The sequence below is a fragment of the Apteryx rowi genome, unplaced genomic scaffold (assembly GCF_003343035.1).
Source record: "Apteryx rowi isolate R43461 unplaced genomic scaffold, aptRow1 scaffold_203, whole genome shotgun sequence".
Lineage (NCBI taxonomy): Eukaryota > Metazoa > Chordata > Aves > Apterygiformes > Apterygidae > Apteryx > Apteryx rowi.
In genome coordinates, this window is record NW_020448342.1 from 1,248,225 (window position 1) to 1,392,403 (window position 144,179).

At 41.1% G+C, this 144,179-nt stretch overlaps 3 protein-coding genes across 7 annotated transcripts in view; 1 reads left to right on the forward strand and 2 right to left on the reverse strand.

Moving 5' to 3' along the window:
• Positions 1-15,591: 15,591 nt before the first annotated feature.
• PRDM6 (PR/SET domain 6) lies at positions 15,592-91,781 on the reverse strand. The gene is made up of 7 exons (XM_026063930.1): positions 91,247-91,781; positions 82,574-82,881; positions 41,711-41,838; positions 37,813-37,937; positions 34,414-34,756; positions 24,179-24,355; positions 15,592-17,145 (listed from the first exon to the last, which is right to left on the reverse strand). The coding sequence occupies exons 1-7, from the start codon at positions 91,779-91,781 to the stop codon at positions 17,031-17,033; spliced, it is 1,731 nt and encodes a 576-aa protein (XP_025919715.1). The 3' UTR covers positions 15,592-17,030.
• A 31,036-nt stretch (positions 91,782-122,817) lies between these two features.
• Positions 122,818-130,154, forward strand: PPIC (peptidylprolyl isomerase C). Its single transcript, XM_026063934.1, has 5 exons — positions 122,818-123,010; positions 125,942-126,055; positions 126,545-126,638; positions 128,210-128,394; positions 129,720-130,154. The coding sequence occupies exons 1-5, from the start codon at positions 122,819-122,821 to the stop codon at positions 129,846-129,848; spliced, it is 714 nt and encodes a 237-aa protein (XP_025919719.1). The 5' UTR covers position 122,818; the 3' UTR covers positions 129,849-130,154.
• Positions 130,155-131,856: 1,702 nt separating this feature from the next.
• SNX24 (sorting nexin 24) overlaps positions 131,857-144,179 on the reverse strand; it is an 87,960-nt gene continuing 75,637 nt past the window's right edge. For 2 of the 5 annotated variants that reach the window (XM_026063929.1, XM_026063927.1), the window contains 4 exons: positions 139,939-140,033; positions 138,220-138,252; positions 137,284-137,348; positions 131,857-132,836 (listed from right to left, as the gene is read on the reverse strand). In XM_026063929.1, the coding sequence (XP_025919714.1) occupies positions 132,766-132,836; positions 137,284-137,348; positions 138,220-138,252; positions 139,939-140,033 (264 nt within the window). In that variant the 3' untranslated portion in view covers positions 131,857-132,765. Of the gene's footprint in view, positions 132,837-135,933; positions 136,079-136,111; positions 136,251-137,283; positions 137,349-138,219; positions 138,253-139,938; positions 140,034-144,179 lie in introns of all 5 variants that reach the window. The other 3 variants (XR_003253186.1, XR_003253185.1, XR_003253187.1) reach the window with 3 other exon arrangements.

Consider the following 144,179-nt stretch of genomic DNA (forward strand, 5'->3'; position numbering starts at 1 on the left):
CTTTTAGTCTTTATTCAGGCTAAATGCCCATTGACCTCAGTAAGAGCTGTGCCAGGATAAAGATTGAACAAGAACCGCAGGCTTCTAACAATATCTTAAATACCATTTAGATATACTTTCCTATAGAAAGATCTCCATTTAAATAAAACCTATAGAAATAGTTGGATGATAATAACTCAAGCGATATGATTTGAAGTAATTGTCTCTCCAATGTGTTTGTGAGGTAGAAGGTAGGAAATTAATTTTTTGAAGAAAAATACAGTCTATATAATATGCTAGGAGTGGTCAATGGGTAAACAAGTTCTGGCTGGGAGTGAGGTTATATGAATACACAGGAATTATTTAGTGCTTTCCCCAGACTGTGAACACGACCACACAAATACAGGCCTGTAACAAATATATATATATATATATATATATATATATATATAAAATATATGGAATGATGACTCCAATTCATTACACTTAATGAAATTGTATGTGTTTTGCTGGGCTGCTGACCTACTGCAACAGCATTAAAATGCACTAGGGTGCATTTTTTAAATTGCAGAGGAAATATGAGAGGAGTCTTTAAAAGGCTTTGCGCTTACAGCCAAGTCCACCCTTGGTGTAAGTCTCCGAGTCCGTGCTTCCACTAAGGATGAATCAAGCCTGAAGCAGAAGCATTCACTGACTGATTTCACATGGAAGTTATACAGCAGGTTTTAAAAGCTGTTCTCTAGCCATATTTATTTGAGCTATTGTAATTCTGCATTATCATGCAGTCTCATATGGCTTTCTAGCAGCTGACAGAGATGTTGCTGAGCTCAGGCACCATTTGTTAAAACCAGAGGGAGTGTGCAGTGGCTCCTATCTCTGCCTCACGCAGGACGGGACTGGAGGAAAGATGACAGAGCTGCAGACAGAGGCTTAGAAGAAACCRAATGTGAGAGCTGGAGATCTGATTAGTCCAAGCTCTTTTTTCTTGGCCCACTCTGAAGTTGAAACTTGTGGAGTTTTCTTGGCCTTCCATCTAGGTCTGACCTAACCTCTGAGATTATGTGGATATTTTTGGCTTTTTAGAATATACTGCACAGATCAGAAAAAATTATAGCTGGCAAAAACCTTACCTCATTTAGCCTGTTTGTGAAGGATTGTTCCCTAGAGTCTTTGTAGTATTCATAGAGTTTTTGTAGTATTTGTAACACAATCTAGAACTGGTGAAAAGGGGAAAATCCGTTCAGAAAAGTCAGCCATCTAGGGGAAGGGGGAAGGGTTGCTTTGTGGTAGGGTTTTGGGGTTTTTTTGATCTGGATGAAAGACACTACAATTTAGACAACACTCTAGAACCTCTCTGCATATCTATGTGCAACAAAGATTTTCCATAGCTATTTTTTTCATCATAGACCATGTTTCCAACCAAACCTGAAGCAGCTGCTAACCACCATCTGAGCTGATTTTCACCTGAGGTGAGAATTAAAGTCAACTGCACCTCACATGAATAATGCAATACAGTAGCTGCTGTAATGTAGTATTCACACAACTGTAGCACTTCCCAGTTAAGATATACAGACATGTGTGAGCAATCCATACCAAAGCTATGACAATGACACAGCAACCAGCACTTCAGATAGCACAACCTAGAAAAAAAATCCAAAAAACACGTAAAGCGACTTACGAAAGTGCATCCAGACACATACAGCTTGGCTGCTCCTAGGAGATCACACAGGTCCCACAGGRCCACAGCAGCATGGTGGCTGGGCTCCCTCAGTGGTCACCCTGAAAGAGGGGGCAGTTCAGGAGGCAGAAAACCCTGCAGAAACCGGGCTGATGTGGCTGCTCGCTCCCTGCTCTCCCCAGCAGTGTGTGGTTGGCAGGCTCAGCCCTTCAAAACCTGGCAAATGGCTGGGCTACAAACCAGCACACGCCCTCAGCCTCACTGGGGCAGAAGGAAGGAAAATGAGTTTGTCAACAGCTGTGATGTGTATGAAGCTTCCCTTTAGCTAAATCAAAGCTTGGAAAAAGTGTGAGAATAACATTATATTGATCTTGTATAGAATCATCATTCCAAAAAAATAATATAATGCTTTACAAGTTGCATGAGCCTTGTGGGATTTTTTGKTTTTTCTCTCTTTTTTTTTTTTAACAGAAGGTTTGACTATGCTTAATTACCTGGCTGCTTCTTCTGGCATCTCACTTTCACCCAGCAAATTTACCTGTTCATAGCTGCCTTGAAAGAAACTCCAAACTGTGATTAGTAGTTAATATTTCTCTCCATACCACATCTGGTATTGCTTAAGGTTGTGCATAGTCTTTTAGCAGAGTCATTTTCCTTTCTGCAGTACAAAATGAAACATATTGATTATAATTTGTTTCCAGTCCCTTTTATCTTTTTTTCAAAACTTGGAAGACAATATCCAAAAGTATTTTTCTTTCAGTTTTTCTTAGTTTCTGTAACAAACAAATTTATATGAAAAGTAACCTTGAGTGAAGACAAAAGGATATGTTTTGTGGTGGTTTTGCCAAAAGCATGTTTTCCCTTATGAAAATCCTGTAATAATCTCAAAATACTGGATAGAGATCTTACAGTTAGGACACAAAATATAAATCCAAGTATCCCTCAGAGTCCTACAGCATTATGAACCAATCTGAGGTTGCTTTGGGGGTTATTGAATGATTTTTTTTGAGGCATGCACATAGCTTTCAGTAAGGTAGACTACAGGACCTGAGTCAGGAAAAGTTCTTTTGTCCCAAACTAATGCAGATGCATAACTCTGAGCACGTATTAAACTCCTGATGAAATCAATGGGAATTACTTGCCTTCCTCAAAGAAGACCTGTAAGGGAAAACTAATGGGTGAGGGAAGTTCTGTCCTCAGACCTTCAGTAACTGTTCATGCGCTGGGCTTGTTATTCAGTTCTCCCATATTTTCTCTGTTTTTATTTAAACTGCAACAGATTTAAGGATCCAATTAACTCCAGTAACAGACCTGGCAATTGGTTGATTTATAAAGAGGAAAAAAGTTTTGATTTTTAAAATATTGACTTTATGTTACTTTCTACTTGGAATTAGTTGTTTTTGATACCTTTGGTCCTCTGATATTGTAGGGAAAACAACAAAAAAAAGACCCTTCCAACAATAAGCCTGGGTCTAACCTGAGGGACCTGGGACCACTGCCCAGCTCCCAGGCCGGGCATCTGCACTAGCAATGTTTCTGACCCCAAACTGCAGTGTGGTTCAGGCACAAACGGCCTCTTTTACCCTTCTTCATCCTTCTCCTTTAGGTTTTCCACATCCAGCTGAAGAACGGGGCTGGAACTGTGGCCTGCGCCACGGAGAGCACCTGCCCCTGACCTGGCCTGAAGGACGAATTTAAACTCTAGTAAGTTAATGAAAGCTTTGGACCAGGTTTTAAATGATTTACTTCTGTCACATTAGCTTTAAAAATATTCCCCTTTCTAACTGTATATCTTTTCCACTCTTTCCACATATGGAACAGCTTTCTCCCTGCCCACTGCCTACACTTTTCATTGCTATTCTCTGAACTTTCTCTATTTCCATTTCTTATTCTATCTTCTATTTCTTATTTCTCCCTTTCTGAAACAAGCATTTCTTCTGTATTAAATTCACACTTCCATGAGCTCCTCTTCACCTCCTTGTTAACATGTTTTGTTCTGTAAGGAGGACCCAAACTGAACCTTGAGATTAGGAGAGGGAGAGAATGACTGACACAGCCTTTCACACTGTGGAGGGTATTTGAATGTGCTTTGTGCAATTTGGAAAGCAAATGAGATTAAGCAAAAGGAACAGTAAAAATGCTACAAAAATAGGAACTATATCTTCCCAATTAATTCTTCTGCTTCTGTCTTCCTTACTGAAGACGAGCCTTAATATTTAGAATAACCTTGTTAGGGAGCAGGGTTGTTTGAGAACAGCTTTCTTGGCAGGGACAAATAATGCTGTCGGAATGCAGCTGTGCTATTCCTGGGCCTCATGGCTGGGTGATTTACCTTTTCTAATGACACATTCAAGACTTGTCTATTTTCATCACCAGTTTGCTCTAATAGGCAGGCAAACACTTCTAATGTGTGATATTCATTGAGAACCACTCCTTAATGTTATTCAGTTTATGTGAAAAAGAAATATAAACACCACTGAGGCCCAAATGTCTTTCCAGACTACCCTTCCAGAGTGACAAGTAGGAGCATCCAGTGCAGAGTCTGTGTGCCTTCCCTTCCACAGTGACACTCAGCATTTCCTGAACATGCTTTTCAGGGATATAACACATTTAAGAGCCATCAGTGTTACCCTGCAGCCCATTGTATTTGCGGTATCCCAGGCTGATGCATTCTGAAATATCTGCAGGGAACCAGGAATTCGCATGAGGATTTCACAGAGGAAGAAGAATTATTTAAAAGAGCAGCTGAAATGTATTTCTGCTCTGAATGTCCCCTAGAGCCTGGCTAGTGAGGACATTCAGCCCATAAATATGGACTAAACTCTATTTTCATAATTGATTTGCAGTTCATCTTTAAGTGCTAAGGAGCCCAGGTGGTTCAGCAGAGCCAGCAGCTCAATTCCTGTGCAATGGCCAGTCTCTGCCTGCTGTCCTCACACGCGTTATACCATGGACAGCTGAGGCAGAAAGGAGCCCATGTAATAATTCTAACTGTATCATTTTCAAATGTTAGTACTTAGAGGCCCTGCTCTCAGTTCTGAATTTGCCTTCATTGTCATTGATTTTGTAGTATATCTCATGCCCATTGCAGTAAATTACTGCAATCATAAATGATGACTCATGAAGCTGAGGCTGAAGTCAATGCCATGGTGGGGGAGGTGGAAGAAATTAATGGATGCTGTTGGACAGTCTTTGTGCTTCTCTGTGCCTGTTGTTTGAACCTTTCATTGTGGGCCTCAGGAAATCTGGGGACTTGATCACAACGAATACCTCTATGCCTTGGAGTCTGCTTATACCTCAGTAACGCACAGGGAATGAGAAAAGGAGAGGGACCAAGGCACACACTCAGTTTTTAAAATGTCCATGTTCCTCAGGTAACTACATGATGCTGGCCCAAAACTGGCAGGACTGCACGCCTTAGGTGTAAGCTCAGATCCTGTTATCTGAGGTGGTTGTAAACTTACAGTAGTGACCATAATAAGGTGGCCTGAATTTAATACGTGCTTCCCCTTTGTCCTCTGTGGGGGAGGAAGAACCATCCCTGTTATTACGCTCACTGATAGCACTGCTAGGGCAGTGAACGCCTGGCATTATCTTCCCTTCAGGGGCTCAGTCACTTGCAGCAAACAATAGTGGATCCTTTGAGAAATACTTTCCATATTGCATAATAGGCAACTTGGGAAAAAACGCTTCACTGACTTCAACCACAGTATATTTTTTAAGGAGAAAAACATAATCCAACTGGGGGTAAAGGAGCTCGCAGAGACTTACTGCAGTAAAGGGCTCTTTGATAGAATTAAACTGGTGTTATTTGTTGGCCATCCAAAGGTTGCCTATTACTACAGACACCACAGAACAGCACCATTAGTTATGTGATGTGCCGCAGCATGGCCTGGGCTGATTTGCAGCATGGTGGCTGCGAGGTAGCCGGTGGGGCTTGGAGGGCTGAGCTCTGGGCTGCCACTGATGCAGGGGTGACTGCCGGAGTCAGTGTCTGCCAACACGAACATGACATGAATCTCCCACGATCCTCATCGCGCCCTGGGTGACCCACCAGGAACAAGGCCCCGTCGCTTCAGGCTGCTTATGGCATCCCTGTTTTGATGGGATACCGGATTTTTAAGTGTGGTGAGGTCAGTCATAAGGCTCTGAGACATATGTGTATCTGGCAGAGAAAACAAGTGGAAATAACTCCAAAACCTAAAAGATCTGAAGCTTAAACTTAAACAGAAAAACTCTTTCTGCCAAGCAGGAGCAATATGTGAAAGAATATTGGAAAGTGAAATGCTGGGACTCCTGGCTGCTGGTGGCATTTGGATGTTGTCACCATTGCAATGATCAATGGTGAAAGAGCATCTGAACGGGAAAGGTTTGGTCACACTCTGACCCTCTGACCAAATACAATACAACGTGCAGCTCTTGGGATTTCCAGCGTTTATAATCCATATAGAAGAAACATTGTTATATAAACCTTGCCAAGTCTATAGGGCCTTTTAAATTCTCAAATAAGAAGCCTAAGAAATTTATGGCAGTGTTGCTAGATGTGGAGGCCAAGTAAACTCACAGTGTTGATCTTAGTTGTGTTTAAATTTCTCCTGCCTTCTGGCACTTTGAGCAGTAGTGGAAAGAAATCATTTACTCCTAGCAGCATTAAGCATTTAGAAACACAGGGGTACCATGGAAGAGCATTAAGAACATAAATTATGTCACACGTGGACTCAGCACTGGTGGTGGGTACGTCTCCTCTCAGACATGGCAGGTCTGGAGTGACACGGGTGGGCACGGACAACAAACAGCTCCTAAATGGACCAGACACCATGAAATGTGGGACCAGCCCCCAGCTCACCACCTTTCTGCATCAGGCCACATGCACTCAAAACACTTTTGCGAGCAAATGAGTAAACAGAAAGCTTCAACTGCTGAATATTATAGTTGCAAGTGGAAAATGCGATTGTCTCTGTTAGATGATTGGTGTTTAAAGGCATTCATTGTTTATCTATATAGAAGTCTATTTTTAATGTGGTTTGGTTTGGGATGGAATGCAGCATGTGGGCTTTTTCTTCCTGGATTTTTAATTCCTCCACAAGTTTCAGGTTTAGGAAAGAATCTAGTCAATTTGGTATCCCATTAGGGATTGGGGCTTGCTGAGGGGGAGCAGAACCCCCAAATCAGAGAAGTGGAGCAGTGAGAGAGTARTAACCTTCTCGGAGGCAGCATGGGTTGGACTGAATCTCTAGAAACAGAACAGAAACAATCCGTCTCTCTCAGAAAGGTTTTGGTTAGAAGAAGCTTATTTTTTATTCCTTCATGGAGCATTTAATTTTAAACATAGGGTAAAGATTGTCAAAAAGTCCCCAAGTACTACTGTGTGTAAGAACAGCAGCCAGATGATCCATCATGTGGAAGATTACCTTGATTTAATGCAAGGCAAAATGCAGTATGTTGAACCCAGAGACAAATGAAGGACTTATCTGAAAAGTAATTTTAATGAAAAAAATTATGTGTAATATATACATGTTCTTCTGGTGAAGCTTATTAAAGTTAGACTGTAAGATTTCCTGGTAAAAGGTTTTTTCCTTATTTTTATGGACACTCAACTTTCAACTCAAAAATATCTTTATGAACTCTCTTCCTCTCCCTTTCCAATTTCTTTTCACTTATGGAAAGTTTAGCTCTTTGGAAGAAGAAAGACTTAATATAGACTAGAGAAAGAGAGAGAGAAAATAAGACTATACGTGTGCACGTGTACATATACCTATATAGGTAGAGCTTATACTTGTAACCCATGAGTTGCATAATTCAGCAAGACTATAAGCTGTAGGAGACAACACTTATTAAGAAAAATGTGTCAGACAAAAATAGTATTAAAATCATCATACATTTTTATTGCCTAAATCTGGCCTAGATCTTTAGTAAAGTGTGATTTATTTTCTTATGCTTCAAAGCCATCTCTTTGAATTGTTATAAATCATACTACATTTCCAGGAATGAAGGTAGCGAAAACATTCATTTCCATGCAATCAGGATTTTTTTCTCCTGTTGCTTTCTCTTTTTCTTTCAGTTATTTTCTTTTTTATGTACTTTTTAAAAATGATATTTTAGCTTGAAAAAGGCATGCATCCCTTTCCTTGTTACAAACTGTTTTCCTTGTGCTACACACAACACCCCAGTAACAAAATGTTACACAAGAAAAATGCCCTTTACTCTCCCACCAAAATTTTTCATGTGATTCGCTCCAGAGGAGCCTCATGGCCGAAGTTTTTTTTTTAAGGAAGTGAGATCTAGTGTTTTTCTTTCTTTTAGTACAGTATGCTAAAAATCTTCAATAGCATCTGTAAAATTGAAGGATTGTTAGTTCATCCCATTCCCAAGAATAAAGCTTATTAAAAAATATCATTAAGGTGAGGCACAATTGCGGATACATTCTATTTTTATATGTGAGACTGCACAATCTTTCAGAAAGTTCCCTGCACATGTCCTCTGAATGAGAATATGATGCCTGCAAAAATAGGCCGGTGAGGAAAGAAATGGGTTTGGAGAGGCTGTGTTTATTGATCAATAAATCACAGTCACTGTAAGTGACCTGCTGACTTCAAGTTCTTTAGGTCAAGGCACCCTTTGCTATTCTGCAACTTCAGCTCTTTGCTGAACCTCTTAATCAACAGTGTAAAGCCAGAATGAAAATCAAACAATCAAGAGTTGGATGATTGGATCGGTTATTTTAAATGACTACAGCTCTGCTTGTGACAGATTTGGGGATAGATTTCATCTTCTCAGCCTTACTAAGTAGGCTGAATAGGTTGAACATTTTGTGAAAAACAACCCCCTCCCCCCCCACCCCAAATCTTTCAAAATGAAGCCGTCACTCCAAGGTACACATTAGCGAGTACATTGACACACATGCGATTTACTACATATGTAAAAGCTTGCAGGGGTTAAAAAATAATGTCCAGTGCTGTGACAGCTCCACCTTTGGCCAAGCATAAGTGAATTATCACTTTTAATGGCATTACTATATTAACATGTACCCAGTGTGCTGTTATAATACGGCTATGATCCTAATTCAATTGGGTAATTTGTATTGGTATGTGTGATTTTACCTGTTCTGTCAATGACACATCCAAAGGTGAGCAGGATATACAACAAATTATTGTGTAAAGATGTGAAGATTAACCATATGTAAACAGTGATGCAGATTCTCTCGTCTGCAATTCCTGAAATATGTTTTAGGTAACAGTAACCGTAATGACAACAAGCAAGAATGAGGCAGATACAACTGCAAACAGCTTCTGATTCATTCCCATGGAGATGCTTAACCCCTTTTTACCTAAAGAGCTAATGATAGAAAGGAGACTCGGCTGTTCTTTAATGGGAGGGAATCAAATCTGGAAAGTTTCACCTCTGACGGAAATCTGGAAGCATACTGAAGTCACCGTGAGTTTGCTGTGGGATTTTATGGGCCAAGAGCTGTTGTACTCAGGTTGCTTGCAAAACCTTCCTCTGTTGTTCAGTTGCCCTCAGAGCAACCATATTCAACACAGGAAAACCCTAAACCACAGAGGTACTGCAAACCAAAGGGAGGGAAGAGAAAAGCTCCACATTGCTTAAAATTCTTCCATAATCTATAATATGGCTTGTTAATACCTATGAGAAACTGTACAATGCAGTACCTTCATTAGGACTTGACTTGAGGTGAATTAAGACCATATGACCATGCAAGGCTGAAAGAGATAGATGACCTTTGTAGACACAGTAAAAACAAATAATTTAATAATTGAGAATGTTATTAAGAAGATTCCACAGAATGACCAACCATTAAGAACTATGGGGAGCCATGATTTGAAGTACACAAATAGTCTTTTTTTTTTTGCTCTAGTAATTAGACCTAGGCAGGAGGTTTCGCTCAAAATACCTTTTGGTTGGAAAGGGCTTTTTGAAGAAGAGGAATCAGGCATGAAACAGTCCTTTTTATGCAGACATTTTTCAAATTTTTCTGAAAATTATGAAAGAAAAGTCCTAACTTTTTTTTCTGGGCACAGTTTTTTTTTGGGGGGGGGGTTCTGCATTTCAAGCAAGCCCTATACTCTTTTAGAGAATAAATTCTGGGAGTGAAAAAATGGAAAACAATCTTCATTGAAAATGCACACATGGAAGAAAATCTTCTCCTAGGCACTCTACTATTAGCACAGAGCAAAGAAAAGCTAGAAGATGCTCACCTTCAAGGAACACATATCTTCATCACATAAGTAATTTCAAAAATTGAGATGGGAGCTACATGGTGTTCTTATCACTGACTGATCAGACACTACCGCATTTCATTGTGCAAAACTATTATGCAGTGTTACAGCAATATATTATCCCTTTTCTTGAAGATCTTACCTGTAAGCAGAAAAAATTGACTTTTTATGTTTTAAAGAAAAAAAAGTAAAAGCAAAGAGAAAAAAAGACACAGATAGACAAGCAGACAGACACTACAAGTATGGTTCTGTGCATGCATTTAACTGTGCTTTTTGTTTGCTAAAAAGTATTTAAAATATTTAAGTATTAAAAATATTTATACATGAAACTTTTAATTTACTAGCTAGCTAATTACCTCTTATGCCATGAGAAAACCAGAAAATAATTGCCCTCATAAAAGGTTAAAGAAAAATATCTAAATAGCTTCCAGGAGAATATTTGATCACTAGCAGTGTGTCTTCTGTAAGCCAAAATGTTCTTGGCTCTCTAAAAAAAAAAGTCCAGGTCAAAGGCACTGCATGACCATTATAGTTTGACTCATTCTATTGAGGGCTAGAGTATAGAGAAGAAAAATGTATTTCTGTGACTTGTTGTGCCAATATAAACAAATGCAAGTTCTTTCCTTAGTCATTTGCAAGCTCATTTGGAGAAATTCAAGAGAGGTGGAGAGTGATTGAATGTAGTAATTTCGGAGAGGGGATGAGGGACTGTTGAAGAGAAAAATAAAAGTATAATAGTTGGAAATGACGAAAGCCAAGATGGGAGTGGGAGAAGCCTAAAGGATGGAAAATTTTAAACCCATGGGAAAGTACTGCTAAAACTCATCTCCCTTGGTTGGTGGAGAAGAGGACATTTGGGAGAAAGTTAGAGTGATCCAGCTATGGCTACAGAGGATAGCCTAGGATTCACTGATATGGCTCTCCAAGCAGTGACTGTGGGAGTCTCTCAAATTAAGTTATCCTGTAATAATAAAATAAAATAAAATAAAATAAAATAAAATAAAATAAAATAAATCAAGGTTTGTCAATGCAGCCTTCAAAGGTGAAACCTACTAGGTGGAGTGCAAAGATTTTGATCCCAGAAGATCCCAGAAGACACATCTCCCTTCCTATACTCCCCTCTTCCCTCCCCACGTCCTTTGGCTGATTCCAGTTGTGTTTGGAGATCCACGTCTTCTACAGCACTAGTTTATTCTTGGCCTTACAGAAGGGAAACCAGCTGTTGCTGTGTCCAGAGCTATCAAAAGCTTTGTTTTTTTTGCCTATGAAAATGATTCAGAGCTAGTGCAAACAGGCTACTTAGGGCTATCTCTTGACTAGCTGGTCAGGGAGCTACCTCAAGGTGGCCACTAGGAAATACTGAGGAGAAAGGCAAAGTACCCATTCAGTACATTGCCTTGTGCACAGCCTGTTCATAGAAACCTAATTATTGCTGGGCGTTGGATGGTCTATATCTCTACTTCAGCAGGCAGCTGGGTATGTTAAGCCCCTGCACTGTCAGTCCAGCCAAACAGCTATCAGATCCCTTACAACCATGGCAGATGGGATTGATGAACCTCGCAGTCAAAATGTTGTGCAGCCGGTCCTTCATCAGTTATGAAAAGGGAGTCAGATTGGAGGATGAAACACTCAATACATGGACATTGGTGTGCAGCACTTCCAACATCTCTGTTTCACCAGCTCAAATCTAGCTTGGATTTGTGGTGATCGGAAGTCACTGGATTTGAATTAACTGATGTGGTGCCACAGAAGCTATCTAACAAACAAACAACAAAATTGACACTRCCTTGCTCTGCTGGCCTCCTGCACTTTGAACGTGAGTTTGGTCCTTCCCTAGATCTCATGAACGCATATAGAGGCGGAAGTAAGAAGGCACCAAACTCCCTAGCCCTCAGCCCAGCTAAAGAAGTTCAGTAAATAATTTAAAAGAAAAATATTAGCAGACCTGAGCCTCACCCCTTCTAAATCACGCACCAGAATGGTTGCAAGAAGGTGGACCCCAGGACTCTGCTATTGTAGATTGGGCCATCAGCCAAAGGACTTCTCCACCCGCTGTCCCCTTTAGACATTTGTGTCTCATTAGCTCATGACAGATTACTTGGGTTTGGTGATATAATCTCATACAGCATGACTCAATACAATTTCTTGTTATAAAGAATTTTCCTTGCACGTATAGCAGCTTGCCTCGAATGATTGACTATCCATGCTACTTGCAAACCAGCAGGCAGTCTGCTGGCCAATTACCCGAGTATTTTCTCAAGTACAGTAGTTTTGCACAATTATTCTACCGTGGTGGTTCTGGTGCTTATGTAAAAGGTCATATAACATGAAAAACAACAGAAACTGACATATTTTTCTCATACTCAACTGGTATTTTTTCAAGTGGAACAAGGGGTGACTTAGTGAACTAATCACTGCTCTTTGACACATAGGATGGCAGTGAAATAATGTTACAAAAGGCACTGAAGGTCCCTTGCAGTGGAGCATGGTTAGTGCTTTTAGCTTTGGTTTTAGAATGATTTAAAAGAAGGAGCTCAAATATCAAATCAACTAGAGTTTTGAAATTCTGTCTTAGTCCACTAGATGGTGATCTCTGTAAATCTGGATTCAGGTAAATAAAGACGACTCAGGCCCTTAAACATAAAAAAAGAATACACTCTAGAGTATGCAGAAGAGAAAAACTTGGTTACAGAATGACACAATTTGTGTCATAAAACTATACAAACAAATTCCAAAATATATGTGAGAAATTGCTGGAGCACATGGCTTGTGCTGTGCCCTCACCATTACATCAATACACATATGGCAACAACCCACCAGTCACCAAGAAAGCTGAGCTTGATCACAACCCTCTTCTCACCACAAACCTGGTTGCACCATCCAAGCTGCAAACTCCTTTCGGAAACTCAATGAAAACTACAGCAAGGTGCTCTGTTCATTTAAGGTTGCCTTCACTGTGTGTGTATTTAAGTGTATTTGGGTTTTTTCCATACCATGCACAAAATTCTCCTTGTAATCTTAATATAAAACAAAGGCTTAAGATATAGTAATAGAAATGTTTTATTAATCAAATATATTTACATTTCTTTGTCTTTTTTTTAAATGTGTGCCTGTTATTTTCATTTAAACACAATGTAATCTTTACAGTTTATATCACAAGAATACAGCTACATGCATGACTTAATTGGTCCTTTGCAGTAAAAAAGATGCAATTTTATGAAGTTTAAAAAATGCAAGCAAGCTGTTTACCTTTCTAATTACAGTGTCATTATTATTTTTATTATAACAGAGAACCCCTCCAGCATATTCTACATCTACTGTGTGGGGTTTTTTGCCCTTTTTTGGATTGGCTTGATCATGTCTAAACTTCCAAAAACTAGACAAAATATAGAAAAAAAGACTTCATGCTGCCCCAGAATATTTTATTTTCTGGAAACTCATCCACAGAAAGGACTTGGATGGAACAGAAGAGAGCACTAATGGTAAATTTAAAATAAATCATAGCAACTGATGACTTTCAAATGCAATAAGGACTTACTTTTGGACTTTCACCTATTTATTCTTTTGAAACCACATCATTTTGTCATCTATAAGACAGCATCACACAACCTAATGGCACCATACAAATAATAAACAGTAATTAAAAGGAGAGATGATGTTACCAAAAGAAAATAACAGATACACACGTCATTGCCTGTAAGTTTCTAGTATGTAATGTGCTGTAATTATTATTCTCAACTCAGCTTTCTTTCAAGGGAAGACAATCAACTTGTATCAAAAAAAAAATCATCACTTGGGGTACGTAACTGCAGATTTATAATGGACCTAATGTCTTTCCAAAAGGAATATCCCTATGGACGTATAAACTTTCATTCCACACACTGAATAAAATTAGAACTAGGCACAGGTTTCAAATACGACTTCCAACTTGCTCAGGGTTGGACAAAAACAAAGCAAAACAAAACAAAACCCTCTTGTATTTATTTACCAAACTACAAAACAGAGATCCCAAGTGCTTCAGAAATTCCGAAATGGCAGGCACATAATCACTATATTTAAAGATAATTGTACTACACTTACTGCTTTAGTTTACTGTGTGCAAGCACATATTGTATTCGTAAAAGACCTAAATGTATAACTGGTCTGTCGATTCGTGAACAGAAACTCACTCAGCATTCAGAAAGAGCAGAGAGAAACTAGATTCTGTTTAGTCCAAACCTAGGCTGTATTTTAGCTTGTCCATGTTAATTTTATGCTTGCTATATTGTAACAGAACGCCAAATGTTGTACYTGAGAAAAACCCACTATGAAATCGTGGTCTTTCCTTGAATTGCTTTTGTATGCTGCCAAATCTGTTATGAAAGTGCCATATAGAAAATACAATAAATGAAACTGTGCTTAGGCATCTGGCACAACATAGTGATTTACACAAGAAAGAATTATTTGGAAGAAAAAAGTAAGATCTGCAGAAATCCCACTCTGGTGCATTTTAAAAAAATCCAGTAAAATCTTGAAATAATTGATCTTTATTTTAAGCCCATTCAGGGGAATACTTAGACACATGTTTAATTAAAAGCATATGAATAAGCCTATCTCTCTTCACCAGGGAGCTTGGTGTATCTGTAAGCACATACTTATGTGCTGTTTGCATCACAGGCTTCAAATATAAATCCCTCTGCATGAGGCGGAGTGCTTTGAACTCCCACTAAGCACCTCCCTGGTCAGGAGAGTGCACTTAGACAGTGCAGCAGCCCGAGTCACTGATCTAGCAGATAGCTCCCATTTGCTTTTTGCATCTCATTCCCAGCTCCTGTATTTGTAAATTCCTCCATTTTTTGTGGCAACATCTTATTTGGTTACAGAAATGGCATAAAGCTGCTGTTCAAATGTCAACTAAAACCTGGTGCCCCTCCCCACCAAGAGCTTATTTTGCATTAAGTCTCTAAAATAAGGGAAGGTGTGAATTACCAAGAGAGAGGGTCTGAGAGGTTTAGGATCAGTTTTTGGTTTCTCTGCTTAATTAGCCTTGCTAGGAACAGAACGATGTTCAAATAGTCACCTTTAAATTACAATTCTTCCTACCCAGCTTCCCATGCTTCTTTGAACCTAAAAGGAAAAAAAAAAACACATTTGTATAATAGCTAAGAACCTCTCATAGCTTGGAGGATAAAATGGGGCAAGTGACTACAGAATTGTTCACTCTCCATATCTCTGCATTGAGAAACATCTGAAAAACTCACAAGGCAAAAGGCTCTTCAGGAGATAATCTGCTACTTGCTAGAATAATGATAAAAATCACTTTTTTTTCCACAGTGTTTTACATTTTTAATGGCCAAACACAAAAACAGTAACTCCTGAAGTTATTCCCTGCAAAGCTTTGGAAACTCTAGACTCTACAATGTAGTTTATGCAATATAATAAAACAAATGTATCTGAGGTAAGGATATCCTAGATTTTTAATTCATTTTGACTTTATTTGTATTTTACTGTATGCTCTTCTTCTGCTTGATCTCTTTGCAAAATCATAAATGATCTGAACCTGTGAGTAAATCTGTAGCTGATCTTGTCTAGCCCTTTACAGAATTGGACACTTAAATCTCTACACATGTAAAATCCTCCCCACAAATGTTTTTAAAATATTTGCTATAATCAACAGAGCCCTTATAAGCCACCCAACACTTCAACTTTGGTGCAAAAGCAAATGAATCTGTTTTATTTCCCAAAATCTCATCGAATTTATTTTGCCATTTTACTTCATGACACAACATGACCTCAAAATTGTTTAGTTTTTTTGCTTTTTGTATTTTACATTTTTATCAAGTTACAGTTCTAGCATATGTTGAGACAATCAACACATAAACACTGCTGGTCTCTAAAAGTGAAAAATATTCTTTGATTAGACAAAATTATGAAATCTGAAGTATACCAAGGATAAAACCTTGAAAAAAGCCATTGTAATTGAAATTGGAAGTTGTTAAACTGAACCAATGTAATGATATCTGAGCTTTTTATCTTGATGCTGGGAATATTTTTGTTCCCTTCCCTTCACGACTGCACCAGGGACACCTCCGTAGTGAATGCTATGAAGCCTCCAAACCATTATGTGGCACCTGGGTTCAGATTTAGTTTTGGTTTTGAAGCTCATTTCAAGAATGTTGAAAATAGAGAAGCATCTTCAATTGGATCCAAGCCAACAGATTAAAAATATCAATGGACTATAGCTTGGACTTCTAATTTGTTTTTCTGGAAACCAGAAAGCTATTAAATCAAATACCCTAATAAATAAACATTATCTTTTTGTTTTGCTCCTTACAATAGGATTTGCAAGTAGACTGGAATTTTGTTTAAAACATTTCTTACCATCTTTGTCTTTTAAACCCATAATATTGAATTCAAGAGTTCTGTTAGTTTAACACTGTTTTCCCTACTGGCTTCTTTACATAATGTATATTTGCAGATAAACATTTCCTGTTCGTTTTTTTTGTGAGGCTTTTTTTTTGGACAGAATATCTGTGCCAATTGCAATGCTGTCAAATGAAACTACTTGCATGAAAAAGTGCACACAGTGTGAGGCATGAGACTATGGAAATGAAATGCCCTTTGGTCTGAGGAGGCTGACACTGACCCAGATAGAGTTTTCACTACTTCTCATCCCACATAATTTCTATTACAGCCACGTCGAGACCAACTTAGCCCAGCCCAGCCAAATCTAAGGATTACATCTGGGTCCTTTGAGTCAAGCTACAAAAAAAGGTGCAACAATAAACAAGTCCATGTGCATTCTCAGTCATAACTATGGGCAGAAGAACCCTTGAGATTCCTCACTTTGGTATTAAATAACAATTATAAAGGCTTTTAGAAATAAAGCAATACATGGCAGGACTTGAAATGTTAACAGTCCTAAGTAACTTGTCCATTGAAATAAGACTCATCCCTAGTCATAAATAAATAATCTCTTTCCTGGTCTCACTTTCATGCCAGGATCAATATCTCTTAACATCTTACTTATTTTATTACTGCTTTTGGTTTTCTGGGACTGATTGAAAGTTGCTCAGAGGAAATCTTTGGTTTTGCTTAAGTGTCCATGACATTTAATCATGACTTTCCTTGCAGTTTAATTCCAACCAGTCAATCAGTTAATCCACTTCAATTGATTCTGTGCTCTCTGTTATTGGCTTGCACTCATTGGGCATCCTCTGGTGTCGACTCAGCTGGGTGGCTTGTGTGAAGCTCCTCTCACACCTCTCGCACCTGGTGAAGGCAAGAGAGAAAATTGAGACCAGGGAGCTGCTCTGGGGGGGAGCGATGGGCTTCATCTCATCCTGCCTAATCAGAACAGACACTCAAAAGTGGCTTCACATTTTACTGGCTCAAGAGGTTTAATTGGTGACTACTTCCAAGGCCTTGATGCCCATGATGGGACAGGGCCTGTCTGATTCAGAATAGAGGAATCTGTCAATAGGCAGGGGGAAGGTGATTTCTCCAGAGAGGCCTGTCCTGCTGGAGCTCTGATCACTGTCAGTTCAAATAGATAAAGAACAAAAAGAGATTTTTAGGAGTGAGCCATCAAAGAAGCAGCTTGTCTGCAGTTTTCTGCTCTGTAACCCCTAGGAGAAATTGATGACAAATAGAATTTCACCTTCTGCTAATTTAAAATCCACAATTGCCTATCGGAGGAAGAGAAATCACAAAGAAATAATCATTTAGTGTTAGAACAAGAGAAAACTCTTTGTTTATCTGATCTGACTATGTAGTGGGATTCATTTTAAACAGGCACGCAGAGTTAGTGATTACTTAATTATCTGAAAACATCCACAGCATTTGACAAATCTGTGGGCTAGGCAAGAAAGAATTCATAACAGTCACCAGTGTTTGCTTCACTGTTCTTTCTGTCTTCTCTCTCCCTGCGCTGTCCTCTACTTAGAGAGCTATAATCTGCCATGAAAATAATGTGCGAATGAATAAACAAAGGTATTGCATTTCTAAGGGGATAGGATGGGGATGTTGCTAGCTTGGAGTGAAACCTCTATCCCTGCTCTAAAAGGGAATCTATCGCATCTAATCTCCCAAATACTAGCCTCTTAATTTGCATTCTGAACACCAGAGAGAGGCGTTTGATGAGTTGCAAGTATGGATACAGCAGATTCTCCTTGTAAAGGCACTCATTCCAACAGCCACCTTTGATTTAATGGTGCTGTGAGATGTTTTATCTTCAAAGAAGATTATCATAAAAGCATTGCTATGATGAATTCTTCACCTTCAAAGGAGAAGTGAGGAAAACAATGGCCTCAGCTAATTCATATTTGTCTTTCTCTCATCACTGATATGAATGATAGGAAGTGAACTGTCACTGAGCTAGCTGTTTACACAAAAAAAGAGAGAGCGCACGTGCAAAGATAGATATTTACACATATGCATAACCGTGGATCATTCTTCACATTAGTAATTTTTAGTAAGTAATTTCTGCTTCAGGAACATTGAGCACAGACATTACAGAGTCATTCATCCAAGCTACTGTACCAATCTAAAATGTCAACACTTTTAAGTTGTGTTTCTTTGATTGTCCTTCAGGTAATATTTTTAGCAGTCTGTTCCACTGCTAAAAACTGCATTGTGATCTTGACAAATGTAAAATGTCAGCTTTAATGTATCAGACCTATCAGCGCAATGAAAATAACTCAGAAGTATTGATTACTTAATGATTTTCAGTGTATTCATTAACGTCTGTGTGCAGATCATCCACTCTCCAGAGCTCCTGAAGTGTTGATGACACATTAGTGTACTGCTGATTGTTTATTAGAAAACTGATTAGTTACTGGATTAGTGTGTCAAAATATACTACCTTTCATTGCCTGACAAACTTGCAAATTATTATATTATTTATATATATATATATGTATATATATCACAGAAGAACTAGAATCAATTTTAAAGCTGGGGGGGGTTAACTTAGTCTGTACGAGATATTGCCATCTACTTGAACTTGGTAGTTTTGTTATTTTGATGTCTACAAAGACAAGTGCTTTGCTTGCCAAGGAATAGGAGGCTTGGCTCCTTGGATAACCAAGCTGTAAGAGATACAGTTGTGAGAAGAATAACCACCTGCAAATCAGGTGTGGCAACACCTGACTTCTAAGTGTCTGGCCCGAGAAGTGGCATATACCCAGTCAGGAGACTCAGGGGCCATATGGGAATCAGAGAAAGCCTATAAGGTTATCAAAACACTTACAGGTGCTTGGTATAAGCTGGCCATGGAGCTGGGCAGATCTCCTTACCCTTTCTGGAGCTTGCCTGGGACTCAGCACCACTCAGCACCTTGCACTGCTCTCGAAAGAATGGAGCAAGGCTCACCGTACTCCTTTTAAATGACATTTCCCACCTTTCAGCCACTAGCTGCTTCTCCCTGGAGAGTGCTCTGCCTTCTGAGCTATGGTCTACTCTGGGACACTTTCATAGAGATGCACAAAAGAAGGCTGTATCATGCTGCTAGAGAGAGAGCAAAGAATTAATTTGTTGCTAAGTGCATCTGCCCTCTGGACAGGAGGGAYGTGGGTGTGAAGCCCGGCTGCTAGTTCAGCTGTGCTGTCTGTGCTATACAGCCTTTGGGCAACAGTCAGAATAAAGCCTTTGACAAGGCACCTAAATGCCCCTAGGTAACCTCAGATAGTATCCAAGGTGCCTAGTGTTTTCTAGGCACTTTGATGAAGTGTGGGTGGCATTTTCTGGATTATAGTATTGGATATATAGTATTGTAGTACTTGGATTACAGAAAGGCACCTGTGTTAGGCCCCTGATTCCTCTTTTCAGTTTGGCCCAAAGAAGCCATTGCCAGATATGAACTGCTGGGAAAGGTGAGAATAACAGCGTCAAAGCAGTCAGCGTAACATCTCATGGTAAAAGTGAATGCAAGGAAAAAGAGGAATTTTTTTTTCTTCTGAATTATGCTGCAGACTTTCTCTGTAACAACCACCCTTCCCAGCCCATTATAGCAGAATAACTGCTGCGGTTACCCACATCCGTGAGCCTGCGTGTGTTTATATATTAAACGCATGTAGCTTATAACATGTTGGAAGGTTTAATAATAGCCAAAAAAATGAAGAAGGAAAAATTGTCCATCTCTCCTGTGATCATTCACAAAGTAAACACTCAGGACTCAACCAAAGCATGGCTATTGGACTTGGGACAAATTTTTGGATAAGCCTCAACTGTAGATGCAAGTATCAGCAATATTGCTTCCTAACAGCTGAGATACTACTTAATTTCCACTTATGCCATCTGATGGTATTTGAAAGTAATTTGAACAGCCCTTGGACACAATAGAGATTCAATTTAAGCAATTTAAGACTCCTCACTAAGTTAGATGCCATCACTGAAATCTGTATCATTCTTATCTTTTTTATATCAAGTGTCCCTTCATTTTAATTGTAAGGAGCAAGGTTGTACTACAGCATTCAGCTCCATCATACACAAGACCTACTTCTACAACTACATTTCTCTCTCTACATGATTTGCTTGGTTGGAGGGGAGGTAAACAAAGGGCAAATTTTGTATTTCTGAATTTCACTAACAACATTGACAGCAATGTTTTTGCTGGGTTTTCTGAAGTATAGTTTGGTCAGATAGCCCTCATAGTCATTGTTCTGCTTGTTTGCTTCATGGTGCCTTCAAAATACTGACATTAAGGATTATAATCAGGACCGGTTTAATTACCAAGTTTATGTCAACTTCAGTGAATGGCTTCAACTGAAGAAAACACTGAGGGCCCATTTTAGGAAAAAAGTATTTTTGTTTCATATTTTCAAAATAAAAATTAAGATTTCATTCAAAATTACATTTAACATTAAATTTTAACCTAATCTGAAAGGGTTAAAAAAAAACAGAACAAAGCTGAGATGCCACTGCAGGTACAATACAACTATATTCAACCTGAAATGAATGCTCCTTGGCTTTGCATTTCAGTAAGAAAAATGAAAAAACACCTGGCTTATCCCAATCTGAAAGAATCTTTTCTCCTATTTTTTGGGGGGTTGGCTACTGAAAATTAGATGTTTGTATAGCCCTGATTCTGCAAGCAGTGATATTAGTTCCTTTAACTAACCTCTAATTTTGCTGAAATGGGAAAGATTGCAGGAGAAGAATTTAAGAAAATGGGAATGGCCAGCAGTTTTCCATTTTCTTCTACCTTTTAACTCGCTCAAGAGCTTTGTTCCCAGACTAGCAGCCCTAGTGGAGGCTGCAGTAAGATAAGAATACACAAAACCATTACAACGGTGAGGCTGACTTGATAGCTTGTGATGACATGAAAAGAAATCCCTTCCAACTGGACCTGCAGTCCAGGCAATGTAGCTAAAGCTTTGACTACAGATAACCTCACTTAGCATTGTTATCTATAAGGAAAAGCAAATAGAAAAGTCTTCCATCGTACATCCAAAATTACCTAAGACCTATAAAGAAAGGCCTTCTCACATAAGAAGCCTTTTAACCAATCACAAATTTCCTCTTAAATAACAATTAATTTGAAATCTTTTAGACTCCTTTCACCACGTGTTCACCAATTTTAAAACCACCTTCTGAAAATAATATGCACACAAATATACACTTAGTGTTTGATGTTGCCTGCTTAATCCATATACATCACAATTTGTCCAGATACCACATACAAGCATAACTGGCTTACTGCATTAGAAATTAATGAGGTATTAATGAGAAATTCGGAGTTTATGCAAGTTAACTGTCCAGCTGATTGCACATTTTCATCTGTGAAATTGAACTTAGTAATATCTTTAACACGATGCCTGTATTTTTAATATAACTTAGGTAGAATTTAAACAGTTCTACACTTTCTGAACACTTTTACAGGGTCTCTCTTGTTAGCAGTAAAAATATTATTCAACAGAAGTATGTACATTGCCAGAAATACGGACCTTCTTGAGGTACAGAACATTCATCTCAACAGACTTTTCGGTTTTGCACTTTTTAAGTAAGCATACACTCAAAACCCCTTTGCAAACATACATTTCAAATCTAAATTGCACCATCAAGCCACAAAAATATTATTAGTCCCACTTATGGTTCTTTTTTCCTGGAAATTACTGCCGTATTTTTCTTAGCTTACACAGTATCAGGTCTTGGACCTCTCCTTTTCAAAGGAGGATCTAAATGGTGATGAGACATCAAGATGAGCTGCAGCTATCTTTATTTTGCTCCAGCAAAGTGGGTGAATTGATTTCTGGATAAGTTGTCTGCCCCTCCTCCCTCAAATGCAAGTAGCCCTGCACAGAAGGCAGCTCTGCCTTCTTGAACAGCCAGCAGGATCAGGGCATATGGGTCTCCTTATCTGACTAGCAGGGCCAGGAAGAACTGCAGCTCCAGTTTTAGCTCCGTGTGAAATTACCAGTTGGCCTCCTCCAAAGACCTCACTAGTCTTCCAGAGAGCAACTGGAACTGTTGTTTCTTGTATTTAAGGAAGGAACTAAATAAAACCATAGGAGAATGATAAATTCTGCCATACATGATAAAGAAGCAGTACAAAGCATGCATATCTTTTTGTTGCTCTGCACTACACCTTGAAGAAAGGGAAGGTACACACTCTGGAATACATAAATACCTTTGTACAAGCAGTGAAAAACAAACAAATCCCTGAGCACTGGTTAATTTCACAAATGAAATTGTGCTCTGGTCAAGACCATTTTGGAGAAGGGGAAAAAATCACCAAACCAAAGGGGAAAAATAATGACTCTAAATGGGGCAAAATAGCAGATCTATTGGAAACATGACAAAAACAGGATGTTAAGGAAAAAAATTAAGTGGAGTCAACAAGATTACACATAAGTAACACCTTAACATTAAAAGAAATCTATTTTCCATTTTGACCTGGAAACCTCTTCCATTAATTACTAAAATCTATTTACACAGCAACTAGATAAAATCAATCTGATTGAGCACACTATTTTTGGCTTCACTTTCTATGGGCTCTCAGCATGCACCAGACCAGCTCTGGTGGAGTCGTTGTTGAGACGCTCCGTGTTTCCATGCTTTGCCACCCACAACGCTACCCTGGCTGTGACTTCTGGTATGCAAACTCTCCTGCACAGGATACGCAGCATTTGGTGGCTGGCTCCGTCCTCCTGCCCCCAGCAGACAGACGTATGGAGGCCACATGTCCTTTCAGCCATATATGGAGGCAAAGCATTTCTAGTGGTATCTCTGCTGCGCTTGTGCCGAGGGAGGGGTCCTGACAGCCCCCGGGACTCAGCTCTCTTACATTAACCAGACATAGAGCACAAGGAGGCAAAAGGAGACTAGGAAGACAAATGAAGAAAAGTAGACTGAGGACACACCATCCTCTGGTGAACGGGGAAAGATGCACACCTTCTGCAACCCTTATTCCCTTTCCTCCTAGGAACATCAGGTGGTTTCCAAAAGAGCTAGATTTTGTTACATTATTTTTCTTCCAGAGTGGGATGGGTTCCAGGTACAATATACACGTGACTTTGTGTCTGTCAGTTAGCAAAGACACAGGCACGAATGTGGAAAAAATGCGTTCTGCCTCTGGGCACACCTTCTGTTAGGCAGGCACAGCTTAAAGTAAAATCTACCTGGTTCAGCTGTGCTATGGCTGGAGGTGACAAGAGAGGAGAGAAGGTTTCTGAGACTCAAGTGTGTGCTTGGCTTTATTTTCAATAAACAGAAACTGCAAAAGTCAGCAGAGTCTGTTTAATTAAAAAACATCTTGACCAGGAGACATATTTCTTTTTTTAATCATTTGGACAGCTAAACATTTGCAATTTATTATTATGAGCTTACCAGCCTTACGCCACAAGACAGAGTTGTGTTTTTTAGGCAGTGGTTCTGAGACTAGAAAAAGATGCTTGTTCTCCCCCTATATTTAACCAGGTCCAAATTAGCTGTTATGTGAAGCTTCATCTACCTCAGCATATTGACATCAAAGATTCATATTAATCTTCTTACAGTGCAGCCTGTCCCAGCCTCGAGTGTATTTTCAGCTACGGTTCCCTGACGGTAGCTTAGCTGTCATTTAATTAAAACAATCAAGTTCTCATCAGAGGACAGGAAATTGCTCTGGGCATGTGAGGTATGTGAAAACAAGCCCCATTTAATTCTGATTTTAGTCACACCACTAATGGATTTGCCTGGTGCTCTGACCTTGCCTTTCACAGGAACCTCTCCTATGTGCTCCTAGGGACCACTGAACAGTGAACAGCAGCTACACGTTTCCCTCTCGGCTCACAGCTGGCAAGCGCTGCCGGCTTCAAGTACTTACTTGAAGGGTTTTTCCCCGGTGTGCGTCCGGATGTGATTGTTGAGTGTCGTAGCACCGGCAAAGGCACGACCGCAGTAGCCRCACTTGAAGGGCCTGTCGCTGGAGTGCGTCACCACGTGGTTCCTCAGCTCCGAYGGCTGCGAGAAGGACTGGGAGCAGTGGCCGCACTGATAGGGCCTGCAATGGGACACAGAAACACTGCGCTGTCAGGGGCTTCCACCATGGCAAGCGGGAAACCACGTGGGTAGGAACATCTAATCTTCCCAGTAACTTCCAGAGAGAACTGTGGGTGCAGCTCCCTGGGGCTTTTCTGGGAGACCCACGGCAACACTGCAGGACCTTCTAAGCAAACGTGAAGTCCTTATGCTGGAATTGCCTAAGAGTCTATGGGCCGCAAAGCAGGGCATTTGGGGAAAAAAAAGAAAAAAAAAAGATTCAGCAAGCTAACAAACCTGCACTACACATCGTATTCCTTGCTTATTTCTCCAAAATTCAACATGGCACRTCTTACTCGCAAAAAAAAAAGCAAGCCTCACTCATTTGAGTTAACAGCCTCAAGGAATCCTCCATCTGTTGGTGCCAGCCACAGTCTTGCCTACAAACGCATGTCTAATTGTCCTAAGTATATTCCACAGGGATTCGGTGACTGCTTGCAATAACATTTTTCACATCGCTTAGGACAGGGCTGGCTCTCTCTCTCTCTCTCTTTTTTTTTTTTAAGACCATCTTTTGCAATGAGAGACATTGGGAAAAAATAACCACCATGTTTACTATTATTTTTTCTATTTTCTTACTGCTAGTGAAAATATTCGCACTGAATTAACAGGTTTCTCCATCCCAGGTTGAAAATGCCTTTTTCGTGATCCTGAAATGAAACCCATACTTTTGTTTTTCTATCTTCACGCTTAGTTAAAAACAAACAAACAAAAATTGTGATGCTACAAATTCAGAATCATAACAAACATACATACTGTAAACACAGAAAGAAAAGGATGCAAGACAGCAAGATGAGACAAGACTATGGCCAAAATGCAAATACCATTACTAACCAAAAAGTGGTAAAGTATGAAGAAACCATGAATATACATTTCTGTCTTGTAAGACAGATTTAATACCAACATAGTGCAGGGTTTTTTCCTTTTCACATTTGACTTACGTTAGTGGCAGAATCCTATGTGTTCATGAGACCTTTTGTTAAGAAAAATAAGAATTTTTCTGGAAGGATATTAATAGTTTTTTTCACACTGCTCACCAGTTCAGAAGTACAGCTCTCGATGTCTGCATTTCTAGAAGCAATGGCCAATACCAACTTAATTGCTCTCTCTTTAAAAGAGAACGTTTAAATGGCTAGAAACCCAAACTAAAGAGAGGGAGACAATGGTGACTGAGCATGTACAACAATTCAATTAAGTGCAAAATAAAGCAAACTATCTCATTTGTCAAGTGAGCTGCTTAATTGTGGCTACTTGCATCACTGCTCACAAATACTATTATTTTACAGTGCTTCAGAGCACTGAACCCTGATTGTAGAATTTTTTAGCTTGATTAATAGCTCAGTATTGGTCAATAACTCAATAGCTTACGGTTTTAATTACTTACATTTCAAAATCTAACTGCTCTCCAACAAGTTTGAAAGACATATACAAAAGTTGTGGAAAGGTTCCTTAACCTGGATGATGTGGCCTTTTAAAAATTACATAAACACATGCAAAATAATATTTTATGTAAACAACGACAACTACTGAATATCTGTTTCTATTACTGGAAGATGAGAAGTAACATGTTTTTCAGCCTTCTTTCTTCGAGTGCATGCTTAGTTTACACAGGAAATATTTATCAAACTTGACATGAAAACAAAAATGATTTGTGAATGCAGACTTGAAAAATTGTTTGGTTATTTTCAAATTAAACACTTTCAAGCAAAAAGAACATATTAAGATATTCTATATCCAAGAAACATTGATTTTTTAATACTGAAAGGGACCATTAACACCTATTAGCCTCTGGTTATCTATTTTTAACAGCTACCGCAATAAATGATACAACACTAAATAAAACCAATTAATCTTTTATTTTTTTTAACAGTCAACGTGATTAATTTCACGCTGTGGAAATTCACACCATTATTTGTATGTAAATAGTCAAAATTCCAAACCAGTAATAACTGAGCATTCAGATGCCAAATGAAACATTTCTACCCCCTACACTGGCTCAAAATGGACTTGTCTACAAAGCACATTAATATATGCACCCAAAATATATTTCACTGGCTGATGCACAAGACAAAGAGCTTTATAAAATAAATAAATAAATAATCACCTGTTATTAGCTTGCTTCAAATGTATTTTTTCCATTCATGAAAATCTTGGCAGAAGAGCTATTAAGAACGGTTACCCCCACCCCCTTTTTAGGGATGCATTTCTACAGTTTATACACAGGTGATTCTGATTAATTCCAAAATGGGCAGAGTAAGTAATTTTTTCCAAGCTAGATAAATGACACAAATTAAGCAAAGCTCATTTTAAAGGGAAAACCAATATATGCATTCAGGCACTGTAACAGTTTATAAACATTGCATCTAATTTGCACTGTGGGCTGCTACAAATACTCAGGACTGCGTGAACGTTTGGACACGACAATATTTTTCCACGGGCAAAAAAAGGCATTCAATAAGTTGAAAAGTTAACATTTTGTTTTCTGGTAACCATTTTACTGCGCTCAGAAATTTCTCTTGTTGTAAAATAAAATCATTATGTTGCTTTTGAAAAAAAAAGGGAAAAAAAGAAAGAAAAGAAAAAAGAAAAGAAAAAAGAAAAGAAAAGAAAAGAAAAGAAAAGAAAAGAAAAGAAAAGAAAAGAAAGAAAAAGCGGTGCGGAAGGCCTGGACGTGAGCAATGCTCGGTTCAGCGAGTACAGCGACACCAGCAGAGCAGGGCTCTCCGTTGTGTAAGAGTTTTCTCTCTGGTGCCATCGCTTTGCTCGGYGCTGGGACACCGAATTCAGGGGACGACTCGACCCTCCGTGTCCCGAGGGCTGCCAACAGAAGGCGCAGGAGAAGAGCAAAAGCAGTGCTCTTCACAGACTGTATTTGCGAAGAGGTGCCGCTAGGCTGAACGCAGCCCCAGCCCAAGAAAGCGCGCTGCCACTGGAATAACTGAGAATACATCGTTGCACCTTGAGCTCCATGGTATCTGCGTGAATGTAAGCCCAGGTGCAGGTCGGGGCTCCAAAAAATACGTGTTCAGCCAAAATTAATGTTGATTGCTTCACAGGTGAAAGCCTACATACCTACGTTATTCCTTTGCACAAGTACATGCAGGTTTGCAAGCATAAATGCACTCATTTTAATGAAACAAGTGCACCAGGGCTTGAAAGTATGCGCCGACTATCTGAAGAAATGTGTCTTTCTATAAAAATCTGTTCTCTGCATCCACATGCACCAGCAATAGTATAGCTTTGAATCTCTACTTCTGAGCATTTTCCATGAAGGATCTTGTAGGGCCTTCCAGTTGTTAATTCAGCCTGATCAAACTTATTTTTTAAAGGAAGTTACATTTAAGAACAGCTGAAGTGATATGCATGCAGTGATAAGCTGACAGCCATTAAAAGCAGTTCTAATGCTTGTCATTAAACACCTAGCTACATGTTTTCCTGGTTCTCTGTCTTCCTGTCCGAGCTTAAAGGAAGGACAGCTACTTACCTAGAAGCAAATTCTAACGTTAGAAAAATTACCATGTTGTCATTGACCTTATGCACCATCAATCAATTATGAAGCTTTCCTAACTTCTGCAGACAGACCTACAGCATTAGCTCATCAGCGTGCAGTGTCCTTCAGCTTTTTCTGGAGACCCCAGCCTTACAGTGTCTGTCTGTATGAGCGCTGCTATAGGAACACAGGCTATTCAAAGTGAAATTCAGAAAGAAGTACATGTAACAATAGTTTTCAGGTTCTGTGATTATTTAGAGTTTCACTTTTTGCAAGTTCCTGAAGTTGCATTCCCAAAGTCTCAGAAACTAATCAAGAACATTTTTGGCTCCCCAATTTAGACAATCTCTTGAATGACTTTGCTGTTTGGTGATGTTTTTCCCAATTATATAGTTTTTCCACATTTGTAGCCGATTTCTTCTGGGTGAAATTGCATCATGTAGATCACCAGTGAAAAGCCCGTGTTCCCCTACGGGGCTTAACTGAGTATCGCTGATACCCGTGCTTTCTGCAGCAGATAGGTAACATGTTAGGAGATAACAGATAAACCCATTCCTTCACAGCTGGAAAAACTGCTGACAGACAACTGTGCATTCAGATTGATTCTTCTTAGGTTTTCACTTAGCAAAACAGACATAGCCCTTTACCTATTTATCTTGTACTATTCCTCTGCTGGAACAACACACTTTCCAACCCCAATGTCCTAAGTAAATCCAGCCAATGTAAAACATTGCCTACTCCACAAACTGAGAAGAATGCTTGAAGTGGGCTGAATCATTACTGTTCTGAAAAATCTGGGTATTATATTCCATTGAATTTTCAAATTCTGTGTTTTACGGTGAGCTGGTTTTGTAGCGAGGCCTCTTCAGAAATGCCATTTGCTATCTTCAGGGGTCAGGTGGCATCCCAGGGCAATCTTTAGGAGATGAGTTGCTCATACCTGTAACTCTATCATTGAAACACTGCCAAATCAGCGAGACAAAATGTCACATTGTTCTTTTTTTTTCCCCCTTCCTTAGAAAAAGCTAGAAAAGCACTAGCTGAAAGAAGAAAAGATTGACATGCAGCTGAAAGTGCTTTTCCCACTGTTGAGGGCTAAGGAGAAGAAGACAAACAATCTGGCTGACGTCAAAGCATCAGGCTGGGACGTGGCCGAGAACAGAGCAGGCCACTGCACCCGGGCAGGGTTTCACAGCCTGATGGGGGCAGCTGCCATACCACAGCCGCTGGAAGAGATGACAGCAGGGCATGTCGGAAAGCTGCCACCATCAGCTTTCAGGGCCAGGCCTTAACGATTCCCTGCACAACAGGCTAATCGGTGGTTTAGGAGACAGCTGAAGTCAGGAGGGGCTAGGTCCTAGTTTTCCTAACAGAAAGGTTACAGCATTTTGTGGGGTGGGACGGGGTCCTGTGCACAAGTCATCTTATACGGTGAAGGAGAAAGGCAGTGATACAACCTGCAGGGAAAGCACTTGTGGTACATGCCAGCAGCCTTTCCTAGTAGCCCACAGTGACCGCCTCAGAAAGGCGCTCTCGCTGGCCTAGGCCCTGTTCAGGGAGCACACGGGTGAGGAAGTCTCCACAGATGTCTTAGCCAAGAAGAAAGACCAATAAGTTGCTCTACCAAATTGAGAGCCTGAACTTGCTAACCACAAGCGTGTACCAAGGGCTTTCTGTGCGTGCTTTGGTCTCCTTCTAGCAAGCCGAGCTAAGAGGCCAGAGAGCGAGGTGACATTCAAGGACGTTGCTAGCTTGCGCACCGAAGCCCCTAGCATCAGTGCGACGACTCCGGAGCCAGCTCCGCGGCCCTCCTGCCGTGGACTTCCACCAATGCAACTCGCCAGCGAGAGTGGCCCTGAGCACCGCACGCGCCGAGCCTCTGCGTGGATGGGAGGGCCGAGCCCCGGGCAGCCTGGGGGCTTCCTTCCAAATGCTTGTGGAGGAGCTAATAAGCCCAGAAAGCTGGCTCATGGATGCACTGCAGAGCCTTCGAAGCCGGAGGGCAGGCGCGCGAGCCTGCGCACCCTGCCGTATCACTYGCTACAGGTGCCGGGAGTCTGCAAACCTTTGTGAAGAGATTATGCAAGAACAACCACTAAATTCAGCAGGACGTTTACTTTAATTGAGCAATAGTCCACGGCCACTCTTTAAACAGAAATAGACAACTCTTGTTCACAACATTTATTTTTTGTTTGTCTGTCATGGGAGATGTTTAAATTAATTAATGGGCTTGCAGACAGCATCAAGGTCAGAGACACAGAACCTATAAAGAAAGAGATAAACACAAAATGGGCCAAGCCACAATCTTAGAGAAAACGATATGTTAAATTGACAACTTCAACCTTAAAGCTCCTGTTTTTAAAAAAGCCTGCACATTTAATGTTGAAGTGTAATAGCAAAACATGAGTACAATGTCATCTTTCAAATAAACAAGGAACACGCGGGCCAGATAACATCCACAATCCACCACCCATGGACACACGTACAGAGGGTCTTCCCTCGACTTATCAGCTTAAATACATGACAATCAACAAGAATGAATATCAACGACAATAAATATCAGACAGACGTACGCATTGTATATGAAAATGTGCCACAGGCAGCCCCTGGGAACTGCAAGCATCTGCCTTCCCTTAACACCAATACATACCGAACAGGACGATCAAAGCGACAAAGAAGAAAGATGTCATTAAAAAAAAAAAGGGGGTCATTATTAGAAAAACAGTTGCTGTTGGAAAAAAACAAAACAAAACCAAAAATTATTTTAAAAATATTGTTCTAAAAATGATTCACTGATCAAAGGCTTTTGCTTACCCCTTTCTGGAGCCCCCCCAAAGAGGATTGTTGGGAATTTCTGCAGCAAAAAAAAATTAAATAAATAAATAAAAAACAGAAAAGAAAACGGATTTCTGACTCCTGCTTCAAGGAATAGTTGCTCAAATTGCTTCTGCCTGGGCAAGGCCTAAAAAAACCTCCCAAAGGCTCAGAAAGTCCCAGGGTTCAAATCTAGGCAGATTTGAATCTTCACCGCCCCCCCCAGCCCCATCTACCATTAGCTTCCAAGAGAAACCCTACAAAATTTAACAGGCCAAAAAAAACCTCAGTGGAAAGGGGGAAGTCAATTGCAACTAAACTAGTAAATTAGTTAATTAAAGATAATTTTAACATAAATTAGAATCTTCATCTCATAAAACAATAAATGCAGCAGATGATCTTGAAAATTCTCCCTATTTTGGGTTTGTCATTTTTAGTACTATTTTTTTAAAACCATCTGCCCTTTAAATGAGACATTTTCTTTCTCACTGCCTATCTGAAAGAAGCATATTTTGGGCTTTTTTATGCCTGTCCACCCTTGTGCTCTCATGCAGATGTTTTCTGAATCAGAGTGGCTTTAAAGTAATTTTTCCCCACTCCTCCCCAACACCCCAAGTAGTCTGCTTTTCTCAAAATTCAATCCTTGAAGTGGACTCTTGAATAGATGCAAAGATACTTTCCCTGTACCTCATGCTGTAGGTAATCAGCATTGTTGAAAAACAAATGCAAAGCCAGGAGAGACGATAGCCTAGAGCCCCTTCCTAGGGCAGGCAGCTCCTGCTGCTGCCGTCACACCAAAGATGCCATGGCTGGGGCACTCACAAATTGCTGACAATAAACGGGGAGCTGTTCATCGGCTGGAGCGGGGCTGCAGGCATGGGTGAGAAAATCCAGCCCAGAGAGTTGCGCCCAGGACTTGAGGCTCTCACAAATTATACCCTATTTGCTTGACTCTGGGAAATTTTTGTACGACACTAAGAATTTTTCACGCGGAGAAATAAGGCATATTTAAGAAAACAAAGACAACTCTTTTTCAGCCACTGTTATCACTAAATAGCAGATCTACTGGTATCTGCTAAAGGACAAAAGGTTGGCCATGACCCAAGTTGAACCTATCATGACTTCTAACTGGGTATATGAGAACCCAGATCCTAGGACAGTTACAATCTACAGTAACCATTACTCTGATAGTTTCAAATGTTGAATGAATTGCATTGAGCTTAATGGGATTCATGTGACTGAAGTCCCATGCAGTGCTCTAAAGAGGAGCTATCGGGAAACTTTTTTATGACAGTTTTGTTCATGGCACATCTCACAGGAGCAAAGAAGGCATTACAAAACTGGCCTCCACATGGAGTCTATACAATTTATTTATTGAAAAGCCATTTTCATATAGAGGGAGTGTAGGTATCACAAAACAGAGCACACCAGCATCTAATATTTATGCAACAGATTGATCCTGAATGTACCTTGTATCAGCTCAGCTGGGTTTTAGGCACTCTGTGTAACACAAGAGGAAAAGGTGCTTAAGAATGGGATTCACAAAACCCTGCAAGCCAAAGAGGCAGTCAGATAAATTAGCCGGTATCAATATTGAGATAGGGGTGTTAACTATTATGCTTTAAGTCTTCCTGAATGCTCTTCTGGGATTCAGCACCTACAACTCAGTCTTTACTTACCAGTTAACCACCCCTGCACCTCAACCCTCCCCTAATCTGCCAAGTCCTTTCTCTAACCATCCTCTCCTCTCTTCACCCCTGGGAGAGGCAAGTAACCAACTCTCTCCTCTGACATAGGCAACTCGAACCTATACTATATTGTAGGTTATTCTGAGGTTAAGCTGCTCTAAACTCTCCGGGTGAAGCTGTTCTGCATTGCATGGACAAATTAAATATTCATTGAAGAGAGAGAGAAAAAAAATAAGACATCATGAACCAGTAACCTACCAACAAGGGCATTCACCTCTGAGGGGAAAGACCTAAATTCCAGTCCGTGCTTCAGGCAATATTTAATACAAAGTACTTAGAAGACAATAAAATAGAAAAGCAAAGCTCTCACCTCTAAGATGACAGCCTCAGTTGTAGGCTAGACAGCCTCACTCCCTCTCTCTGGCAAAATGAATATTTAACTACCCCTTAGAGCATGGAACAGCCCCACGAGGAGAAACACCTCTTGTACTAATAGTCAGCTGCAGCTTGGTTCTATTAAAAGGGAGACACAGATTCAAGTGAAGGAAAGGATGAAATCTAGGTCTCGCACCTGATCAGATGAATCAGTGAAAAAATATGTGGCGGAGCTTCTTGAAATACCTCTTCTTCACCTTCCGGTGCAGTATTTCAGGCTCTAAGTGCTCAGGAGGCTTCAATAAGGGAAAGGAAAGAGCCCACGCAACTTGGGAGAGCAGGCCTTTTAGGACCTATGTTCTACGCTTAAATTGGCAATTGTGTCCTACAGGTTTCCTTAGCATGGCCTTACTTTGCTAAGGCCAGAGTAAAAATCAGAAGACACTGAAAGAATGTGAAAGGCTTTTGTTGCATTCAAAATATTATCAACTCTTTAAATTCCATGTAGATTTGCGTGGAATTTAGCTTGCCYGAGGATCCTTGAAATTTCATGCTGGAAAATGGGATTTATGCTCCAATATCTCCACACCCACAGAATCACACAGGCATATGTGTACACACAGACAATCACATACACCCAGACAGATGGACACTCGTGCATAYACATACACAGAGTCACTGTTGACTATTTTCTGTAGCATTTTGGTTACATGCAATTCACATTCATATGCTGCTTTTACAATGACTTTCTGGGGATTCAGCTGTTTTGCTGAAACCTTCATCATAGCTGAAGAAGAGACAAAACATGGGCAGCCTTTTTTATTGAATTAATTTGATTTTTGTCTTTGTCCTTCCAGCTATCAAAATTGTCAAATAAACCAGCTTTGATTCATAAATAATGGTTCCATTATATTTACTGTGCCACCGGTCAGAGTACCTGAAATTTTAATTCACTTGTTCAGCTAAATTTCATCCTCAGTTCATGGCCATAAAATTCTGTATTGACAAACTTTCAAACCAACTTTGACTCTGAGGTATCTAGTCAACATTTTTCTTCTGTGTGGATATTAGTTTATTGAATAAGTGGCATCTGTTTTCCTCCACATCACTAGTAGAGTAGGTATTTCCTTTTGACAGCTTTGCACGATTTATGGGTTTGCACGCTCTGAAGAAAAATAGAACTAAGCAAAAAATTCCAATTCATTACCTCTTAGTACTTAATTAAGTTCATACACATTGCACACTATAGGTGAACCCTGAAATGACTATGACAGCCACTGAGCAGCAAGTTAGATTATCTTTGGAAGACAGAGAGACTTTTAATTATCTTGACCTCATTTTTCCATCTATGATATTCATAAATTTTCCTTCTATTTTGTTCCCTCCAATAGATGTACCAAACCATTCTGAAAACAAGATTATATACTTAGCTATTTCCTTTTATCTGTACATTTAGGCACCAAATGTTTTTACAAACAGTGAAGTCAAGCAATGGCTTTTATCAGCTTACTTCACACAGCTGCAGATGAATTATATCGTACAGACTCCTCCTAATAATGGTTTGGTTTCGGAAATGATAACAGCCTGATAAAAGGAGAAAGCAGTGGATCTGGCTATCAGTAGATACAGAAATAAAGAGAGCCTGGGTTTTACCTGTCAGGGTTCTGCGTACACACATGCATCTGTAAGAGGATCCGCTGGGTGAAAGTCTTAAAGCATTGCCCACATTTCCAAAGATGCCAGTCACTGAACTCAGAATTTAGTTGGCTCGTTGAAGTTGGGCTTGCAAGAACTCGTTGGTTTTTGACACTGATCTGGTTAAATCCTGACTCGATGGACCCAGACTTATCCAGGAGAGAAAAATTTCTGCTACACGGAGTCTGTGGAAATACTATGGATCGCTGTGGAGTGGCAGGGGACAGTTTGCTACTTTTATTAAATGGCTGTAGGGTGTCTTGTCTGGACATGGCCTCCATTACAGTCGAAGGGACATTCACTGGGAGAAAACAAAAAAAGTAAATAAGATCCTTTTTATGCCTTTTTAAGACTAATACAGTCTTGGGAGACACTAAAAAAATATCAATATCCATTTTCTTGTTACTAGAATTAAACACTTTTATTTTAACAACACACAGAAAAAGGGTTTCAATGAGACAGTGATCTGAATGCATGGTGGTGATTCAGTGACCTTGAAAAATCATGTAAAGGGATGTCTGAGAGTTTGCAAGGACTCAGAGAAGCCTGAGACTGTGATATATATTTTTTATACAACAAGATATCATCTGAAAGAAAATGCTGCAGCACTTAACGATACGCTGACTTTACATGTTGCACTCAGCATGTGCAAATGCTGTATCACAGATAAGCATGAATTTTGAGAGCATGGGGGAAAAAATCCTGTGCTCAGACACTCCTTGAGCTTGAATATCTACTGCAGCAGTAGTTCCCTCATCCTGTCAAAAGGGAGCCACTAAGGTTATTATTATTACATCTCACACACAGTCACCCAGCCAATACAGTGCGAAGCCAGGGACTTCACTGTGACTTGCATGATTAAGGCTAGGGGAAGTCAGATAACCATGAGACAATGCAAAATACAGGCAGAGATATCTTTGTGCCTCGATTTCCCACCTACAAAATAGGAAGGAGAATAGTTTCTAGTTGCATGAAGGTCTTGTGATCATCAGTTAACTGCAGCTTCTGAGGCACTTAGATATTTCAGCAATGAATGCAATACCCTGTTCTCAGAAAGAAATGACCCAGTGCTGAGTTTGGATGTTGCTTGATAAGGAAAGGCAGGAGGTTAAACATATAGAAGAAAGTTGAACAGCTGCCTCATTCCTTGAGTACCATCTAGACCATGCAGTGAATAAAGCAAGGGTCCTATGGAAAAAAAGGACATGGAATCAGGTACTGGAAGTCTGTATCACAATGCAAAAGAAGCAGAATTTAGGCCACCTGCACCAAGTACAATCTCATGCTTTCTAATTTTGGCATGTTCAACTTCATGACATAATATTTTAATGTAGATTTTTACATTAACTATGTATATGTGCATATGTCTATGTCTATGTATGTTCACACACATTTAGCTACAGTCATAGAGTGTGTGTGTGTGTGTGTGTGTGTGTGTGTGTGTGTGTATCTCCATACACAGGTGCAAATTACCTACTTAAACAGGTGATTTGAAACTGCCATTGTGTCTAGGTAAGTGATTATGATAGATTTCTAAAAGTGAATATGGGAGTACATGATACAACATGATTTAATATAAAATAAAAAATGTACTATAAACTCATGTCCTTGAATAAAATGAATTTACTTCACAAATTTATGTTTTAATATGTTTCCTCAATCAGAACAWCCCTAATATTATAATATTATATGCCATTTCATTTTTTTAGGTTTAGGTCTTTCCTTTTGCACTCTTTCTGAGTGCAATTACATCCATGAGGCTGTCTATCACAGGTTTCCAGACATATAATACATCTTTAATGTCTCTACAAATGTTCAGCACAAGGGGTGATTTCTGCACTTTCATTTTTTCCCCAACATCCTGACACATGAAGCAGATTGTTTTTTTTTTTTTAAATTGTATTCAGGGTGTTGAAGACCTAAAGAATATAGGCAGAGTTTGCACTGTCTGAAAATACCCCTCTGCAGAAGATGAGCAGAAGGGCTACCCTGAGGATTTAAGAGGCACTTAAGTCATGTACTAGCTTGGGGCCAGCTCCATGCTCGGAGAGGAATTTCATCTACTCTGTCAGTCTCTCTGTGGATGAAACTCTGGTTTCTGTCACAGCAAAATAGCAGGTGACATTATTTAGAGATTGTAACTACGATGCACTGCTTTTTAAGTAAAGTTTTTGTAAGCTACAGCTCATGAAAGTAAAAACAACATTTCTCTATTGTACACTGCAGAGCATGAGTTTTATCACCAAACATTACTGCCAGTAACTTAATTTCTTTTAAACTCTTCTCAAGCCCAAAGGATCTGAAAACTCAAGATGAAAAAGGGTGTTTATTTTTGACAGTTTAATCCCCAGGATCTTAATGTTTTACTGCTGCATGGTTCAGTATTTAAGTTACTATGAGACACAAGTTCATCTCAGTATAGCTGTTTAAATATCCAAGTACTTGACTGAAAAAATATATCTATCTCATATATAATTGATTACGCGTGGGCAGCCACAGAGTGACTTTAGACCAAAGTCAATTGAGCAACTATTATTGGTTTCTTCCACCACGTAGGCACACATAGCTGTCAAAATGGAGACGACGTCTTTGAGACAAGCTCTAATCGAGCTCCACACACAAACAGGGAAACCGAAGGGCACACTCGGCTCTCCTACTCCCATTACAGACAGTGGTATCCAGTGCTTGCTTGCACCAGGTCTGTGTTACATGTTTAATTTTGTGGTTACTTCTAGTAAAATAAAATATCGAGTGGGGCAGAAGAATGAATGGAAATGGGGATGGCCATGATGGAATGGAGGCTCATTGTTATTTCAGGCTACTTAGCCTGTATTTAGAGGAGCTGGCTTTTGCCTTTTAACCACAAGGACCTCATCTCTACAATCAGTCAAAGCTTCTCTCAACATACTCGGTGGTGGGAGAATGAAGAATCGCTAACAGAGGCCTCGTGGATCTGCAATACATTACTGTTTTGGCTAGACAGTCTCCTGCGATAGGTCTGATAACAATGGAAGGGGCCAAGCAAATCAATTAAGAACAAAATAATAACTAATCGCTTATAAGGAAGAGTGATTGCACACGCTACCAAGCTATGTGGGGCTGCTGTGGTGGGAAATCTGCTATGCAGTTGCAGAGTCCTGAACATTTTCAAACACCTGAGTTTATTTAGGTAATCATACCGTGATGTTACATAGCTTAAGTATATCAGTTTCACGGTTTTATCTTGTATACATCAAGCTTACCTTAAACACATATCCACATTCACTTAGTATGTCTTAAAAAACTCGAGGAACACAACTGATTAGCTGCAAAACAGGAATTGTGGCTACACAGGTAGAAATACAATGAAGAACTTACAATTTTCATCCTGTGCAATGCACTGCAGAGGGATTCCAAAGAAAGATGTATAGCTGTCATTGTACCACACCAACAGCTCGGTGCCCCTGGGAATATCTATACAAGCCCGATAGAATATGTTTGACCTAATCAAAACAAAAAGAAAGAAAGCCTAGTTTAGGAATAGACTATACTCCTCCTGGCATACACAGTGTTATAGTAGAAATCCACTGTTTTGGAAGCATTTCTGCAGATAACCAAGAGAATATCTTACTGATTATTTTAAAACTGAATCCATAATCAGCGAAGCACTGTAGTTACCACCTGTAGCATAAAGTAACAAAGAGCTTACGGGTACTTTGAAACTAAAATATTTTAAACACCAAGATTTTACAAACACCAAGATGCTATAAAAAAATGGTATTTTCTTGCAATGTGCCTTTTAAAGGGATTTTAGAAATGTTACATTTTGCTCATTCTGTACAGGCATCGGAGTGCTGTATTGGTGCACACAAGTCAGGAAGAGAAGCCATTGAAACAGCTTTGCATTTGTTACCTAGGCTGAAGTTACCACACAAGGGTAAAGAGGCGACAATTCTTTTCATTCAAGTATGTGCTTTTAGCAACAGAGGTTTAGAATTTCTTCAGCACACGTGTCCTTTCATTATGGTGATATACCACCAAGAAAGAGACATCTTGGCTTATTGAGTAAGATAGACTTTGACCTGGTAAAAATCAAAAAATGAGGTTAATCTGAACACACACTCACAAATATCTTCCCCTGAATGGAACGTGAGGATAACACTGATGACCCTTCAGTAAGTATAAATTACCATTACCAGAAATGTGATGTCTTCTATCTGCCTTACTCCGTGGGAAAAGACTCTGGATACTCCAAAACCATGGAACTGGGAGTTGCGGGAAAAAAAGAAAAAGCCTAGAGTTTTGTACGGTAATAAGTAGAGGCTTAGCCTGATCTCGCATTGATGTAAATAGCTTCAGAGCGATACGTCTACAGTTAACAGATTTACACAGGGACAATAACTGTGAAAGATCAGAATCAGGCACCTAGGAGACGAAATAAAACCGTTATCAGTTTGCAGTGGCTTTTCCCTGTAGGCTTTGTACGGAACAGTAAAACACCCTTATGTGAGGTGGATAGAAATTCAATATATACAAGGAGAGCACTCCACTCTGGCTGAAGGATTACATACCAAAATGATACAGTCAAAGTACCAAGAAATGATCATTTTTTATAACAGCTTATGTAAGGCGGAAAAATATCTGGAGACCAAAAAAAAATGTTAGGCCTCAACTGGTTTTCTCGGTGAAGAATTGCTACATACGTTAGCCTGAAGTTCAAGATAAAAGTGTTTAGGGTTGGTGGGCCTTAAATTTAGACTTTCTGTAAAGAATTGGCTGTAGCAATGCAATTTGTTCCTTGTATAACACTGCAGACATAAGGAGAATCCTTTACCACATTTTTCATGGCAGTGAGATATGCACTTGTCAACATATTTTGTCACTGCAAAGTGGCTCTTGGCAACAGGATCATAAAGATCAATAAAAAAGTGCAGATTCTCAATATTTTACTAGCAGCTGCAAAAATTTCATTTATCTTGTTATTTTCCTTGCTTACTGCCACCCTGTCTCAGGAGGGCACTGCTAGCTAAGCAGAATGGTTTTCCGACCGCTCTGGGAATATGTGACAAAAACTCTCCCCTTTGTGTCTCTCCTTCTCTTCCTCATGCTCGCTCTGTCCTTCCTCCTCCTCCTCCTCCTCCTCTTTTCTTCTCTTGCCCTTTCTTACCAGAGCCATGCATTTCGTTAGTCCTCTCCACCGCTACATAAAAATCAAAATCAGGGCCGTGCTATAAATTACCAGCATCTCCTAACTTGAGAAAAATTGAGTCCACTTTGTACTTCACCCTTGTAACATTTTGTCTCTCAGTTTGGCTTCCCCTAACATAAACACAGCAGCCCAGCAAATGAATGTGCTAAAACCAAATGACACACTTTGCCGCTGAAAGAGCAGGACTGTTTTGGAGCAATGGGTGGTCTGTGAGGCTTGGAGTAGGCTGGAAAAAAAATGTGTAAGCGTACACCGTTCCTTACAAGCATACAGAGCTTCCAAAACTCGCAGAAATCTCTGCATGCTGAAGTACATCAAAGGGATTTTTCCCTTTTCGGATAATATTTCCTTTGCTGACATGTATTTAGTATTGTGGTTGGATGACTCATAAAGATAGCTTCATGGCGTCCCAACGCAGTTGAAGCAGAACACATGCCAACAAACATTATTGTCAGCCTCAAAATAAAAACAAAACGTTCAGCTAAGGGTCAATCAATCAAGAGCGCTTTGAAGAAAATTCCATTTAGATATTACAAATCATAACAGAATGAATTTAAACCAGCTGACTTTCTGTGAGGAGGACGCCCATGTACAATAAAAATTAGGTTGGTTTTTCAGTGTCCAACTTTTCTATTTTCTTACACTTGGACGCAGTCACTGGTGATGGATGCCAGTTTTTTAAATTGTGTTTTTATAGTTCATTTTATAAAGATCTGAAGTAATCGAAAACAGATCAACAGAGGGAACTCTAAGTAAAAACTCCATCATGAAAGGAGAGTTGTAAAATCCACTTAATATTGACAGATGTGTAATGACTTTCTCATGCTCACGTTTCATTTAGGTTTGTCATCCATATATATGCACACATACACATATACATATCTATATAAATGCATGCACACACACACGACAACACTGAGAAATAGTTCACAAGATACCTACAAAAATACTCTCTCATCACAGTGACCTTTATTCATTATCCACTGTGTTTATTTAAAAACTGACAGGATTTTAGCTATGAATATCAAACATTTTAGGGTATAATAAAAGATGTGTAATGCATAAGTAGCATTGTTATTTTTTTAATTGTGGCGTTTAGTCAACTGGCCATAGAATGAAAAAAGCTAAAAATCCAATTGAACAATTTTACCATTGTTAAATTGGAACCCTATGGGAGGATCAAACTTTATATATATTTCATTTTAGCTTGCTTTTGTATGTTTTATTTTCAATTTTAAAGATACTGCAAATAAGCTTAAGATTCTTCCTAAAGCAAAAAAACTCCCCTCTCTAAAACAACTAGCCAAAAATCAGGGTTGCTCACCGTGACTGCCAAACACAGGGCATTCTTTGATGTACTTCCTATCATGTTTAATAAGGCCAAGCAGTTGCTTCTGATTCTGAGGCAAAAGGCTTGTTTAGAGCTGAGATCATGTATTTATACAATGCGTTGTCTAGGTTTTCTGGATCTGTTTGTGGGTAGAAAGTAAAACGTACTGTAATTTCTTTGCACTTTTTTCACTTTTGACCTTCTCTAGCTCGTGACATCACAGGCATCAGTGCAAAGACCATTCTGGCTAGCAGGTGCACTCGGCGTATAACGTCTCGGTGCATTTGTGTCCCTGGACTCTCGCAAACAGCTTTTGGATTCAAAATGCTGCTGCTTTCATTTCAAATGAGGCTGTTTCCTTTCCCCCTTCCTCCAGCACGGGCATCTTTAGCAGAGCAGATGACGATGAGTGCTGGCTTCCTTCGGATCAGACTGTTTAAAAATGTGCAGGGTGTTGTGTGCAGTGTGACGTGCACGCACGGGGCACAGTGCTGTCCTTGCTCCCACGAGCACCAGGTCGAACAAGCTTGCTACGAYGGCCTCAACTCTGGGTAACCAAAGTTAAACCCATCTTAACTACATGCTCCAGCACTTGTATTACCCAAACGGACATGTTCACTAAAGCCCTACTATTGTCGTTGCATTCAAAGGCGATAGCTCTGGTGACGGTCACAGCCTGACTTTTCACTAAAAGCACTTTCTTTTTCTTGCACTGAGTAAATTGAAACATACTTTACCTGTACTGAACTACCGTTAGGTTCTGCTCCCCACAGTGCCTCGCACATCGGATATACCTCATCCAGCTTGACTTGCTGGGTTCTCCACCATCAATAAAGTGCTGCAGTGTCCCATCTTGGTCATATATCTGGGGAAGAGGGCACAAGGTCAAGTAGTTAGAGCAAATCATCAGCAATCATTTTCACTGCTTTGCTGGTGTCTCTCTGTGCTTTTTCCAGGAATTTATTGCCGTGAGATCTGTCATTGAGTACCGACGCTCTTACAAATCTAAATGGAACAACAGAGAAGTATTTTGGGGGATGCAAGTTTATCATGTTTCTCTTATCAAGCCAATCTTTTTTATATTAAACATATTTGTGGCCATGTTTCCCAAAGAATATTTAACCTATTTTGACAGGCTGGCCTTAAATAATGAACTGCCAGATAAACAAGAAAATCTGGATGTAAAGCCCGCATTGAAACGGCCTGGACATCTGAGCTAGGGGCAGGAATAATCCCTAAACGAGTATCCCTTCTTTCACATCTCAGCCGCAGCAAAAGCATGTGCTTCGGCAATCTCATACAGCACATAATGAGCATTAGAGATTCATAGCCGTAGGATTCTTAGTACCAAAACAAATGGGACTGGAAGGAAAAAGAGCAGTTCAAGACTCCTTTAGAAGTTCCCTTGAGAAGTATAATTTTCTGAAGTAGTGAATGAGAAATCAGTCCTGAGAGAATCATAGTTTTCTTAAATATGACATCCCTGCTAAAGACATGAGAGCCAATAAAAAAAAAAAAGTATCATACCTCTGTTCTGCACTTGGCCCTCCCTCTGAAGCCAGAGAATACAATTGCTCTGGAGGCTCTGAAATGTTAAGTTACATATTTCATGCACACCTGCCCTTCTCAGGTCTGACCGCGTTAAAAATGGTCTCTAGGAAGTACTACTGCTAGTAAAAGCTCATGGTCTCACAAGCTTTTTACCAGTTTTGCAATTACTTTGTTAAACTTCAGAGCTGTATCTGAACAATTAAGTGCTTATCTAAAGCAAACCTGACCTTCAAATCTTCTGTTCCTCCACAGATCCCTTCTGCTTTAATAATCCTGCCCAAAAATATTTCTCCTTTTGAAATTGTATGAGCCTAACTTGATCTGTCCTCTTAAAAGTGCTAATTCTGCTAACTGAAGAGGAAACACATTTATTACATTGAACTGAGCAGCTGAAAAATAAGCATATTAACAATTCTGCAATTGTATTTCAATACCAAGAGAATCATCTTGGAAATTATGTGAATATATTCAACATTTCTGCATGTACTGAAAAGGTGTTTCCTACAGTGCACACAAAAACATACGCAAGGATCAGAATCTGCCGCATGAGAGTCTCAAGTTTAGGAGCTGACCTTGCTTTTGCTCTTGACCAAGAGAGATTGGGAGTACTCAGGAGCAATAAATTCATAGCTAGGGCATAAAAGACAGGGAAATTAAATGTCTGAAGAGATCGCTGCCGTTGGTTCCTGAGTGCCTGTGACAATCACCAGGTGCAAACTTGCCTGATGCTCCTGGGCTGGAGGAGCACCTACTCCAGCATGCRCTGGCAGCTGAAATAAAGTCAGGGAAAAAACAAGAGGAATCCTCAGAAGCAAATAAATACCCCAAGACTGGGAGGATTGTTTCATTTTTCATATATAGTATCTTGTTGCTAATCAGCAAGGACCTCTTCTTATGTAAATACGTTAGCGTATCCTGAACATGTTGAGCAAAACATGCTAAACCGAAAAAGAATCTGTAACATAAAGGGAAARGTTATACAGGAAACTAGCCCACAAAAAGGGAGAGAAGGAAAAATTTATGACTACCAGTGTTTGGCTGGGACCATTTTAGCAAAATGAGTCCAAACAGTTTCAGCACAGTGTTTATTATTTATTCATTTATATAGTGCTTACTAACATGACTGCACAGCTTAACATGAGGCAAAACCAATTCTGTAAATGAAGAGCTGATAACTTCCTAATCCCCAAACGCTGTGAAATAGGAAGGAGAAAGAGGAAGAYGACCACCATAAATGGTACTGACAGCCAAATCCAGACACACAAGGACCAATTCAGCACTTTCTGAGTATGAGCAGTCACAAACTGACATGAGAAGTGAAAATCTGCCATGAAAATGCAGAATCTGGGCTCTTTCCGGCTTTGCCCTGGAGTAGGAATGACTGCTCTACCAGCGTTGCTGGACCTAGAGCAGGTTCGAGAATATCATTTTGTCTTCTCTTTCTGTTTGGTATCAATATCAATGGTTTAGCTTGCTGTCAGTCTCCATATTATCCCATATTGTAGCAGCAATTTCTGTGGAAGTGGATAGGAACACCAAAGCAGGGAACAGCTCATAATTCTGCTTTCTACAACTGGGAGACATTATCACCTTCTCTATCACATTGAATCAATGGCAGTAGCAGTAAGAAAGAGACATAAGATGTTACAAATACTGCTGAGCAGCTCTTCATCTAAATATCTTGCAGGTCTAAATATTTTCATATTATTTACTCTTGCAACTACTCTTGCGTCAGTGGCATTGTGCTCCCTTTCCTAAGAAGCTATTACTGACATTGCACACACAGCCACAAAGGCAGAAGCCATCCCACAGCACTCTTAGCCCTGTCCTTACAGGAACGAAAACCCAGCTGCGACGAAGCAGAGACCGTAACATTGAAAGGAAAAAAGCAACACTACCTCGTATCTGTTTACTTGTTAAATCACATGGCCCCAGGATCAGAAAAAACTTAACCAATATGGTTATTATTATTCATATTACCACAGTGCAACCAGGTCTCAGTCATTATATATTTTTCTAAATCAGACAACCACTATATATTTGCCTAAAGAAACAATCATGAGGGAGCAAACCATGACCTGCCATAAGAAAGGAAACGTGTAGCACAAGCTGTGAACCCAGACATTATAGCAAACTATATGGATTCACACATGCACTGGCACCTGTATTACACCTGTGTGTGTACTTAAACACTCACAGGCAAATCACACATGTAGCTGCTATTTAAAAACCTATTGCAGAATTCTGTGATAAACTGAATTTACTGAAAATCTTTGACTACCTCATGAAATCACTATATCCATTTTTTCTGGCACAACTTTTAACAAATTGCAGGACCCTCATAACAAAATAAAATATCATTTCCCGAACTCCATCTGGAGTATGTATGTATTTTTTTTTCTCTATCTCACAAGTGTCTTTGATCTAAGTGGTGGAAGAAAAATTAGTTACTGTTTCTTTCTACTTTGATTGTACCTGGCAGTGTCATCTAAGCTGCTTGCTGTATCTTTTCCCTTTTCTGACCCAAAATACTTGTTAACTATTGTTTTTGATGAGTTTTATTTTTTTATTATTATTATTWTTTTTTGCTTATGCTTTAAATGCTTCAAAGTTCTAAGATTTGCTGTTTGTTGACTCTTTCAGCAATAAGTAGTGCACCAGGCTATGGGCAGAGACCAGAATCTGACAAAAGATGATTGTACTCATCTTCTAATTAGACATGGGTTTTGGTCCTCCTTAACAATTCCCATGYGATTGATTAATTTATTAATAGGTTGTGAACTGTTACTAGTAGGTTAGTGATATTTTACAGATCACGAGATTCAGAATGTAAAACACTATTCTTTTACAATTTTCATCCTTTGATTTCAAAATACAACAGAACAAGCTTCATTTTCCAAGAAAGTAAGTCCAAAGTGTAACCAGCACACCATAATCCAAGTCTTCTCTTTCTCATTTTTTGATTCCTCTCCTCATAAACACCAGCTTATTCAGCACTCAAGACGTAGATACAGAGGTCTATGAGGTATAAGATGTAATTTCTTACTGRGTGCCACTGCTGTTCCTTGGGAACCACATGAGAGCTCCAGCTGGGCAATACGGGACACAACACTTAGGAAGCCAGCGTACTGCAACTGGTCAGGTTCACCTTGTAATGGCAAGCGAATATAAACCCAGTACGAAGGACTGGTTTATTATTTATTGGATTGATTATTGATAATTAGTTGGAGGCTGCAGATGCTGAAACTTATGATGATGATGGTAGCAATACATAATGGCAACAATAATAATATCATTTCTAAAGCAGGCAGCATCTCACATAAGTGATACTCTAAAATCTACAAACAATTATTACTTAATAAAATAAATGGCCCTTGCCAGAACATCTGTCACACTGGCAACATACCTAGGAAGGACCGTGCAAGCTTTAAGTAATATAAAAGATAGAGCAGACCATTAAAGAACCTTCTGAGGACTCTGAATCATTTCAATACTGACAGAGTTTTCTTTGCTCTTGCCTGACTTGGATATATGAGGGCAAAATGTAATTCTCATGCCAAAGATTATCGTGCGAGTTGCTGGCATTGGTGCCACAGGAATTTAGAAAGCTAGAAAGGAGCCAGAACATACTAGCACAGCCACAGAGAAAGCCAAGCTGTGAAGCAATTAAAAACAATTTCACAGAAGAGCCAGGGAGAGGAAAAATGGCTAGTTCATTGCAGTTCTTCCCTCTCTATCTGTTGCTTTCCTTTGTTCTCTTTCCATGGCCTGGTGAAGGATTGTGTCTTTTGAAATTCTGCCTGCATTTTATTTTTCCATTTAGTCAAATAAAAAAGGCATTAGCGTACAACTTAATTGACCTCTTGTTTTCCTTGCAGGCAGAAGGAAAAAAGACTCGTCCTCAAAGTGGAATTTTTTTTTCTAGAGAAAATTTGGACTGTTGTATATTTGTACTATTAGAATTATTTTTATGTTTCAAGACATCAAAAGAGATGTGAAGAAAACCACAACACACGCAAGAATTATTTCTTACCATTAGCAGGGTATCTTACTTTTTGCTGTTCACTGCTATTCTCAATGACATCACATGAATATGGTCACAGGACTTTCAAAAGTACTCAGCGTTAGCTGCCTTCTACAAGAATTTTTATCCTTGACTTCAATGGGAAGAGTCAGGATAGCACTGAGTACTTTTGGTGACCCTACAAACCTCTCACAAATCATTAGTCATGCAGTTAAAAACCGTGGCTGTACTCTAAACTCCACTGGAAAGATGGAGAAGTAGGTTGTGATTAAACTGACTGACATGTCACATGTGGTAGCATCCATACGAATTATATTCTTTCTATAACAATGTATGAACCTACAGGCCACAGCAACATCGAACACCGTCTGTCTTTGCTGGCCTGGGCATCAAAAATGGGTAAACTTTACCTTGTGCAGCGTGGCATTGCAGGGGTGCATAACTGCCACTTTTTAGGAGGTGCGCAATTTTGGAAGACTACGTTGGGGGACTGGATCTATACAGCCTGCGTTCTCTGTAGTAAAGAGAGTGTCCCTGCTCGCGTCCCCGTGTTAGGGTCTGCAGAGCTGCAGGCTGGCACCCACTGCCTCAGGGACTGACTTTCTGAGACACAGACAAGAAACCACACAGTAAAATTCAGTGGTTTGACTTGCCTAAGGTAGGGATTGTTGAGCAAAATGCCCATGGGCTCTAGTGTTTATTATGGCAYGTATACATTATTTATTTGTTAGCGTTTCTAATCACGTCACACCAAAAGCAAATCGGGTTGTATGCATGACTTGCTAACTTAGTTGTTTAGATTGGATTCGGTGCAGTACATTGGTGCCTTGCTCCTCTTGAAATCAGCACGTTGTCAAAGGATCTCTTATCTGGAAAGTCTGAAAAGTTCATAGGGAGATGTTGCAGGGAGTGAAAGAGAAGAGACAACTGACAATATTCCCTGAATAGATTACATTTAAGGAGAGCAGTTTAGGCTGAAAATCAGACTACAGCTGGGTTCATGTTTGATACTAACTGTTTAAATAATGAAAGCTTTTAGATTTTAAATATTTTAAATGTTAGGAGCTGGGCATCTGCTACAGAGGAGGAGAGACTTTCTGAATATGCAGCTTTTCACTRATACCCACTGAATGAGAAAGCTGTGGAGAAATAATTACGCATTTAGCCATCACATCTTTCTTCTTTCATTCACTAATTTGGTGACCAAATCAGTTCATTTAGCAAGTAGTTTAGGAACAGCTCCTAGTCTGCCTATACAAAAGAAAATATGAAATATAATGAAAGCCAGAAGCAAACTCCAAAACACGGAAAATTCTCTTGATATAGCTTAACTAAAAAGAAACACTGATGTTGATAGATACTAATAAAGTTATTATATAATCACATCCATTGCAAAGGAATACTTTGTTAACGGCATACTAGATTTTATATTATCTATACAGTAAACAAACAAATTATTCTTAGCTGGTATAAAGAAATGCCTGTTCATCACATTGTAATAACCCTAACTCCACTGCATAATAAATATTATTATTGAATCTGTAATATTCAACTACAAACATAAAAGTGGTATGAAAAAATAGCAGTACACATGTCAACAACATCATTTTACTCTAAGCTGAACCAGTTGGGCCATTCATCTATACAGACATTATTTCAGAAAAACATTATTGTAAATGCTTCTCATATATCCTACTGTTGCCTGATAAGATTAACTGATTCGTTTTTCCATTTAAAATATGCCTTCAGAGTATTTATGGACAGATATCAGAATAAAAAATATACATTGATACTGTAGATAACATCTAAGTTTGTTGGCTTATGATGAAATAAGAACAATATATTTGTTTGTGTTATTGTATAGATAGGGAAAGCTAGTTACTATAGACTGTATTCAAATGTGAAATAAATCCATGACAATAACTACTAACTTACTTTGAAGTGCTTCACTTTTGCAAATAATTGGATAATTATTTTGTTTTCATTTAGAAAATGTAACAGTATTTAAACAACAATTTTTTGCTTTTGCAATTTTTATATTACATACAAAATGTCAATTTTTTTATACTCTCTACATTAACATAAAGATTTGTAGATGTTTTTGCTACCCTGAAACGCCCTGAGCTGCTCTATACTATAAACAGAAGAGAGACTTGAAATAAGTGAGCTAGGAGGAAACATCAGGAGGCCTGACTGGATAAAGCCAGACTAAAATGTTCTCCATCATTTGTTGGCAATACTGTCCCTCAGATACAACAYCTCTGTGAAAACACACAGAAACGCATCCTGACAGCCAGTGATCCTCAACTGCTCACACTACTCAAAGCAATTTTCTACAATTAGCCATATCTGATATGTACTGTACATCTTGTAATATCTGCTTAACGTTTCTTCTCTTTAATCTAGCAGGCATCATCTAGCAAATTTTAAAAAAGAGAATACTTGCCAACTAATATTAAAAGCTATTTAGATTTAATGTTTCTCAAAGGATTATAGCATATGAAACTATAAATATTGTTTTGAACTGTCTGTGCTAGGTGAAAGGCTTCACGTCTCACTTAGAGCCCAGTCCAGCAAACACTTGCACACATGTTGTAGTCCCATTGATCTCAATGGGACTACTCGTGTGTGAAATCAAGCATCTGGGCAAGTGGTAGGAGGACTGGGGCCTTATTCCAGCGAGTGTCACGAGAGCAATGCACTGCTGATTACGCAAACTTCGTTACATTATTTTTTAAAGTAAAGTCTCAACAGCTTGTGTTGACGCTAACCCGCAGAGGTTCTGTAACCAGCGAGAATTACACACAGTAATTCAGTGTTACTCAACAACAAGGCAAAAAGGGGAAGATACAAGGCAGAAAAAATGCACGGGAAGCTGGAAAGATCCAAACAGGTCTGTCAGGGACCAGTGCCCCTGGGGTACCCAGTGGCATAACATGACCCCCTCAGTGTGTGATCTTGCGCTCTTTTGTCAGTTGCAGTGATATGACAGGAAGAGCAGAAGTACTTTGGGCACAGGTTGCTCCAAACTGGCGAGATTTTGGCTTGGGATTGGTATTTCCACACTGCTTACTGCAGCACGTCCCCACACAGCCTTGAGAGCAGCAGGGACATGGGGAGGCAACAGACTGTTCTCTGCAGTCTCATTTCTATGGGACATGGAGCACGAAGAGAAAAAGTACTGCCAACCTAGGCTCTGCATCCAGAGAAGTCAGGGAAAAAAAAAACAGGCTAAAAACAAAGAGATGGTTTAAAAAAAAGGAAGCAAATAATCAAAGCTGAAATAATTCAAACAAAAGAATCTCACACCAGTTGGCTGGTAGAAGCAGATCCCAATATGCATATCAGGAAAGGCRTTTCAAAAAGCCTGTAAGGGTCTGATGCTGAAAACCCTCACTTGTTTGGGAAGCCCCACTCAACTTACTCAGTTATGCACTTCCTAAGAGGATACTGGGAGCCAGAGGATTGATATTTGTTGCCTCAGTGCCTCTGAAAATGCGACCAGTGCCTTTGCTAAGTAATGACACGCCTTTGGCCAGTATCTTAGTGCTTCTCAAAACCCTTAGGTATGGCAAAGTGAAAATAAAAAAAAAGGTTTGTTTCATCATTTTTCATTCTTTTACGAACACCCAAGTACCCACCTCCAGAAGGTTTCCCTGTCAGTCAGCTGAGATGTTCTTTCAGCCTTTTTCCACATAGTCAATACACTCATCCAGTTGGACAAAGAATTAAAATGGCAAAAATATCTAACCACAAGCATAATGTGACAGAGAACAGCACTCCCAAGCAGCATGTGCAAAACCAAGTTTAAGCAGATCTCATCACTCACCATCAAGCCAGGCAACGCAGCTGAAGCAGGTGAGTGGCTACCTAGCTCCCAAGGTGACTCACTCAGTGACCTTACAGAAATCACTCAGGACGAAAAGACAGTCATAAATGGAAATTTCTAAATTGCCTTGACTCTAATACGCAAGAAGGAAGGAAGCTGCAGAGAGAATGAGGAAGATCTGTTCTCAACTGTTAGTTGGGGCTTACTTTACTATTGACAAAGAGAAGGCTGATAGCACAAGGAGAAAACACCTTTTGAGCCATCAGTCCCAYAATTTCTGTTGAGCACATTTTCAAAACATGATTCCAAACTGTGTTTTCATAGCTTTGTGCATGTAACTGTGTCTATGGACAAGTCAGCATTTCCTAGCAGGCAGTAGATTCTAGACTTACAAATCCCAGCCTTGATGCTTACTGATACTTTAAGACATACTAAAAGCATGGCACATAGAATATAGTGCATGGCTATCATTTAAAATCTACGGAGCTTGCTAGATGAAGGATTCTGTTTGTTTTCACTTTGAAATATTTGGTGTTTTTCATTCTTTTCTTTACCTTTAGAATTTTTTAGAGCTCCAACAGTATATCCCCATAGGCTTTTTAAGGACCAGATTTAGAAAGGTACATAGCTTCTCAAGCACAGAGCTCCTAGCAGAACTGGCAAAAGCCCTCTAGCAAGTTAGACTTGTTAGGCAAGTTAAACTGCCACTGAAGCCAATGGGACTCAAAAGTTCCTACTTGGACTCTTTGGAAAGCTGCCTATGTGCCTGTCTGCTTTTTAGGCATGTAAGTGCTGCTATAATTTGCTCTAACTTCCTAAGCAAGATTTCTTACCTTGAGACTGGAAATTCTTCTGCTTGCTTCACATGTACTGCGAGAGGCTACAGTTACATTTGAAATCAGGGGCATTTTACAGAATCATGGAGTAGCTGAGGTTGAAGGGGACCCCTGAAGGTCCTCTAGTCCAACCTTTCTGCTCAAAGTAGGGTCAGCTACAGCAGATTGCCCAGGACCTTGTGCAGTTGGGTTCCGAGTATCTCCTGGGATGTCGAGTGAGCRCTGAGATCAGGAAGAGGGTTGAATGTAAAAAGACTGTGACTGGGCATGAATAAAAGGAAAAGCAAACATCAGCCTGTGAAAAAGGGTCACAGAGCCCAGAGCCATTTTGGTTCACAGTCTCCTCATAACCACAGATTCAATGAATTGGCCCTAAAACTGCTCTGCAGAAGAGGCAGAGGATGAAGTACTTATAAGGAAATTGTGTGAGTAAACTGGACTGACAGCATAAATGGATTTGAAGCAGAATAGTCCAGAGAGAAAGTGATGTAAAGCAATTACAGAGATATTTCTGAAAGTTAAAAACAAGAGCAATGTTAGTACTTTAGATCAGCAGAGCTACAGAAATGCTGAATGACAGTCATTCAGTATCTCTTTGCTTTCCCGCAGATCTAAAGTTGGTTTATAGTTTTTTACTTGAGGATCCTACTCTGCCCAAATCAAATATTGTCACTTCCAATAAGATGACAGCCACCATTGGCAAGAGCAGGAAGCCCAGAAATCCCCAAAGCAATTAAATTTCATTTTCAAATAAATAGATTTCACAGGTTATTCTCACTGAAAGGAGTCACTAGCTCCACACAGAACTAGACTGGGTGAAAGGAGTGGAATTTTCCTTTACAGTCTGTACGTGTCCATACACAGACAGGGCAGCACGTCTTTGCTGCACATGTTCATTTTGTATTAGGAGCATCTGACCTAACACAATGATCTGCAGGGCCTACATGATATGCTGGATCAAAAATTCATTTTAATCAGTGAAAAGAACACAGAAACATTCACTGCAGTGATTTCTGGGTCAGGACATAATCCATGAAACATGCCGGTTGACATGAGAGCTGACTTGTTCCTCTGTAATTTGTTGTCCCTCTATTCTGAAGCGTGAAGGTCTAGCCACGGGGAACATAAGCTTTAGGAATGATCCCTCTATCTGTCTTGGCCTCCAGCTTAAATGCATCCAAGTCCTGCAGTTTCAWGAATTCAAAAATGAGAATCTTGCAAGACAGTGAAGACCTCCACCATCTTCACTTGAAATTCCTGAMTCATGCTTTGCGGGCATTCTAAGAAAAAAAGGAACTAAAATTAAAAAATTTCCTAACTCAAGAATGAGTTACTCGTAAAAGAAAAAAATAATAAATAAATTCTTCTATAAAAACCCTTGCACAGGTAACATCACTTTCAAGCAATGTCAAGAAAAGTGTTTTCTCCTGACAAAAGCATTACTGCCTAGTGTAGTAGCTGTGACCCGTGGATAAGCGTTTGGAAATGGACTAGGGTGCAGAGTTAAATTCAGCCGTCTAAACTTAAGTTTCTACTGCTATTTTTGATGAATATGCATATGCTACTGCACCTCCAGCTACTGCTCCAGAAGGTAGGCAGCTCTCTCTAAGTCCTGTGCCTTACCTGTCAATCCTGTCTGGATATCTTAGATAACTTTGTGGGATCTAAAACCGTGTTAATCACCTCTGTTTAGATACTGGCATTGCTCCTCAGATGTCTGGGTTCAGGTCCTGCTCTGAAACAGGTTTGTCATGCAACTTAATCCAAGTATTTAAACTCTGTATCTTGATCCCTCAGCTGTAGAAAACAAGGGTTTTGATACTCTTTTTGTGAATCCTTTGTTTATCTTCACTCTGAGACTGTAAGTAAATATGAGTAGGGTCTGTCTTTATGTTATGTAGAGCATACATCTCAGCAGAACACTGAGCTAGGGAGCCTCTACTGTACTAGTAAATAATTCTTTCAGCCCTTCTTAAATCTCTCATTTTTGAGAGACCCGTTAAGACTGGCCATAAAGGAGGGTTTTCAAGACAAATGACATACTTTAGAAAACATACTTAGCTTCTTTGTGTGAGTTTTCAATAATGAGGCACACTGTTATTTTTAGTTTGGAATATTTTGGAATGTCTGGAATGCGAAGTTCCCCAGATGATGATTAAAAGGTCAAGTAATAAAGTATATGATAAACTATGCCTGAGATTCCTCATAAAACAAATGAGTAATGGCTGTACAAACTGTCTTGCCATGTTTTAATACTGAAAAATGCCTACGCTGTATTATTTCTTCAAATTTGTTAGATTATAGAATTCTTAGAAAACCAGCATGGTGATGTTTAGTTTGCAACTACTTCAGGGCTGAAGTCAGAGTCAAAAAGCGGATGAAAAGAATGCATTAACAAGTAATGCTGGTATTTCTAGTGGGCACATGCTGGAGAATGAGAAATGATTTTTTTCCTGCCAGAGTGCAGGTCTGGTATTGGTAAGTATCATGTTAAGTTTCTTTGGAAGTGAGTTCATTTCTGTGAGGATTATAACGTTAGATTAGAACACTGTTTGAGCCACAATCACAGGAGCCCTCCAGAGCTGTTAAGCATTTGGCATATCTCACTTATCTCTAAGGGTGGCAGAGGCCATCAATACAAAGTGGACCATCAGTCAATCTGGGGTCTTCTTCAGACATGGCCTGCCAGCTGATCAGAGGAAGACTTTAAGGAATCAGTTCTCCATTATCAGGATTTGGTCTGTGATCAGAACAAGTCACTGAACCTTTTACTTTTCACTTGGCAAAAACATACACACTGGAAAAAAGTCCTGACAGTTCATTCATTTTGCTCCATCACTGGAGCCAGATGATGTTTGACTGGGGAGACCCACCCTCTTTGATGTTGTGCTCTTTTGAGAGTGCCCTGCTGTGAAAAAAATTTTCTTCTTCCAAATTAAAGAGAAATATTTCTGCATCCAGCTGTTAAATGTGATGTTTGCCATTTTTCAGTGTGTTGGCTTTGTGCCACCTCACAGGCTGTGTTTCAAGCCTATCTTTTTCCCTTCCCCTTCTCAGCAACAATATCCACAATGTGTTAGTGTCTCCAACTTCTACATAACATCAACACCAAAAGGGAAAATACAAGTAATACCTCATTGCTCTGAACTACTGCAGCAATATTTAAACGTTTCTTCTGAATTTTTTAAATTAAAACCAGCAATCATTTTATTACATGAAATGAAGCAGAAAACCTATAAATAAAACCTACCTATGAAATGTTGGCTTCAGTTTCATTCTGATTACAGTAGGCAAACCATAAAGCAAAGCCTCTGTAGGATACGTTTACGAATTAAATGAGTGTGTATGTTATTAAGATTCGTTTCATGTGTTCTGAGTCCACATCAAAAAAATGGCATCCGTTCAGCGGCCCTTGCTCTGTTTAAATTAAGACAAACTTCTCATGAAAGCTTGAATAAACATTTAGGTTTAAGTAATCAAGAAAACCTGTATCTTCTCATATTTATTAAGTGTAATTTTTAGAGTTATAAAAACCGCTGTCACGAATTGTGTATACTGTAAATAAAGGGTGGACACATTATTACAGTGTTTTTCCTATCTATTGAGGTGGATGAAACACAACAGGTTCCAACTTCTCTTCAGCTCAAGCTTTCCCTCATCCTTTTTATTTCCATATTTGCTGACATGGAAAGGGATCAATGTTTGATAGATGCTGGTAAGCTCCTTGTTGCAAACCTATGTCTTGTAATTAATCTCAGGCTATGCACAGCAGGTATGAATAGCTGCTCATGTAATCATCACATCAACACACTGTGAAAATTAAAACCTGATCCAGCGCCTCTATAGGTGAGGAAGGAAGGATCTGTTTTGGAAAATTACCTGGACGGTAACAGAAATGAAGCATTTTCCCTTTTAGGTGTTCACACTCTAGCTTCATGCCAAAAAAAATAATGGGCCAAAAAAGATTTGGTCTAAAAATAAACAGCAATGCTGTAGCCTACTCTTCATTCACATAATTCATGAACTTATATTTTATAGCTGTAGAATCATACAGATTTACGAATAAATATAAATTAACACTTCAAAGAAGAGTACAGCACGGTAAGATACCCTGCACCAGCATGGAGCTGAGCCGCATTCTACAGGGGTTCGATGGGCTCTCAGCAGCTGCGCGGTACCTAACCGTGTGGGTACCGGGATGGGAGACCTCCGAGCAACGCTGAGATGCTGACAGAAACAGTGCTGGCGATTCAGCAGGAGGCACTTTGCCTTGTGCCTGGACTGAGTCAYTCATTGCCACTCCTACAATTACACACAACGTATATGTATGCTCTGTTAATGGCTCTTCCCTGACTGCATATTATCTTGTTACAAGAATATAATTTATGCCTTCACTGTTATTCTCTGTCCTTAGTTGTAATTAAATTAAGAAAATTTCTTCTTACCATCAGTTTCAGCTTCCTCTTCTATATCTAAGCAAAGTTATCCAAAATTCTCCTTACTTGCCTCCTGTCTCCCATCAGCTATTGCCTCAACATGCTCCTTTTTTCTGCCCCTCTTTTCCTCAAGGCAGCAGAAAAACACCTGAGAACGCTTCACTAGCGTGAGAACCGGGGACTGACTACAAAGGTTTGTGCTGCTCATATTTTCTCTATTCCATTCTGCAATTTTCCTTTTCAATTCTGCATCTTCAACACCATCCAGCTTCCCTTCTTCCTTTTAGTCTTTCTCAGCTCCGCGCTCTGTGGCAAAATAATTTTAGGTAATAAGGCATTTTTTTTGTCCCAACCAGTTATAGGTGAAAATATTTGGATTGCTTATGCCAGCTAGCACAGAGACAGCAGGTAAACTTCAGAAATAGGAGAGGAGTTTGAGCTGCAGCTGCACTCACCTTAAATACTGATTTTTGCACAAAGGAACTCTGAGTAGGTGAATGAATTAAAAAACAGTAGAACCAGTCATTACAACCTGTGCTAACAATTTTAACAATAAAATGATGCATGCAAAACCAGTTTTTTTTTCCCCCAGGTCTAAATTTTGAAAGAAAAAGTAAAACAAACCATCTCTTAATTATTCTCCCATCATTCTCAAAGTTTAACACAACGGGGAAATTAATCACTGGTTAGCAGATTTGCATGCAAAATGATCTTATGGGCTATAGCCAAAACCTCACAATGTTCGTAAAACAATAACATTAACAAAATGTTTTGAAGCAAGTTTTTTTGGAAAATTTTTGTTTGGATAATTTCAAGTCTTGATAAACTGTAATCAAATGTTTCATTATAAGTTTATTGAAGTTTCAAAATGAAAATAGTTCTGACCTGAAAAATGAACTTTCTGTTTAGAAAATGTCAGAACAGCATGTTTAGATGATTTTGAACCATTTTCCCCCAAATTTTATTCATCAGAAGTTTCCCTGAAACTGATATTTTTCTGCTAAGTTTTAGTTTCTCTGCATTCACTGGAAAAAGTAGGTTTCCTTGGAAAAACCCAACACTTTGTAATGAGTTATCTGTTGCACACCAGTGTTAGGCTACTGCAGGCATACATAATAACAGTCAYGGTACCTAAGAGCTTGCAATCTAAAAGACACAAATAAGGCTAAACGAATCGGGAGATCCAGAAAAAGTGATGAAAAYGTAACCTTTCCCCACCCGCTTTCTGTCTCTTTCTCCCTCATGCATGATCACAAAAAGCCGCTGCTTCAATACAGTGAGACTAACAGGGGATGTGAGTTTATAGTTTTCCAAAGCCAAACCGAAATTGCTCCGCTCTCCCTCTGCTAGAAAAGCAAAGCCTTGGGCTTCCCAGTGGGGTACAGAGCTCTACCAACTCCCTCCCCTTCAAGGAGAAAATAAAGCCTGACTCTCCATGGGGACAGGTTAAAATCTAAGCCCTTTCCGGGCCAAGCGCTATCCCCTGCCTGCCAGCCTGCCGGGAAGTCATATGCAAGTCATATACATATATTAGCCTAAACATGGGAGGGTGAAGGGAAAGCAAAGGCGTACTGGAGAAAGGGCTGGAGAGGCCACACAATGTGGCAAAGGCGACAGCAAATTTTTGTATTTTATGTAAGGGGCTCATCATAAATGAACATGCTTCTAGTAAAAGCAAGCAACTCAGTCCTCCCTCGGCTTCTTTTTTATGCCTCACAGACTGCCTGTTGACTCCAAATGGTGCTGACTTTCCTAACTGGCTCCATCACAACACTTGCAAGAGGAGCGAATATCAAAAATAACTATCTGTGGACCGACTCTTAGCCATTTACTCAGATAAACTGTTTTCAAAGAATTTGATGAAGCTGTAGTAAAAATCAGGCTATCCATAGAAAGAAGCCCTTCTGGTTCTCAAATGGCAGATTTATGATTTCATACAAACATGAATGTCCTAGAGCTCACCCTTTTTAATAAGGAGTCTTAAAAGACATAAAATATTTGTCCTAATGAAGTAATGGTTTCCTAAGGTTTTACTTCTTTTCTGTACTGCCTACAGTTTTATGTCTTTGTTGAAATGTGTCACTTCTTAAATTATGATGTTTTCCTAAGTCTACTATATTCTTTTTCTAACCCACACTAAGAAAGCACAATTGTCAAACGTTATGTTTTGAGGGCGAACTGACCTCCAACATATTGTGGATAACATAAATTTCATATTTTATAGTTATTTTGAAAACATTCCTAAACTCAAACCCCTTGGTTGCTTAGTATCTTGAACTCACTCCACCTAACAACAGTAAACTAAAGAGCCCCATGTCTTCAGCCAAAAATCAAAGTAAAAGGTGAGAGGAGATGACAAAAAAGTACTTTAGCATTAGGGAGTCACTGATATTACAGAGTCACGGCCAACTTTAGATAAGACACTGTGCTGAGACAGCCTACAACAGCTGCTGCAGTCCCAGGACTGTCATCCTAGCCTGTGCAAATGTGCCTAAAAACCCTCCAAGAAACTGGGAGTATGGGAAGAGTGAGACAGGAGAGGTTAATGCACTATGATTTTAGCCTCTGCTGACTCATCCTGTCAAAAATACTAAGGATCATCCAACAGAATACAACAGTGTTTCACCATGGCAGATTTTTCTTCTTTTTCCTCAAAGACTTTTCACTCTCCAGCGGAGAGCAGAGAAGGATGTGAGTTACTCCAGGCTTCAAAGGAAAGACATTTATTTTGTCCAGATAAGTAAATTGTCTAGTAATCCCATGTGGCATCTGGATAGGAAATATACTTACTAGAAAATTGAGCAAACCCTTGGAATCAAGGATGAATAAACAAACTGACTTAGAGGAAAAGACGCTTACCAGAAGCTTAATAATGAGGTACATTCAGAAGCATTCCGTAATTTAAAAGCTAGTTTTTCAGGGAGCAGAACTAATGAAGCCTGTTTTTTCCAGGGATTTGTGCCCTTGGTCCACAAACTTTCACTGCTGTAAGAATCTCAGCTTTCTCCCCGTCTGTAACTACTCCAGCATATAACACCGATATCCAAATATTTTTCACTTATTACGTACTCAGCACTGCGACTGATGGCATTGGAAGTTCAGTACAAGGAAGAGCGAAAATGTACCATAGAGTCTCTCACTGTGAAAGCAGGAGGAATGGTGTCCTAGGACATCTGGCCTTGTAACGGATTAGCAGAGAAGAGGCATGATAATGACAACAGAGGCTCACCAAAAACCAGTAACTTATGCTCAATGGGCAGATACAGACGGGTCAGTCACATTTGCTGATCGCCACTGATACCCACCTGCATCTACGGTGCTCTTCTCCACAGCATCCCCAAAGCACACAACTACTTTTAGAAGTCACACCATGGAAACTGAAGTGACAAGAAGGTCAGGTCGCCCAATTTGAAACACTGAAATCGGAAGCACTGGAGAGAAAAATCACAGAGTACATTTTGCGCCAGCTCAACAAACCTCACGTGCTGGATCAATAGGCCCAGATGCAGTTGCTGCTTTCCTAAATCTCTGGAAGTTTAAGCTGCCTGGTGTTTGGAAAAGCATCAGTTGCCATGACAATACATAACAGAGCGTGCCCTCTATGCTTTTCATATTTGACTTGACTATATATACAGGATATCCTGTATTATACAGAATGTCTGGCAGTCCTGAAAGAAGAAAATGACGTTTCCTGTTGTCATTTGCTTTTTGCTGCTTTTTCCACATTTCAGAAGATTCAACTTCACCTGAAATACCCACTACATCAAACTCAGTGAAAAGGAAAGCAGGATTACAGTCTTTATAGAACTGTACTGAAATCAATTAAATCAGTTCTAATCATTACAGGCAAATCAGTACAAGTTTGTACTGATTTACAAACCAGGACAATTTAAAAAATGCAGTTAAATTGTAGCTACATTTCATAATCCCCAAATTTAAAATGCTATTTTTGTGACTTTTTTTCTCAATCTAAAATGTGAATTCACTACAAATGTTTAAAATCAACAGGCGGTCTTAAAAAAAAAAACCACCTTGGCTTCTAATAAAGTATTTAATGTTGTCAATAGGTCTGAGTCAGACCCCAAATCACAGTGACGTGAGCAACTCTTAATACGCAAAATTCCAGGCCAGGACTACAAAGAGCATCAGAAGGCAGTATTCTCACCAGTGCAGACAGGGCGTATGCTCCTGTCTGTCTGTTAGGGTGCCGGTCCTCTAAAAGTCGGCACAAGAATAACCACACAGCAAGCAGAGAGCTGGCCGTTTTTTCAGGAATTGTGGTGAGGGGAGAGAAAGGGTAGGAAAACCTCTCCTCCTTATAACAAATGACCGTAGCACTTTTCACCTGTAATATTATAAAGGCTGCGTATTGTAATTCCCATTTTACACCTAAGGTAAACCATGCCATTAACACTGCAACTCTGTCTAAATGCTCTGTCAACTTTAATGGCACATATTCATATAAGGTGCATATAAACGAGAAAAAAATCCAAACCTCATCACATACATCATTCACTTATTACATACAGTCAATSCTGAGAGTTGTATTGATTTAATATCTTTGAGAGTAGAAACGAACAGGACTCGAAAGATCCATCATGATGCAATTATCCAAAGTTTTTCTTTTAAAATGCATCCATATTTGGTCCCTGACAAAATAATTTTAACTGTAAATTTGGAAATGTCTCACTTATAAAACTGCACAGATCTGAGTTATAACAGTCAAAGCTCAACTCTTTATAAATACATTTAAAATATGGTATTAATATAAAAATCCTATATCATACAACCAAAAGAATTTAATATAGCTTGCTATGGCAATGGCCAGATCATTCTTCCAAACAAATAGATAAACTCTATCATGTCATTTTGAACTTCTTCTGACCTTCTGATGGCTACAACTGGGAACAAATGTTTTGCAAGAAAAATATCGATGGCTCTGTATTTGCAAAACASAGACTGCTTAAATTAGGCAGCCTTTACTTTAGTAGATATATGAGATGCATTGCATGGGAAAGGAGATCGGCCTAATTCTGCTTTCGTACACATCAAGTATAACCACAGATATAAAATCCCACTGACTCAGAGCATGTCTGCACTGCAGTCAAAGTGCCTGGGACTGATGCAGACAAGCTTTTTCTGTGAGTGTAAATTAGCAGCGATAGCGGAGCGACCGCAGCAGCGTGGGACGCACTTAAGACTATTTACCAAGCTTTTGAGGTGAGTTTTGCCTCCCATGATAAGCTCAGTATTGCTGAAAACACCTTAGTTATAACAGCTGAAATAGGTACTTCAATTAAGGCTGGTTGGTTTGTATCTGCCCAGAGACGTAGACACATCTTCGGCTGCAAATGTAACATAGCCCTGATGGTGATGTTAAACAGGGCAAAGTGATAATAAATACTGGGCCACTGTTGATCACATCTTTTATTCACATGCAATTCAAAATGTAGCATGTTAGTGACTTAAGGGTAGGATTCTTCTCACATAACATTAAGCCCCTGGAGCTAAGTATAAAACCTAACCCTGTTGCCCAATCTCCCCTTAGAGGCAACGGAGAGAAACAGGCACCTCCAGAGGGCAACTCATAAGCAAGGTTAACTGACTTTGACTAGATACTTACAGATGCTGAATATTAGTGACTGAAAGAGTGCAAACAGGACCTAAGCTGCCACACCTTGGAGTCCATTGAGACTAGGTCTCAAAAAAGTCAGCCACTTTTCCGTTGCTGGTTGCATTCACCCAGGTTTTTGAAGAACAAGATGGGTAGAAATAACTTTAATCATCTTAAAATTAGGTTGTGATTATGGTAGTGGGTTTTTGGACTGGCAAAACAAAAATAACCTCTTTAAATAAATAAATATATAGCATCATGTCAGACTTAAAAATTCTCAGTAGCCTCCATTATAAGCGGACTACGTAAGCATGCTGTTAACTAATCAGGAAAAATGATGTAAGGAACACTGTTCCCTTTTTTATTTTATTTTTAATATCAGCTTTCTTTCCAAAATATCCTTCTCACTTTTTTTTATTCTCTGTACAGCGCACAGCAGCAACAGCAGCTTTTAGGAGAGCTGTGGTTGTAACACTGCTGAAAGCTGCTTCCCTAAAATGACCTTTCCTAGCCAATAAATGATTCCAGCAGGGTAACTCAAAAGCAAAAAGAAACACTTTTCATCATATTGCTCACAAAACTACTGTGTTGGGAAAGCTTCTCAGACACATACTTAAAAGAATAAAAACCTAAAAGCGTGCCACTTCCACTCAGCTTTAATTTCAAGACTTGACTGGCTGGGATGCCTCAAGTCATTCTTCGAAAGCCTTGAGATAATACATGAGTGACAAGAATATGAGTGTGTCTGGAGCCTGACAATAACTGCATACCAGTGCTTGCATTGCTGTAAAATCTTGACATTACAAACGACAGAATAAAATAATAGAGCCTGGCGAGCCTAACTGTTGCAGCCTTATCAGATGGAGGAGAAACGAGGCTTTACTTCAGGCCAGAGACATTTTTCCCTGCCCTGGAGCTATGGGCCAAGGGAAAGCATAGTTTCCACATGAAAGATGATGGTGACTCCACAGAGCCCGTTGCTCCGCGGCACCGCAAGGCGGGACAGGGCGCACAGGTGCCCTCCAGGCACGCCGGCAGCAGCAGTCGTGGCTCCCTGTGCTGCCCCACTCTCTCCAAGGGCACCCAAGCAGGTGACCCAGCCGCCTCTGTGCCACCACAGCCCTGTTGCCGGCCACGCGATGCACTCRGATGTCTCTTCAACTCTCCAAAAAGTCCAAAGGGTCCCAAAAGCATCTCTGCAGGTTTCTTTCCTATTAGAGGGGAAATCAGTGCTGTCGAATTTGGGTCTTTGGGCTTCAGTCTTGTCCAGCGCTAAGGACCAGCTCTGCCCTCTGGCACAGTTGAGTCAGAAAGATCTAATCAGAGAGAAAATCTGCCTGGTGCTTGCAACAGAATAAACTAGCAGGAGCCGACTCACAGAAGACAGCACTGCATACCTTCAAAGCCTCAGCACAGACCCTAAGAGAAACGAACGTGTGAAACTATGTAACAGTGTCATCTAGTGACTCTTGCCATAATCTGACTACCCAGACAGTGCAATGAACTGCGAGGAAGGCCAGTGTTGACACTGTGGAAGTGAGCTGTGCCCATACTGCATATTGATACTTGCTTCCAGTTACGACACGATTGCACAAGCAAATCAAGTGCCGGTGTACACAAATACACAGGACGGGCTCCAACAGGCCAGTGCCTGATGAGCGCGCAACCATCCCGAGCCGCACACCCGCGGAAATCTGTGCGGATACCAACGCCTGGCGTGGGGCAGGCCCTGCCTTGCGTCAGGGGAAGCATCTGTCACGCCAGTGCTGAAATACAGCTCCTGAACATACCACCTAGGGAGCCCCCTTTGAACTCAGCCCCCACGTAATCCGCTTTGCAAGGTCCTGCAGACCACCAGGGAGCCGCGGACAACAGCCTCGCCACCGCTGGCAGAAGCGGCTGCAGTTGGGAGCAGGCAACTTGATGGTTTTCTTCTGGTTTTTAACATCCGATTGCTAACACTGAGGAGGAATATGTACCTATAACCAGCGACTATATTCCGTACCGTACCTCCTTCTTTCTAAACACGCTCACTGAATGGGAGCTAATCTGGTCTCAGTACTCATGGGAGCCCGGGAGCCCAGCACCGAAAGAGACTCTTCTGTTGTTCTTGCTTGTTTTCACTCTTCTTGTCTGCAAGTCTGTTCCCACATAAGGAAGCACATAACAAAGACCATTAATAAAAATCAAAAAGCTTTACTAATATATTGGATTTTTTTGCTTTTCAGAGTTATAAAGTTCTTTGTAAAGTGTAATACTTGCCAAAGCATACAGTCAAAGGCATGCGCATTTTGTCATATTTTCATTATAATTAATTAAACTGCCAGAAACATTGTCCAAAGAGCATTCAGTCCGACAAACTTAGAAAATCTGGATAATGTAATGCAAGGGTGATACTTGCCTGTAATACATTTTTTCAGTTTACTGGGGTATAACCTGCACTGCGACCTTATTAGCTGTTTAAAAATAAAATAAAATAAAATAAAATAAAATAAAATAAAATAAAAATTTTTTTGCATATCCTTTCAGTTACAAATCATGTTCATCCTCTTCCTTCACTTTACACTGCACAACTTAAGGGCTTTACACTTTACACATCAAAACTTTACGTAAGCTTCCAGAAAACTAAGCGCAGCGTTTGTCATTGGCTTGATCATGACTCTATCTGATTCTGCTGTGAGCTTAACATTTGAAATAAAGTTTAAAAAACAGAAGAATGTCATCTAATTTCAGGTTTTATTTGAGGTTCATGCATACCATGCACCTGAATGATCTGAGACATCTAATTAGAGACCAGAGATCTAATAGAGCTCAGCCCAACGGGCAAATTGGGACACATTTTGGCACAAACCCATTGGATTCACCCCAATCCCTGAGCCGGCGGCTTCAGGAGCAGGACCTCACAGCCTGCCACGTTGTGCGGGGCAGCGCGATGCATCGCCCCAGGCAGACAGCAGCGATGTAGCCAGGCTGATGACATTGAGTGCTCAGCTTCATAGGGCCACGTAGATGCAATAGCTCAGTCCAAAACAAGTCCTGTATCCCCAGGCCAACACCTCATTGCAAATGTGGATGCATCCAGTGTGACCCAAACGGCATTAGCATCTGATGACTATGCCTTTGCTTTTGGTGGTATCAGCTCAGCTCCTACTACTCAGTCGCTCCTACAAGGCAACTAACTGTCTGTAGACCACAGCTAATAACGCAACTGGTTCTAACTGGTTCACTTGGGACAGAAAAGCCTAAAACAACAAACAAGAAGCAAAATGTTGGAAGCAATGCTTCTGGAGCAAGGTTAAGGCAAGTTGAAGGAGCAAAGAGGGAAGTTCCCTGGTATGTGAAGGAGGCTCTTGGCTTTCATTTAGAAACAGAGTAATTAGCACTTTTCCTTGCCAAAACAGGCGTGGAAAAGTGTAACAATAGAAAAGAAAAAAAGCTAGCAGTATTCCAGCTCAGAAAAGTCCTGAACTTCCTTTCTGCAATATGAATAAAAGAACAGTCTGCTCTCCTTTCCCTACAGCTGGTCCAAGGGGCAGCTTTCCCGGGGGCACCAGAGCTGAGGCACGAGCTCTCACTGGACCAAATCAGCACAACCTGCTGCCTTCTGCAAGACGAGCGCCAAAGCCAACACGAGCTGCTCACAAGCCCCTCTTCTCGCAGGGACACCAGGGCCCACGCTGCCACTTTGTCAGCGCAGCATCCCAGGGCATCTCACATCCAGCGGTCATTGGCTTTACATAACCCRCCACGGTCCTCGCCTGCAGCATTCCTGATCCCTGCTTTCACGCGCGGCTTAGCTCCAGCTCTTCCTTTCCCTGACTTTACCTGCCCTTTCTTTCTCGGTTTCCACACATTCTTCTGCTCTCTCAGGCCTTTCATCCTAGCTCCACTCCGTGCCCCAAATAAACGCGTTCCTTTTTAAAACATAATGGTGGTGAGCATAGAGTGAAGTATTTGGATACCTCAATAATTTGATAACATGCACATGATGCAACCAAGTAAACTGTGCATTATTTGTTCCCATGAAACTCGTCTTCCTTATCCGCTCTATTCCATTATTTCTTTTATCACACTGACATGATCSTGTTTTAGCTTTATGATGGGACAGGAATAGGTCTCATTTATTTCACAGGCACTTGACTTGAAGGTATTGAAAAAACATGTAATAAAAATGTGAAATGGAAAGAAGATTCTTCTACAGTAAGTCTCCTTAGCTCTCAGCCCACTTAATGATACTACAAGCCAATTACAATACAATAAAGTTGGGAGAGTGCTCTGGAATCTATAGGTTTGGGGTCCAATTTTTCACAGGTAACACCCTTGATACAGCCACTGTTGGATTTACAAGGCATATCTGTAAGCAGAAGTAGGCCAATATGATTTAACTCCCAACACTATTTTTTCTTCCTATTTTAAACAGAAAAATCAAATACATATGAATGATGTTCAAAGAAATACATCTGATACCCTCATAAAGCTGATTCTGACTTAGAATATTTATAGCTAAATAGTTCAAGACTTTTTATGTGCTGCATAGCCTCATTTGAGAAAAAATATATAATTAATAAATGACAAGCCAGAATGAAAAATTTGTTATGGTATTGGATAAACCACCCAAGTAGTTAAATCAATTCCTTTCTGTTTAATTTTGCTATTTGTTTTTCTATCTAAGCTGCCAATTTTCTAACATATTAGAGAAGAAGTAGGAAAGTCTTTTTGATTGATAACAAGCTCAGATTTTTGTGTCAGATCAGTAGAGATTTTTTTCAAAGTAAGAATTCTGTAAGTTGCTGTTACACTCGCGGACAATTATTCCACAGAAATTATTTAAATGCTCTTTTTTTAGCTGCTTTGACAAGAACACCAAAACAGTTCACATCACCCTTGACCTGCAGGGTGTACATCATCTTGTCAACATATAAACAAACACATGATGGGCTGTATTTTAATAGATTCTGTAAATATCAAGATCCAATTTATCAAAAGGTTTGCCAAAGTGACAGCTGTGGGGGTTGCGGAGGATGGCTGCGTGTTCATTCACAGTGTTGTTGCAATGGGATCATTGTAAGAAAATTAAGAGCTACCGTCGCTCTTTTTTCCATATGATTATTTCGCTGGAGCTCTGGGTTAAGCTGCAGCCTGTATATGCCACATCATGTATTAGGGAAATAYGCAGACTTCCGGGTAGAAGCCACATGGCTGGCTTTTATAATAAWCCCTCTCCTCGCTCCCCATCTTTATCAGCCGATTCCTCTGATGTGCTGCACTCTGTCAGGAAAGGAGGCGGAGAGGAATTTATAAGCACAGAAACTCTTCCTTGGGAGACTGAGCAGAACTTAGTTTTGATAAGGTTTACACAGCCCCAGTAACTTTGCGTAGCTGACTTCAGAGCTTTGTAGATTTTAAAGCCGGGAGGGACTGTTCGATCATGTAGCCTAGCATAGACTTCACAGGCCTTTACATTTCATCCAGGAAAAGGCACAGAAAAAGGAGAGGACCAGCATGCCACAAATACCTGATGCCCCATAATGGCAGGGGATTGCTAAGGCAAGAAATGGCCAGAGGTGCCAGGACAGCCACATCTTACGCTGCAGAGAGCCCCACAGACCAGCAGGGTCAATGGCAGTCTGCCTAGGGTACAAGCGAACGAGTCATGCGGTGAGAGACAGGATTTCCTGTAAAACCTCAAACTGCTGTCCCTGGCCCCAAACACTGTGGCCCCASGTGAAAAGCAAAAGGAAAGCAGCAAATACCGAGGTAACTGAGGAAAGAAATTCCCAACAAGTGATCCACTGAAGACCTGCACTATGAGATCTGATTAYGCTCCTCATGCAAAATGCTACAAGGGAGATGCAGGCAATCTTGCTCTCCTTGTGCACAGCCCAGGAGCTAAGGCAAAGGCTTCAGAGGCTCATGGACTGTGAAGGCAAGGGCTAAGATCATCCCACCTGAAGCAACACAACTTTAAAGAAAATATCTAACGTCCCTTTAAAGAGTCAAAGTAAGGTAACTTCCTCTTTTGCTAAGATATTCTTATGTTTAACTACTGCAAAATATAATTACCTTTTTCTTTCAAGATGCATTTTGTCTAACTTCAGCTTCTAGCCACTGTATTTTGTCTATACCAGTCTCATCCACTGAATGGAAAAGCCCTTCTGTCAGCTTTTTTTCCGTTTGCAAGCATCTATACAAAAAAGTCAAATCAACACCCAACTTCTTTGATGAACACAATACATGAAGCTCCACTAAACCTTCCATTGAAAGGCTTTTTTCCAGAACTTGATCACCTCCATAGCTGCCTTGAACTCTGTTCCATTTTCCCATAGTTCTCTGGTTGTGGACTCCAGACATGATGTAATTCTTCAGAAATATTTCAGCCAAATGATACTATTCATTTTGTACAATTTATAGCTGTAGCTACCATAAGCCTGTTTCACTTGCTAAGGGTAAATGCCATAATGCCCATTGGGGAAGTCGAATGTCAGCTCCCATACACACGAGCAAAGCCAAGAATGGAACCCAGGTCTTTCGGCTTGTCCCCCAGTGCCTTGTCACCAGGCTCCTCCAGGACGGAAAGCTTCACACACYGATGGAGGATTTCAAAATATTTTCCCACTTTGAAACTCCTACCATTTTTGCTTTGCTAGAACTGGGAGTAATGCTGGAGTTTTTGTATTCATTAGCAAGTCTAGTCACCACAAAAACACATGTGTTGCTTCAGCATGAAAAGGCCTAAGAAACGGTAAAAATCACTAGGAAAAATGTGTGGGCACATAAGTAAAAGATTTTTTTCCAGACTGGGTTCTGATATCATGTTCTGTGGTTCACAACACCAAACAATTTCAGAAACTAATGCTCACCTAAACTGTCTCTGCTGTTTCTAGACAGCCTGCAATACAAGCCTGGAACCTGAAATCGGGACGAGGCTCCATGTCCTGGTCTTGGAAGCCATTCCAGCCTTTCTGTAAGCTGCTCCATGCCACCAGCTCCCAATGAAGTTGAAGGGAGTAAATGAGAGCTCAGAACCACGCAGAGGCATTGTGGCATATGAGCTTATAGCACCCAGGCCTCCATTTGTACTATTTATATCCATCATGCACACCAGAGAAGAATATTCTTACACAATTGACCGTAGCTAGGCACAGCGATTGATTTTTTTTTAAATAGTGTAGTTACTAGCACTTTTCAAACCAATAATGTGAAACTATCCAACTTTCAGCAGTATGATTTGTTGAGTAGCGTTAGCAAATTTCAGTAGTGACTTGGCTTGCATGTATGTGCAAAACTGCCCTCTTATAAAAGCACGCAACATAAGACCTGCTCTAGTATTTGCAATTGCGTCATTTGCCCGTGGTTGACGTGGAACAATTTACAAGCCCTGTCAGTATTACTGTTAGGATAAATCTCCTGCAGCTCAAGTAAGTGAAAACCTATCTTAACTTTCCACAAAAATCTGTAAGGCATTGGTTAACTAATCATGAAACGTTTCCCTAGCAAGCACAGGACATAGCTATGTCAGAAGGCACAAAGAGATCCAAGCTCACTCCAATCATAATAAAAGCTGCCTGCGCACAGTCCAGCTTCCTTGGGCACGGCACTGTGCTAGCAGACACACTCCCATGGGGCTTCCAGGTCACAGCAAGCTTGTGTCTGGTCAGCTCGGGCCAGAGGTAGAGCAAGCTTGTGCCCATTTGTGCCTGCCTGTGGTCCATGGTCCATCCTTGGTGTGATATCATATTTCCAAGTGCAACACTAAAGACACCCTTAAAGATAGCTAAGGGAAGCTTTGCACGTTCGAGAACATTCACAAAGCTACCTTTTGTAGTACCTGCAGCTCTTGAAACCTAGATAAACTAGAAAAACTAGATAAAATAATTAAACGAGTCAACAGAGATTAGGAAAAATCCAGTGCAGGAAATCATGAGAACACAGAGAGAAAATGATAGACTTTGAACGCCATCATTTCTTAACTTTTTGCCTGTGCCTGTGCCTGTGCCTTTCTCCCCACTCACTGGCACTACATTGCCTTGCTATCCTATTCCCCATCATCTTCTTCAAAACAGACTRTGTTAGCATGTTTGTTGCCCCAGTTTTCCCTGTGATCTAAAGATCCACTTTTTCTGCCTCCATAGATACACGAATTTGCTGAGGAAAAGTGAAAGATAATTATCTAGCTCTCTGATTTTTATAGTGAGTCCCTCAAAGAGTTTGAAGGAGGTAGAAATTTGGTCAGACTTCAATCTGTGGCAGTCTGATCTTTGGATGCTTGATTACAAAGTATTTCTTACACAGAAATAACTCAGCATCACTTCTTGTAGAGATTTACCAAACAAATCAATATTGAGTTGCAACAACTTACCATCGTATCATTTAAAGTCATCAAATAACTATCAAAGTGTTAAAATACAATCAGTCCAGCTTCATCTGTGAAAAAGAAACACTCTTTTTCCCCTCCCAGTTGATGTGGGATGGCAGAGCTAGAACTAGAAATGGATGCTCTCAACAGCAAACTTACTGTGAACCCTCCAAATAAATTGTCACCTTCTGTGTAGACAGGAAGTGCCAGTACAAGTCACTGAGACAAATGCACATCTTTTCAGGAATCACAAAAAGCATTTTTAATGTAAGACACTAAGAATAAAATTAAATCAACACCATGGTGGTCTGTAACTTCACTAGGTTTGCTCTGATCGTAAATTATTGCCAAGACATGGAATTGTCCTGACTTAACTACCACTAGAGCCAGCCATTTGCTTCGGGGGTATAGCAGTGGGTTCAAAACCTTGATGTTTTACATCCCTTAAAACAGATAACTTGAAAGTCAAATGCAGCAGAGAGAGGAGCAGCTTTCCTGAATTACCTACCGATCAGTAGCTGGGTGCAGTATGGAAGCTGTGTACTGCTCAACTTCAGAGAGGAGAAGGCGGCATCTTCTTTAGTGGCAACCCTTGTCATTTCAAATTGGGACTGACAGACTCCCAAGAGGTATTGCTGGCTATTTCTGATCATAAATACAGCCACTATGACATGCAGGCCACAGAGTGGGGATGAACAGCATAATGTACAGCATATGGACCCATGAGATTTCAGAAGAGRTGAAATGATAAGTAATAATGTGGAAGAAATATAAACTCAGAATGAAGGCTTAAGCAGATAAAGACCCTACAAAGCCCTTAAAGAGATCCAACATGACCGTTGCTATACCCTTAAAAAGATGTAATTTGATTTGACTTGGTAGCAAACAATGAAATTATACACAAAACAGCTTTCCAGAAATAAGGAAAAATCTGCTTCACACAAAGAGGTAAAACTCCTGGGACACTATTGCCTCTAGGACATGTCACTTCAGGGTAATTTAGGGCATAAAGATTAACATTTTATTAAGTAAACAAAACCCTCTAAGGTTAAGAAAAGAGACAGATGAATGTAGTCTTTTGAGGAAAGGAGGCTGCAGACCTCAGCCTGACCTGCAGCCATCTTTTGTTGCAAATGGCAGACCCCAAGGTCACATAGCTGCTCAGCCAGAGTTACTGTCTGAGCCCACTCAGGCTCGCGTGTGTAGCCTGCTCTAATGCACGCTCCAGCACACGGTGGGCTGGAGACACCCCGGAGCCCAGGCCGCAGGGCTTCTGCTGGAGATCGCTCAGTGGCAGAAACAGTCCAAATCCCTAGGCTTGGGATGCAACAGGCACCATTTGGCACAAACATGCGAACAAATTAATCTTCCTAAAACACTACCTCCTCTTCCGTCTGTTATACTGCATGTGGAAACCTGAACGTGATCCTGGTTTGATCAGAAAAGAAGCGAGAGTGAAATTGAGACGAAGCAACATCAATGCAAAGATTTAAAACATCAATATGGCGTTCATTTTTTCCAAAAGTTTTTCCTTGGTGATTAGTGTGGAGTCCAAGGTGACTCAATGGCCACCTTCCTTTTGATTATCTTTGCAATAAAATTGCACTGAATGCTGAGCTTCCTGAACCCCTTACCTAACTTTTAAAGGTGTTGAAAAATTTAGAAGACTAAACTACTGTGTTGGACCATGACCAAAGGAAGAAGTTGAGTCAGGCGCAAAGTTGTGCTCCCAACCCAGAAACAGGACCTCAGGTTTATCAGTAAGTGCCTCCCTCTGGCAAAATGCCAGAGCATGGTACTCAGCAGTTCGCAGGACGGGGACTAAAAAGAGGGAGATGAAGAACAGGTGACAGTCCAAAGGAAAACTGGAAATGAAAACACTGCTGAAAGTACAGCCAAGGTCTTGGTTCAGTACACTTTGCCAACTGCCCCCAAAAGTGACAGTAGCAATAAGTGGAATTTGTAAGTCTCTGCAACTCTTTTTTGCAATTTTGTTAGAACCAGTCAAAAACTATTCTGTAACCTCCCCTTTTTTCCTTGAAAAGCACATTTTGTTCAAAACCAAACATTTTTGCAGGAACTTACCAGTTTTGAGTAAGTATTTTGATGATATTTTGCATTAGTTAAAAAGAAACACATTTCTTTTGATTAAGTGTTAGTGCCTGAGTTTCCTGAATGCATGCTATCTAGAGGCACTTAACCAACTGTTTTTCCTGCTCCAAATTTCCTATGTCCTGGATTAGAATGAAATTAAAGAAAATGAAGTGTTTTATTTTGACATTGAGTGTCAGATCCTTTCCAGAATGTTTGCTCTGAAAGAGAACTCCATTTTTTGCCTTTTCACTCCTTGCCAGGATAAAGCAAAACCAGAAAGCAGTACTTCCATTTTGGACTAGCTCGCACTTCACTTCAGAAGCCAGCCCACTTGAGTGCTGATGCCATCAGCCACACTGACAAATGCTTGTGAGGTTATTTCACTGTCATCTACTAATTCTGAACCTGCTTTTCAGTACATGGACACAAGATGTGGTCAAGATATAAACAATCATTCCTCTTATGAGGATTAGGATTAAACTATTAGGATAGGATTAAAAGCATGTTTATGACATTAGTTCTCATTCCCCATTTTATAGAACATATAATAAATATATGAGTCATTTATATGGAGGCAACATAGTTCAAATCAAATTAACTGCAAGTACTTAGTACTTCAGAAAAAAAAAAAAGTCTGTGTGTTTAGTCCTGTCACTATATTCATTAAGGATTTCATCACAGTGTGCAGAGAGCTGGATCCAAGCTAAAATATGGCCAATTAGAAAAATCTCCCTGCAGCATGCTRTTCAAAAGAACCAAGCAGTATCCCAAATCCCATAGATAACTACAATCTGCCTGCCTTAAGGCAGCAGCGCTATTCCAGCAGCGGTGCCGCATCGCTCGGTAATAGCCGGCCCTGTCTAATTTATATGCTTCCAAGATGTGTGGTTGAGTGGGAAGAAGCMGTTTCATTCAGCAGGATTTCCCTTGTCCAACAGCTGAGCTGAAAGAGCCTCGGCAGAGCGGCACTGCTYGCTGTGTCATAACACATCATGCTCCCTCTGAGGCTGATGCTCCAACTTCTTTTACCTGCTATTACATTTGTCACGGGCCATTTCTAAAAACACAACACAGAAACCACGCAGGTATTATAGAGCCAAGCCTTACAGCAACAGATGTTGTCTATTAGACCACCTAAAGCTGTACGCAACGGATAGTGACACCTTCCTATATCATCACATGCAGCATTCACTGGACAGAAGTGCTGGTAAGAGCATAAGAAAGGCCCATTAGCCTCAGCTAGAGATCATGATCTACCCACGACAAAAGGCTGCTTGTTTTTTAATGCCAATTCAGTATTTTCTCCAAAACTGTGCTAAAATAGGAGAGCAGTCACAAACAGCCTGGCAAGAGCCTATGATCACCTCAAAGCAACACATTTAAGAACCCAGACTTAAGCCTGGTAAAAACAGCCGCCTAACTTAAATTTAACCGATTATCCCCACAGACAGTGTTAAGTCATCACTCATCACTGCTCACAGTAACATTAATTTTATCCAGAAATTTATCTGCAATATGTAGTGGCCATTTTCTGTTGTTTTCCATACTAGAGGTGAATAAATGTTGTCACTTTGCTTCCTTAACTGGCACTGAAATCTTGCCGGACACAATAAAATAAATTAACACATGCCCAGGCAAATATCAGTAATTCAGCAAAATGGCACACTTCCCATTGGAAATGAAGATGTGCTTTATTAGCAGCTGACCATGCAAATAAAAATTATACTTGAGCCCTTCTCATTTATCAGCAAGTAACTGTACATCCCTGTCATCCCATGCTTCTACTGGAGCAACAGAACTGGGGACACAAGTCAAGCCAACTTACAAAAACCTCCACATTTTTTTTTGAATTTGACTCCTGTGTCAAGCTTTCTTTGTAAAATGGTGGCCTAAGAAATAATATCTGCCAATCTGCACTGCTATAAATGTTCTTTTGACAAAATGATAAAAACTAATACTGTGCTTTCCATCGTGAATGCTGATGTGACATCAGGCAAAAAGTAGAAACAAAACATAAACGCCCTTTTTAAAAACACTGATCTTTACTCTACTGGAACATTAGCCTGGATAAAAATCTTGAACTCTAGATTTGCTTACTTCATGTACGTTATGAATGACACTTCACATAATGTGGGATTTTGTTTTTTTTAGTTTAAGATTGAAATAAATACTAAACATTCTACTATTTCCAAAGTCAGGGCTCTGTAACAGGTGAATGATGTAAAGAACAGAGCCTTCAGGTTGCYTCTGTTTGGGTAGGATTCATGACAAAGCAACTTTTCCCTACTTTGTAGTTCCATATAACTGAAAGCAAAACATCTCTGGAAATGCCCTGAGGTCACTAAATTAGCTTGCTTTTACACCAGTAGGTCTCTCCACAAAAAGTACCAGGTTGAGTTACTGTTAAAATATGGAATTGTTTATGCACATCTTGCTAAATCCATGCAACAAATATGCACTGTAGTACAAACAATAAATTTATGAGCAACAGATTTTTTACAAGACACCAAAGATGAAACACATATTTCTTTGATGCTACTATTTATCCAATTATACACAATGCACTGGTAATACGATCCTTTCTTTTTTCAAAGCAAAATATTAGCATTAGGTCAAATTAACACCTCCATGCAAGGGTTATCTTCAAGCCGACTGTGCCTTACTGCTGTTGTATGTACAGAGGCACCCAACACGCAGGTGGCTCTGTACTTCCGGAAGAAAGGTTAACCTACCTTGGAAAAAAATGATTTAAGGATTGCGATTAAAGTGATGCTGCGTTATTCACTCATGCCTGAAGACTTCATTAAAGTTCCCAGCGACATCAGCGGGAATCTTGTCTGAGCAAGGACCAAATAACAGCTGCAGGATATCAGTCCTGGAAGCGCACGATCTGCACGAGGCTTCACAAATCAGCTGGTTGCCAGCCATGACTGAACCTCCTCTACAGTTTGCTAAAAGACTCTTCAATAACAACCCGCGTTTTAAGCCAAGAGCCTGTAGAGGTTTTCGCCATGCATACTTCTAATTTTCACATGAGTAGGAAGCACTGTGGTTTTGTGGTTGATGGCTAGCACTTTGTGGATTTATTATATTTGTTTGGGTATAGGAAAACTTCTAGGGTGTATTTGCTTTGTGACATAATGTCTTTATTATGTCTTCCAGAAAGAATTGACTCAAATCAAGTTACTATACACTACATCTATTGGTTAATTAGACCTTTAAGATGCGACAAATAAAACACATTATTGACTTTTATATCTTCAATCAAATAAATATTTACAGCTGCAATTTGCCAAAATTATTTACCTTTCAATAATGGATCAYGAAGGGAATATGCACTGCAGACTCAAATGAATGCCTTGGCCATCAGCAAACAAATTACAAACAAAAGAAAAAAAAAGCTTTCCAGTTATCATTGCGGTCCATAAATAGCTGACGTAGTTCTCCTTTGAAGATGTGTGATCTTTTACATTAGTAGACTTATTTCAATGCATAATTGACCTTGAGATGGAGAATAACCTCATTGGAGAGTGGCTTTTCTTTTGGTGAACAATGAGTATAGATATTAGAGGATGTGCCTCTTGCCAATGAGCATTGCTGAAATCTGCCTTTACCACACTGGCACAATCAATTTTGTAAATGATTGCAATAATCAAGGAAATTGCCTAATTTATAAATCCTGGCATACAGCATTTTAATGGATTCTTACATTTTAATGCTGATGCTTTCAAAGCCAAATGAATTGTTGTCCAAGCTGTCACTACACAAAATGATAAAAACATTCAGTCTTGCGGGTAACTACATCTCATGGATATTCAGACCATCGGGTACATAATCACTCATTAGTGAATCCCGTGATAGTTTCCAGTTACAAAACAACAGCGAAAAGCCACAGTTTCCTTATGCAAGAGCCTTCTCTGCAACTGAAGACTAAAAATCATTGAGCATTAGTAAACCAATATACTTAAGATATTCCTAACCCTCTTCGTCCAAGTAYGATAGCTCGCTGTTTTACCTTTCTTCTTATTTTTCCCATACAGAAACAAACCACCTTATTTCTTTAACTAAGAGGCAGGTCCGACGCACAACTTTTTGGTCACGAATCACGTACGCACAGGCACCATTAACAGAGCAGCAGAGCGAGCGGCGGGCTTGGTGGCACGGCCATAACCAGCAGGTAATTCTACCTAAGCTGCACGCCAGCTCGCTCGCCGTCCTTACGCCGGCTCCCCAGATGGACTTATACATAGATTGCTATTCTCAGTTAAACCTTAAGCAATTGATTTCAGCCAATAGTGGGCTGCCAGTACTTTACTTACTGCTCAATCTCACTAACCTGACATTTATGGTGTACTGATTGGCCTCTGTCAGTGGTGGTGGTTGTAAATTCACTTTGAAAAGCTTTGTGTTAGCAGCCTTCAAGCAGGCTCAGAGACGAGTACGAGCAGGCGAGCTGACAACCGCTCGACCTCCTGCCCTTATTACAGTGAGTAAATCAGGCTTTGAGCCATTAGGCTGGAGCCTGAGGCCTACACAAAAAGGATTGACATGACTAAAGGTCAACCTCTGTCACACGTGTAACAATTTGGATAATGGAATTCTGCAACTTATCTGGAAAAGGTGCCAAACGCGGAGACGGAAAGTATATGCTAGGCTGAATTTGCCGGCTTTTACATTATTTAAAAGGCTGCATTTTGCAGTCGCTACATGTTTGACGACATGAAATCTGGGGGGAAACAAAAAGGTATAAAGAAGTGATTGAGACAATTTTGCGAAATACTGAACATCTTTTCCACCCTGAAAAGGGTGTGCTGCAGTTTTGGTTTATTGTATCTATCACAAAAATATTATTGGCATCAGGTATGCAATATATTTTGGATATCCATATATGTGATTAAAATACTGCCTTTATTCACCCACATTTAATCAAAAGTCAATAGAAATAATTCATTGTTAATAGTATCATAAATTAAGCGTAATTTCAAGCCTTACAAACTAGATTTTATCCAATAGTGAAAACTGCCTTTACTAACAAATTCAAATAAAAATAAAAAAAAAGAAACACTCAAATGCTTCCAGAATTTTGGTGACTGGAGTACAGTCACTTTTGAACAACATGGAAAGGCAGTGAGTCAAATAAGGGCAGGAATGAGCTTTGGTATTTACTTGTTTCATTTCAACACTTTTGTGCATTACATAATAGAATCTCCAAAGTGAGATTATATGTCATGGAAAAACAGGCAGCCACTGCAAGATCTGGGAATTTGGGGGAAAAAAAAGAAAAATGGGAGAATTCTGGGTGTCCTTGTGTATGCTCTGCGCAATACACAGAACTGTTGTTTTCAGTAATAGTGTTGAGAAGCTGCGGCGCTATGCAACTCCCCACCAGAATTTATTTCAAACTTCCCTTCATTTAAATAAGAGAAGCATTAGTCGCCATGCTGAATTATTCTTGTCACATGTGTTCTCAGGCTTGTATCTGCTCAGGAATACAGTAGACACCTTGTGTACATGGAACAAATATACTAAAGAGAGAGGCATGAAAAAGTCGTATCAAACACATAGGGTTTCTAAAAGAAACATCAAGTTTTAATTTAGCTGCTCTAAGGAGAAGAATTATCAGATATAAACTAGCTTTTATATTTGTGATCAAGGTAAGTTTAGATGTTCCTCAGTAGGGAATCTATAACTTACAAAAGTTATCTGGAAAAATGTGATACTAAGTGATCCAGAAATACTAATGGGAGCAAGCTGCTTTATAGCAGCTTAGCGCAGTTTTCTTCTAAGGTGCGTAAATTAAAGAAGCTGTGGCGCTGAATGTGATCGTGGTGAACTTGCAGCTCAGCGAGCTGCTGAGCACAGTGTTCGCCTTATTTCCTGCAGGCAGTCCCCGAATTCAAAATCCACGTAAAAGTAAAAATCTTTGTGCTCTTTTAATAGAAAATAAAAGCAGGGCTCATACACACACAAAATCCTCCGAAAAGGCAAAACAAAACAACAACAGAATGGCACCAGCTGTTACTCTGCATAATTTGAGCTACAATAGCAAGATGACTAAGGTTTATTTTCAAGCTAAAATTATTTGAGTTTCATGAACATGACACACTTGAAACAGAGCTGACAAGCAGTCTAGAAGACCAGATGATGGATTGCTGAGAAACATAATTTTCACCTTACTAGAACTATGGCATGCAAATAATTCAGTCCTCTAGTGCCTTGCTGTAACAGCGAATTTAGTGCAAACCGCGAGCGAGCTGCTCATCTGAAAGGACTGGATCTGCAGATTAACAGGTACAGACGCGTGCGGCACCTATTGCCCGGTGCCGGGCCAGCGCACGGCCCGGCAGCGTGCCTGTCCTCGGTCCGCCTGAAGGCCAGTGCAACATCGCCTTTGGCTTCCTTTGGAGCACAAACCGGCCAGTGAAGGCACATCATTAAAAAGACAGGCACACCAGTTATTTACTGGTTATTACCAGTTAATTCTGTCTGCTTCAGAGGAAAATCAGGACTGTCTCTAGCATTCCGCAATTATTAATGAACGCCCTGCTATATGGATATTTTACTCATCCCTTAAAAAAACCTAACATACGAAAAATCGATTCTTTCACAAAACCAGAATTTTAAATTAAATCAAGTTAAAACAAAGTGAAATTATAGATTTGATATTCTTGGGCTGTTCCAAGAAAAAACAAACTGATATCTGGCAAAACCCCTGAAAGACAGCAAACTCTTTACCAGGAGAATGAAAAAAGGCAACTCTAAGATTCCACCCTTTGCTATGTCTGTCAGTAAAACCGCCTTCATCTAAGCTGCATTTGCAGGGAAAAAGACCATTACCGTTTAGCTGTTTCCAGAATTCATGGTTTAAAGTTCAGAGCCTGAAAACCTTTGACTACTAAAATGTATACGCCTTTTAAACTTCTGAATTTTGTTCTAACAGAATTTTAAGCATATATCGTATACATTCCTTAAGTCTACTCTTATTAAATTTTGATGTTAAACAGAAAGGGGAAACCATGTGCAACGAGATTAATTCATCTCCAGGGAATAAGGACACATTAATAATTGAGATAATGTTTTCATATATGTTGGAATCAAGCGTGCCTTTTCACTTCTTTATTAGAAAACACATTAAGGGAAAATTATCTCATTCTCATCAATAAGACCTAATTGCTGAGAAAGTCTCTGTTTTCTTTGCAATAACATTAGAAAAGGATTGTTCTCATTACTTCAAAATGAAAAAAAAAATCAGAAATATTATCAAGCCCTGTTGGAACAAATGCCTGTATTACCAAAGAGAGTGTTTACTTAATACACCCACCCCTGTTTTTGTTTTAAACAAATCAGAGTTTATTGTATTTTTATAAAATACAAGCAAACTCTGGATTGGGCAGAAGTGGGCCAAAGTGGAAAAGAAGTACAACGAAAAATGACTAAYATTTTTGGCTTTCTGAAGGGCCGATCTCTCTGTAAGTTATAAAAAATGATCTTGGCTGATTGCTTGAGAACGCTCTAATTCCCCATGAACACCCATAGGTGTCACGGCCTGTTGTGAGGTAATGGAACGGGGGTAATTTACTCCGAGTTGCTGCACATCAGGCTCTATGGATTACATACAAAGCAAACACCGAGTGCATGGTGGGAGCGCTCGTGCAGACAGACCGAGGCATATTTCCATGGTGTTGAGCTATACATCAAGTGCAAGGCTGCTGATGTTTCCCACAACAAAGCAAATAAAAAAAGCCGCCAGATCAGGAACGCTGCTTAAAAGTCTTTGCAATGGCACTTCTATTTATCTGGGGCACACCGAAAACAAACATCTATCAACCTAACTTTGCACTACTGAGGGAAAAAATATTAGAAATCTATTTATGGCACTAAGAAAGGTAAGTTTCCTCTATAAGATCCATCAGGACTTACCCCTGAATAACCGGTCTGTGGACATTTTTATGTTTACAGATGTCTTGAAAAGATCGGTGAAAAAGAACTGACCAGAGCCACAGGTTTATAAAGGGACATCGATGAGACATTCCTTTAATATTTACAGTGTTATAATCCACCCTCTGATACCATATAGACTACAAGAATACAAACTATTAAAATATATACTTTCTGTTGCTTTTATTTATTTTCTTAAATCAGCTTTGTAAACCCAGGCACACACTCTGATGACTTTCTTGACTGTATTTGTTCTTTACTAAACTTCAGTGCTTTGCTAGATAAAATGCACCAAATAGAAAGTCAAAATAAATGAGAAACGGCCAAAACTTTATGTTTAACTAAAGCTTAGAGTATGTGATTCTTGCAAACAATTTTTTGCATTAACAGAAATAATCTGAGACCGTGAGCTACCCGCAATACCTCCTCTACAAAATAATAAATATAATTCTTATTTTGAAGATGATTCACTTAAAATACGCACAAACACACACACACACACACACATTGTTCCTGGCCAACAGGAAATCTGTGTTGTGTGTTAAGAACAAAAGAGCAAACTCGCACAAAAACTCAGCTGACACACATCGGTGGCCTGAATTTGGCATATACACCAGCCCTGTGTCTTATTTTTCCTTACCATGTCTAGCTTCTTTGCTCTCAGCGCTTTCCCTCACCACCACCACCACCACCCTTCTCTTCCTCCTTTCCACAGCTAAGCTCTAGCTTGTTGGGCATTTTTGCGACGGGTACTTTTTCTCTTTCCCGTTCTATGTTGTCTATCATGGTACATAAATAATACCAATCTTTCAGCTGATCTTTTCAAACAATTTTTAATCTAAACTGAAATTAGGCTAAAAAAATCCTGCCTATTTCTAAAAAAATGTGCATCAATATTTGCAATTTAATGTGCATAAAACAGATTCGTATCCAACGAATCAACTTTTTTAAAAATTGATAAAGTATTTAAGGCTAATGCAAAGTACTCTAATTCCATTGACTTTAGCTAAATTTCAATGATTTCTGCAAGCTGAGGATCTGTCTTGCTTATTTTATCATTTAATATTCTGTTAATTAATATAGTCTAAACCACACAACCCCTCCTCATAATGATAATAAAGCCTCCAACATCATCACAGAGTGTTTCATAAATATATTTGATTAATAACATATCCCAAAATGCTCTCTTCATAATCAGTGGGCTTCAGCAGAAAAAGAATTAAGTCCAATTTATTAATAAACGCTATACAAGAGAAATTCCAACCCCACTGAAGGCAGCAACAAAACCCCAATGACTTCAAGGTATCCAATATTTTACTGAGTACATGTACATGTTTTTGGGGACTGATCTTTTACTCTTTTATGTGAAACTCCCTCTCTTGCCTCAATGACTCATCTGTGTAAATATTTTAAAACAAAGCCCTTGATGTATTATTTTTATTTGTTTGCATTTAGGAAACGCATAGGAGCTCCTGCCAATGGAAACAGGGCACCCGTATCAGGTACTACGCAAAAAGAGAACAAAATGATGAAAAGAGTTATCATCGGCACCACAGAACGGATCACCTAAATATTCACAGGTTTTCTGTGAACAACTGCTATGCACAACATCTTGGCTCCGTAACCCCAAATATCTTGCAGAAATCCATTCACTGTTAATGTATACACACTGAAGACAATGAGAAGGCTTTTGGCATCTTCACGGGCTTTCGGTCGGGTTTCTAATCAGCAAGCATGCCCCCTTATTTTCTGAAGATTACGAGTTGGTCTAAATGAGTGGAGCTGTAAGCATTGTCCTGCCGGCTCTGCAGAGGAGTCACCCTTGCTGTCAGCGGACGCTGCAGCCACAGAGCACTTGCAGAACCAAGAACTGACCCCTCCCAGCACAGAGCAAAGAAGAAATGAAGGGTGAAAGGCAAGGTAGACAGGAGCCCATTCCTGCAAATAAGAAGTACGGAGCCACTTGTTCCCTTAACACATGCACGTGCAAAATAAGCATATATTGTCTTTTCTTTCTAAACTAACACAAGACCCTGTTGTTAGCATTTGTGTACAAATTATACGTAAGCACGGAACTCCAGTGCTTCACTGGAGACCAGTGTAAATTGTTATGACAAGCAATAGCCATGTATGTCCCCGTAAGGCTAAAGGAATATAACAGAGGGTCTGCGATCTCCTCAGCGAAACTGCAGCTGGTGTTCATCACAAAATAAACCAAACTATCACACCCTGAGTGCCTTCATATCAATCATCAGCATTGTCCTCTCGAAGATGGTGACAAATACAAAAGACCATCTCAAAGGGAGAGCTAAGAGTGGCTTCCACACAACAGCACTGAAGGCACCACTAGGGAATGAATAGTTAGTGCATGACCAGAGTCGTACTAAACTGTGAACAAGCACTAACACCTTCACTGTGGGAATGGCAGACCTGGAGACTAGGCCCTGCTCTTGTTTCAGCATCTTTATCAGACTGGCTGTAGGCCACAGCGACAGTCCCAGGATGCAATTTGCCATTTCAACCCATGCCTTCTACTCAAATTAAGATGACACAGCCCATACTGTGACCTGACAGCTCCCTGAGCTATTGCTGTTCAGATCAAATATGAAGAATTTTTTTGTTGCAACCTACAGCCTTCTCTGGAAATGCCTCTGCGTTTCCTATCAGAGCATCTGCAATCACCTGCTCTTCCTAGGCAAGCCAAGTTCAGCTGTGAGGTGCCCACTGGTTCGCTGGGTACTCTTAGTGGGGCAAGGTTTTTGCTTGCACTGGCTATTGACTACACTTCAAAATCTGCAGGGTGAGCTTTTACTTAAATCATTCTTCCACTGGGATCAAACTGTGTCATTCCTACATACAATTACACTTGATGTCTACTTCAAAATAATCAAACATGACAAGGAAGGAAAGGTGATGACCTACTTCCCAGAGATGCTGAGTGTTCCTGATGGCTCCTGCTTGAACCTTCTCCGGCAAGAGGAGGACTCCCTGGAAAGGCCCTATCCAGGTGCCCTGCTGGATCCGCTGCGCCGCACAAATGCCATAGGCCAGGCCAGGCACCGTGCTAGTGCACAGACACACTTCCCGGGGCAGGTCGCGGAGCCACTCGGGGATCTCAGGCGGAGGGCCTGCTGTGGCAGCGCTGCTGGTGCCCACGAGACGGCGCAGCGAGTGGAGGGGCCCGTGCATGGGGCACTCGCCGTTGCGGTTGTCAGCACACATGTCACATCCTGGAAGGCAAAGACGAAAAAGCACTATTAACATGGTGCTGCCAGCTACCACCACGATCACTACCCCAGGCAAGATCTCATGGGTTCCTCTGCTTTTCCCGTCATTTAATGGCAGCCCTATATCCGTACACAACATGCCCTTTTCTATGTTGCTTAGGCCAATTTTCCCAACCCTACCAAATCCCTTAGTAAGGAATCCCAAAGGCTCCACAGAAACCCTGCAGACACTTTGCAAGCCCAGTGTGTTCACAGACCTGCCAAAACTCATTTATTGTGACACAGTTTTTAAGATTAATTTTTTGACTAATAAAAAGCCTATTTAAACCGTCTCGCTCTTGTGATGAAGGGWTCTGTAATGTGTTTCAATGAGGCATTTTAAATCACACTCATAATTTCTTACAAGTCTCCCTCATTTGGCTTACCACAGCTCAGCCCAAGGGTTTAACTGGAATGGGATTTAATTTGATCCTTACTCTGAACCAACATCCACTCTACTTCATGCATTAACATGTGTGTGCACGCATGTCTATTTAGAAAATAAAATAAATGAAAGAACCCCATGAATGACAAATTGGAACATTTTCGGTGTGCCTGCTTTCTCATAACCTAATCTAATCTTGAAATTGAAAATATGTGGCAAACACTCCACATCTGTAGTGCGCCTTTGAAAACTCTTTTTTTATTGAGCTGGAATACATGCCCTTTGCCTGTTACATGTGGCTTAGGCTCTGGACAAAACCAGCGTGTCTGGTTTTGTGAACAGCTCCCATGAAAAAGAGCAGTGTGCAGAAATGTTAATTTCCCTAACTGCTGTTATTAATGGATGATGCTTCTCTATTTTGGGAAGAACCAACTGTGATTTTTCTTTTATGAGCAAAGGAAATATTGGAAAAGTGTTTCCATTACACACTATTGCACATGACATGAATGTGCAACTTCCAGGAAAATGTTTCATGCTCAGGAAAACCAGTTCTCTGGAGGTATACTGAGTTAATATAACAATAAATCTATTGAAATAGGTTACTGTCTTCTGCACATTTCACGTTTTATAGCACAATAAAGGTTTTCATATAAATCTATTCCAGAAATACAAACAAAGGAAAAACAATAACTATACCGTAATACTTACGTAGCAATTCACAGCTCTTTCCCGAATAATTTTATATTACCTACACCCATTCTTATAAAAATAAAGCAAAGCATTCACTACAGAAGCTGGAGCTTAGTGGTCTAAGCCACCGATTTAGACTTGCTAGATTGCCTGTAACCACAGGTTCAATTCTCAGCAGGACTGACTCAGCTTTTCCTCTTTCCAAGGTAGATGCACTGAGAAGCTCCATGTAATTTATTACGTAGGCCTCCTTCCTATGGAGCCTTCAAGAGAAAACCTGCCTCTCTATTCAGTACAGACAGTAAAAACTGCATTTTCAAAGTACGGCCTCAAATTCTCAAATATTTTGACACACTTTCTAAGCGCTATTACCTGTCGTTCTCATTTAAATTGTACCATAAGAAAACGATGAGCTCAGCAATATGCCGATATTTGAAAGCAACAGGTGGAAGCTAGTTTCCCCAGAAATTGTTACGCCTTTCTTYGGGCCTCCCAGGAAACAGCCCTGTCCCTCGCCACCGCCTTCTGTGTTGTGACGGGCCTCTCGCCTCGACAGCAGCAGCGCGAGGCGCCCGCGGACGGCAAGCCCGGCGGCAGGCACCGCTCGGGTGGCAGGCGCACGAGCCCCCCGCTCAGCGGCAGCAGCTCCCGAGGCCTCCCGCAGCGGCAAGGCACGGCAAGCAGGGCAGCACCGCAACACAACCGCGGCGCGGCGCCGCCGACAAAGCCACCTCGCTCGCTCGCTCGTTCGGCCGCGTCAGTTAGGGGTGGCTCAAGAGGGAGATTTGCAGGACCCCAGGGAAAAGGTTTCYGACTCATCCTGAGAGAAGCTCATCGTGCAGCAAGTATTCCTACAGCCATTCCTAAGCACGAGGGGAAAAACAGGCAGCGAGTATATGGCGAGGCGTTTTTGTTGTTGCTGTTTCCACAGCTAGTTTGGAAAGCGCAGCATCACCGCAGCATCTTTGCTTTCCCCTCCGAACCCAGTGATCGAGAAACCCTGCGTTTTTGGCACAGCCAAAGAGCTCATGGGCTGCGCTGCAGTTTGGCATGCACTGATCATACGGGACAGGATCTCAAAAAGGAAAAAATGAACAAATTGGCATGCGAGTACACTTTAACCAAATCCGGCATCTGGCCGCGCAACTTCGAAAGAAAACATTTGACAGGAAAACTGAGGGTTGAAAGAGAGGCTGTCTGACCATGATCCCAATTAGCACCCGGCGCAGGCCYTTGAATCCGGCCTGCTTGCACTCTGCTTGACAATCTTTTAGATGCCTAACTCTCCTCCCAACTGCCTGATTATTAATGGCTTTCCTGGAGAGACCATGTCTCAGTGGCAACTGAAATTAAACATGCCAAGGCATCTTCACGGCTCCATTCAGGCAATTTCAGTGTCTGTTGCCTGTGTCCTGCCACCAGCTAGGCATAATTTTTCACGCACACAACTTTCAGTACCTGCCCAGAACAAGGATTTCTTCACTTTATCCCAACAATATGTGTGCATGAGCGTGGGTAAATCATTTTATTTCTACCTCTTGAAGGAAAAGAGATTAAGAGATTGGGAGGGGTATAAGTGAAGCCCATGTCACTGTCACTTACAGAAAGTCGCACACAGAGATATTATTTTCCACTCTCTGAAAACTATGGTAAAGTTTTAATGCTTGGCAGCAGCAGTATCTTATCCCCTGCTGTGCTCCCTTCCCTTTGTCCTGCCAAAGCCGAAAATTTGGAAAATGGGACATCTTCTGAAACTGTTTTGGCTTATGGGTTGTGGATGAGAGGGGGGGAGTCATTAATATTAACCAGTACTGAAATTCTTCTTCTTAGTTGCATCCTTAATCTATCTCTAGTGTTTATTTACTTTTTAGAAATCCAAACAAATTTCCCCACATGTGGTATAAGGAGTGGAAGCCCTACTAGACATATTTGACCTGGCTTTGAGTAAAAAAGTTAGTGCACTTCTTTCCCTTTTCTGTGACTCACTTTCAGCTAATGATACTTGGATACCCAAGCACACTTTCTACAATGTTATACATTTAAATACACAAGCAATACATTTAAATACAGCCACCATAGGTAGTGGATTCCTTTGCCTCAGAGGAGAAGGGAGGGAAGTCCTTAATATCAGATGGGAAAAAAAGGGAGAAGAACTTATTTATAAGAGCAGTCTCCGTCTTGCCTATTACACTGTCTCACAAGGACGATCAACAGGATCATCTTCGTGGACACTACGAAGCAGAATGTGACGCACTTGTTTGTCGCGCTCCTGGAGTCTCCAAACTAGATGGCATCCATTACACCGGGGTGGGTGGGAAGTTCACGGAAAAGGGACATGGTGGGGCAAGGCCGAACTTTCCAGAGGGCTGCCACGCACGGCAGCAAGGAGACTCATACCACGTCCTTCCTTCTGTTTTGGCCTCAAAGAGCAGCTATGTGATGAATACAAGCCTCATCCAAGGACCACCGAAATTAATACTGCCACTGACTGTAACAGCTTCAGTCAAGCCCCAAATCAGGAGAAGAAGATGCAAGAAATGTGAGAAGATTAAGGCATTTGTTGAAAATGGAAAAAGCAAGGAGAACTGCAGCCAGATCAGAGTGTCTCCTGACAAAACCAGGAGACTTAGCAGGTAAGGTCACTRGGAACGCTGTACTGCAGGCCCAAACGCAGCCAGGTTCCTTGGAAGGAGATCACAGTTTCTCGCTTTATACCCTCATCCTCTATAGATGGGAGGTTTTAGGCAAGAAAGAAGCAAGGAAAAAAAATTAAATGATATCCTAGTGGAGCTGTTTGCTATGGCTCTTTTGGGAGGAGTGCAATATRTTATCATTCATTTGCCTCCATAAAAATGAACACAGCGTAATGCCAGCACTGTAACTCCACGTGAGTATGCTTAAAAGTACTAAACTTAAGCCAAACAAAAAGGACTCATCATTGCCCCCAAAATATAATAGCTTCTAAACACTTTCCAAGCTAAATAATACCACTACTGCATATTTTAAAGGAAATCTGAGAGGAGAAAGCTTTTGTCAGTAGAGTCCAACACCGTGTTTGAACCAGCAAACCAGCTGTAACAATAAATGAAAAAAATACATTTCGCCTTGGCAATAATATGCTTCAAAGGTGCAGCTACACTGGATACCTGCAGTTCGGTGGTATTAAAGAAGGGCGGCCTCTGACCCCCGCCTCGTAACTCACCGCAAGCACGCAGGTAGCCGGGACAAGCATCCATCATTTCACACGGCATTGCCCGCTCACCAGTATAAATCACCGGCGCCGGCGCTGCGCGCCTGGCCGGGCCCAGGTGCCCCGCCGAAAAGGAGGGCGGGCTGGTGAGGGCTGGCGCTTCCCCGCGGACCGCGGGCTCCCCGTGCCTCCGCCTCCCCAGGGAAAAGGGCTTCCCCGGGAGAGCCCGGCGCTTGGAGCCGGCGCCGCAGCCGCGGGCTGCAGCCGCCGCGCGGCCCGCGCCCGCCCGTGCGCCCCGGCGGGCTGAGGCGGCCGTGCCGCCTGCGGAGCGGCGCCGGGTTACCTCCCTCTTGCCGCGAGGCGAGGGGGCAGGGCGGAGGAGGAGGGCTTGAGTGTTCCCTGTCTTCCACTGAACGTACGACTGAATTAAATTTCCGTGCCAGGTATGAGAAGGGTAGGAGAATACTGTGTGTAGATGAACCTTGCCGCCCCCTGCCCCTGAGAGRCCCCCATATACAATGTAGAGATGATGAATAGGCTCTGGGAGAGGAGATCGAAGTTCAGTCCGCACCGGCTCCACTCTCTCCTACAAAACTATAGGGCAATTAATTGTGGCTTGTCCCCTCATCCTTCATCTCCTGGTGGCACATATCGATGGAGATTACTGCTGATGGACCATTTTATCACCCTAAATAAACAGTCACCACCTTCTCTAACCTCAATCTAATATATGGCTACTGCTATGTTTAAGGGTGCTGGGTAACTAATGATGTAAAATAGCTAAATCATATAGGTTACCAGCAGCCTAGGAAAAAAAAATCCAAATATTCCTCACACCGATCCACTTCCCAGCATGTTATATATACACTGTCTCCCCGTAAATTGAATGGGAAGGGGCGTGCAAACTGCTTGCTTATGTGACACGTTAGTTTTACACAGCATATTTATTACGGTGGCAGGTCGGCGCTGCGCAGCAAGGCAGGGGAGCCGCAGGCTCCTCGTGGTGGAAGCCTCTCGCCAGCCGCGAGGGGCCCCCTGCATGGGGGCGACCGTCCTGTGCCCCCCAGCCGCCCCGGGACATCGCCCCTAGGCCGTGCAAGTGCCCCTCCCCGCCGCCGAGACGTACCCTCGTCCCTTAAAATTCAGAGCTAGGAAGGAAAATGGTCCCCAAGCCCTTGCCGCATTACCAGGGATTTAACGTAATCCCCTTCACTTCCCTGGGAGTAAAGACCGCAGGGCCCTAATTAGCTCTGTATTTGTTCCCCTTTTAATTTAAAACAATTGCCTAGAGCCCCTCAACCCACAGCTCCTCCGCGGGCTCGCCCCCTCCTTCCCCCAGAGCGGACCCTTTTAATTGATACTTGACGGTCAAGGCGGGCGTCCGCGGCGAGGCCGCCGCCTGCCCATCCGTCCTCCGGAGCCGGGCCGAGCCCGGGGGGAGGCTGCGGCCCGCGGGAGCCGCCGCCGCCGCCTGCCGGGCCCCGGCCCAGCCCCGAGAGCGCCGCAGGTGACGGGGCAGGTTCCCGGGCAGGTTCCCAGGCGCCGCTCGCACGGGCGAGCGTCCTGCCCCGGCCCAGCCCCCGGCGGCTCCGGCGCGGCAGCGGGCCGGCGCGAGCGGCCCTGGCGGACAAGGCGGGAAGGCAGAAACCCGCGCTCCCCCCTCTGCAGCGAAGGAGATGCACCTACAAGTAAAATCGGAGAAGGAGGCGGCAGCGATGGCCCTCCCCTCCGGGGCGGCAGGCTACCAAAGCCTGAGGCCGAGCCGGCAGCCGTCGGGGCCGCGCTCGGCAGAGGATCGGGCCCTGCCGCGGTGGGCGGCTCTCCTTGCCCTGCAAAGCCCGAGAGCGCTGCGGGCGGGTAAAGCGCCTCCTTGCCCGCGTTGGAGCTTCGGTGGGTTTATTTGGAGCTAAAATCCAGATTAAAGCAAGTGAGTAGAACTCAGATTAAAGTCCGTCACTTCTCACCTCGTCCACAACCGAGCCTCCTTCCCCTCAAGCGGGCACCTCCAGTGCAGCACACGCGATGAGGGAGTGGAAGTGGCTAAACATCACGCCTGCCCAAGGGCTCCCTGCATGAGTCCCCAGGCGCTCGGAGTCCGTGCCCAGCTCAGCAGGCCGGTGCAGAGCAGCTTGCTTTTCTACGTGTCTGCTCGCGAAAGCGAGGGGCACAGGACGGGCTGCAATTCCCGCGCTCCTTCCTCACTTCGAGTTTGGGGTTTTCTTTATTTTTAAGAACACGTTGCCCAAAGCGAACGCACCTCGATCTCAGAAGGCTGAAACACTCACTCAAAGGGCTAACAAGTTCTGCTCAAAGACAACTTAAAAAACTGCTAGAGCAAAAGCTGCTCAGTAAACAAGTTCAGTGATAAGAGTTTTTAGCTCTTAAAAAAGGAAGAAGGAAGAGGGGAGCGAGCGCCCCGGCGSAGGAGCCGCCTTGGTGCGGGCGCCGCGGCCCTGCGGCCAGTCCGCCTTTAACGCTGCCACGGGGAAGAAGCCGCGCAGCCTTCGCCAGCGACCCTGCAGCACGCCGGTATGCCGCGCACTGCTTAAAAACGCTTCCCCCCTCCCCCAAATCGCTTTTTTATCTTCCTTTCTCTTTTTAAAACCTTTATCTCGCAGATTTACAGAGCTGCTCTGAGAAGTAAAACACGTATTGTCTGAACCGTTTGGTTGGCGATTAAAAGTGCATTTCAGATTCCATTAAGTGCATGTAATTTATGAGATCACGTTTTCGGCACCGAGAGTAGAAGATACACTAGTACTTTTCACTACAGGGTAAAACTAAGCATAAAGAAGTGGCTCGAAACAAACTTGGTATCCGATATAGAAAGATTCTCAATGTTAAGAAGGGTGGTAAAAACCCCACCAAACTCTGCGTCAACTTTCCTCTTGCTCTTTAAGACGCACGTACAACGACTAAGACTGCCGTAGCATCCACGGAGTTTAATTGCTACACAACAGAGTTTCATGGAAACTTCCAAAACAAACTCCATCTCTGAAATGAAATTAAACGAATCCACGTTGTGCCTGGGCATGTGTTTATGGGTTCGGGTGTTGTTTGTCTGTTCAACAGCCTTCTTTAAATAGGCATTTCGGGGGGGAAAAAAAAACAACAAAAATAAAGAATTTTATTAAACTCTAGGATAAGAGAGGGTGTTTGAAGCAACGGGGGAAAAGTGCACAAGCTAAAGGCATCTTCCAGTGTTTTAACAGGGTTAGATCTGTGTGTTCAGATTGTTAGTAATAAATTTGATGAATTAATACAGTTAATCTAGTTACTTTCGCCCCGATATTTTCCTCGGCTGTGTACTATCTACAGAGACAGGAACAAAAGACAGGCGGAACCAGTTTCTAAAATCACAACCCCCTAACCCATACAGATGTTAAATAATTGGGGCGTTGCCCCCCCMAAAAAACCCCGATAATCGGCAACAACAGGATTAAATGCCTCCTACCCACCACGTACGAAATGAATTCTGACAGTCAGACAAGCTTTCTCCTTCTTGAAAACCAGCTTGCTTTTCGTCTTAAATGACCGTGTCACACTTTTCAGTAGGGATGAAAAATAAAACCAGCAAGATGTTAACAAGGTCTGAAAGGAAAACGATACTCCGAGATGAGAGGAAGGAAAACTTCGCCCTAGCCCTTCTGATGAAAACTGCAACTTTTCTGTTGCCCAGCGCAGCGGAGGAATTGATTTCTAGGGACACAGCGAATCCCTGGCTTCCCAGGCAGGAACTGAGCGAGAAAAGCAAGGCGAGAAAGGACCCGCTTTACAGCGAGCGGCTACCGCACCGTTTCTGAGTGCATTTTCCTAGCCGGCCCTGCGAGAGAAACCTACCCCGCAGCAGCCCTGCTGCCGAAAGCTGCCTTCCAGAGCAGGGCTCGGGGCTCAGGCAAGAAAAGGCGCCGCTACCCAGGGCTTACAGCCCGGCTCCCGAAAGCGCCGYAACCAACGCGAAAGCATCTCCAGGAGGGAAGAGGGGGCAGAGGATGCTGCCGGGGCAGGCAGCGCCCCAGCTCGGAGGCTCCCTCGGCTCGCCCGGGGGGCGGCCCGATACGTACGGTTGTTGGGGTCGCTGGTGTGCTGGTTCAGGGGGATGATCTCCATGCGCTGCTGCCCGTACAGGTAGTAGTCCAGCTCCTCCGCCGTGCAGCGGAAGCGGGCGGCAGCGCGCTCGCCGCACTTGCTGCCGCCGCCGCCGCCGCCGCCCGCCCCGCACAAGTCCTTGCCCGGCAGGGGCGCGGGCGCCCCCCCGGCCGCCGGCTCGGAGCTCTGCAGCGGCCCGAAGACGGGGATCTGCGCCACGGGCAGCGAGGCCAGCCCGGCCAGGGAAGCGGCGACGGCGGCGCAGGAGGAGGTGGAGGAGGAAGACGGGGTGGACGAGGAAGAGGAGGAGGAGGAGGCGGAGGAGAGGGAGGCCGGGCGCTGGCGGAGGCTGTCAGCCGGCGGCTCGGCTCGCTCGGGCGGCTGGAGCTGGGCGAGGGCCCCGCTGTTCTTGAGTTGGCTGCTCTGCGGGAAGAGCTGCTGCCAGTGCTGCAGATAGGCGGGATCCACCTTCAGGAACGCGGATCCGCCGGGATCGCCGGGCTTCAGCATCGCCGATGCCTGCAGAGCGGGGAGGGAAGGGGAGAGCGGCCGTGAGACCCCCGCCCCGGCCGGGCTGCCCCGGCCCCGCGGCGAAGCCCACGCTGGAGACCGCGGCACACGCGCGGACTCCCCGCGCCGGCTCTCCGGGGGCGGCAGCGCCCCGGCCCCGCTTCCTGCCTGTGCCAGGCTCGGGGGGAGAAGAGCCCGGCTCGAAGAGCCCCAGGGCTGGGGCGCCCGACGCGCACGCAGTGAGCGCAGCGACAAAGCCTTGCCGCGGCCGCCTTCCCCACGGCGCGGGCTGCGCTGCGCCGGGGCAAGGTAGCGCCGCCAGCCCCCCGCTACTGACTGGGGCCCCCGCCGCCCCCACGAGCGCGCCAGCTCGCCCCGTCCTGTAGCCCTGCCCGCACCCGCCGCCCGCAGAGCCTCGCCTTGCTCCTCTCCCCGGCAGCGGACAACTCTCAAAGTTCACAACAAGGAGAAGGAGGAAACTTCATCCCTCCCCGCCCTGTACACGCGCGAGCCTCGCCTCGCCTCGCCTCTCCTCGCCTCTCCTCTCCGGCAGCTCTGCTTTCCAAGCCAGCCTTTATGGGAAGAGGCTCTCGCCCGGCCACCCCGGGCCACCCTGACCGCGGCAGCCCCAGCGGCGGGCGGGCGGGTGGATGGAGGCCCCCCGGCCCGCGGCTCCCTTACCTGGGCAGGGTGCGCAGGGGCGGGCTGCTGCGCGGGCGGCGGGCGCGGCCCCGGGAGGCTTCAGGTCGGTCGGACGAGGGTTGTGAGCGGGGGCTTTTCTGCTCTTTGTTCACGGGGGAGCGGGGTTACCCCTGCCGGGCGGCGGGGCCGGGAGGCCGCTTAGAGCCGAGCCGCCGGGCTCCCTCTGCCGTGGCTGCGCATCGCAGGCGCGCCCGGGCTCTTCGCTCAGCTCTCTGGCAGACTCCGGGCTAGACACGTGGGTTTTACGACAGCACAAAATACAAGTGTGTGTGGTGTCTACGAGAGGGCGGGGAGGGAGCGGGAAGTTACCAGCGAGCCTGAGCACAGAGACACCCCCTCCCTATTTTTTGGCAACCTCCCCCACTTTGCTCCTTGCTCAATTTTTAAAGGTGTCCCTTTTATCCCTTCCTCTCTCCTCCCTCCCCTCGCAGTCTCCCGCAAGCGCGGGACTGCACCGCACAGGGGGAACAACGGCCCGGCCCCGGCCCGGCCCGGCCCCGCGCAGCCCTGCGGCGGCAGCCCCGCAGGGAGCCCGCGGCTCCCGGGGGACCGAGCTCCTCGGGCGGCTTTGCCTCGTCGCCCCCGGGGGCTGAGGTGCGCTGCAGAGCCCTCCCCGGTCCGTTTCGCGCTTCCGATACAGCTCCTGCACACTCTGCTTCTGAGGTTTGCCGGGATCACCGACCTCCCGCTCCCCTCAGCTACCTACGAGCTGTCCCAAGAGCTCCCAACACGGGCGAGGAAACTCGTTGCTCCAGAATTCCCTTCTCCTGTAACCCTGTCCTCTCGAGCACCAGCAAGTCTCTCTCCTCCTCCTCTCTATACTCAGTCACAGCACAAACCGAGAGGTATGCAGATGGAGATGCAACCTACAGCGATAAACTTCTAATCTCTAACTACTTTTCTCCACTTAGCTTAATATTTGGCGTTTTCCTCCCCTCTACTCAGCTTTTGAGAAAGGTCACATACCAATGAGCATTTAACAGGTTCTTCAGTTTCTTTTCTGCATCGCATGAAAAACTAGACCAGCGCTATCATTTGTCTTAGATATATCACATGTATATAGTATCCTATACGTTTAAGACAAAATATTTACATAAAGTGTTTATATCGTCAAAACATCTCTCGAGTATGAAAAAAGCCTACACCGTTAGAAGTCACGCAGCCCCTCGGCGCACACATGCTTACAAACGCAACGTGTGCGCATTTAAACAATTAATGCCGCCCCCCCAGACACGGTTTCCAGTTATTTCTTTCCCACCCTTCATTCTCGCAGAGCCTGGGAAAGCTGCTGCTGTTTAGGTTTTGTCTGTGTCTAAGGCAGGACATTTTAACACAAATTTGAACAGAGCTGGGCAAAAAATGTTTTGACTGGCGTCATTTTGACAAGGTCATCCGTCATCTGCTGTATAGATTGATAACACCTAAGTTAAAGGCAAACACAAGTAGGAAAACCCCCTGATTTTTATGGGTTATAAAGCTAGCTATAAAAACCTTCTTAATGTCTTTGATCAGTTCTATCGTGTCAGATAGAATGAATTTTCAGTCCTCTCGCTCCACTAATCCACTTTTAAAAAGTTCTGAAATAGTGCGATTTAGCTGAGGGACAGAGGTGTAGGTTGGGAGCCTTCTTAGCACACTCAATAGCGTGTGTATAAAACGCTGATGGATATACAGACCGGCGTATGGGGGATCTAGGTTCTCTCTTTCTCTGTTTTCACTTCATTAATTCAGTATCTCATCCTTCGCTAGCTCTTTCCTGGTAACATTTTTATTCCAGCCCCTCGTTTGTTTTTATTTTTTTTTAATTTGCACCTTTAAATTATTATCCTTTTCATTACCGGACACCTTTTAAAAATACTAAATTGCTTTTAGTGGCAGCAGTCTCTAAAAATTCGTTTCACGCTGGAAAAACGTGATGAAGTGGGGAAAAGCTGCCAGCTAATGGGCTTAAGTGCACTGTCAATATCTGCATTTGCCTTGAGTTGTTAACAGAAATATTCCATGTGGGTTCATATTAGGAGGACTTTAATCTGTAACTGCAAAAATCACTTGGGATTTTTTACAGCGAGAAAAGTATCACTTCGAGTGATCAGGGTGGCAGCATAAAATTTATAGCCGCTGTAAGCGAGCGCGCCCGCCCTAGGATCAAGCCCTCCGGAGGCAGGAGGAGGGAAGGAGGGGCAGGGCTGGCCGCTCTGCCCCCGGCCGCGGCGCCGGCGGGCAGCGGGCAGCGGCGGCCAGGAGCCCGCTCGCCGCCGGCCCTGCCCCCAGACCCCGGCGGGGAGGCAGTGCGGGGGGCCGAGGGGCAGCGCGGCGCCGGGAGCAAGCGGGTCTGCGAGCCGGGGCTGCCCGCGCGGGCTGCGGCCAGCCCTGACCTCCGCTCTCGCCTCCCCGGGCAGGCTGGTTGTGCGCGTCCCTCCGCCGCCCCCGAGCTTGTCTGCCCTCTGTTTATTAACATCCCCCCCACCCCCCCATGTGACTCCTGTGGGTAAAGATGCAGAAAATAGGAGTTTTTTACTGCCTCCCCCTTCCCCTTCTCTCTGGCTTTCTCATTATTTAGAGGGCGAGCACTGAAACAAATCACATTGACCGTTTAGAAAGCGATCAAACCTTTATAAAAATCCATCGCCTACGAATCGATTGGTGAAAATTTGCTAGGAATTTGTTCAAAAGAAATAAATAAGGAGGGTAAGTGTATTAAATGCAAAGGGGGAACACGGTGGTGTTTTTCTTCATTGATTAATGACCTCTAAAATAAAACAAGCGGGAAGAGGAGCCAAGATCGATAAATTAACTACCCAAATTCATCATTTTCCCTGGGGTTTCTTTTTCTTTTTTTGGTAAATAATCCTTAGGAAGGATGTCTGTCTCTTTGGGAACTCGAGGGTTTCATTTTGGGCTGGGAGCAGCAAAGGGAGTAAACCCCTTTTGGGAAGGAACTGGATCGGGGACACCCTATCTGATTTCGTTTGACACACAATTAAAAAGTTTGCCTTTCATATTAATTAATTCTCCTGATCTGGGGAAGACAAATGGTCGGTTACCTCTGACAGGAGTCCGATAAAGGATTCAGCAGCTTTCCTTCTTGCCCTAGGCGTCTCCTCATTCCAGTTTTAAGGTCATGAGCAGCCGAATTAATAATTCATTAATATAGACATTTATTCAGATGGGATTCACGGAGATTCACGCTCTCCTACATCTCACCGTTTGGGTTTAGTTTCCCTCAAAGGGGAGAAGAGGGGGAGGAGAACGGGTGGAGGAAGGCGCCAAACAACGCGTGCCCCTATTCCCGCGGGGCGRGCACAAGGCGGCGCCCGCAGCGAGCGCCCGGCCGGGGCAGGGCAGCCGCCCGCCGCAGCCCGGGGCGGCGGCGAGGAAGGGGCCGGCCTGGCGGCACTCCCCACCTCCCGAGCGTTTCCTGAACTGAAGCCAGGCGCTTGTCTCCCCCTTCTCCGTCCCCAACGAAATCCTGAATGAGAAAGCAACCACGGCGTGGCAAGGCCGGGTAAACCCGACCAAAAGGGCTGCTTTTCCCCACACCCGCCCCCTCACTGGCAGCGTGTGCCCAGGGTCAGGCAAGGGCTGTGGCGCAGGCAGGGCTGCGTTGGGCCGGCCGCGGCCAGCAACACGGGCGGGCTGGTACGGAAGGAGCCCCGGGACCGGGCCAAGGGAGGAAGTCCCGCTCTTGAAAGGCCCCGGTGTCAGGTGAGGGAGCGCGTCCTACAGCACGCCCCCGGAAGGCCCGCACCCCCGCGCGAAAGACGCGGAGGCGGAGGGTGGGACACCCGCGGGAGGAGCCGAGCCGCGCCGCGGGGCCGGGCCGGAGGTGCCCCCTGCCCGCGGGTGTCCACTCGCGCCCCGCCGGGGCCGCGGGGCCCTGCAGCGGCCGGGAAGGGTCCCAGAGGGCGCGCGCGCCGCTGCCGGCGGGGCGAGGCCGGAGGCGCCACGGGCCGGGAAGCCGCTCAGGGCGCGGCCTCTGCGGGGCCCCTGCTGGTCTCTGGGGGCCCCTAACGGTCTCTGCGGAGCCCCTAACGGTCCGTGCCGGGCGTTCCTCTGTGGCATGTCAAGCCGAGGGGCTGGAGAGGGGCAGTTCAGGGCAGGGGACGCCACCTTGCACCCTTTCCCCCCACCGAGGCGCCTTTTTGCGGGGCTGAGGGACAGCCCATTGCCCTCAGCTGTGCTCCCCGCGCAGGGAGACCCCCTGGCTCCGACCTCGGCGCGGCCAGTCTCGCCCCACTGGCCCCTCTCACCTTGCCCCGGCCTCCCGGAGGCCAGCGAGGGCTGTGGGAGAGAAACAGCTGTGGCGGGGGCCATGTCGACAGCTTGGGGCTGCCCTCTCCCTGCAGGGAGGGATTCATGTGACGCAGGCGCTGGGCCCCTGGTCGGGCCCGCTCTGGGGTATCCAGGGGATGAAGGGTCCCTCCAAAACAGGACGGAGAGCCTTCCTTGGGACCAGCTAGCAAGAGCCTGCCAGAGGAGGTCTGCTGCAACCCATTGCTTCGGGGACAAGAGAAAGCACCTGCCCACACAGAATTGGACTGAGATTATTAAATGATTTGCCAATGGCCACCAAGCAGATGCCAGCCAGGCAAATAATGACTTTCTGCCACTATTGACCTGATACGGATGTGAACTAGTGACCTTTGAGGTGAAATGCTCTGTAGTCTATTACCAATTCCCTGAGCCACCAAATCCCCCTAGCAGACAGATTCAAATATTTATGTCCATCAACAAAACAAACTCTGCTCTGAGCAAGGCATACTGCAGATGGGAAAAGAAAAGGAATTATTCGGTTGTAAAGACCAAGTAAAAATACATCAGAGAACAAAGTTGAATTAAAACATGCCACATTTGGGCTAATTTCATTCCTCCTTTCACTCACATCCCCTCTGAAAGTATTCTCAATTAAGTGAGAATTAAGTTAACCATTCAAATCTAGGCTTTGTTTTGGGCTTTTCTTTCTTTCTTTTTAAACCAAAGACCCAGTCTAATACTATTCTATAATACAGTATGTTTACTAGGAAAAAAATCCAGGAAAAATTTCCAGATAGGATTATACAATTTAAAATCTATTCTCTAGATCATAACAAGATTAATAGGCATAAAGAGAATTGGTATCTTTAAGCCTGATTAGTAATTTCTGTATTCCTGCATTGCTGCGTGCTCATTTTTATATGCCTTGCATTCACCTGAGTTTCAGAAATGCTATGAAGGAGCACTCTGAAAAGCAGCCCTCCTTTACAGTAAGTGCTTAATGTTAGGCTTCCCAAAACAAAGGCACTCAACATTTTGAATGCTTAAGCAGCACTGAGTGGCTATTTCAAATAGCAAAACATAGTCTAGAAAGTTTTCCTGTACTTTAACTATAAATAGTTCTCACAAATACGGAATCTATTAAATATGATTGTTTGCATATGACACTAGAATGATAAGGTCTGGACTAAACTCAAGAATAGTAGCATTTCAATGGTTCGTATTGTCATGAGAACGCCACGGTTTTACCACAAAGTTTGTAGAAATAAATAAAAATCTTGTTGGTTTTTTTTTCTGTTTTGGCTTAGAGTTATAATCACAACTCAGTGTTTTTCAGTAGAAAATCCTTACAATTTAGATTTCCAGTTTAATAACTGCTTTTTCACAATGTGCACTTTTCTACCATTTTTTTTAGGTTCGTACTCTGATAGTTTTATTTTCATAAGTCACTAGTGAATATATTGACAGTGAAAGGAAAAAGACTGACAACCCTGGTGACCAAAGTTGCCTTCAAGAAAGGGACCATGTCTTCCTCTGCCTTATGTACCATGTCGTAAAAGGCTGCACATACATGTCTGAAATACCTGCCCTGCTAATAGTCTTTGGATTTGCTGGATTCTTGCAGGTAGGTGATCTTTGCTCCTTCATGTCTACGCTTAGAAGTTTCACAGAACGACTAGTATAAAGTGGAATAGTTTATTCAGAATAAACCCATGTATGGGACTTACTCCAGTAAGCCAAATTCCAGAATACAAGTGCTCATTCTGATATCATTATTCAAGAACAGCTATTTTGGTAAACATCCATGTGTAGACAAGGTCTCTGGGAGGGGGGAATGGCTCTTTTGGAAGAGAATGTGTGTGTGGTGGGCTGAACAACTAACCTTGCAAGGAAACTGTGAGCTGTAATCTTTTTGTTGATCTGTGTCCAGTGTGCATGTCTGCATTCAAAATGGCTGTGTAAAGCATATTGTGGAAAATGTCTGGTCAACCTTAGCACCAAACAGAACTGTGGGCTGCTACGGCAATAGAAATAAATAGTACCTAATGGCCAATAGAATTCCCCTATGTAAATAAATTAAACTGAACAGCACATAAGATGAATGGTCAAGCAGAAGTAGCTAATGAGCAATTTAAAGAATTAAAAAATTGCAGAATTCTTACTACTCCACAACTGTTGCTCTGGTTCAATTCCTGATGCTTTATCAGATAAATTTTTTGCCTCAGTTTTTTGCATGACAAAGTATTTCCTGTAACGTTATCTAGAACTATAGGTTAATGGGAACTGAAGTCCAGAGGCTAGTCCAGAAATACAGTTATTCAAAAAATACATGACATAGATAAATCAATTGGCTTTTCAACAGAGAGCAATGGTGTTCCAGTTTGCAACTTTTTACAGCAGGGCTTACTTTATAACATCTTCCACAGTGAATTATTCATGGCAAGGAAGCCAAAACCAAAATGGCTGATGGAAATTGCAAATACGTGGAACAACCATACACCTTAGGCTAGAAACCTGCCCCAAACAGCCTGCTATGAAATTCTGCACTCTTCCATTTTGACTACCAAGCAGCAGTTTTTCTACTTTTCTGTTTCCCTTCTGACAACCAGACCGGCCTTATTATTTCACTTTGTGCATGTGTGCTAAATCTACACTGGAAGCTAACTCCCTTGTTCGGAGAAAACAAGCAGGTTCTCTGTATGCTGTCACAGATACTTAGCCTCCATCCAGCTGAACAGACATGGAAAAAAAAAACTTTTTGTGCTTTTAGTGCAAAAGATGAAAAAATTCTCCAAAATACAATGTAGCACAGATAAAGAGCTGGAAAGACCAGGGACACCAGTGATGCTACAGGTCTCTGCACTTGGAAAGGAATTTGTCAAGTGAAAATATCCAGGGAACCTTAGAAAGAGAATAGCCCCTCACAGAACAGAGGAAATCAAAATGTCTCCAGTGGTCCAGTGATAACCACAGGGAAAGGTTCCACTAGACCAAAACGTAATGGTCAGTTTTATCTCAGAAAAGTAAGAAAATCCTGGCCAGATAATCTTGAGATCCTCCAAGGTGCACATCAATGCAACTTTAGCTATTTCTGATGCTTTAAAGAAACAAAAATAATGTATCAAAACACTATCTTGCATTAAGAAAAACAAAAACAAAACCACAGACAACTCACTTCCCCTATGGTATTTATAGAGACAACACAAGGAAAAAGGAGGTGGGAGCTAGCCTATAGCAGTTGGGCTCAGGTAACATCCGTGCTGGCAGTCTGGAATAACCAGCAAGGAAAATCAAGGGTTAAACATCAAACAACAACCTATAAAACTCCCTTTAATTTCTTGGCAACAAAATGATGTGTGCAGGAATGCTGGAAGACAGAGCAGCAGGGACTTAGGCACTGGCTATCCAGGCCCTTGCTGCTACCACGCAAACTGTCTACAGAACAGCTAGCAGCTAATGATGGATATACAGAAGGAACTTGAGCAGAATGTGAGGACTTAGATGGCCTTCAGTACCGCTCCGTGAGGATGACTGAGTGAAATGGCATGAACACAAGCTTAAACTCCTGCCTGACAACCAGCACAGACGAATCTCACATCTTTAATCTAACACATATCAGAGTCACTGGCTAAACCATGCTCACTTGCAAAGAGTGTCAAATCTATATACATGATTCATTACCTGCAGCCACTGCAGCAATCACTGGACTTCAGTGCCTTCCCAAAGCCAAGAGCAAACCTTGGAATTCTGTTCCTCCTCCCACACTCCACTTCTGGTAAGCAAACAGTTCCTCCAGCAAAATGAGTGGGATATCTCCTCCCAGTTAATCCCAGAAGGATTACYATTACTGCTTTTGTTCAAGTGAGAGAAGCCTGCTGCAGGGATACCTTCACAACAGCACAGAAGGAAGGCCTTCCTGTTTGCAAACTATGAAATTTGATTTTCTAATGTTCTTTTATATTGGTCATCTAATTTACAGTATGAGAAAGTGCACCTAAAAAACAGTTTTTACAGTCTATACATACTCTGCCATTTTTATGAGAACATGTTAGTAGTAAGGTACCAGCGTTTCATACATTTGTCACTTAACCACACTTAAAGAAGATGGGTCCACGAGGAACTTGTAAAATGACCTCTGCACTCAATATGAAGGCATTTGGGACAACTTTAAGATTTCTTTCTCTGGAAAAGGTCTACTACACAGAATGTGCTTAGTGCTGATCTTGAAAATGTGCTTATTTGCTACTCTATTTTAAGCTAATTAATCATACAAATGTACTCATTCTTTTATTGCAGAGTTTCTGGTAGGAGCTATTGCTTCCACTAGAGCCTTTACAATTTTGAATTTTCCAGAAAAGAATATTTTCATTCTATTACATTTATATTTCCAGGGAATATCAAAAAAGTCAAAGACAAGTTGCCAATGTAATGTATGATCAAGATCTTAAATGTCAAAGAGTGCCAGTTCAATAGAGTTTTTTCCACAGTCAGATTAATCTCTACTTGTGTTGCTTCTTTTCAGACATGCAACCCCAAATTACACTTTTCAAATACACATGGGTTACTATGCTATTCATCTGAAATGGATTCATAACATTCTGGAATGCTTATCACTACTTTTGATATGAAACCACTCATTCCTCTATTAGAATAGACTTTTAATGCATGCCAGGCAAGTCAATTACCTCGTGTCCTCTGACTTTCATTTCAGAATAATTTCCTGTCTACTCTGCTCCTACACAGATTATTAAAATATGCCACATGCTGCAATGCAATGGCACTACTTAAAATAAAATTCCCAAAGAAACACTGAAAATGTAAGAACATTAACAGTGACTTAGTTTGTACTATCTAATTGCTGGCAAGGAAACTCTAGTATTTCATATTAAGCTTAGGGCCCAAGCATGCTTCGTTATAGGGATGGAACAAACTGACTTATAACACAAATCTGAGCTAATCTAAACCGTGAGCTGTCCTAGCCACCTGAATTAAACCTGCAATATTTTTAACACAAATCTGAGCTAATCTAAACCGTGAGCTGTCCTAGCCATCTGAATTAAACCTGCAATATTTTTAAAGTTCCAGCTGGTTTCAGTAAGAAATTAAGTCCACTTTACTGTCCCTGATGCCAGGCTGCTGCCCTCTCTATTCCTGAATAGTAGCTTCTAGTTACATCCAGAGGAGGTGAGACAGGTACATTCTTGACCCTATTCCCCTACCCTGCTAACCTTCCCTTTCCCGGAGCAAGCCTGGCACCTTCCTTTTGAAATGTCTTCTTCCTGCCATTTTCACTGGTTTGATCACCCACCATGCCATCTGGCTCTTCGTAGAACCTCCTGAGAGTTGTTCAGATTTGGGAAACAATCACAGAAGATCAGTCCAGGCACTCACAGAGGCAGAAAGGCTGAGCAGCTGCAAGAGAACCCAGAAAAACTTCCTTCAGAAGTAAGCATCAGGAAAGACTTAGAAAACATATAGGTGGCATTTTTCTGGACACCTCTCAGCTCTCTCAGGTCTCAAAACAAACACTTTACAGAGTTGAGGTACAACAGCAATATTAAATTCCCCCCAGCGCATGCAGAAACTATGTAAGTAGTGTAAAACACAAGGAAACTCTGTATTTAAGAGTTTCTTTTATTATTATATATAGTTTCAAAGAAAAATATTAAGGCTAAAGGAAAGGAAGTATGTTAAGCAAAGACAGAACATGCACTTTAGGAAGCTCCCTATCACTTTCCTCCATTTTGTTTAAGAAGTATTTGGTAAGCAAGAGTAAAGAATAATAAGAATGGGCAAATTTTGCTGCTGTTGGCACACCCATTCTCCATCTTACTATTGCTGGGAAATACTGAGCATTTGCACGCTTTGATCACATATATTAGACAAAAGCAGTAAGAATAATTTTAATATAGATTTCTGTTATGGCAGAGGACCACAGTAGTTCTCTAGAATAGTGACTTGGAGGGAAAATGATTTCTCAGCTAAAACCACACGACTTGAAGAAATGACAGAATCATTATTACTTTGTCTGCCTTCATCATCATCGTTTTTACTTTGTTTAATCACGCACAAAGGGGAAGAACAGTCCTGCCCTGTGCTCACAGTAACCTCAGAACCTTTTTCAGGTTCGGTGGGAGAATTCAGTTTGTTCCACAGGTATATATATATATATGAGCAAAGCTTTTTTAGGCTTTGAGCAAGGCAACATTCAAGGGCACACTTAACTTTCAGAGTGTATCTTCCACTGAGTATGCTCAATGGCTGTTTTCTGCAGTATTTTTCATAATAGAGAGTTTTCCAGAAAGGGAAATGGTGTGCTTATGTGTGTATAGGCAATATAGCATTCCCTGATACAATTTGAATTTGATTCGCAAAGCAGTTATCCCCATCCACTTCTGCCAAAATCTATAGATGTGGACTTAAAAGAATTCTGGAAATTAATCTGATGTCTATGGGCTCTGCATAAAAGAGAGAGTTATACTGTATTTATTAGATCTGGTTTTGTATTCATGAGAATTTTGGAGCATATTTTCACTTGACAAATGACGATGAATATATCTGAGAAAAAGATTAGTTAGTTAAATGTAGTCACCTACTAGCTTGAATAAGCATGTAGGAGCTACCATTTTTTTAAAAAAGTTAATTATTGTCAAGCTGACTTAATTTCAGCTTATTCAATGGGAAGTTTCACACCGTACTAAAAACATTTCTTAAAGCTTTTGCACTAAAATCGGTATAATTGTATCTATTTAAGATCCAAGTGTGACTGTAGTCACCAAAGTGACTATGTAAAAATAGCATATTTTACTCATATTTACTCCTAGTGTGCATTGAGTTATAGATGCTTTTCCTTCTTCTATTTTTCTGTGATTAAAATATATTTTTTACCACTTTTAATTCCTGGTAGTTGTGCAGAATCAACACAGCTGTGGGAGAATGAGCTAGATACTTTTCCATTTGTGTAAGATAAGCAGATTTATTAGCTAACCTCTGATTCTTTAATCTTTATTATCTGTGATATGGTGTGATCAGAAAAAAAACAGCTTTACTTTGAGAACCCAGGTTAGGTTTTCAGAACTGGCTGTATTGAAGCCCCTCAAAAGAACAAATGTGATACAGAAAAGCTAAGGGACAATGAAAACACACAACTCTCTTTAAGTTATAGTTGCAGTCACTTAAAAGCCACGTTTTAAGCATTTCCCCACATAATGTCAGCTGAAAAAATTGCCAGTACTTGATACCTTGATTGCTCGATTACTGCACTCATCTCAAATATATTTTTGGTTAAGTACCCCAGTAATATTTCATACATTCTTCTAGTTTCATGACTTGTGCATAAAAAAAATCTCTGGGAAACAATGACCCAAGAAGAATGGAATTAAGATTTCATTCTTCTAACCTTAAAAGATTGGAAGGGAACGTCTCCTCTTTTGTGATTTCACTTTCTACTTGAGGAAAGTCAGATCTCCTATTGGAATATCCCGGATAATTTCAAAATATTCTGGAGAATTGATGTTGACATTAAGAGGGCTTGACTATATAAAACATTTAAAATAATCTAATCTACAAAGAGGAATGAATCAGTATTTTGGCAGCCTCTTCAAGAAACACAATTCCAACTAATTCCAAATGTAACCAAAAAAGACTGAGAATACTACCTATTAGGAGTCTACAAGATAAGAGATACTAAAAAAGCACATTTGATTTATGAGGCAGGAATACGTTGAGCAGTCTAAAATCATCAATGAAGAATGCAAATAAGGAAACTAGCTGCAGTTCTTCTCTGGAACCAACAACTTGTGATTTAGTTTTACATGTCTCAGTTTTACATTTCAAGAAGAGCTGAGCAAAATACCAGTGCTAATAGACACAGCACAGAGAAATGGAGTGATTTAACATCTGAATACCTAAGAAGACTGTATGGCATTAGGTTACATTAGAGCAAATGAACGTCCAGTCGGCTGTGCTGTACCAATAAAATGTCCTAGAACTGAACCTTTTGTGAACAATAGATCAGATTCAGCCAGAGACAAATAGAATCTAAAAGAAACAGGGCCCAAGCCATAATCCTGTTTATATCCTGAATAGTGAGCACAAAACTCTGTCAAATCAATATGCTGAGACAGGATGACTGAAAAGCCATGAGACTTCAGTAACGATACCCCTTTGGTCATGAGCCAGTAACTTGGTTCCTGTTCCCAGCTCAGCTCTGTCCCAAATCATATAATGGGCCAACTTCCCTTCCTGAAACTAGCATCTCTGTAGACATACTACTTCTTATCCATCTCTGTAAAAAGCTTTTACACCTTCAGATGAAAAATAGTGTAAGTGCTAGATTTGACATCTATTATTTAAAGCACAATGAATTAACCTACACATTGGCCAGGAGAGAGGATTATTAATCTTCAGAGCACTTCTGTTTGCCTATTTTGTGCTATGTTATGTACAAGATACTCTTGAGCGTGTGTGCCTGCAAATATATGCGTGAGAGAGAGGGAAAGAGAAAGGCAGAATGACAGTGTGCATAATAGATCTCAGTGAAAACAAAAGCTAGTTTGGCAGTCTGGGTTGCCAAGAGACCTAATATTCTATTATGATCAAAATAACGCCAAAGGAAATAGAGAGGTCAAGCAGCAGCAGCAAAAAATTCATCATCAGTCAGGGTATGAAGATCAAAATAAACTCTTAGGAGTGTTGTTGCACAGTGCAGAGGACAGGATCCAGCCTGAGAGTAAGCCAAGAGATCTTGCTTTGAAAGATATTGCCACAGTTGCAGTGTGTTACACTCACTAAAAAAAAGAAGGAAGGTTGAATATTAGATGGCAACATGCTGGATCTTCTATTGGTAACAGATTTTTTTCTTAAAAACTGGACTGATAATTGTTTTACTTTATGGCATTATTAAGAAGTTCTCCACCATCAAAGAAAGATTAACAGTGTGAGAACCCAGAGGGATTAGAGAATCAAGAAAAACTGTAACTATTTAGACCAAAGATTTGGCAAAACATAATAGTGCCCTGAGGAGTTAGAGCATAAAACGCCAGAAGTATTTGTAGCTTGAGAATTGTGACAGGCTCAGGATTTGGAATTACAGAATTGTTAGTGTTGGCAGCTTCGTTAGAGGGCAGCTGACTCCCAAGGATCTTAATTTGGTTCTCAAAGTGGGACGTGAACAGTTCACAAAGTTCTGTTGATGGAGGAAGAGCCAGATTAGACAGCTTCCCTGCAATAAAAAGTTACAAGAGAGCAGGGCAGTCTGCCCGTTCAGCAATTAAGTTGGAATAATAAGCAGATCTGGCTTGTTTCAAAACATTTCTGTACACATTTATACGGTCCAAACTTGTAAGTGTACATGCAGTCAAGAAGTCCTCAAACAGCATTTAACTTATGGCCCAGAACCTTCACTTTTGAGTGCATCTGCCAAAGAGGAGTCTACAGAAGTGGTATGTCCTTTAGGAYATTATGAAGATGGTTCAGCTATTCTATATTTAAGAAAAAATAGAGAATTTCATGAGGTAAACAATAATATAACAGAAAGCATTATTTGTCTGGTAGATGACTGTTCAGTTTAGAATGCATAAAAAGATATCAAAAACCTTATTTAGGTTTTACTCGGCCTTAAAGAGATTTGGGGGGATTTGGGCAAGAATAAATGGTAGAAACAAATAACAAGAAATGGTGGCAACTGGCACCTCCCTCACAATTTTTATCTACAAAGCCTCTTAGGAACATCAGTCACACTGCAGATGGCTATCCTCCAGATGAAGAAACCAAGTCAGTGGAAAAAAAAATGGGGCTTGATCCTACACAGAGTAAGTATGGGTTTAGGCTTCACACATAAAAATATATTCTTTGAAATCAATGGAACAAATGTCAGGTGCACAGCTGAACATATGCGCAGTATTTTGGGGACTTCTGTTATATATACACAAACATAATCACTCTGAAACAGAATTAGGACACTGGAATCTCCCACCCCTACTGCCTCTGCCTTTTACAGCTAACCGCAAATAGAGATCACACTGTCACATTTCATTCCCAGCAGCTGAAGAAAAGATGACCTTATAAAGTGCTGAGCACACCTCTGGCACTTTTAAGGTGACAACTTATGACAGAACAGCTTTATTTTATATTGTTTTCCTTCAAGTAGACTATCTTAAAGTTATTTGACTAATGTGAGCACAGTGTTGAACTTTAAAAAAAACAGAGATGAGAATTAAGAAGTACATGGTAAAAATCAGAGATGCTTTAAGAGTATCTGAAATGAACTCAAAAATAAGGGAGGGGAAAAACTCTGAAAACACTACCCTTTCCTCCAGGAGGCATGGAGCAAAAGGTTCCTGCACCACCTGGGAAGCAGGCTAGTGCCTAGGCAAGAAGCRTGAGTGGAAAAAAGGTTAGAGCAATCTCTCAAAATGATACCCTTGCTGATAGTGCAGGACTGAGGCAGACTGACAACAGAGGAAAAAGCATTTACTTTATTCCACAGCTGTATCTTCTATGACATATGTCTGTCCCAAACAGCTTGTGGTCTCGACTGATCTTTTAGGAAGCCCCACCAAGAGAGACAGTTAGAATTGGACTATGCAAAGCCTTGGAGATATATTCTGTAGAGGAATTCTGTGCTGTGAGGGGAAAGTCTGTACAACCACCAACTTCAGCTTTCATGTTTTTGATTCTGGGCTTCAGCTGTAGCCCCCATTTCTTTTACAGCATTGAAACAAACAGAAAGCTTAAACCTGGAAAACAAAATCAAATAGCAATACAAATGGATCCATAGATCATCATAGCACATACCAAAAATTGTTCCAATGCAGGAGGAGCACCTCTATATCACAAGGGACACAAGTCTGTTTGGGAGGCACGATCTAAGAGTGCTAGATATTCTTCAGCTATCACTGCTTGATATATGAAGTACATGGTGCGTACTGCAATAATAATAATTCCAATGAACTAATGACATTCTTCCAGAGAGAATGGAGCACAAAGATGACAACTTCATCTGAAAGCCTGAGAAAAACTGGACAGTGGTCTTGTCCACCTGTGGCTGGAACCAGCCACAGAGACTGAAGCATTCAGATTGTTTATTTAATGAATTTTGCAGTGGATTCAGTGGAAAGTGGTCCAGAAGTGAATCAGTTTCCTTTGCCTGTACCCTTAAATTTGATGAATAGAGCCTTTGGTAAAGCTACTGAAAGTCCTATTCGTGACAGCTAGATCGTGGAGTACAATGTTCTTGGAACTAACTCTGAGAAATAGGACATGTAAGATTTGGGGGTTTAATGACATATTGCAAAACCTTTCCTAAATTGCCTCCATATTCATATAGGTTTTGCCTTGTTTCTCTTATGCTTTTTCCATATTAATTAGTAGCAGAGACTTCTTCAGTTACTTCTGCATGATGAAGAAGAGGATAACATGTTACTGTTTGTCCTATTTTAGGAAACTGAGCAATTTGCTTCACCCTCAATGGCTTCAGAGTTTATTTTTGTAAGATTAAAGACAGAGTGCATATGGCAGTAATTCTGGTGTTTCTTCTTGTGGGTAAATCATACAGTGCAGTTGGACACATTGGGAAATCATATTATTGCGCATTTTATCATCAGAAAGGGTCTTAAGCAGTAAGTGATAGAAGTTTAAATTCTTGGTAATATCAGGAGGCTAGTACACTTCCAATCATCCCCTTCAGCATTAAAACATTGTGATGCCAGACAGTAACTGGTTTTCCTGATTTGGTATCTTAGTTAACAGTATAGATTAATAATGTAAATTACAGTGATGCTATAGAGAAGAACTCTGAGCAGGCAGCTCAGAAAGCAGGGCAGCAAGAAGGCTGTTTGCAAGAACTGTGTGTGTGTGTGAGCACAGCTGCACATTTTAGCTCAACTACCTGAACGTTTTGATCAAAACAAAAACAAGACCATCATTTACCACCTATATAACTCTTAACCTTTTTGTCTCGGGCCTCAGTCCTGCGAGGGGAGAGGAATTCCCTCCTGCTCCTTTCAGAAAGCCTACTGCATTAGCCTAGTTCTGTAGGGCTAGTGAGACGCAAAAGGTAGTAAGAAATAAGATAAAAGGAAGTTGGTAACAGCAAGGGAGTGCAAGGTGGCAAGCCATCACTAGGATACATATCACATCCTGAAAGGAACTGTGGTGTTAAATTAGTCCATTCTCTTTGCAATGCTTTGGAAAGAAAAATACAAAAGCATTATGGCAGTGTTCAATGGAAAAGAAACAGGTACAAGGTCAAATAGACTGTGAGATGCTAGAATCACATCCTTCCTAGATATGTACAGCTAGTTCTAGGGTGCACCTACATGTTCAGTTTAATCTTACCTAACAGCAGGCTTCTCCCACTCTACAAAAAAAATCTACAAAAAAAAAAAAAAAGAGAAAGATTACTTTTCAGTCAGATCAGCAGGTTGATCTGACTCTCTGTACAGCTGCCTGATCCCTGTAAATGAGATAAAAGACTGGCTAGAGCTTGGGATGCACAGGAAGAGAGAAGAAAAAGTGGAATCACCTCTTTTGGCAACCACCCACAATTTCGTCAGGTTGGGTGTAACACAAAAAGGCACCTTCACGGCGCAATAAGTGCAGTTTCTGAATCCTGCTAGTCCTGCTGCGCACACAGACTGCTGTCAGTTTGGAGTGTTTTATATCTGCTCGCAGACCCTGCCTCCCCGCAGGCCAAGCTGCCAGCAGCACCTTGCTGCAGTGTCGCTACGTGCTGGACCCCGTAACATCTCCTCTGGTTCTTACATAGATCGGCTCCCCACTTCAATGACTGGGGAAGAGGCCTTGGAGAAGAGCAGATTAAGGAGTGCAGATTAAGAAACATCAAAAAAAAMCCCTGCATTTCCAGTTATGGAGGCAGAGAATAATCTTTTCACCAACATATCATTGCCTAATCCTCAATAACATACAGTAACATGCAGGGGTCTACTATAAAACTGGGGGCTAATGTGGGGGAATCTGAAGTGAGTGACCACTCTGACTCCATATCTTTTCTGTCCAATCCTGTCTAGTTCCAAGATGCCTGGTTGAAAAGTTTTATGCATAAACACAAAAGGTCTTGATACAATGCCCCTTCCTCCTCCCCTGGAATTCAACAGGAAATGCTCCCTCAGTGATCTTGGCATGCAATGCTATCATGACGGCTTCATATTTGGAGATATGGTGGTCACATTTTGGGCTGATGATGAAGCCACAAAAACCTGGCATGTTCTTGTCTTGATGAACAATCCTGGCTGCTGACTGGACACTACATTTAAGACAGGAAAAAAAAGGGTCAGTAAAAGCAGGTGAACTCCAAAAACAGCTCCATATCTAGAGTACTTATCTCCTGGCCTACTGTTCTGCCATGCTTAGTAAAGAGCAAGATAGCTCTGGTAATAGTTTTTAGGTGACTCTGGCAAATTAATCACATTCAGACAGGACTGGCAACTTCTGATGCATCGACTTTAGTTCTTCTGCTGAAAGAATCCTTTGGTGTCCAAACAGTACGCCAGTCTAATCAAAGTAAGTTCACCCTATTTCTCTACATGTTCCTCAAAGTCCAATACTGCTACTCCTATTTCTTTCATATGTGGACAAAGGTAGGAGAAGTGAATTAAATAAAAGCGAATATAATGGAAATAAGCAATCTATAATTGCTTATATTAATAAAAAAAGGTTATGCCTACATGAATCATATCAATAGTTCTTGGAAATAAAGAACATTTCCATTCTTGAAATATTTTGAACATGTTTCCTCCTGAAAGAAAGTATCTCAACTATTTCCTAGTAACCAGAGTTTGAATAAAGACTGGATTTTATATCATCCCTTCTGAGCCTTACTCCTATTTGAGTCAAGAAAAGTTAGCCACTAAGCCTATGTGTTGTCACCTGGAAACTTTCATAGCACACTTTTCTTGCCTTCAAGTGAGAAAGAAAATAGAAGTTCGTTTTAAAAGTCTGTATTTTCAAGTGTGATTTGGCCTTGTTCTTATTATTTTCTTCCTTCCGTCTTTTCTTTTTTGCTGTTTGGCCATTTCTTGGGGAAAAAAAACACCCTTCAAATAAACATGAATAAACATTCAAATAAACATCTGCTCATCAAGATTATCATCTTTTCACTGGTTCTTTTCCTTGCTATTTCACTGTTTAAACTTTGCAAATAAGGATATGAAAAATGAACTAGCATCATCCTAATTATTCCTTTATTTGCAGGATAAGCTAGACTAAATCTGTTCTCCAAGTCCTACTGAATTTATCACATCGATCATAAGACAGGACTAGAAGCAATGCAATCTCTTAAGTACACAAGATTTGACATAGCTGAATACGGTCTTTCCTGGGGTTGTGGCAGTACTAGCCTGAACTAGATCCCCAAGCCGCTCTTGACACCAGACTTTCAGTGATCTAAGGCCTCCTGAAGTCAACGGCAGCTTTGATGACACCTGAAGTCAGGCCAGGCACTCACTACCTCTGCTAGCCTGCTCACTCTACTCTCACGTGCATTTATGGCTACTCTTTTCAGAAGCTTTCTTTAAGAGTTTCTCACAGCACTTCCCAGGCTAGTCTGTAAAATTCCTAGCTCATTCTCAAAGTCAAATCATCGAAATACCAAACTCTCTTTTCAACTGCCAATATTTTTTATGAGAGCAATGGAACTGCCACCACAGCTTCTGAGCTTTTATAGTCAGAGATGGCTGTGACAGCCCAAGCAGCCTTTTTCCTGCTCTTCAGTCACACAGTCCTCTTATATGGAGCCTACTTGTTTTTCCTGCCCCTGGACTGGCTCTTGTCAGGTCGCAGACTGTGGACTGCTACCTTATCGAGCTGTCAGGGCTAACGTTCTTAATAAAACAGCAACCAGCTCATGATCTATAGTTATCTATAATTGCATACAATCATTTCTCAGTTCTGTGAGAGCCACAGCGCTTTTGGAGGTGTATTTTGTCTGTACATATTAGGGTGCAACAACTACAGATTTTAAAAGTTTATTAAGAAGAAGACCCAAGGAAATAGTAAACGATGAGTGTGGCTATACATGTAGGGAAGAGAGAAACATTTTAAATGGCAGCTAGGGAAATAAGAGGATAGGAAAAATGAAGTATTATTATTTTAAAGGTGTTGATTTTGTGTACATTTGAAATAGCAGCATTCTGCAGAAAGATACAGAAGTACTTACAAGACTTTTTCCTCCTCCCCACTCTGGTTTTGAAAAACATTTCCTTAGGAAACAAAGGGTTCTGTTAAAAAACAATTCTATTATTTTGAAATATGATGCCTTCCAAATACATTTGTTATTCAGAAAACAAAATACAGACAATCTGCAACTGGTTAGTGGACTACAGTTTTAGAATCAAGTAACTTAACTAACTTCCATCATTTATCCTGAATCCTGGGCATGTACTCAGTTTTATAGYCATTACCTGCATGGTGACACTGAGAGCAGCTGGGATTACTCATGTCAGGAGCTTAATCATTTATTTTCAAGGCATCTCTTTAGCTTCTGTAACTTTGAATGCCTGGGAAAACCCTTCTCCAAAGAATATACTTTCTATTAAATTTGCTGATTTTGCAAGACTGACATTATTGCTAGGTACATACAGAAAGGTAAGATTAGTAGGTAACAAAACCACAGGTTTAGGGAAGATGGTCAGCTGCTTTCTACCTCATTCATTTCACTCTGCCAATTTATGACTTTGAAGAGGATCCAGTCTGAAAAGTAGATGCAAAGGTCGGTAGGAGCTCAGTGACTGATGGGCTCATTACAGCCTCAGCCAGGCAGCTTCACCTGAAACAGCTGAGACCTGTTCAAGATCTCAATAAAATTCAATGATTGCTTTACCAGGTCCTTGTCCAGCTGGAAGAGGCAAAGTTTCCAAGGAATCTAAAAGTTAAATAAGGCATTTGTAGATAGTGATGCTGCCTGATTATCCTGTGTCAGACAGGATGCTAAGGCTTCACTCAGTGACATGGAGGTACGTATAAAGTCCGGAAAAAGTATCTTATTACATGCCAGCACAATTTTCACCTTGCTGTGATTCAGGATGAGCTAGGTGCACCTGATTTCTTGTCAGCATTCTGATATCTTAACAGCAGTAGCAATCGCATCCACTGGAATAGAGAGATGCAGATGTCGTCGTACTGCTGGAAGTAGCTCCAGTGAGGACCTGTCACTTCCTCCCCCAGCGGTAACTTCTGAAAATTATGGATCCTGATGGGGCCTGCAGCTAAGCTGCTGATCTCTGTGTAGCAATGAGGTAGCAATATAATTCACTGTATAGGCAGATGAGCTGAGACTTCCTAAACCTCAGAAAAAGTCAGTGGGAGAATCCAGAAAGGAAACCTGAAGCCTTTACTTCATGTTTACCCCGACTTGCCACAGTCTGAACCTGTGTCTGTCTTAGCTGTCCCTCACAGATGACCTGCTCCCTCTCCCAGCTCTCACAGAGAAGTTCTTTCTAATGAATTGACCTGAAAGCCATGCTTGTCTTATTTTCCTCTGTAAATTAGGATTGGGACACTTGACAATTTTGCTCATTCAGGCCATGGATGAAATACCACTTGCGATAAGATCTGTAGTCATGCAATGGCCTCCTCCAGCTCTGAAGAAAGAAGCACCAATCACGGCGCCTCCTAGAACTGATAAGAGAGGTTCAGACACAGCTATGGATCAGCTTCATTTAATCAGATCTTGGCTGTGAAGTGTCTCTTTTACTCCTCACACCTTCTGGCAGAAAAGACCACATGTAGACAGTGATAGTCTCACTACAAAAACATCCTTAGCCAAGCCGATCCTTACAGGCTGCCTCAAACACTATGAAATGTAAAAATCCTACTCAGACAGAAAATGCAATTAATGGGGAAGCATCACAGACAGAAGACAGAGAGAAGAGAAGGTCAGCCAACAAGGACATCCCTGCTGGAAGGCTTCACAAATGGGCTGTTCATGTGCTTTTGAATATCCTGCTCCAACAGAGGTGAACATTGCTTTTGAAGAACTGAGTTTACGCTGGTGCTAGAGACAGAAAAAGCTCCAAGTTCTAATTTACATTTGCAGCACCCCTTTTGCTTTCCTAAATAGTTCAAATCTGATTTCCTAATGACATTGTAATTTATGAACCATGCCATTAAAAGACAACACTTCAGCTGTGGATGACATTGTTTATCCTCTAGGGGAACATTTGCAGCATTAGACATAATATACATAGTCAATGTGTTTATGAAACGAGTACCAATTTTGTCTTCACGTTCCAGAAGATTTACTGGTTCAAATTTGCAGATTGGTGTCCTAAGTGTGAAAACAGTAGTTTGCACGTCATATGATATGCCGGTCTGATTTTATAGCAAAGTATTAGCACAACAGTTGTGAATAAACTCCGGATTTACAACACTACTAAGCTCTCCTAGAAAGGAAAACTTATAAAACTGTCACTTCCCTGGCTATGCTGTCTGAAGTTAGAGGATTCTGACACAGAACACTGCTAAATCCAAGGAGGCACTGGGTTTTCTGTCAACTTGGAGAGAGACAGGGCATAGCCCCAAAAAGGAGAAAGCTTTCCTGGAACTGAATTGTAAGTATTCACTGTAATCCCCTGCCTTGAGCAGCAGCCACAACTGGCAATCTTAGGGGTGACTTTTTTCTCACTTGTCAGGTTGATGGAAGGAAAGATGTGAAGGAAGAGATCTGTAAAAAGTGAGTTCCCTAGAAGCCTGCAGTGCCAATGAAATGATAAGAATGTTAATGTTTAAAAAAGCCTGAACATTTTGGAACAGAGCAGTACATGGACTTTATCAATCTGATGTTTTAATGAGGAGAAAAATGCCACCACTTGTTTGCCAAGCCAAAATCTCTCTGTTTCTAAGAATACCCTTGACATATCCCTAGATACAATCAAAGAAACATCTGCTCTGCTTCTACTCTGCTGTTGCTTCTGCTAAAAACCAGGGACATATTTTAAGAGATGTAAAAATGGACATTAGAGTAAATCAGCTTCCAGGTAATGCAGAGTTTCCAGGTAATTTGCAGAATTTGATTTGAATCTCCAAAGGCCTATTTTGAACAGAAAAACAAAAATTATCATAAGGCTTTCAGGCCCCTAATGAGGAGTACCTAGAATTTAATGGATTGAATAAAATAAATGGGATTTTCTAATCCATTTCATCATCCAAACCATTACTTTGCCAACCAAAACTCTGAGAGATTTGCCATCCAAAACACTATGTTTTTAAGGTACGCTTCCAGACATAGAGAAAATACAGCATCCAGCAAACTATATTCAATCTGAAAACTGGAAAAATAACTGTATTTAAAAATAACTGTAATTATACTAAGTATTTCAGTATGCAAAACATGATATGAAGTCATATTTCYGAAAGCATTTCCCAGTAAAAGGTACCTATACTAACACATCTGATTCTTGAACTCCTTTTCCAAAATCCTCTGGTCACACTCACAAATTTCATTCCTTTCCAAGTTACAGTGCTTTGTATTAACGGAAGATAAAATCATCAATCAGTAAAACAAAATACATTTAGTGACAATGCATTAAGAACAAATATATATAGTTACGGCTGCCAAAGAGTTAGCAGCCCTGCTTCACAGGAAATACAAAAAACACGCAGTGAGTAAAAAACATGTCATYGGCATCAAATTCTGATGAATTAAAAATTGAAAAGTGACAGCACTTTGAGCAAATTAGTTAAGTCATTCCAGACAATTGCATTGCCATGCATTATGTATATCCAATGTATTTTGTCAGGAGTTCTTGTCTTAAAATGTTTTGCATAGTCTTCAGGGCTTAGGGGATTTGTTGTTGACATTTTTTAAAAATCTTTAAAACACTACTCTTTTCCACTAGCCTAAGCCTGTAAAGCCTAAAAACAATTCTGAAAAGTATCTCAATGGCTGGAAGGTCCATTCCTCAAAGTGATCAAGGTGCTTAAAATCCCCAGCTTTCCCTAACCTCAGGCCTCTCAGGATTTCTTTTGATAATGAGAGTTCAATGCTGAGATCATTTAGGCACCTGTGAGCTTTTGACTTGCCTCACTGCCATCCGCACAACTCTCCAAAACTGTAAATCAGAATTATTTTCAAATGATCTAGAAWAACTTTCTCAAAAATAACGCATGAACATTACTATTCATTACTAGCACTTCAAAAAACCCTATGATGAAAGACAGAAGCGACTGCTGTAACAAGCTGCAGGGCACGAAATGTAGAATTTGGAAAACATCCTAGAGTATTTTTTTATAAAAGAAATCGCTTAGAATAGAGGGAATCAACTTAGAATAGATAATGGATAGGGAAAGAAGAATAGCTTCACTGGCAATCATTTGTATGATACGTTCACACCCATACGAACAGCACTAAACTGTCAGTACRTACGCAGTTATTGTATCATGCTAGGCAGCACGCTGGGCTTTTTTTCCAAGCGCAGGAAACCACTGTATGTTTTTTAGACAGAGTGATGTAGCAATCTTTAATGTGGACCACTCTACACTGCTTGACACATAACCAACTTTAACACTGTTCAAACTAAAGGCACTAAAGGAAAATACCAACTATATATGCTTGCCTATAGCTGACTACCTGCTGTTCTTGTAAGCAGCACCAGAGCAGCACCTTTCTAGATCCTGACTTATTCCTGACAGTCCCTTTAGCTAGTGCATACATTTAATGTACAAAATCTTATACGAAGTGATTTTGTATAGACAAAGGATCATGGTATGTATTTCTCAGAAATGTGGTCTCTGATTAGTAACATCTCTACAGGGAATATTACACTTCTAATAAAATATTTTCTTTACTTCTGTGTATAATATTTTCAAAATGGAACACACACAATGGACCTGGAGCATTCAGTAAATARAGTGGTATCTAAGTCAAGTGTATGCAGGCACCTATATACACATAATATGGAATCTTTTTCAAGGTCAAAAGGAAATATGTGAAGAACTGGCCCTAAGTCTTTGTAGGTAGCATAAGATACCTTTCTGAGCATACTCTGTAAGACAGTAAATAAATTTATCTTTTCAGTTACACTGCAGTTTACAGATTAGGAACCTACTAGATAGATGGGGCCTTGTCCAGATACTACTTTTAGCATGGCGATAACAATACTGAACTTTAAGGAGGACAGTGAAATTACACTTATCTATTCCCTCAGTATCTTCTAAGCCATATTTCCTGTACTAATGAAGCTAACATTGTACTTTTGTCAGCACAGCAGGCTCCAGGGTGAGTGGAAGAGAGAAACATCATTTGTCCTCAGCTTTCACTCAGCTTGAAACAAGCCACCAGCATCTTTTTGCCCCTTTAAAAATATCTTTGATGGCGCCCTCTCCCCATTTCAGATACTCAGGTATTTTCTAAACATTATCACTTTTCATATAAAAGCTCTCTAAACATCTGGCCATTTTCTTTATGGTTCATAAAGCAAAAACTCTCGAGGAAGCCACTGACACTTCCATCTTGCAGAGCTGCAAACCCCACTTTTCCTCCTGACTGTTACAATCTTCCCTGCTGTTTGGAAGGTGGGAACTAAACCCCTTCCCATGCCTTCCCATTTCTGAGCCTGTTAGTCTTCTTCTGAGTGATACTTTTGAGTTGCCATTTTCCTCCTAAACAGTTAATGAGCTTCCTCTGTGTCACTCTTCCTATTTCCCCCCTCTCCTATCTCTTCCTTGCTTAAGAATAGTAATTTAGCATTCATTAACAATAACTAAACACCTCACATGCAAACAGCAAAGCTGGATCAATTTTCACCACAGTCATATCATGGGATGTTGTTTCTCAGCTCTCTCAATCTTCCCATTTGTAATTTAGGGCAGAAATTCTCTCTTCTTTTCTCTCAGGAGCCCAGTACACAGGCTGTCTATCCTGATTTTCACCTTTGCGCATTATCAGACTAGAAGTATTGATTACTGGAACTTACAGTTATTGACAAAGGCCCAATTTTCCAACACTTTCATACTAACTTTAGATATGAACAGCTCCACAGAAGTGGGACCACTGCCATAATTGAGGAAAAGCTGAAGTGTCTGGAGAACTAAAATCTTTATTATAAGCAATAATTGGAGAAACAAAACCCTAATTTTCAGATGGTATGAAGTTCTTGCTTTTTTTGCCTTGAAAATAAAGAAAACTGACTGAACACTTCTTTATAGCTAATTTTTACTGCTATAGTTTTTTTCCCCCTAAAGAATCTTACACGATTGCAGACTATATGAAAGACATAAATCAAATGAATGACTATGTGTTAAATGCTCACTACAGTGAGATGTGCAATTACAGATAGCTCTGATATCCTGTAAACAAATGTGCTCAAAGCAAAAACCATTCTGGCTCCAGCTGCAATATTTTGAAAACACATTGCTGGTATCACCTAAATAAATACTTTGACCATTAGAGTGGAAAGGGTGACACTTCAAATTGTGTTTGGATACAAAATTTAAAAAGCTTAAAAACTATTCACCAAAAGGAAGACGCTTATCCGGAGCATAGGACACATTTATTTTCCATAAGTGCACTAGATGACAGGAGGAGTCTAAGCCATTTTACAAGTGATTTAATAGACGAGACAGCACATATGATACACTCCATCTTTCTGAAGTCACATAAAGGAAAAGACAAAAAAATACAAACAAAACTCCCCATAAACTTCTTTCTTCATTATTCATGAAGGCCATATATCGTGACTTACAATTTTTGTACCTTAAGCTGTTTTTTTTTTTTTAAACTGTGGTTTCTTAGCATTATATACAGTCACAATGGTCCTGATATTTTATATCTTTTATTCTCATTATAATGCAGACCATATATAAGATAAAGCAGTGTCATTTCTTAGTCATTACAAGAGTAAACTTTGGCTTTAAGCATATGCTTATATTCTGCCAACAATACATTAAAAAAGACAAGTAATACTATGGGACTGTGAAATAATATGGGTCAAGATTATGTCTAGTAAAGGTGATACACTTTCAATGTCTTCAGGTTTGAGAATTAAACACATATTGAAGTGAGGAAACACAAAAATAAAAGCTCAGCACAGCAATCCTACAGAACAGAGCGCTTACTCCAAGTTTTATCCTGGCAGCTGTCAAGCAGTTAACATTGATGAAAGTGCCTACAGAACTATAAAGCATTATTATTACGTATGTCATGCCCAGAATTCTTTTTACCTGTATAACATGATATACTAGAGCAGTTTGGATATGAAATATTTCTAAATCACTACAATAAATCATAGCTAACTAAAACGCCACAGTGCTGAAAGGAAGTGCTAGAATTACTGCCAATGCTAGTACTACGAGAAATCAAATCTGTCACATGCTATACGCTTAATATATCTCTCTTTCGTACCCACTTTAAATTGTAAAGAGGCCGTCAGAAGCAATGAAACACCTCATTACAGATACTATTACTTAAATTGAAGGATGTCAAACAGTGGCAAATTATTCTTCTAAAGGCTTGATTACTTCAAAAGGCAACGAGCACCAAAATAACGCATGTCTGCTAGAACTAAAACGCAGAATGTTCTGTGAGCAATATTACAAACACAAGATAGTTCGAATGTATTTTAGTATTTTTGTCACAATAGCCTCACATCACTTGATCAATTTAAAAAACTCTGAGAAATGACAAAATGTGCTTATCTGTAATTTCTATACACATTTAAGGATAAAGGTAATATTTCAACTAAAAACTACACAGCCAGATGACGCCAACTCTAATATTTGACCCATATGGAAAGATTGAAGGAACTGGGGTTGTTTAGTCTAGAGAAAAGACGACTGAGGGGTGAAATGATAACAGTCTTCAAATCAGCAGCAGTGAAGAGGGGAACAAATTGTTCAGGCCTAGGGAGGATGGAACAGGAAATAATGGTCTTCTCTTGCAGAGCCTTCCCTGAGTTTGCTTTTTTTTTTTTTCTATATGGAAACTGCCTGCACAAATCCACAGTGAATTCAGTGTGGTTTTCAGGAGACCGTATTCAGTCTGCCTGTATAAACAGTTCACAGAGACCTTCAAAATCTTAAAGGTAGTTGTGAATAATGAAATCAGAAAAATAAAAAAAAACACACAAAATTTTTGACATATTATCCTCTAGTCTCATTATAAGGATTTCTTTCTTTTCAGTTAGTACAAACCCTATTGCTTGTCTAACTTTTGTCTACTTTCAATTTGATAGTCATGACATCAACTTCCCAGGGAAAAGAACATGCAGTTGCTCCTTTAGGGTCAGAAAAAAGATTTTCTGTGTAAAACTGAATTTTCATGAACATATTACACTTTTGTCTCTTTTAGAGATTTTTCTCTTTAAATATCACTTAATCTTCTTCCAAAAAATATTTAGCAGCATCACCACTATGCATAACCTTTCCAAGATAATGTAAAACAGATCCTGTCTCATCTTGCTATTTTTAAATCTCTTCAGTGCTAATAAGAGTCCATGTCTCATTTCTTCCCCCTCCCTGCCCCCACCAATACTAGTATCTTGTACATGGATAAAATACACTTAAATTTCCAAAAACAGAGCAACCACTCCCCTAACCCCAGCATTTCTACTGAGAGAGAGTAAATGAGTGTAAAGAAAACTCTGGGTAGTACAGCAGGTAGTAACGATCAGCATATCTGCAGTGAATAAACCCTTCCATATTAAAAGTATTAAAAGGAGCCACAGAGCCAGACCATCTTTTCTTTATTGTTCTTCCAACTCATTGCATGTCCCTCTGCACCTCATGATCTGAGAAAAAATGTACTACTCGGACTGACTTGCTCTGAGAGAATAAAGTCTTATGGGTAATATTTTTCTTCTTGCAAATTCAGAACTTAGAATTAGTTACTGCTCCATCTTTTCCTACATTTCTGTCAACAATCTCCTTGTGACTTGCATCCATCTGGAACAGAAAAAGAACTCTATCCCTATAGGTCTCTTCCCACTCACCTCAAAGCCTAAAAATATTACCTTCAGAGTGCTGGAGAGTACTAACACGCTTATATATGCTTTAAGAGGAACCTTTTTCCATTTTTATCATACACCTCTGAACATCTTACAGTCAATAACATGTCTTCATTAGTATAAGCACAGTAAATACAACTTAAGAGCAGATAAATATTGAACAGGTAGCTATAATAAAGGTGGATTATAGTGATAAAGATGGATGGAAAGTTTCAGTTCTACTCTGATATTTAACAAAGAACAAGAGTGTGAAATACATCAACCACTAACAGGAGGATCAAAGGAGGACTCCTATACCTATACCACATTAACTAGTTTGGTTTTAGCTTTGAAACAAACAGATCTAATTAGCTAAAGAGCAACCAGGTAAATGTCTTGAATCATACCCTAAAGCCCTACAGCTCCCAATGCTAGAAGTGAGTCAGTGCAGGCAAGGCTTCAGAAAAGCCCCTACTTTTACAGAATGTCAGGCCCCACTGCATAGGTCAGGTGCCAAAATTAAGGTCCAGATTAGTCCAGGTGTTTTTTTGACCCATGAGTTCCAACCATGGGTATTTTACAGCTCTTGAAAAACAGGGATTTATTAGAGTCAGTCTGATGACTAAATGAGATGCTAAATGAGTTAAACTTGGCCTTTCAGCTCCAGTGCCAGGTAATGGGGAATCACTAAGCACCGTTCTCTGCAGTGCCTGCTAACTGAGTTTTTACTAGAGTCACCTGATGAAAAATCTCATTGCTATCAGATGTACTAGTGCAGGCAGCAGGTGGGGCAGAATGGATAACAGCAAAGACATGCAAAAACCTGAGTCTACGACCAGTCTGTAGTCAAAGGTACTCGAGGGCTTGCCCATGGTACATTTTAGCTTGAATCGGGAGGGCACTTTTGAAGTGAAGCTTTCAAACACCCTCACTTACTGTGCTGTGGTTCCCAGTGCCGAGAGGCCTTGGCATGCACAGACTGGATCCCTTCCAGATGAAACGAAACCAGAAGACACACTTCCGCAGTGCACCCAACACACATCAGCTGCCAACAGACATTTGGTCTACCACACAGGGCACCTGAAAAGCATACGGTGCAAACATCAACTTCTCAGCACCAAGTGCTTTGTCCTACACATCTCCCCCTACTACTTWCTAATGCAGGCACAGCCTTAAGCTGACCAGTTCAGTGGTGGTAACGGCGCAGCTGCAGCAGCACCAAGCTCATCCCCACTCCACCTGAGCTCTGGGCTGGCTTTGCAGCCCGCACCAAACCCTGCCTGAGCCAGAGTTACACAGTTTAATCCTGAATACGTTTACATATACCAGTGTCACCCTTTTGCTTGCAGTGTATGAATATCTATTAATTATTTTTCTTTCATATCCTGTAGCTTGGGAGGCCACAAATTTCAGTGCGCATTACAGTCTGCAAGGTTTTCAGGGACTGTAGCAGCAACACCATTAGGAGAGCTCCTAAATGGAGACAGCTTTTGAGCAGAGAAGGCAACAGGGCTAAAGCTAAAATCACTTGCTAGACTAAGAGCCCTTTCCCCTGTCCTGGCAGGCAATGGTTCGGGAAAGGCAGTGGTTCACGTTTGATGAATTCAGTTTGGTGCAGCTCTTTCCTGATTGAAGCAAAGGGTACAAACGCAGGCCCCGAGCTGTGCGCTCTTACTGCTAAGGCAAAGGAAACCAAAAAGAGGCTTATTATTCCAGTTTCCACATCTCCCAAACACCCTTCAGGCTTGCGTTGCTCCTCAACACGTTAAATACCTCAGGGATAACAGAATAACGATCCATTTCCAGGCTCCCCTGAAGGGTGCCCGCTTGGGCTACTCCACCCACACTTGGGATCACCGAGGAGCCGCGGGGCGCCCCTGCGCACCGAGACGGCCGCTCCACCGGGCCAGCTCGGGGCTCCCCGGGGCGGCTGGGCCCTGGCAGGGCCTGGGGGCGCCGCCGCCCCCCAGCCCCGGGCGGCCCCTCACGGCGGGGGGGACCGTCCGAAAAGGCGGCAACGGCCGCGCGCCTCCCCCCTMCCCTCCGGCCCCGCGCGGAAGCTAAGCAGGGCCGGGCGCGGAGGGCGGACCCGCGCGGCGACGCCGCCGCCGCCGCCGCCCCTGCCCTCCCCCGCGCCGCCACATGGCGCGGGCGGAGCCGCCGGGCCGGGTTGGGCCGCGCCGCGGGCGCAGGCGCAGCGCTCGCGTCAGCGCCATGGCCGGTGGGGCGCCGCGCCCGGCGGCGGTGCTCGGCGCCCTCGCTTGCCTCTGCCTGCTTGCCCGGGCCCCGGCGGCCGCGGGCTTCAAGAAGAGGGGACCCAGCGTGACGGCTAAGGTGACTCCCGCCCGGCCGGGGCGGCGGGTCGCGGCGCAGCGCTCCCGTTTCGGCGTGTCCCCGCCCCGGGGTGCAGCAAGGCTATCGCGGCTTTAAGGGCCGCGGTGCGCGGCCGCCGCGCGGGCAGTGTTTGCCATGAGCTGGCTCGTCTTGTTGGGTTTGGGTTTTTTAAACTCTGCTTTGTTTCTTAACTCATGCAGTGTTTTTTTTCTCCTTTGCTAAAACGTGAATTGCCTTATTGCTACCGTGTTTTCCACCGCCTGGCTCATACCTGACCGTGACAGACTTACAAGCCTGGGTCACGTCTAGCTCCTCTGACACTGCCTGAATTAAAACGCAGTCAGCGCTTGAGGTCACCAAGCAGCTCCCATTGCTCGACGTGACRTGCTGTTTCAGCGTGCGCTGCTCTAAAACCTGTAGGCGGCAAACAAACTTGACTTGGATTTGCAGCCGCCTCTGCGGAGCAGGAAGGGATTTGCGTGGGGACGGGCGGGGTGGCCGTGGGCGAAGCTGCCCGACAGACGGCTGGACACGCGGCCGGGCCAGGCCGGGCCAGGCCGGGCCTGGCGGTGGCGAGGCGGCGGCGCTGCCCTGGCGGGAGGCAGAGTGTGTGGCATAGCCTGTCTTGGGGCATCTGCGCTGCCCCTTCTGCACCTGCCCTAGGTCTGTCGCCCCGTTCTGCGATGGAGAAGCCAGAACTGCAGCAGCGCTCGAGGTGCGAGCGCCCAGCGCGGGTGCACACCGGCGCGTCGTTACGTCTGGCTCTTGTCGTCCCTTTCTCATAATTTCTGAGATCCAGTTTCTTTCTCCGACCTTCATGAGCAGTGAGTCAGACTTCTCATCAGGCTGCTCCAGGTGACTCCAGGTGTTGTTTCTGAGTGGTAGCTTGTTTAGGACCCCTCACTGTAAAGTAAATGTAAAGTCTCTTTTCCATATACAGTACTTTGTATGTATGGGCTTCATTTCATTTATCATTATATTATCACTGGTCACTAAGAATCATGGTATCTTTCTTTCACAGTCAACTTTTTTTTTTTCAATCATGAAGTAATTATTGCACATTGTAAATAAGATTAAATGTTTATATAAATATAATAATAATTTTCCTTTTAAGAATTTTTGGTGAAGAATCTGACCAGACAGTTTTGGAAATTCAAGCTTGCTGTGTTGACCAGCTCACTAGTATCTACATGCTCACTGACTTTTCAGAGAACTTTAAAAGATTTGCTTAAAAGAAGATGGCTTCTCTCTGCAAAAATGACATCTAGGGCTACCATATTTCCTTATAGGATTTCCTGGCCAGAAATATGCACAGACACGTTACGTAGTACATAATCAGGAACTGCAGTGCTTTCCAAAAGCACCGAACACGTAGCACAGGTATGGGGAGTGCTAACAGGAGGCCAGGAACTTACTTTTTGTTCACAAATGCAGAATAAGCCCAAGCAATGCTGCTTAGAAATGCTGAGCTGGCCGCTTATGTGCGTAGCTCCACCACGCGTGAAGCCTTCTGCTTGGGTTAGGTTTACCCATGTGAGTGACTGGACCTCGCTGTGCTCTGTAGAAGTGTTTGATGTTCCTACCCAGGAATATTGTATAGAAGGCCCAGTTGCATTGCCAGAGCCTTATGTAGCGCAGGCAGTCCCTCTACCTAGACAGAATAAGATGTGTTTAGAAAGCCTAGGCATATGTAGCCCTTGCCTAGATAGGCCTAGCTGCAAAATTCAGCAAGGTATGTCTACAAACACATTAAGAAATTAATGAAAACTTGCTCTTAATACTTTGTGAGTCACACATTGAAGAAGTATGTTGCTGGTGCCAAGTGCCAAGGAAGTGGATGAGGTGTAGCAAAAGGAATTTTATTTTCTTTATATATCATTATAAAGTTATCCAAAAGTTCAACAAGTCAAAGCCACGTGGAAGATCAAGAAATGGTAGAAATGTTTTGCAGGAGAGCGTGAAAGAAACATTCACATTGGAGAGAGACTGTGGTCATTTATTATCGTTATTGGACTAATTTCGTAGAGTAATACTTGGTTGAGTGCCACAAGGAACAACAAATACCACATCATAGGAATACGCATTGCTGTTTCCTAGAAGTTTTAATAGTCTTTATGTAACTTTTTCTGAACTTCAGAATGCCTCATTTCCTGACAGCTGTTTCTATTTTCAGTAATCATTGGAACATTTTTGCATGTTCAAATATGCATTGATATATTCTGAAATATGTTAAAATGCTTTTTAACTCATTTGTCTTTTTCAAGTATTCTTTTTAGCGACGTCTATGCTGAAGCTTTTAGGCAATGAGCTCTCTAATGCAGCCTCGTTATTTCTCTGGGCAGTTCTGAATTCATATTTAGGAAAACAATTCCCTGCTTTAGCAGTAAGGTTTCATTCCCTTTGTTTGACAACTGAATTAAATTTAGGCTTTCATGTAGAGTTGATCATGTACATACACACTAATGCCTAGAACAGCGAAGACTTAGTGGATAACAAACTGTCTTTTTTGGGAAGTGTCTGTACTATAGTTCCTTGAAATTGTTCATGATGCTGGAATAGCAGCATTGTTCCTCCTTACTTTCATATTTCATCTTTTCTATACAGTTTCCATACTGTGCCTTCTAAACACATGCATATCTGGAAAAAAGCTTCTTGAACCTTACCTACAAACTTATGACAGAGCAAGTCCCACTGAGCACTTAAAAAGGATAAGAACCAAAATGTATAATCAGCAGGTCTCACACAGTATTCTGCATAATCTGAAGTCAGTAGCTCTGAGATTTTTCTTAAACAGCACCCTCAGCAGCTGAAGGATTCGATTAACATAGACCAGCCAAAGGCTGTGTCTTACCATTTTAAGCTTTCAAAAGCTTGGCCTTTTTACTGCGCTCATATTTGTATCGCTTTTGTTTTCTTCACCAAAACATCCAGGTGTTCTTTGACGTGAAGATTGGCAACAGAGATGTTGGCAGAATTATAATTGGATTGTTTGGAAAAGTTGTCCCAAAGACAGTGGAGAACTTCGTTGTGCTGGCAACTGGAGAAGTATGTCTGCAGTTTTCTTTCACCGTGTACTCAAATTTGGTCTGGGAAGTAAATATTTGTTAAATGCCGTTTCAAGTGTGAACTGTCCATCTTAATTCAGTGGAATCAGTGAGGGAGAGAGCCATCCCAGAGGCCTTGAGGTCTTGTGTGTATCCCTAAAGCCTTGCAGCTTTATTGGCAAAATGTGAATGTGAGGTGTCACCTCAGTCTACCCATAGCTTGCAGATCTAGCAGGCAGAAATACTGCAATCAGTAAGTACATCAGTCAAAGGAAGATACTTGCTTTCTTCACCTGAGTAATACTTGCTCTGTGCCAGCACAGCCCACCTGCATTCACCTGCATTTCAGTTTAATTTGTTTTCTGTTGGTGTTTGTCTCAGGTTGTGGTATATTCTGCGAGACCTGACCATTCACAGCATGTGCCTATTCCCATATGACTGTATAGGACTGGATGTTATATTCACTTAAARAATTATTTCCTTTTCTTAGAGAGGATATGGATACAAAGGAAGTAAATTTCATCGTGTGATCAAAGACTTCATGATTCAAGGAGGGGACTTTACAGTTGGAGATGGATCAGGAGGTAACATGCTCAGTATCTTCCAGCTTCCCTGTTACCCCTTTGAATGCTTACTGAAAAGAYGGGTGAAACAGCATTGCCTCTCCTTCTTTCAACTAAAGTAAATGAAGAAAACATTTCTTTTAGAAGCATCCAGAACAGTTCTAAGCATCTTGGTGCATTAGCTGCATATATTTGGATTACAGATTATTTGTATGCTTAGGGCTTCCCCTGCCCTCAGTTCTTGCAGATAGATCATCTTTTCTGTCTGTTTCTGCTCTGGCTGTGTGCTTCTGCTCCTTCCCCCCAGTACTCGCTGCATCTCTGCATGAACCAGTTTGAGTCATCCAGCAGAAAACTAACCTGGAAGGAAACGGTGACCTGCGTGGAGGGAAGGCACACAGGGAGGGCACAGGCTGACCTCTCCCTTTGGCTCACCCAGCCTGGTGGAGCTCTCTGAAGTGTGCTAAGGGAAGGAATTTCAAAACAATGGTAGAGAAATTAGAAAATGAGGATTGTGCCCCTCCCCTTTTTTCTCTTAATAAATTAAAAACCATAAACTTACCTTTGGTCTGGCCYTTTATACTTAGGTTCTGGCCATTTACATTGCTTCTCTCTCCTGAGCTTCCAGGAACGAGGTCAGCCAGTAGGCACTTCGGAGGGCAATCCCAGTGCAGCACGTCTCGCATTGCATCGCGTGCCTTCCAGCTTCTGAGCTCTTCTCTTCCTTTGCCACCATGTTCTTCAGGCGCTACGCTTTGAACTTTCTGCACACAGTGTTAGCGACTTCCCCATGGGGACAGAACGGAAAACACGCGCAATGTATGCTTTTCCTTGCAATTTGAACAATGGGGAAGGCTAACACACTAAAGGCACAGTTTAGCATTAAGGTAGACAGTGTTTGTTTGCCTGCTAATACTGTTTGTTGGGATAGTGTCTGGTGGTGTGTTGGGAAGTGTCTCACTGTTAGGCACTGTACAAATAAAAAATGAGACAGCCTTCTCTTTTCAAAATTATGGTGGTTTAAACATGACGCTCATGTTTTTTCTTCTAAACTATTTTAGGAACATCAAAATCCTTATGTAATATTTATACAATTCCACACTGACTCTTTTAAGCTAACTTTCATTTGGTCTCTGTATTTCTAAACATGTCTAAAGCAATTTAATGTACTAGGGGAAAARGTTATAAAATTAAATATTAAAATTATCACAAAGCACGGTTACCTTATTTGATTGGCCACAACTACCTAATCTAAATTTGCTGAAAAGGGCAAAGTATAGTATTACTTAGTGATGTATATAAGCAGGACCTTTGAAGATACTCAGCTTACTTGTTAAATTCAGAGGCTAAAGGTTGATCAGCTTTAAATATTCTCTCATTATAGTTGGTGTTTTAGCTTTCCTTTTTCTTTCCTCTACATACAAAGTACTTTTAGTTACGGATCACCAATGACGTAGCAATGATGGCGCTGCATTTACTCAACCTCTGAATCTTCTCAAGTCCTGAATTTATACTTATTTTTTTCCATTTTTGAACAAAAAGGGGATTTCTTATTTATTTATTTATTTATGCTTTCTTATTTTGTGTCATAGGAAGGAGTATCTATGGAGAAAGATTTCCAGATGAGAACTTTAAACTCAAACACTATGGAATTGGATGGGTTAGCATGGCTAATTCTGGCCCAGATACTAACGGATCCCAGTTCTTCATCAGTGTGACAAAGCCTTCCTGGTTGGATGGAAAACATGTAGTATTTGGCAAAGTCCTCGATGGAATGGTAAGTTAAAAAATAGCGGTAAGATTACTCCAGGAAAATCSGGACAAATTTCAGGGCATTATATCTCTGTGGGTGTAATTTATCATACCATTGTCATTCAAAACAGTTTATTGTTTGTTTTCCAATGTGGACAAGATAGAAAATGTATGTGAAGTGCTTAAACTGGAATTAAAATGGCAAGTGGTGATTACAGAAATGGAAACTTAAATCATCCCTTTGGCTTTCCGATTTCTTCTTTTAGACCACTAACCATCAAAATGACACCTTTACATACTACACATTGGATAAATTCAGGTCTGTCTTTCACTAACCCCATTAACCATGAAATAGCTGTGTTTCCACAAGCTAAAATCTAATTTTGTAACGTGCTAGTTGTGGGTAACACTTCCACTGTTCAGGCTTTTAGAAGATGTGAATGTGAAGCATACAAACATATATATTCAGATCTGTTTAAAAAGAAAAAAAAGAAAGATTTATAACCAGCACCCTCAGAATGTACAGCTGCAAAACTGAACAAATATCTGATTGCAGTGGACAGACAGAATTTCAGTTTAAGAAATGGTGCTTCCAACTGACTATACTTCTACTAATCTGGCTTTTCCTTTAACTTACTCCTTTAATGGATTTTGAAATGAATGGGGAAAATATGACCTGTTGCATTGATCAAATCTATGTGGAGTTTGAAAGCCTCATCAAAACACTCCTCCCTTGCCCCACACCCTTTGTATTGAATTCAAGTCTCATCAGCTACAGTAGTAATTAAAAAAAATTTGAGGAGAGTTTTAGGCCAGAGGTATATTAATTGTCAACTATCTAAAGCCAGATACTGGAGAGCGTGGTGCCCACTCTTAATGTCTGGGCATAGGTTATATGAGAGTAACAGGAGTCATCAGACTTTTACCAGCACAATTATGCTGTATGATCAGAAAAAAAACTACTGCTCATCCTTTATGATCTCTAGATTCAGTTGCTGCTCATAGACCACAGAGAGACTTTGTGTTTGCTAGGTCGATCATTTGAAAGGATATTTTCAATTGCTCCTTTCTAACATTTTTGCTGGCTGGAAGTTCTTACAGAAGGGCACGCAGCCTTCCACATTGGTGCTGTCAACTGCGTGTGAGTTGCAGAATGGTAAAATTGATAGCATGGAAAGAGAGTGTCTGTGGGAACTCAGTATGGCAAAGGTCTTTGTTCAGAAGTTGCTTAAAAATAAATAAATAAATAATGCTAAGAGCATTTAGTTATTTACCTGGTATTGCACTTGAGCCACAGGAGTTTCCTTGGCTAAACTGAGGTTTTTTTTTTTTTTTTTTTTTTTTAAACAGTCTGTGGTGCACTCGATAGAGCTTCAGCAGACAGATGAACACGATCGCCCCCTTCAAGACTGCGTGATTGTGAACAGTGGCAAAATAGCTGTAAAGGAACCATTTGTAGTTGAAGTAGGTGACTGGTGACACCAGCAACCAGAATGGTTAATGAAATGTAATCATTTTTCTTTCAGGCCTAAGTTTTTGACTGATCTCAATTATCCATTGCCTTTTCTCCTCAAAACATATGAGACTATATGTAGACAATACTTAACCATAATTTTATGTATTTGGTAAATGTTATTTCTTAACAATTTCATGGAAGCTTTATTCCTTGGAATTCAAGGCATATCCCACTAAATCCTAGAACTTGCAGAAAATTTCTTACATGAAAGATTTCAAAGTATTTCTATCTTTTCAAAGGTTTGAAATAGTTATTTTGTTTTTCTTAGAAATTTTACAATATTCCATTTTATTTGAAAACACTTTCTGTGAGAATATCTGCATTTTTAAAGATTCCTGTAAAAAGGTAAAATATTTCAAATAAATACTTAATAAAGAAAGAGCTGCTTTTTTGCAAAAGGGCTTTTTTCTAATCTCTGTTGAATCAATTAATGATGTAGGGGTGCTTTTTTCCAAGAAATAAAAGGGCAGGGATGGTAAATCTCTCTAATCTCCTTAATGTGTCAGATAAAGTCCCTGCTGTCTTTCAATAAAAGATTGTATTCAGATACAATACTGTAATCGAGAGAGTGCAGCTTAGTTTATTGTTAAATAAAATCGTTGGTTAGAAACTGATTTAAAAAGCCCTTGTTTTACAGCACAGTAGATTTTATAACACATAAGTAATCATGTCATTCAAGATACAGCTCCAAAACACTAACTAAAAGTGTTGCTGTACGCTGGAGATGCACCTTTAAGTTCATTATTTTTGTAATGCTACTTAAATACCCTTAGCCTTACTCCTTAACTGGTAGCTTTCAAACAAGTTTAGCCTAAGATACCACTTAGACAGCTGTACTACATTTTTTTAACATGTTAATATTTTCCAGGAAAGAGATATGGATTTTCTCCTTTGTGTTAAAATTTAAGATAGATGAGCCGATGCCTAGATCTGGTAATGGATTCACTCACCTGCAAACTGGGTAGCATGACACTTACTTACCTTTTAAGTAAGTGGACAGCATCCTGAAGCTCATGTGAGATAACCAGATTTTGAGGGCTGTGGGGGAAGTGAGCGCTGCAGAGAGGGGGCACCAATCGCCCAGCCCACAGTGTGTAAGTACCTCCTGCCACCCCGCCTCCCAAGGGAACAGGAAAACACTGGGGCAGGGATTTACCTGGGGTCCTGCACCCTAGCACTTGATTTGTAGTTGCAGCACTGCTTCTGCTGGTTCACCATCCACAGCCCCGGGGCCTCTTCTGAAGGTAAGTACTGACACTTTTTGCAAAAACCTGTGGAAGGATTACTCTCCTCTTCAAAATGGAGCCAGAGGAATGGAGAAAGCCTCCGAATTTGCCTAGTACTAGGCAATCAGGCTTTCATTTTACCCCTGTTCAGGTTGTGCTGTGTATTTTTTCCCCTACTAATGTTCAATGTAAAAAGTCACTGAAAAGCTGCACTGAGAAGCAGTGTTTGGAAATAAAGAGCAAGAATACCTTGTTCTCCCTCATCCAAATAGCTTTGCACTAGTAGCTAAAAACACTTTCCTGGAGGTTAATCCCTCAGACAGTGGAGAAAGTTCTACCACCGAAACAAAGGCTCTAATCACAGGTGTCCTTTTTAAACAAGTCCTAACTTTTCATCATCCCCAAGCAGCTTTAAAACAGATTACATAGTCAGCAGGAGGCAACCCTTGCTTCTCCAGGATCAGATTTGTGTTAGTGCCTAGCTTTGCCATTACTGTTTTTGTGCAACATTCCCTTCCTCTGTTTAATGCAATGAATTACTGGCTATCCAGCTACACTGAAAAATGTTTAGCTTTTTTTCCAAGATACACAATTTTATAAATCTTCAGATAGCATGGTGCTGAGAGTCTTAAATGAGCAGACACCCAAGTATTTTCTCATGCTTCATGTGGAGATGTGAGTACCACCTCTGATGGTGCAAGCTCTGAGAAATGTCCTATTTGAACAGATATGCACACGAAGTACATTCATGTTCTATTAATTTATTTTGTAATGTCCAGTAACACAAATTTCCAGTTAAATCTGAACATAAATATACATTTTAGTTTGTTATTTTACTACTTAATCTTATTCTTGCTTCAGCTTATCACAAAGTCGTATGCACTGATTCATAAAATGTTAAGATATGGAATACAGTCTCAAAGAGTAAACATACACAAACATTAGATGTCATAACTGAATGAGATTAATAAATGCCATGTAAAATCTTCTGGTAGATAAAATCCTTTAGACTAAAATCTAGACAACTTCCTGGAAGAGAGCTATGTGTTTCAAAACTTATAAGCATGTTTTCTAATAGAAACTCTCCATATATGTGCATTGGCTCTTTTCCAACCTAATATTAAGGAGCAGTTTTAAAATAACTTAAGAAAAATGAACAAAATACTTTTAAGTTACTTTCCATTTCTTCTTGCTTTTAAAAATCACTTTTTTGCAATCTCTCACATACTCTCTTCAGTGCCAGCACTTTCAATCCATCCACTGCCAGCAATGGGTAATGTGCTGGGAAAAATCCTGGTGCAGAAAGGTTTAGTGTAATTTATGACAAAAATCCAGAAATAGTAAAACTTTCAATTCTTTTCAAAGTTTAGTGTAATTCAGTGTATGACTTTCAGCTTTTAGTGTTAAATAGTTAGAGCATGTCTATATATAAGGTTTAAATAACTTCAAAACTGTTGTTTCCATATCTTTTTTTTTAAAAAAAGCAGCAGTTACGACATTGATTTTATTTAAAAAGATACAATGCTTGAACTTAAAATGAGGCTGTCTCTCTTCCTTCTGAGCATAATTATCACATCCCAGAATTTTATTCCCATTAATTCCATTGAACATGACTTGGAGACTTGCTTCAGCTTCTTCTAGCCACATGCCGCTTCTACCTGGGCAGTAGATGAGGATAAAATATTCCATGCAGAATGCCTTCTATAACTACATTTGGAAAGTCATCTGAAAAAAACAAATAAAAAAACCCCTTGCTTTCTTATCCATGTCAATACAACATAAATGCTTTTGTGGAACTTAACAAGGTATACTAGGCCTTAACAAGGCCTAGTATAATTTAGGTTATTGCATCACTCAACTGTTTATCCGTGTTGGGGATGTGCTATTAGTAATGCTGTTTCAGCACTAAAGCCACTTTAGTATAGCACTGGGCATTGTATGAATGCGCTGCCAGATTTGTAGCTTATTGATTTAAAGGGATGTTCTAATACTTAATGCTGCTAGGCTCCAGCTCTTTATCTGAATCTTTTCTCACAAGGAAGATGGATTACACTGGCAATTCAATTTCTAACAAAATCTCAATATACTTGAAGGAATTCCAGGATTGCTACTGGGAATACTTCAGAGCTGTTTTTCCATTGTGGTTTACAGCAATGTTTAGACTGAGCAGACTTGAGGATGCCTATACCATCAGAGATGATTATTTGAGACAGGAAAATTTTAGGCTGTCTAATCAACGTAAAATGTCACATATGTTACATAAAGTCATCCTATAATATCTGAAGGAGGAAAAAACACTATATTCTTACCACAGATGTAGCAGAAACTGACACTTTTCATGTTAAATTTACCATGAAAGGATTACCCAATGCGAGACAATAATAGACCCACACAGAGGAAAGGCAGGATGTACATTACTAAAGTGAAAACATTTTTCAAATGCACCAACTCCTGCCTTCTTAATGAAGGGGTTACTTTAACCACTGGGCATTAAGAGCAAGAATTTCTGATCTTATCTTACGATCCTAAAACAGCCAAAGAAATGGGTTTGCCTAGAACACATTTCAGAATAAACAGACTGTATCTCATACAGAACTTCCCTCTCCAGCCAAATCTTTCCTTCAGCTACCAGCCTCCAGGATAGTCAAAAAGAGTGAGATGCAGCTTCCATTAAAATCATAAGATACTTGGTAAATTAGATCACCTAATATGGGTGAGAATTAGTTTTTGCCCCTAGTCCTTCTGCTAAAATCCCTTTGCAGGTAAAAACATTGAGCAATAAGTAGATCAGGACTCAAAAAGAAAAAATTCTTACTGGCTTATAGGTGTTAAAACTAGCAGGTAATAAGGTGATTCTACGGTATTAAAGAATTTACAAATAGAGAGATTTTAAGGATGTTATTATGACTGAATCTCCACCACAAACAATACATGCATAATTCTCCCCAATTTTTGATAGTAAGTCATCATAATAAATTACTCATTAATATTTTGAATCCAATAATGATTTCTGAAGTCCTGCAAGCTCAGCAAACCCAAATCGCTCTGCTAGACTAACCCTATGCTATTGTCATTAATGGTATTAAAAATACACTTTGTAAGAGCAATCTGATGGTTTCATGCTAAATTATATGCTGAAGTTTCAGAAACCCATTTTTACTGGTTCTTCTATAATATATAGGACAAACAGTATATATGGGAAAATGAATATTGATTAAAAAAATGATACAAGTTTACAGCATCAGATTTACTGTGAGGCTGTGTTGCTTAAAAAAAATCAAGCATATTAATTTAACTTTAATGTACTGAAACGCAGTCTCACAGATCCCATACGTGACTTAAAGAATCACCAGAACAATTTTCAACCAAGTGACAGGAAATATTAGATTCCATTATTCAACTCCTGAGGCATAATTTTAGAAATCTAAAATGATGCATCATTTTAGATTTTTCCTTCATTTTTCTTCAAAACAGGATGTATTGGTCTTTTGCATTTTAATCAAAAAGAAGTGGCTACCTTACACAAAAAAGATGTGTTCAAGCACACAGCTGTTATGAAGAAGTGCGTTTGAAAAATCAATGATATTTGTAACTGTAAATGGTATTTTTGAAAAATTCTGTTGCAACACAACAATGCTAAAATAATGGCAGCATGGTATTTTATAAAGACAACAGTACAATGAGGAAAAAAAAAATCATCCTTTGAGTATTATGTCCCAGAAACAGCTTTTTTTTTTCTTTAGAAAACCCACAATTACACAATTTCCTATTTTATTGGAAAATGTTAACACAGGCATTCCTGTGTGCAGGTGAGACTAACTCCACTTCTGATCTAATTCAACTTCTTCAAAGAGTAAATGCAACGAATGGTTATTTGATAATGGACGTGTACTTCTGGTCATAGTTTGAACAACCATGACTGCTTTTTAAAAAGGAATCGGAATCTATCAAAGTCTATCAGCGAAAATTTTAGAAGGCTCATTTATGTTTTCTCTGTGCTGTAAACTGAAAAAAAAAAAAGAAGGAAAATTCAAACCAATGCTAAAAAGCTAAAATTCAAGCCAGTGTAAAAGCTTTGTTTCTTTATAACCAGACTGAGCCAACACAGAATAACCTCTATGTTTATGGCTTGATTCCCCCCCCCCCTTTTTTTTTTAAGACTAAAACTCGCATTCTAGTTTGTATTCATTCATAAAAATTAAAAAAAATAACTTGCAAGTGAATTTGTTTTTTTAAGGTCTTCCAAATATAAGGAAGGATATTCACCTGCTGCATGAAATTCTAAACACTATGTGTCAAAGCCAAAAAAAGCCTTAGAAAAGGCCTGAAAAGCCCTTTGTTTTAGATGTTATTAACTGAGGTTATTTAATATTTAAACGTCACACATTACAAGTGGCATTTATCTTTGATCTAAAGTAAAGCACTACTTAAAAGGAGCAGTTACAAAATTCATTATAAAGTTCCTAATGAATTCAATAAAAGGAAGTTTAGCCATGCTCAGAGTACACATTAGGGAAGAAAGAAATACTGTCGCAGAACTGCCAAATCTTGAARAGAAGTCATACAGCAAAACCTTATGTGTGTGTTGGAAACTTTAAGCGCTATCTTCATGTTTCAGGCTAACTGTATGTAAAATCCATTTTGTCTTTCTCAGGAATAGTATGAAATGATGTTGACTCCCCTCTGGAGGAATCCAAGTTGGTAATTAAAAGGGGTGTTGAACTTTATTAAGAGTGAGACACACAATGTTGCTAACTCTAAATATTAGCATCACAGCATGGTGCAAACTTTCAGACGGAAGTAACTGCGCAGGTGCGCCTACATTAGTGCTGTAGTTTGGGTCAGCAGTGACCTTGTGGGGTGACTCTTCTCACCATCTCCACTCATTGTGCCTTGGTGCTTTGCCCTTGTGCTTTGCCCTCCAGGCTCAAACAGGCATTCAGCCACCTGGCCAGACTCGAGCTAGTCCAAAGCGTAAAAACAAGCAAACAAACAAAAACCTGGAATGTATCTAGTGTGGACCATGGCGATACAGGACCTCTGCACCGACTGTTTCACTCTAGACCTGGGACTTCAAGTTCAGTAGGACTCCWGAGCTCAATCCTGTTGGGCCACACTACTTGCTAACGTGGACACAGCCTGCAAGAGAGACTAACCTTCTCAAAATACATGATCCCAGCCCCTGTGGCTTTGAAGAAAAGCTTGAAAATGTGGAGGAAGTACACATCACTGGCTCAGAAGCTACAAGCAAACACCTGTCCTTTCCCCAAATTACTCTTCAAAGTGCCATGATTTTCAAGGCAGCTCAAGAAACTGACTCTTGATTTCAACCCACAGCATTTTGTAAAATCAAGCAAAACCCCACATTTAAAAGTTTTTACAGTTCTGGGAGAAAATTCTATAGAATTGTATTCAGACATACTAAAAAAAACTAAAAACAAAAATATTTTTAACACAAAACATAGTAGAAGTAACAGTTCTATTGAGTAAAATGACAAATCCAGGTAGAAAGCACTACTAAAAACAGTATTTTCTCCACATATTTAAATCTAGAAAGAAGACAGAGAATAAACTCTCTGAATTAATAATGCAAAGAAAGGAGAACTTAAAAAAAAAGAAAAAAGGTTGATAATAAGCTATTTCAAACACTCCTTTGAAGCATGTATTAAAAGATGAAGACTAACATAAATGTCCAGTGAACACATCAATTATACTTAAAGTATACATTCTTTTTTTCTAAAGCGCTCTAGAGGTTATAAACAATAAGAAATAGTAATAATCCAAATGGAAATACAAACATGCTCGCAGTAGATTGACTGGTGTTTAGGGAAAAAGCACTTAAAAGGACTGGGCCTCTTGGTTCAAATGCTTCAGGCAAAACAGCCCAAAGGGTCAACAACAAAAAAAGAAAAGCAACGTTCTTAGTCTTTTGATTTGAATTCTCAGTAGATTTGACTGAGAAAACAACTGGGAGAAAAATTCCATCCTTTTATAAATCATCCATCCCACTTAGGGCTTTAACAGTCTCTTTCGTAAGAACTATTGCTTTATTGACAGGTTATTAGATTTTGGACCAGTGTCGTTTGACTAGGCCTGTATTAATAATAATGTGGTTTATGTGGTGCAGGGTCAGATCAGTAAAGCGCTGTTAACAGATGACAGGTTTGATTACCGTTGGCTTTAGGCAAGACATATGGATCCCTTAGGAACAGCAGCACAGGCTGGTGGGACAGTTTGCTGGAAAGGTCAAGAACAGGGATGTCAGTATCAAGGGACAGTAAACAGAATATTCTACAAACTAGCTTTGATAAAGCGAGGCAATCAAGCTGCTCRAGAGCAGTGTCAGCGCGTTTCAGCACGCTGGGGCTGTCAAGAGGAGCAGACCCCATTTCCAGGGAGCAATGCTCGCCTTTCCTCAGCCCCAAAGTGAAACCATCAATGTGAAATCTGAGGTGAACGGGTTGCATCGTGGAGGGACAGCCTGCAGCCAGCTCTGAGTCTTCCTCACTCCCGTCTGCGCTGTGGTACTCAGTGTAATGCAGGCTACCTCACAAGGCTATCTAAGACCAGTGTCCGCAGTCCCCAGGCCATTGAACAGACTTGAAATTTCGTGCTGTTCTTCCATCTGCCTGTCGCACACCTGACCCGGTGGGAGTAAGCCCTTGGCAGCCCATTACACAGCTGTCTCCCATGGGGCTTGGGCAACGGGAACCCTCAGCGCTATCTGCGCCACTGTCTACGTACGCTTGCGAAGTCGTGCAACCAAATACACACAGAGCTCCACCAAATACATAGGAGAAAACCCAAACCCCTAATTCCTTCTGATAAGTCTTGCTACAAACAATACGCTACAATGGTAGAAACATTCAGAGACAATGTCCTACTAAGGTTTTGTAAGAACTTTCTGAATACAAAATGCATGCTCAGTTATACTACAAGTGGATCTAGTAAAGCTGATGAAATCAGCCACACTGTTTAACAAATATATCTAGTTTTAAGGCTAAACTACTGTTATTTTGAAAACTGCAAGGAACAAATACAGGAAACACCAATAATTTCAAGTAGTTTATTAATCTAACATCCTAGAAAGAATAGGAATCGAGCTCACCTTGATTCTTCCGATTCTGTTTCATCAAAAGAGCTGCAATTAAAGTGAGAGGAAACTTTGATTACAATAAAATTAACTTCATAAGAAAAAACAAGTCCTTTAACAACCACCAAAGGGAACATCCTTTTTCTGGTCAGTGGCTGCATAATGCAACATGATTAAATGAATGTGGGAGACCTTATCATTTTGCAACCACTGCTTGGAAGTGACAGCATCCATTTCACTATAATAAATTTACATGCATACATATCTATCTATATATGCAGTGATAGGATACAATTCCACTGAGGGTATTGGTTGAGATCATTAACTACAAGTGAAAACTACAAGTGTGCTAGCTTGTCCCCAGATCACTAAAAGCTGAATATTTAAATTTGGATTTTTTTGGACAGTAAGGACAGAACATTTATAGTTTCATTCAACTCCTGAAAGTGGTGTGACTGACAATATTACACAGACTGCATATGGAGTATATTTGCTATGATATGAACACTCTCAAAACCATCCTACAAGTGTGATATAAGTAGAATAATTCCTGCAGATCTTTAACATTAGCTGTACTGAAAGTGAACAATAATTTCCAAATTTGATCTTACTACCTGCTTTTGAAACAACAGTGCCAAGAGTCTGCGGAAAAATCACAGCCTGTGATGTAGACCTAAATTACCCTTTGCGAAGCTACACATTTAAGGAGGTGGAAAATGACTTAAAGCTGTGCTGAATTTCCTTTGCATTCTTGCATCCTACYGAAAGGCAGGTGCAGATTTACTCCCATGTGGGAAAAACTAGACCTCCCCTCCAACCCATTCTCAGCCCTCTGTACACCGTTGTGCTTCCAGTCTGGCTCCAGCACTCATCGATGCAACTGTCCTGACAATGCTTCTGCTTTAATGGTGACGACAGGCGTATCGGGGGGTAGACATCTGAACAACTCTAGGGACTGCTCTGGGCCCTGGACAGCTCTAAGTTAAGGAGGGCCTCAAAATCATTTATAGCTTCTTCAGCTCTCTTCTTGAGTGCGAGTTCTGTGCTGTTAGTGCACAGAAACTCCCCGAAAGCAGGAAAGGGTCATACCGCTTTCTTGGGAACAAGTTCTGACAACACTGCTGGACTTGCCAAGTGTGTCAGCTTGTCTAGTAAAAGAGATTCTTCTCCCTACAAACGTTACACTATTTTGGGAATTTCTGTTATCCTTACACTAATCATAACCATACTCAGATTGCTTTCTTCTGCCCTGATCAAGAACCCTTYCCAGGGGAAGGGCAACATGGCCATTGAGGTAGATGCCAAAGAGATGAAAGACACCATTTCCAAACATACATGGGGGGGTCATAAAGATGGTTGCAGAATAAATTTCTATCTTGTCCAAATACTAATAACCAGAAAACACACACACACAAGTGCGTGTTTATGAATATCTTTGAAAATTCCTTTCAATAGATACTCCAAAATCTACAAGAAAATCATATTTTTCTCATCTAAACTCTCCTTTGCTTTCCAAGAATATTACATTAAACCTCACTTCTGTCTTTGAACAGACTGAATTTATTTTACCACCTTTTGGGGATATATAAACATACTTAACATGAACCTAATGCCCATTTATTTTACCGTGTAAGAGTTGGCAGCAAGACCATTTTAAGTCAATGCAATTGCATCAGCACTGAATGGATATGGGCCTTTTGGCCTCAATATATTTTTCAGTAAATGAGAGCTTACCCACAACTTTCTGCTTTTGGCAGGGTAGGTACATGGCGAACATTCAGGAAATCAAGAAATATTTTAGGGAGTTCTTCATTTTCTGAAATGACTGTCTGTAATAAAAAAAAAAGGGGGGGACAATAAGAAAACCAAGATTTTTTCATATTTTAAATATCACACACTTCTACTCAAGCTACCAAAACACTTCTCACTTGCAACACTGTTCAACTCTTCTCCAATCTTTTTCACTTATTATGGAGTGCTTCATTTCATTTGGGAAACCACAATTCTTCATGAATCACATAAAAACATTTAGCTCATGCTACTACATTCTTAGACTATGGGAGATATTTTCACCTGCCATCACCAGTGACAAGCTAGCCGCGTCTCAAGCAGAGATGTCTGATTCCGAAACTAAGGTATTGGCACACTCATTTGTGAATAAAATTCTGTTTATGTAAAACATAAAATAAAGCAGCCACAGCTCAGTGCTTTCACATACACTTCCCAGAAGATTCCTGTCTGGCACATCAGGGAAAAAAGGAAGTCTCCAGTTTGTACAATTTTATTAATGCATGCCTTAGTAAATGCTAACAAGGTAAACTGTTTGCTTGGCTTGACAGATCAGCTTACAATGTACTGCTTACACCTATACTGCGATCCCTAATGACAAAGCTCTCAAAGAGCTGCTGTCTCTCTACACCCGCCACCTTCTTCCATAGCAATAACATAATGGCTGGACTCCATTCTCCTTTCTTTTTTCACTGATGAGATGATTTTATAATTTTAAGTAAATTAATTAGCAATATACTTACTTAAAAATACATAGCAAGTAAATGAGATGGTTAGGCACACAATTGTCATGGAAGACTGACTTTTAAAGAAAAGGATAGATCTCTGACAGTTTTATAGAAGCACCCCCAAATTAATTGCTGATCTGTAATTTTCACACAAGACAGACAAAACGGTTCATAAATTCAACCAATGACTCACCTGAAAGATTCAGCCCCTATTTACTTGTTCATGCTGCTATACAGTTGGATAGCACACGTAGATCTACGTAGCTGTTCGAGCATGGTACTTCACAGACAAATGAAAGCCACAAGCTTTTCCCTAAATAGCTTTCCTTTATAAAGGCCTGATCTTAGACTGAACGTATGTACGGAAGAAGCTTTACTAAATTCATAAATAACTGGTTAAACAAAACTGCTTGCACAAGTAAAGCTATCCATGTAGAGAAGCAACAAGAATGGTAGTGGTTCCTCTGCTGACATTCAGGAGATAACTTATTCCTGCATGCATATTCTTTCACATCATAGTATCAATAAGAAGATGCAGTAGTACGTGGAAGATAATAGAATCACAAAAAAATTTAGGTTGGAAGAGACCTCTAGAGGTCACCTAGTCCAACCTGCTCAAATCAGTCCAACTCCAAGGTTCAACAGCAAACAGCTTTGTTATTTGTGTAATGAAAACCCAGTTAGTGTGACAATTGCCTAAAATGTATATGGACTTAAAGAGAGAAATATATTTTAAAACAAAGATATTTGGGAGCTGGTTTCTTTTTTTTTTTAATATTCCCAACTCTGAATTCAGGGCCAACACTTCAACAACAGTTGAGGTCACCACGAACAAGTTGAAAAAAGGAAGAACACACAAAAGAACTGTTTTATTGTAGATTTTAATGGCTATGTCAACTCCTATGGAAGAAACAGGAATGTCTGAAATGTTGGCAAGTGTTAAGCCTTTCAGTTCACCTCTATATGAGGATGCTGCATTACCTGCCGCCTCATTTGCATTCTGTAAAATCAGCACTCTGCTGCTGCAAAATTCATCTTGTTCTGCATTCAAGATATGCATAAAAGGAGGGGTGGAGGGGGATGCATATTCAGAGGGTGTGTGAATTGCATAACAATGTGAATGATTTGCTCGAACAAAACCACCTCACTAATAATATGCAATGGAGAACTACAAAAAAGTTGTATAAAGATGTTTAAGGGCATCCCACACTTCTGTGCAACCTCATACTTCTTGACAGTTTCTTCCAAAAGTTGAATTGCTGGCTGAGGCTGCTGAGCAGAAYAGTGATTGTGGGGGAAGAACAGAAGGATATGTCACTGTATAAAACGAAATAGCCCTGACAATGCTAACAAACCTATTTGTTGCTACTTCCACTCATGCCAGATTAATATCTCATGATGCTGTGCACCGAGTCAACCCAACCCCTCTAACCTGCTATAAGGCCTGCCCTGATTTTAGCAAAAAAAAAAATTTACTATAAGATTTAAGGAAATAGCATCTATTTCAGGGTCCTTTCTAAGTAGTTTGTTAATACCTCTATGTGGTGATCAGTAAGCTTGAAAATGTAGAGTTTGCAAAAAAGCAAAAGCAATTTTGCACAGCACTGTATTTTGCACCCTGCCTCTGCTAAGGTGGAATTCTGTCGTTTCCAGAATTTYATGAAGGGAGGTATGATTGCATTGAACATGGGAAGATTTTCCCATTAACATAATGTGATGTGCATTTTAAGAAATTAAAAAAAAAAAAAGCCAATTATACTAATTCAGGGTCAAATTATCTGCCCCCATTGGCTTCAATGGAAAAGGGCCAGCAGATAATCCAGCCCTTCAATTTACACACTAGAAAATGAAGGAGAAGAGAAAAAACTTGGGGACAACAAAAGAACAGCCACACTGCATTAGTTGTGTGTGTCTAGCCATATTTCCTACCTCTAGTAGTGGCCCAAAGTGGACATTAGGGGAAAAACAGAAGTATTCTCAAGTTCATATTCTTTCATTCAATATATACTCTTAAATTAGAAAGAAAAGTGATCACAGTTGTTAYAATTTACCTAGAACAAAGGATATCACCACAGATTTTTGACTTATGACTAAAAACTTTAAGAAATGCATATTTTGCAAACTCCATCTTTAAATGATAGCTGAGCAGAAATGAATCAGCAGGTGAATCTCTGAGCCACTATCTACTACTTGTGATGCAGTGGGCTCAAACGTAGCCTTTGTTCAAGTGAATAAATGACACTGCCTTGTAAACATGACTACTGCCTACAACGTTCTGCAGTAAGGAACTTAGAAGATATATTTTCAAAGAAATTGAAAACTCACAATTAGTCTATTAGTAATGTGGTTTTCCAGTGCCTCTGAATTCTACCAAGATTATAGTAATGAGTTTCAAATGTGCGTCCCCCGAGTGTTAAATAGGCTAATTTAAGAAAAAAGAACAGCATGCATATTTCCTTCCTAAAATAAAAAAGAACTAAAACACCTAATACAGCCTCTAGCAAGTGATTTGGGAAGTGACTCCAGAAATACATTTTTCAAACTCATTGATTTCAGCTGAACTAAGAGCATAAGCACCATATTTTCTTAAAAAATCGTAAAGGGTGTTTATCCGTTACTGTCACACTTTAATGAACTACTGCATGCTTCAGAAAAAAGAAACCACAAGGGAAAGCCTGATGTTTACATCAGCAGAAATGTCTTTTTCATTGAAAGGGTGCAATTATTATTATGTAACACAAATCACTAAAATCCCAATTTTTCTACCTTATCAGTTTCATAAAATCATGCTCCCTAAGGATGTCATTGATTAGTTGCACATGTTCTTTCAGTAACATCCAAAATACTTAATCATCAGTTATCTTTTCTCCTTCAGCCAGTAAAATATAGTCGCAAAATCGCAAAGGGACTTGTTCTGCCTTAACCTTAGCTAGATGCCATCATGCAGTGGAAAACAGTGCTAAAATATCACAGGATAATGCTCTCCAACAAGGGAGACATATAAACAGCATAATGATTTCCCACGAGTTTCCTTTTTAGAAAATTGTCACTAAAGCCAGGGTAAATGGTGACATATCTTCACAGAGGACACTGCGAAATCGAACACTGGCATTCTAGTTAGGTCCAAACCTACTCATCAGCCAATTATAACAGTAACTGAACATCTTGCTGAAAACTTGAGCAAGACCACTTTGCTAACCTTAGGAGATCATGCCACAGGAATGCATTATTTTCAGGGATTTCTTTTTTTTATTATTATTGTTGGTTTTTTTAAATATGATTTAAAAATTCCTCTCTTATGATCATCTATCATACTTTCTCAAGGCTGCTGGAACACCCGTCAGTGCGGGAGAAATGAGAGTGGGGAGCTAAATTATAAGGTTTTCTAAGAGCCCTTGCAGCCTTTTCCATTCAATCTGGTTCAGTTTGAAATGCCATACTGTTAGGGTGAAAAAGTTC

What these genes read in the sequence shown, in the direction of transcription:
- PPIC (XM_026063934.1), top strand. Translation starts at nt 122,819, where the DNA reads ATGGCGCGGGCGGAGCCGCCGGGCCGGGTTGGGCCGCGCCGCGGGCGC. An exon ending in TTGTGCTGGCAACTGGAGAA is followed by an intron (nt 126,056 to 126,544) that starts GTATGTCTGCAG and finishes TCCTTTTCTTAG; the next exon opens with AGAGGATATGGATACAAAGG. An exon ending in GCAAAGTCCTCGATGGAATG is followed by an intron (nt 128,395 to 129,719) that starts GTAAGTTAAAAA and finishes TTTTTTAAACAG; the next exon opens with TCTGTGGTGCACTCGATAGA.